The 143,546-nt window shown below is 45.2% G+C and overlaps 3 protein-coding genes across 9 annotated transcripts; 2 read left to right on the top strand and 1 right to left on the bottom strand.

Annotated features, from left to right (window-relative positions):
* Positions 1 to 78,357: 78,357 nt before the first annotated feature.
* AP3M2 (adaptor related protein complex 3 subunit mu 2) lies at positions 78,358 to 97,108 on the top strand. 6 transcript variants are annotated; one of them, XM_030937880.1, is made up of 10 exons: positions 78,358 to 78,526; positions 79,927 to 79,985; positions 80,065 to 80,409; positions 83,368 to 83,539; positions 87,805 to 87,942; positions 90,990 to 91,075; positions 91,342 to 91,475; positions 93,082 to 93,289; positions 93,589 to 93,733; positions 94,875 to 97,108. In XM_030937880.1, exons 3-10 carry the CDS (start codon positions 80,137 to 80,139, stop codon positions 94,973 to 94,975), a joined length of 1,257 nt encoding a protein of 418 aa, XP_030793740.1. In that variant the 5' UTR covers positions 78,358 to 78,526; positions 79,927 to 79,985; positions 80,065 to 80,136; the 3' UTR covers positions 94,976 to 97,108. The 6 variants fall into 6 exon arrangements, with proteins under 6 accessions (XP_030793740.1, XP_010369249.1, XP_030793743.1 ...); XM_010370947.2 differs by lacking the exon at positions 79,927 to 79,985 and having other exon boundaries at positions 78,429 to 78,526; XM_030937881.1 differs by lacking the exons at positions 78,358 to 78,526; positions 79,927 to 79,985 and adding an exon at positions 78,606 to 78,669.
* LOC115899665 (cytochrome c oxidase subunit 7C, mitochondrial-like) lies at positions 88,878 to 89,308 on the top strand. The gene has a single exon (XM_030937885.1). The coding sequence runs from the start codon at positions 88,982 to 88,984 to the stop codon at positions 89,171 to 89,173; it is 192 nt and encodes a 63-aa protein (XP_030793745.1). The 5' UTR covers positions 88,878 to 88,981; the 3' UTR covers positions 89,174 to 89,308.
* Positions 97,109 to 100,534: 3,426 nt separating the features above from the next.
* Positions 100,535 to 132,921, bottom strand: PLAT (plasminogen activator, tissue type). Of its 2 annotated transcripts, none has more exons than XM_010370946.2 (14): positions 132,707 to 132,921; positions 118,118 to 118,215; positions 116,387 to 116,429; positions 113,984 to 114,121; positions 112,945 to 113,055; positions 112,438 to 112,612; positions 110,444 to 110,535; positions 108,065 to 108,236; positions 107,283 to 107,368; positions 105,832 to 106,027; positions 105,584 to 105,720; positions 105,243 to 105,383; positions 104,215 to 104,381; positions 100,535 to 101,452 (listed from the first exon to the last, which is right to left on the bottom strand). In XM_010370946.2, the coding sequence occupies exons 2-14, from the start codon at positions 118,187 to 118,189 to the stop codon at positions 101,294 to 101,296; spliced, it is 1,689 nt and encodes a 562-aa protein (XP_010369248.1). In that variant the 5' UTR covers positions 118,190 to 118,215; positions 132,707 to 132,921; the 3' UTR covers positions 100,535 to 101,293. The 2 variants fall into 2 exon arrangements, with proteins under 2 accessions (XP_010369248.1, XP_030793555.1); XM_030937695.1 differs by lacking the exon at positions 132,707 to 132,921 and adding an exon at positions 118,609 to 118,627.
* Between the last annotated feature and the right edge of the window lie 10,625 nt (positions 132,922 to 143,546).

Here is a 143,546-nt window from a genome sequence, read left to right as displayed (position 1 = left end):
TTTTGAGGCCTTCCCCTGTCACTTAGGTTGGACTGCAGTGGTGTCATCATAGCTAACTGCAGCTCACCGCTGGGCTCAAGGGATCCTCCTGCCTCAGCCTCTGGAGTAGCTGGAACCAGAGGTGTACACCACCATACCTAGCTAATTTTTAAAGTTTTTGTTTGTTTGTTTTTTGTTTTTTATTGAGACAGCGTCTCGCTCTGTCGCCCAGGTTGGAGTGCAATGGTGCGATCTCAGCACACCACAACTCCGCCTCCTGGTTTCAGGTGATTCTCCTGCCTCAGCCTCCCAAGTAGCTGTGATTACAGACGCCCACCACCAGACTTGGCTAATTTTTGTATTTTTAGTAGAGATGGGGGTTTCACCATGTTGGCCAGGCTGGTCGCAAACTCCTGACCTCGTGATCCCCCCAACCCTGCACTTCGACCTCCCAAAGTGCTGGGATTACAGGCGTGAGCCACCGTGCCAGGCCAATTTTTAAAGTTTTACAGAGACAGGGTCTTGCTATGTTTCCCAGACAGACTGGTCTCAAACTCCTGGGCTCAAGCAATCCTCCCCCTCAGCCTCCCTAAATGCTGGGAATACAGATGTGACCCTCCACACCTGGCCCCCATAGACTTATATTATAAATCCTTTTTATTTTGTAATGACTTCAAACATGCGGGAAAGTTACAAGAATAATTTAGAGAAATTTTTGTGTATCTTTTATCCAAAGATTTTTTTAAAGTTTATCTATTTGTCATAATTCTCTCTGTGTATACATGTATGTGTGTGTGTATGTATATTATATTTGGTTACATGTTTTTATATTGTTTTATGTACATATATACACATAAGTTTTGTGTGTATATAGTAATATATAATAATTTGATGTAAACATGTATATATTCCTTTTGTGTTGATTTTTACTCTCTCCATGGTAGAGTAGATTGCAGACATCATGCCTCTGACTTTAGGGTTTCTTCTTTATGACAAAGATATTGGCCAGGTGCAGTGGCTCACTCCTATAATCCCAACGTTTTGGGAGCTGAGGCAGGAGGATCCCTTGAGGCTTGGAGTTCAAGACAGCCTGGGCAACAGAGGAGACCCCAGCTCTACAAAAACTAAAAATTATCCAGTTGTGGTGCACACCTGTCATCCTAGCTATTTGGGAGACTGATATGGGAGGATCACTTGTGCCCAGGAGCTCACGTTATCTCCAGTGAGCAGTGAGCCAAGATTGAGCCACTGAACTCCAGCCTGGGTAACAGAGTGAGACCCCTGTCTCAAAAAAGAAAAGAAAAAACAAAGATATTTTCTTACCTAACCATAGTACAGTTATGAAGTTCAGAAAATTTAACATTTACACAATACTTTAATCTCATCTATAATCTACATTCTAATTTTGTTAATTGTCCCAAATATATCCTTTAAGATATTTTTCTCTCCAGGATCCAGTCCAGGATCACATGTGGCGTGTCCCTAATCTGGCAAATTTCCCCAATCATTGTTTGTCCTTCATGATACTGGCATTTTTGAAGGATACAGACCATTTATGTCACAGAAAAGTTTGCAATTTCTTTTCTGTTTCCTCTGGAGGTATGTGACTTCTACTTGCCCCTCATTGATGAAGTTATTTTTTTAAAAAACAACTTTCTGAGTTATAAGTCATATACCATAAAATTGACTCATTTAAAACCTACAGCTCAATGCTTTTTACTAAGTTCACAGGGTTGTGCAGCTATCACCTCAATATAACTTTAGAATATTTTCATTCTCCCTAAAAAAAAACCATGCCCATCAACTATTACTCCCTATCTCCCTTTTACCCCTCCAACCCACACACCCGGCTCTTAACAAGCATTCATCTAACTTTACCTCTCTAGATTTGCCTATTCTGGACATTTCACATAAATTACATCATACATCATACAATGTGTGTTTTTTGTGACTCAATTCTTTCACTTAGCATAATGGTTTCAAAGTTCATTTGTATTGTAGCATGTAGCAGGTATCAGTACTTTATTTCTTCTTTTTCCCTTTCTTTCTTTCTTTTGGAGACGGGATCTCACTCTGTTGCCCAGGCTGGAGTACAGTGGTGCAATCACAGCTCACTGCAGCCTCGACTTCCTGGGCTTATATAATCCTCCCACTTCAGCCTTCCAAGTAGCTGTACCACCACACTTGGCTAATTTTTTAATTTTTTGAAAAGATTGGGCCTCACCATGTTGCCCAGGCTGGACTTGAACTCCTGGGCTCAAGTGATCCTCCCACCCCGGCCTCCTAAAGTCCTGGGATTACTGGCATGAGCTACTGGACCCAGCCAGTATTTTGTTTGTTTTTGCAGCTGAATAATATTCCACTGTATGGTTAGACCACATTTTATTTAGCCATCAACACATGTTGATGGACATTTATGTTGTTTCCAGTTTGGGGCAATCATGAATAATGCTGTATACAGACATTCATCTGTATACAAGTTTATATGTGGATGTATGTTTTCATTTCTCTTGGGTATATACCTAGGAGTGAAATTGTTGGGTTATGTGTAACTCTATGTTTAAATTTTTAAGGAATTACCAAATTATTTTTCAAAGAGTCTACGCTATTTTACACTCCCAGCAACAAGCTCTGAGGATTGCTATTTCTCCACATCCTTAAAACGTGTTCATCTTTTTGATTATAGCCATCCTAGTGGGTGTAAAGCAGACTCTTGTTGTAGTGTTGATTTCACTAATGATTAGTGAGGCTGAGCATCTTTTCATGTGCTCATTTACCATTAGGTATCTTCTTTTTTTTTTTTTTTTGTTTTGTTTTGTTTTGAGACAGAGTCTGGCTCTGCCGCCCAGGCTGGAGTGCAGTGGCCGGATCTCAGCTCACTGCAAGCTCCGCCTCCTGGGTTTACGCCATTCTCCTGGCTCAGCCTCCCGAGTAGCTGGGACTACAGGCGCCCGCCACCTCGCCCGGCTAGTTTTTTGTATTTATTTTAGTAGAGACGGGGTTTCACCGTGTTCGCCAGGATGGTCTCGATCTCCTGACCTCGTGATCCGCCCGTCTCGGCCTCCCAAAGTGCTGGGATTACAGGCTTGAGCCACCGCGCCCAGCCGGTATCTTCTTTAGAGAAAAGTCTAGTCAAATCATTTGCCCATTTTAAATTGGGTTGTCTTTTTATTGCTGAGGTTTTTTTTTTCTTCTTCTTCTTTTTTTGAGACAAAGTCTTGCTCTGTCACCCAGGCTGTACGATCTCAGCTCACTGCAACCTCTGCCTCCCGGGTTCAAGCAATTCTCCCGCCTCAACCTCCCGAGTAGCTGGGATTACAGGCACCCACCACCACGCCCAGCTAATTTTTGTATTTTTAGTAGAGACGGGGTTTCACCATGTTGACCAGGCTGGTCTCAAACTGCTGACCTCGTGATCTGCCCGCCCCAGCCTCCCAAAGTTCTGGGATTACATGTGTAAGCCACCACGCCTGGCATCTTTTTACTTTCTTGATGGAATCATTTGCAACACAAGTTTTTAATTCTCATGAAGTCTAAATTATTTTTTTCTTGTATTGCTTGTGTTTTTGAAGTCATAGGTAAGAAACCATTGCCCAACTGAAGGTCATGACGATTTATTCCTATATTTTCTTATAACAGTGTTTGTTTGTTTGTTTGTTTGTTTGTTTTTTGAGACAGAGTCTTGCTCTGTCGCTCAGGCTGGAGTGCAGTGGCGTGATCTCAACTCACTGCAACCTCCTTCTCCTAGGTTCAAGTGATTCTCCTGCCTCAGCCCCCTGAGTAGCTGGGACTACAGGTGCACGCCACCACACCTAGCTAAATTTTTTGTAATTTTAGTAGAGACGGGGTTTCAACATATTGTTCAGGCTGGTCTCAAAGTTTTGACTTCAGGTGATCCACCAGCCTCCGCCTCCCAAAGTGCTGAGATTACAGGCATGAGCCACTATACCCAGCCTCTTATAACAGTTTTATAGTAAGCTCTCATTTAGGTCTTTGATCCATTTTGAGTTATGTCTTGTGTACAGTGTGAAATAGAGATCCAGCTCCATTCTTTTGCATGAGGATACCTAGTTTTTCTAGTACAATTTGTTGAACACACTATTATTTCCCTGTTAAATAGTTTTGAGACCCTTTTCCAAAATCAATTTACCATAAATGTAAAGGTTTATTTCTGTTTCATAGATCTACATGCCTGCCTGTGTGCCAATACCTCACCATCTTGATTATTGAAGCCTTATAATACATGTTGAATTTGTAAATTGTGTCTTATTTTTCTTTCTTTCTCTTTCTTTCTCTCTTTTTTCCTCTCTCCTTCCTTCCTTCTTCCCTCCACCTCCCTCCCTCCCTCCCTCGCTCCTTCCCTCCCTCCCTCCCTCCCTCCCTCCCTCCCTCCCTTCCTTCCTTCCTTCCTTCCTTCCTTCCTTCCTTCCTTCCTTCCTTCCTTTCTTCCTTCCTTCTTTTGTAAAGACAGAGCTGGCCTCAAACTCCTAGTCTCAAGCAGTCCCCCAGCCTCAGCCTCCCAAATAGCTGAGACTGTAGATGTGAACTGCGCCTGGCTTCTTTGTTCTTTTTACAAATGGTCTTGGCTCTTCTGGGTCCCTTGAATTCCATGAGAATTTTAGGGTCAGTTGGTACATTTCTGCAAAAAAGCCAGCTGGAATTTTTCGACGTAGAGATTGCACTGAATCTGTAGACCAGTTTGGAGAGTATTGCCATCTTAACAATATTAAATTTTCCCATCCATGAACATGTGAGGTCTTCTCATTTATTGTGATCTTTTCTTTCTTTCTTTTTTTTTTTTCGAGACAGTCTCACTCTGTCACCCAGGCTGGAGTGCAGTGGCGTAATCTCAGCTCACTGCAACCTCTCTCTCCCAGGTTCCAGTGATTCTCCTGCCTCAGCCTCCCAAGTAGCTGGGATTACAGGTGCCCGCCACCACACCAGGCTAATTTTTTTGTACTTTTAGTAGAGATGGGGTTTCACCATGTTGGCCAGGCTGGTCTCAATCTCCTGACCTCAAGTGATCCGCCCACCTTGGCCTCCTGAAATGCTGGGATTACAGACACAAGCCACACTATTGAGATCTTATTAAATTTCTTTCAACATTTTATAGTTCTGCATGTACAAGTCTTACACCTCTGTTGTTAAATTTATACCTAAGGATTTTATTCTTTTTGATGCCATTATAAATGGAATTGACTTCTTTTTTTTTTTTTTGACGGAGTCTTGCTCTGTCACTAGGCCAGAGTGCAGTGGCCGATCTTGGCTCACTGCAACCTCCGCCCCCTGGGTTCAAGCAATTCTCCTGCCTCAGCCTCCCAAATAGCTGGGATTACAGGCACATGCCACCATGCCCGGCTAATTTTTGTATTTTTAGTAGAGATGGGGTTTTACCATGTTGGCCAGGATGGTGTTGATCTCTTGACCTCATGATCCACCCGCCTCGGCTTCCCAAAGTGCTGGGATTACAGGCATGAACCACCAAGCCCAGCCGGAACTGACTTCTTAATTTCATATTTAGAATGTTAATTGCTAGTGTATAAAAATAGTTGATTTTTGTTATTGATCTTGTATGCTGCAAACTTGCTGAACTCGGTTATTAGGGCTAATGATTTTTGTGGACTCCTTAGAATTTTCTCTCTACGAGACCATGTCATCTGTAAATAGAAATAGCTTTACTATTCCAACTTAGATGCATTTTATTTCCTTGTCTTGCCTAATTTGCATGGCTAGAACCTCCAGTACAATGTTAAAGAGAAGTGGCTAGAGCGGACATCCTTGTCTTCTTGCCAGTCTTAGGGGAAAACATTTGGTCTTTTACCACTGGGGTTTTTTGTTGTTGTTGTTGTTGTTTGTTTTTGTTTTTTTTGAGACGAAGACTTGCTCTTGTCTCCCAGGCTAGAGTGCAATGGTGCAATCTTGGCTCACTGCAACCTCCGCCTCCCAGGCTCAAGCGATTCTCCTGCCTCAGCCTCCCGAGTAGCTGGAATTACAGGCGCCTGCCACCACGCCTGGCTAATTTTTGCATTTTTAGTAGAGATGTAGTTTCACCATGTTGGCCAGGTTGATCTCAAATTCCTGACCTGTGATCTGCCTGCCTTGGCCTCCCAAAGTCCTGGGATTACAGGCGTGAGCCACTGCACCTGGCTGTTTTTGTTTTCTGAGACTCAGTCTCACTCTATCACCCAGGCTGGAGTGCAGTGGTGCAATCTCGGCTCACTGCAACCTCCACCTCCCCAGTTCAAGCAATTCTCTTACTTCAGCCTCCCGAGTAGCAGTAGCTGGGATTACAGGCACATGCCACCATGCCTGGCTAATTTTTGTATTTTTAACAGAGACAGGGTTTCACCAGGTTGGCCAGGCTGGTCTCAAACTCCTGACCTCAGGTAATCCACCCGCCTTGGCCTCCCAATGTGCTGAGATTACAGGCATGAGCCACTGCGCCCGGCCACCATTGGGTTTTTATAGCTTCCTTCTATCCATTATCAGGTTGAGGAAGACTTTTCTATCTTGTTTTTGTTGAGCATTTTTATCATGAAAAGGTGTCAGATTTTGTCACTTGCTTTGTCTGCATTTATTGAAATGATCAAGTGGTTTTTGCCCTTGATTCTATGAATTTGTAATATACCAGTAATTGACTGTCAGATCTTAACCTAGCATTCCCAGGATAGTTCCCATGTGGTCATGATGTATAATCCTTTTTATATGTTTCTGCGTTTAGCTTGCTAGTGTTTTGTTGAGGATTTTTACATCTATATTCATAACCACTATTGGTCTGTAGGGTTTTTTTCCTTGTATATCTTCATCTGGTTTTGGAATCAGAGTAGTACTGTTCTCATTGAATGAACTGGGAAGCTACTTCCTCTTATGCTTTTTGGAATTGTTTATAAATAATTGGTATGATTCTTATTTAAGTGTTTGGTAGAATTCACCAGTGTGGTCACCCGTGCCTGAGTTTTTCTTTGTGGGAAGTTTTAAAGTTACTAATTCAATTTTTTAACTTGTTAAAGGCCTATTCAGATCTTCTGGTTTTTCTTGATTCAGTTTTTGTACTTTGTGTCTTTCTGGAAATGTGTCCATTTCATCCAAATTGTCTAATTTGTTGACATACAGTTGTATTCCCTTTTAATCCTTTGTTTCTCCTGTCAGTTGGAATGATGTCCCCTTTTTCAGTTCTAATTTTAGTAGTTTGAGGCTGGGCACAGTGAGTCACACCTGTAATCCCAGCACTTTGGGAAGCCGATGCAGGCAGATCACCTGAGGTCAGGAGTTCGATACCAGCCTGGCCGACATGGTGAAATCCCATGTCTACTGAAAATACAAAAATTAGCCGGTAATTTAGCCAACTGTGTCTGTAATCCCAGCTAATCGGAAGGCTGAGGCAGGAGAATGGCTTGAACCTGGGAGGTGGAGGTTGCAGTGAGCCAAGATCGTGCCATTGCACTCCAGCCCGGGCAACAAGAGTAAAACTCCATCTCAAAAAAGATAAAAAATAAAAATAAATTTAAAATTTTTTTAAAAAATTAGGAGTTTAAGTTTTCTGTCTCTTTTTAATTCCTTGGTCTAGCTGAAGGCTTATCAATTTTGCTGATCTTTTGAAGAGAAACAACTTTTGGTTTCGTTTATTTTTTGTTTTTCTTTCTTTTCTCCTTCCTTCTTTCCTTCCTTCCTTCTTTCTTTTTTTTTTTTTTGTTTTGTTTTGTTTTGTTTGAGATGGAGTTTCGCTTTTGTTGCCCAAGCTGTTAGAGTGCAGTGGCGTGATCTCGGCTCACTGCAAGCTCCACCTCCTGAGTTCAAGCGATTCTGCTGCCTCAGCCCCCCGAGTAGCTAGGATTACAGGCGCGCACCACCATACCCAGCTAATTTTTTGTATTTTTAGTAGAAATGAGGTTTCACTATGTTAGCCAGGCTGGTCTCGAACTCCTGACCTCAGGTGATCCCACCTGCCTCAGCCTCCTGAAGGGCTGGGATTACAGGCGTGAGCCACCTTGCCCGGCCTCTTTCTTTTTTGTTTTAAGACAGTGTCTCACTTTGTCACCCAGGCCGAACTGCAGAGGTGCAGTCTCCACTCACTGCAGGCTCTACCTCCTGGGTTCAAGCGATCCTCCCGCCCCAGCCTCCCAAGTAGCTGGAACTACAGGTATGTGCCACAAGCCCAGCTAATTTTTTTAGAAATTGGATGGTACCACGTTACCCAGGCTGTATTTTCTGTATTTTTCTATCCTCTATTTCATTTATTCCCACTCTAGCCTTCATTTTTTCCTTCTTTCTGCTTGCTTTGGGTTTAGTTTGTTCTTTTTCCCCCCTAGTTTATTAAGCTGGAAAGTGATGTTATTGATTTAAGATCATTCTTTTTCTTTTCTTTTTCTTTTTCTTTTCAAAAAATTAAAATTAAAAATAAATAAATACATAAATACAAGTTGCCATTTGCTTTTACATCTAGTGCTGGAGATCATAAGGCACATCATCTTGGGAGTAAATTTTTTTTCTGTTCTGAGACAATCATTTGAGTGGTTTTTTTTTTTTTTTTTTTTTGATTGTCTTGCTCTGTTACCCAGGCTGGAGTGCAGTGGTATGATCTCAGCTCACTGCAACCTCTGCCTCCTGGGTTCAAGTGATTCTTGTGGCTTAGCCTCCCAAGTAGCTGAGATTACTGGTGTGAGCCACCACACCTGGCTAATTTTTTTGTTGTTATTTTTGGTAGACACAGGGTCTCAAACTCCTGACCTCAAGTGATCCACCCGCCCTGGCCACCCAAAGTGCTGGGATTACAGGTGTGAGCTACCCGCTCAGGGCCTCGAGTGGTGCTTCTTAATTAACCCCTTATTACCCTGGAATAAGGATGTAGCGTGACCATTTTTAAATGATTGGATAAAGGCTGCCATTCCCAATACTCCTTGCTATGCTGTGAAGTGAAAAGGAAATTTTGCAGATGGTCCCAATTTCTCCAGGGCATTACAGGATTGAGACTCTCATGCACACATTCCTCCTGTCTTGAGGTACAATGTTATTAGATTATTCCAGGCCTGCCTGGGGGTCTTCTATCAGGAAAAGATCTCAAGTGTCTGCAGGTAGTTGCTTGTTATGAGGGAATGGGAATCTGAACCAAAACCCAGACTGGATGATGAGGGTAGCAGAGTAAACAGGAGCGTTGTCATGCCACGCCTCCTGATGCAGGCATCCAGGCCATGCGGGAGAGTGTGACTAGCAGAGGCAGGGTGCCTGGAGAAGAAATAAAGAGCCTGTACCTGAGGAACCCCAGGGTAGGGAGTGGGCTCTGCAGCAATGGAAATGGGGATCACTAGTGGACTGATCAGGGTCTCCAGTTCTCTCTCCGGTAAGGTAGATTACTTTGAATACTACAAGGATGTGACTTTGTGTGTGTGACTGAACTGGTGAAGCTGGTCATTCCAGTTGCACTGTCTTGGTTGGTTTTTTGTTTCTTTTTAATGTGGCTACTTTAATTGATTTACTTTTCTACCATGTGGCACACCCAGAAAAAAGATTAGCTTCTCAAGGTAAGATAGAATTGTGAAAGGAATTCTGCTTATTTTTTCTTACAGATGTTAGCAATCAGATAGGGTCTGCCTGGATAGATCTCCATATTTAACAACTCCAGAAACAACTCTTTATAAAATCAAAAGACCATTTGATGAATAAAGAACACAGGTTGCCAGCAATAAGGCTAACCAGAGGGTCTACAAAAGATCTAAAAATGCCACCAAAATCTTAAAATTGCTCATTTAAATAAATGGATGCATCTGAAGAATGCAGGTGGAATTTCTTTGATGCCAGGAGCAAAGCAGCACAGAAGTCCATGGAGGGCAGGGAGTAACACTGAAGTTGCTCTGTAGCGACCCACAGCCTCTTCCCTGTGGCAGCAGTACCAGCAGACCTCAGAGATACTGTGGGTTCAGTTCCAAATTACCTCAAACCAAATTATCACAATACAACAAGTCACAAAAAATTATTTTGGTTTCCCAGTCCATATAAATGCTATGTTTGCACTATACTGTAGTCTATTGAGTGTGCAATAGCATTATGTCTAAAAAAATACATAGTTTATTTATTTTATTTATTTATTTATTTTAAGACAAAGTCTCACTCTGTCGCCCAGGCTGGAGTGCAGTGGCACAATCTCGGCTCACTGCAACCTCTGCCTCACAGGTACAAACGATTCTCCTGCCTCAGCATCTTGAGTAGCTGGGATTACAGGCACCCACCACCAGTCCTGGCTAATTTTTGTATTTTTAGTAGAGATGGGGTTTCACTGTGTTGGCCAGGCTGGTCTCAAACTCCTGACCTCAGGTGATCTGCCCACCTCAGCATCCCAAAGTGCTGGGAATACAAGTGTGAGCCACTGCACCCGGCCCATACTTTAATTTAAAAACACTTTATTGCTTAAAAATGTGACAATCATCTGAGCTTTCAGTGGGTTGTAATGATTTTGCTGGTGGAGGGTCTGGCCTCCGTGGTGATGGGTACTTAAGGTTGAGGGGGCTGTGGCAATTTCTTAGAATAAGACAACAGTGGAGTTTGCCACATAGATTGACTCCTCTTGAGCTAAAGATTTCTCTGTAGCCTGTGACTCTGTCTGATAGCATTTTACCCACAGGAGAACTTTCGAAATTAGAGCTGATCCTCTCAAAGCCTGCTGCTGCTTTAATTATCAATTTATGTAATATACTAAATCCTTTGTTGTCATTTCAACAATGTTCACAGCATCTTCACCAGGAGTAGATTCTATCTCCAGAAACCACTTTCTTTGCTCATCCATAAGAAGCAACTCTTCATCTGTTTCAAGTTTGATCACACGGTTGCAGCAATTCAGTCACATCTGTAGACTCCACTTCTAATTCTACTTCTCTTGCTATTTCCACCACATCCACAGTTACTTCCTCTGTTGAAGTCATGAATCCCTCAAAGTCATCCATGAGGGTTGACTTCTTCCAAACTCCTGTTAATGCTGATATTTTGATCTCTTCTCATGAATCACAAATGTTCTTAATGGCATTTAGAATGGTGAATTCTTTCCAGAAGGTCTTCAATTTGCTTTGCCCGTATCCATCTGAGGAATCACTATCTATGGAAGCTATAGCCTAATGAAGTGTATTCTTAAATGATAAAATTTGAAAGCCAGAATTAGTCCTCAGGCCAGGTGTGTGGCTCACACCTATAATCCCAGCACTTTGGGAGGCCGAGGCGGGTGGATCACTTGAGGTCAGGAGTTCAAGACCAGCCTAGCCAACATGGTGAAACCCCGTCTCTACTAAAAATACAAAAATTACCTGGGTGTGATGGTGCATGTCTGTAGTCCCAGCTACTCGGGAGGCTGAGACATAAGAATCACTTGAACCCAGGAGGCAGAGGTTGCAGTGAGCTGAGATCACGCCACTGTACTCCAACCTGAGTGACAGAGCGAGACTCTGTCTCAAAAAAAAAAAAAAAAAAAAAAGAATGAGAGGTCAGGTGCTGTGGCTCACGCCTGTAATCCCAACACTTTGTGAGGCCAAGGCAAGGTGGGCAGATCGCTTGAGCTGAAGAGTTTGAGACCAGCCTGGGTAACATGGTAAAACCCGTCTCTACTAAAAATACAAAAATTAACTGGCTGTGATGGCATGTGCCCATAGTCCTAGCTACTCTGGGAGCTGAGGTGGGAGGATCACTGGAGCCCAAGAGGTTGAGGCTATAGTGAGCCATGATCGCACCACTGCACTCTAGACTGGGCAACAGAGTGAGACTCTGTCTTGAAAAAAATAAAAAGAAGTGGACCAGATCTGCAATGCCCCAAACACCTGGAAGAAGCAGATGCAGCTCCATGGAGGAATGTACCCTCTATCTCGGCATGAAAGAAGTGTGAAAGAGAAATTTTGAAAAAGATGAGCTAGCAACCTCCAAATCACAAAATACACAAGGAAACAGGTTTTCGTGAGTAAGATTCAGCAATACAAACCTATCAGCCCTATAGAGTCTTCAGATATGGAGTTAACAGATAATATCCAAATAAAATATTGGTTCCCAGCTAACTTTGAATTTCAGATAAGCAATGAATAAATGTTTAGCCTAAGTATGTCCCACACAATATTTTGGACAAACTTATACTAAAACATTATTTGTTAATTACCTGAAATTCAAATTTAATTTGGTATTCTGTATTTGTGTTTTTATTATTATTTTTTTAAATTATGTATTTTTTGAGACAAGAGCTTACTCTGTTGCCCAGGCTGGAGTGCAGTGGTGGGACCATGGCTCACTGGAAACTTGACCTCCGTGGCTCAAGTGATCCTCCCACCCCAGCCTCTGAAAGCACTGGGATTACAGCCCTGTGCCACCACACATGGCCTATATTCTGTTTTTTTTATTTTTTTAATTTTTATTTGTTTATTTTTTTTTGAGACAGGATCTCGCTCTGTTGCCCAGGCTGGAGTGCAGTGACCCAGTCTTGGCTCACTGCAGTCTCTACCTCCCCAGTTCAAGCGATTCTTATGCCTTAGCCTCTTGAGTAGGGATTACAGGCATGCACCACCATACTTGGCTAAGGTTTGTATTCTTAGTAGAGATGATGTTTTACTATGTTGGCCAGGCTGGTCTCAAACTCCTGACCTCAAGCAATCCACCTGCCTCGGCCTCCCAAAGTGCTGGGAATATAGGCATGAGCCACCATGCCTGGCCCATTCTGTATTTTTAATTGCTAAATCTGAGAACTTTAGATATAGACTATAAAGTAAATATCTCTAAAATGTTTAAGAAATGAAAGGAATTGGAAAGAGAAGTGATGATCAAGAGACCATCAGAAATGACTGAATATATGTGAAAGAGGAGTAAATGGACCTTTTAGAAATGGAAATTATGTAAATCTAAAATGAAAACTAAATGGGAGATTCAGGAGTAAATACACTGATGCTGCAACTTACTTTGGTGTGTACAATGTAGAGATTATGCATAGAGGGGCCAACAGTGGAAAGATATGTGATAAAACAAGGATAGTAAAATATTAGTTGTAAAATATAGATGGTGGGTATATGAGAGTTTAATGTAATAGTTTTTCAATTTATCCTTATTTTGAAAATTATCATAGTAGAATGTTGGGAAAAAAACCAGAAAAGTTAAACAGCATACTGGAAAAGTTTAAATACTGAACTAGAGGGTAAATTTGTAGGGATTTCAAAGACTGTAGGTCAGAAACAAGAAACAGAGACTGTGAGAGACTGCTCGCTATGGTCTGCATGGTCATGTTCCCCAGAAATTCGTATGTCGAAATCTCAATCCTCAAGGTGATGGTATTAGGAGGTAGAGCCTTTGGGGGGTGATTAAGTCTTAAGGACACACGATGAGAGTAGTGCCTTTTAAAAAGAGGCCCTAGAGAGAGCCCATCCCACTTCTTCCCTGAGAAACAGCAAGAATACAGCTATCTGTGAACCAAGAAAGGGGCCCTCACCAGAACCTGACCATGCTGGCACCTTGATCTTGGACTTCCCAGCCTCCAGACCTGTGAGAAATACATTTCTGCTGTTGATAAGCCACCCACTCGATGCTGTTTTTGTTATAGCAGCCTTAACACACCTAGCCACTCATTAAGGTAAGTGCTTGTAGGCCAGTGTGGTGTCTCACGCCTGTAATCCCAGCATTTTGGGTGGCCAAGACGGTGGATCACTTGAGGATCACTTGAGGTCAGGAGCTCGAGACCAGTCTAGCCAACATGGTGAAACCCCATCTCTACTAAAAATACAAAAATTAGCCAGGTGTGGTGTTGGGCACCTGTAATTGCAGTTGCTTGGGAAGCTGAGGCAGGAGAATCACTTGAACCTGGGAGGTGGAGTTTGCAGTGAGCCAAGATTGCGCCACTGAACTCTAGCCTGGGTGACAGAGCGAGACTCCATATAAAAAAAAAAAGATATATGCCTGTAAAGTGAGAAGTTGCCGTACATGTCCTACAAGTTCTTGGAGAAGGTAACAGAATGAGGGAGAGGCAACATTAAAGTAATAGTTGCTGAGAATTTTTCATAACTGATGAAAGACAGTAATTCACAGATTCAGAAATTCTTATAAATGCCAAGAAGGATAAATAAAAAGCAATTTGCTTTCTACTAGGAATTTACAAAGGATATATTTCACAAGGAAAGAAAATATTCCTGGAAAAAAGACCTGAAATGTGGGTCATTCTAAGCAAACACTGGTGGTTAGAAAGCAATAATAATGTCTAATTTGTGGGCTAAAAAGAACAGCAACAGCACCTTTTATAGCTGAACAGAAAAACCGTGTCACATACAAACAATGGAATCTTGTTCAGCAGTCAAAATAAACGAGCGATCATGTCATGAAAAGACATGAAGATTAAATGCAGATTGCTAAGTGAAATAAACCAATCTGAAAAGTCTACATATTGCATTATTCCAACCATACAACATCCTGGAAGAGGCAAAAGTATGGTGACAATAAAAAGATCAGTGGCTGTCAGGGGTTAGCAGAGAGGTAAGGATGATTACGTGGAACACAAAAGATTTCTAGGGCAGTGAAAAATACCCTGTATGATACTACAATGGTGGACACATGTCATTATACATTTATCCAAACCCATAGGATATACAATACCAAGAGTAAACCGTAATGCAAACTATGGGCTTTGGGTGAAAATGATGTGTCAATGTAGGTTCATGGGTTATAGCAGGGGTATTGCTCTGGTGGGGGATGTTTGTAATGGGGGAGGCTATACACACTGTAGGGGCAGGGAGTGTATGGAGAACCTCTGTATTTTCCTCTTTTTTTTTTTCTTTTTCTTTTTCGAGACATGGTCTCACTCTGTCGCCCAGGCAAGAGTGTAGTGGTGTGATGTTGGCTCACTGCAACCTCCGCCTCCTGGGTTCAAGTGATTCTCCTGCCTCAGCCTCCTGAGTAGCTGGGACTACAGGCGCCCGGCACCACGCCTGGCTAATTTTTATATTTTTAGTAGAGACGGGGTTTCACCATATTGGCCAGGCTGGTCTCGAACTCCTGACCTCAAGTGATCCGCCCTTCTCGGCCTCCGAAAGTGCTGGGACTAGAGGCGTGAGCCACCACACCTGGTCTACACTTTCATCTTGATTTTGCTGTGAACCTAAAACTGCTCTAAAAAAAAAATAAAGTCTTTAAAATTAAAAAGAAAAGGAAATGCCTGGTTAGACCCAATGGCAATGCAACCCTAGAAGGGGGTGGCTGGAATTAAAGGATTATGTGGTGTAAAGCTAAAGACATGAATTATCATTAGGTTTTATTAAGGTAGGTGGTGTAAATTCCAAGGGTAACTACTAAAAGAAAAAAATTTTAGTGCGTATCTTTAAAACTAGTAAAGGGCAAAATATGGAATGGTTTTATGTTTAAAAACTAAATTTATGTTCTTTTTGCAGATAAATAAATTCCATCATATCAGTAATAATAAATGTAAAAAGAGTGAAAAATACAGTTAGTAATAATAGATTTTCACACTGGATGTATCTTCCCAATTCCTTATCTGCAACTGACCATTTAGATAAGCTACTCCCACTCCCAGAGAAGAAAGGTAGAGTCGGGTAGAGGAAAAGGGGGATTTCTGCGCTACCAGAAGCCCATCTACAATGGAAACCAGAAGCTACAGAAACCTAATACTTTTCCTGCTCTTAGGTTCTAGATATAGTTCTTTCTGTCTTTAGATTCTTTCACAAAATTCAGTAAAAGGTGAATCCAAAAATATTTAAAAACCTCTAAAGGATGTAAGAATTAACCACACACCTTAAAATTTTTCTTTGAAAAGTATCAATATTCCCATGTAGGGAAAAATGAAACTCTTGCTAATTACAACAGTAAGGCTGTGAATTTATTTAGCTTTACTATCTTTTTCCATTTCTCTCCATTTTCTCATTTGTATTTGAAAATTCCATTTTTACCGTTTTTAAGATACTCCCATCCATGAGCAATAAATAATATTTTCAACCATTTGTCAAGAACATTAGGCTGGGCGAGGTGGCTCAAGCCTGTAATCCCAGCACTTTGGGAGGCTGAAGCGGGCAGATCACCTGGAGTCAGGAGTTCGAGACCAGCCCGGCCAACATGGTGAAACCCCATCTCTAGTAAAAATACAAAAAGTAGCCAGGCGTGGTGGCATGCACCCGTAATCCCAGCTACCAGGGAGGCAGGGGTAGGAGTATCACTGGAACCCAGGAGGTGGAGGTTGCAGTGAGCTGAGATCACATGCACTCCAGCCTGGGCAACAGAGCCAGACTTATCTTAAAAACAAGACAAACAAACAAAAAAAACTACCAAACAAAGAAATCAAGAACATTGTCGTACATTATATTTCATGACGAGAACACAGGAATACGAAAATGTCTTCTACTATGTTTAGGGGGCGGAAAATGCTATAGATAACATTGTCCTTCACCTCTCTCTAGCAGCAATATGGTTGGGGAAACTGAAATGACCTAAAGCAGGGTGGCCCTATTAGTCTACAGGTGTTCTTATCTTTTGTACCATACCTTGTTTAAGAAGGGGCATCCTATTAGCTGAGCATGGTGCCTGAGGTCCCAGCTACTCAGGAGGCTGAAACAGGAGGATCATTTGAGTCAAGGAGTTCAAGGTTGCAGTGAGCTGTGATTGCAATGTTGCACTTCAGCCTTGGCGACTGAGTGAGACCCTGTCTCTAAGTAAAATAACATTTAACCTAATTTAAAAATAAGGGGCATTTTAGCTCAAGTAACTGATGAAAAGTTGCACCGAAGGTTGCTGAGAAGTTTCTTCCTTGCACTTAAGGGAGATCACTGGAAAAACAGACTTATTCTTTTTCTGTGGATGTGGCGAAGAAACATGTGGCCTCGACTTTTTTTTTGAAACGGAGTCTGCCTCTGTCACCCAGGCTGGAGTGCAATGACATGATCTCGGCTCATTGCAACCTCCACCTCCTGGGTTCAAACGATTCTCTTGCCTCAGCCTCCTGAGTAGCTGGGATTTTACAGGCATGTGCCACCATGCCCGGCTAATTTTTGTATTTTTAGTAGAGATGGGGTTTCACCATGTTGGCCAGGCTGGTCTCAAACTCCTCACCTCAAGTGATTCACCCACCTCAGCCTCCCAAAGTGCTGGGATTACAGGCATGAGCCACCGTGCCTGGCCTAGCCTCAACTTTTATCAGGAGTCATTCTGCCCAAAATACCTCCAAGGCCCACTAGGCTTCACCAGCTAGCCTAATCAAGGTTTAAGCCAGTTTGTTTTAAGGTTAAGTCAATTTGTGTTCGATCCTCTCTCACTAGGTGCTAGAATGTCTCTAATTTATGTAATAATTACACCTTCACATTAAGACATTATTGAAGCATTCTAGTATGAATCTACTACTGAGAAAGCATGCCTGCTTCTATTTATTTAGAGACGGAGTTTCACTCTTGTTGCCCACGCTAGAATACAATGGCGCAATCTCGCTCACCACAATCTCCGCCTCCCAGGTTCAAGCGATTCTCCTGTCTCAGCCTCCCGAGTAGCTGGTATTACAAGCATGTGCCACCACACCCGGCTAATTTTGTACTTTTAATAGAGACAGGGTTTCTCCATGTTGTTCAGGCTGGTCTCGAACTCCCGACTTCAGGTGATCTGCCCGCCTTGGCCTCCCAAAGTGCTGGGATTAGAGGTGTGAGCCACCGTGCCCAGCCAAGCACACCTGCTTCTTAGTGGGTCTGGAAAGTTTAGCAAGAACTAGTTGGCTTGCATATTAATGAAATGAGAATTAGCAGATTTCCCCCTATGGTTTCAAGTGTATATGAGACTCATTGTATGGCAAACAATGCTAGTTGCCACCCAATATCTGCTTTCTCCTTCTTCCTTACTAACAAAACTCAATTATGTTATGGATAGCAAAATGTGCCCTTAAAATGACATACTCCTGTTTCTCCTGTATCTATGGAGAAGATCTTACATCAGTGAGATGTACGCAGAAGTAATTGGGTAGGACTTGCAGGCAAGTTCTTCGAAAGGAGGGCAGACCCTGATAGGCCCTCTTTCGCTTCTTTTACCTTCTTGCTTTCTGGAATGTGGATGTAAGGTTTGGAACTCCAAGAGCCATTTGGGAAATGAAGCAACCTTGCCAATGAAAGTCACATGTTAAAGATGTGGACCAGAAAGATAGAAAAGGCCTGGGAATCTGATGATTGTGGAGCTGCCACCCCAGTCGTGAGCTCCCTGCCTCTGAGTTTCCATTACATGAAAAAAGAATAAACCTGGCCGGGTGCAGTGGCTCATGCCTGTAATCCCAGCCCTTTGGAAGGCCGAAGCAGATGGATCACCTGAGGTCAGGAGTTCAAGACCAGCCTGGCCAACATGGTGAAACCCTGTCTCTACTAAAAATACAAAAATTAGCCGGGCGTCTATAGTCCCAGCTACTCGGGAGGTTGAGGCAGGAGAGTCACTTAAACCCAGGAGACGGAGGTTACAATGAGGCGAAATCACACCACTGCACTCCAGCCTGGGCAACAGAGTAAGATTCAGTCTCAAAAAAAAAAAAAAAAAAAGAAAGAAAAGAAAGAAAAGAAAAAGAATAAACCTGTATCTTCTCTGATCCACATTTTTATTTTCCATTATGTGTGCCACCAAAATCTAATCCCAATTAATGTGTGGCGTGCCACAGTTAAGAACAAAAACTCTGGAGTCAGATCTGAAATAGAGATCCTTCTGTGCAGCTACTTAGCTGTGTAACGTTGGGCAAATTAATGAACTCTAAGCCTCAGCTCATCATCTATAACAGGGATCATGGATGGTACCCACCATGTAGGTACCATTAAGTAAGATAACATGTGAAAAATGCTTAGTGCAGTGCCTGGCACAGACATTCAGCACATATCAGTGGTGTATCTGTTGTTTCCAAACAAATATAGAGGCTAGCTAAAGGCGGCACAGATACTATAGAGAGAAGCAAAGAAGAAATTGGTGGCCTCTAATCTAAACTAAGCCCTTGGCACCCTTGTTACCCTATCTGTGTATCTTTTGTCATCCAACTCTCTCATTCCTCACACTCCCAACACTTTCTCTCCAGACCTGTGCCTACACTCAAGATTCCTACCCCTCTTGGTATATGACACTGCCTCCCACTTCACAGAAAAAAAAATGTAATTATCAGGAGTGAAACCCCTGAATGTCCTGCCCTCACACCATCTAACTTCCCAAGACATTTCTTCTGCCCAAAGCTTATCCTTCCATCTGTTCTTTCGTGGCATTTCCTCCTGTCAACTCAGAGATACGGGCTCATCGTACCCTACCTTGCCCACGTGTCCCAGCTTACAGACGTACTAACATCTCTGCTATCTTACAAAAATCAAGACAAGAAAAAATACTGTCCCTCTTTGAGCTGTAGTACTGTAAGGATTGATCCTACTTTCTCCTGCCCCTCCTGGCCAACCTCTTTATTGAGAGAAAGTCTGTATCCACTCTATCCACTGTTGGTAGCACTGGCCGCTATTTACTAAATATTTACTCTGTGCCAGATTATATATATACTCCAATCTTCAAATCAATAACACAAAGCAAGACTATCACTCTTTTGTGTGTGAATGAGGTACCTGAAGCTCAGAGATTGAAGTGTCTCATTCTGGTTCAAACAGCTAAAATGTGACAATCAAGTCTCTCTGAATGCAGTTCATGTTATTTGCATTCTCTCAGTAGTTCCCAAAACTGCCAGGGCATCAAAATCATCTAGAGCTTGGAAAAGGAAAAATACAACAACAACAGATTCTTGGGTCTCATCCCAGAGCTACCAAATCATAGTCCCTTCACGAAGAGCCCAGGAATCTCAACCTTTACAGCTTGTGGGTGGATCTGATACAGCCCCATTGACATAGGGCTTCCCCATGCTGCTTCTTACCCTTACACTCCTCACTTCATCCCAGTTTGGCTTCTAGTTTCATTCTTCAAACCAGATTACCTTCCCAAGACCTCCTCGTGGCCAGATCCACCAGGCATTCTCCAATCTTCGTCTTGCTTGACTTGCTAACAGTGTTTAACAAGCTGACTAATGTCTACCTTTCTTTGGTTTCCAGAATACCATGCTGTACTCTTGGATTTCCTCCTTTCTTTTTGATCTTTCCTACTCTTTGTCTTTCAGCCACCTCCTAAATGTTGGCACCCCCACTTTGGTTTCTAACTTCACTCTCTTCTCACTTCAAACACCATGCTTGGGTGATCTCATCCACTCCCATGGATCTAATTACTATTTGTATATTAATGGCTCCCAAACTGGTATTTCTAGCTTCCCTCATGGCCACCGGATCTATTATTTTGTATACGAGGAATTGCCAGTTGAATGTCACTTAGATCCCCTAACTTAACAGGTTCATAATGGAATTCATGATCTTCCTGCTCCCAGGTCTGGCTCCACAGGTGCATTAGATGGCTCAGGCTGCCAGAACAAAATGCCATAGACTGAGTGACTTAAACAACGGAAATTTATGTTCTCACAATTCTGGAGCCTGGAAGTCTGAGATCAGGGCGTCTGCATGTTCTGATGAAGGCTCTCTTTCTGGCTTGCAGATGGCTGCCTTCTCGTGTGTGCTCACATGGCTTTTCCTCGATGCATGCTCATTGAGAAAGTGTAGTTTACTGTCTCTCCCTCTTTTCATTTTCTGTCATCCAAGCTGGAGTGCAGTGGTGCGACCTCGGCTCACTGAAATCTCTACCTCCTGTATTCAAGCAATTCTCTCCTGCCTCAGCCTCCTGAGTAGCTGGGATTATAAGCGTGCGCCACCATGCCTGGCTAATTTTTGTATTTTTAGTAGAGACAGGGTTTCACCATGTTGGCCAGGCTGGTCTCGAACTCCTGACTTCAAGTGATCCACCTGCCTCAGCCTCCCAAAGTGCTGAGATTACAGGTGTGAGCCACTGAGCCTGGCCTCTCTCTTATTGGATTAGGATCTACTCTTATAACCTCATTTCACCTTAATTACCTCCTAAAAGCCCTATCTCCAAACACAGTCACACGGAGAATTAGGGTTTCAACATATGAATTCTAGGGGAACACAAGTATTCAGAACATAGCAATAGCTGTGCAACAGTGTAGCCACACTGCACAGTTGTTGAGTCACACCCTGTGCTCAGAAAGTCCCCATGCCTGACGTTTAATGCGTTTGATAGCTGTTTTGAAATGCTGAATAATGTTATCTGTGAATGTGTGTTTTGTCAGCGAAGTCCTATGGGACAATGGAGAGTGTGCTGCACGCTTGCAGCTTCAGTTCACATACCATCCCTGTACGTCTGGGACAGGCTCTCAGCCCACCGCTCCTGCCCTCTGGCACCACAGGTCTCCCCTCCCCATCCTCTGTGACTCCTGCCATCTTCTGCACCACCTGGGCTGGAGTCCTGGGCATGGGTTGGGCACACGTACACTGTGGTATCTCAGGGCAAGGCATAGCAGTAACTATCCAGTCCCAGACTGGAGGTGCCATGGTACATTCAGGGGGCAGTTAAGCAAGGGAAAGCCTGTTGCCCACCACTATCCAGGCACCTCACATTGGCCTGGCACAGAAGTAGCAATACTCTTGACAGCCACCCATCTTCTGTGGGTTGGGACTACAGGCACCTGGGAAGGAGAGATGCCTGGCTCGACTTATAGGAACATTGGTACCTGGCTGGTAGAAGCTGGGAACCTGCTAGCACTGTGCCCAATCATGAGGTATGGGCCCCAGGAGTCTGTGAGGGTCAGACTCACCTTATGAATATCTGAGTCCAAGGGAGGACAACCTTAAATAGGAAGTGAAGACCACCATGACAAGCCGAAAGAGAGTGGTCATGGAAGAAATGGAAAAGAGTTTTTCCTGCATTTTCAGCAAGGGATCTTTTACAGAAAAAAATTAAAAAAAAATTTTTTTTTTTAACAGACACAAGGTCTCACTATGTTGCCCAGCCTGGTCTTGAACTCATGGGCTCAAGTGTTCTTCCTACCTTGGCCTCCCAAAGTGCTGGGATTACAGGCATAAGCCACCATGCCTGGCCTCAACAAGATCTTGCATTTTTATTTTGCATTGGACCATGTAAAGTTACGGTGATGGCCCTGATCCTCCTCTTCTTTTTTCCTTCTCAGTGATGCTACCCATCCAATCACTAACACCAAATCCACCAGAATGATCCTCGACATTCTCCTCTCTCCTATCCTCTCCCTGCACACAGAACTCTATAGTCTATTTTCTAGATATTTCTAACATCTTCATTTCCAAATGCCATGGGCTTAGTTCAGATAACAAAAATAAATTTGGAATTATCCTGTTTTTGATTAAACCACCCAAAAGACCCCCCCCCCCAACATCATATAGAAAAGAAAGAAAGAAACAACCATTCATGCTTAGTTTGTCATTTGGGGTGACTGGTTGTGGGAATGACCTGAGATGGATGACTGTGGAAGATATTGTCTAAGAAGACTGAATTCATAAGACCAGGGAGCCCTTAGGACCCGTAAAGATCTGGTTCAGACATTTAAAATATATCAGCCAAGGTACACCAATAATTTTTTAACTAAAATAGAATTTTATAGAATAACTATGGTATTTTTAAGACCACCATTTATTAAAATTAATTACTCACTAAATCCCAAACTTTCCTTCTGCTGCTTGGGTCCCACTGAAGCTGTCTTGAGCAAGACAGCAGGTTTAAAGTGGAGAAAGGTTACATGGCTGCCATGAACATTTGTGGGTGTAAAAGCGTCCTTTTATGGGCCAACTGGCAACTGGCTTGTGGGTGTGTCTGGTTGGCATGAAGGTGTGGGATTACACCCAAAAAGTCCCCTCAGGCACTCTTCCTAAAACATCACTGTCTCCACATCCCTTGCCTGCTGAACACCCTTCAGTAGCATCTCAATTTTATTTATTTATTTTTTGAGACGGAGTCTCACTCTGTTGCCCAGGCTGGAGTGCAGTGGCAAGATCTTGATTCACTGCAACCTCCACCTACCCAGTTCAAGCAATTCTTGTGCCTCAGCCTCCCAAGTAGCTGAGATTACAGGCATGCACCACGCCTGGCTGATTTTTTGTATTTTTAGTAGAGATGGCATTTTGCCATGTTGGTCAGGCTGGTCTCAAACTCCTGACCTCAGGTGATCCGCCTGCCTTGGTCTTCCAAAGCGCTGAGATTACAGGCATGAGCCACAGTGCCCAGCTGCATCTCAATTTTTTGCAGGTTACAGCCCAGCCTATTTAGGAAGCTGTTCAAGACCCTCCACCCTTACCCTTCCCTTACTCTGCCGATATTTGCTGTCACCATCTCTTGATACCAGCGTGCACAGAACTGGAGCCAGTTTCCTTCCTGCGTTCCAGCCTTGCTATTCTTTTACCTACCTCGAAAATTTCTTCACTCATTTGATAATGCGCATTCTATCCAACTGAAGTTCTACCCCCATTTTTATTTGATTTAATATAACTTTTAAAAGCATTACTGCTGGATGCAGTGGCTCACACCTGTAATCCCAGCACTTCAGGAGGCCAAGGTGGGAGGATCACTTGAGGTAAGGAGTTCGAGACCAGCTTGGCCAACATGGTGAAACCCCGTCTCTACTAAAAATACAAAAATTAGCTGGGCATGGTGGTGCACGCCTGTAATCCTAGCTACTCAGGAGGCTGAGACAGGAGAATTGCTTGAACCGGAAAGCAGAGGTTGCAGTGAACAGAGATCACACCACTACATTCGAGCCTGCACAATAGAGCGAGACACTGTCTCAAACAAAACAAAACAAAACAAAACAAAAAAATGAAAATTAGCTGGGCATGGTGTCACATGCCTGTGGTCTCCTTTACTCAGGAGGCAGAGGTGGGAGAATCACCTGAGCCCAGGAAGTCGAGGCTGTGGTGAGTCGTGATTGCATCACTGCATTCTAGCCTGGGTGACAGTGAAAACCCTGTCTAAAAAAAAATGAAAATAGGAAAGTATTATTATGCATCAAGCGGCAATTGCATGCTTTACATATATGGATTATTTGTCCCTATGACATAGAGACTATTATCAATTACCAACTTATAGACGAAGTTAATCAACTTCCCCAAGACACAGAGCCAGGGTTCGAACCCAAACAGCTGCTCTTGACCAGTGTCCTTGCTCTCCCCCCGGCCCAGTGCTGCCTCCAGCAAGCCTTCATGCCCACTCCAGGCCTTCGTGCATTCTTGTTTGTCTGTTTGTTTATGTTTGAAAATGTCAGGAATGTCTTTCCTGACACATCGTTAAAGCTCCCTTTCATCTTCTTCTTGCTTTCTGGGTATCTTTGCTTTGTAGTATCTTAAAAACCTTGGAGCAAGCGTATTAGACATGATTCTATATACAGATTGACAGATGCCTCCATGAGTAAAAGGAGGCAGAAAAAAAAATACACAAGAGCTTAACACTTCTCATGGTTCGTTAGCATAAAATCACATTTTGTGCGTTTTTTCAATGGCGAGATCATAGGGGATCAGTTCCTGCAGTGGCATGTGTGTCAGGTTTCAATCGCAAATTAGAAACTGCTCTGGGTATCTTAAACAGAAAAGCAATTTAATCCAAGGAATTAGACGCTTACAGAAATGTTTGTGAGTTGGAAAAGCAGGCTTTAGGCTGGACCTCTAGGAATGAGTCTCAGAACGACAGGGCCCAAGTGACCCTCTGCTTTTCCCGTAAGTGGCCTAAGTTAATCTCTAAAAATGGTGCATTACTCACTTGACCCAGAAAACCGCTCAAGATTGCACAAATCACAAAGTTCAAATCTTTATGTTCACTTCAAGAATACCCGTGAAACTGCCCAGGCCATCAAGGCTTTGCCTATACCAAAAGCCACCCAGTATCTGAAAGACGCCACAACACAGAAGCAACGTGTGCCATGCTGCCTTACCATGGTGGAGTTGACAGCAGTGCCCAGGCCAGACAGTGGGGGTAATGCAGGGTCAGTGGCCCAAAAAGAGTGCTGAATTATTGCTGCCCCAAAATGCAGAGAGTAATGCTGACCTTAAGAATTTGGAGGTAGATTGTCTAGTCATTGAGCACATGAAGGCGAACAAAGCCCCCAAGATGGCCTATTGAACTGAGAGAGCTCACGGTCAGATGAGCACATGCATGCACGCCTGTTGACACTCTGAGATGACCCTTCCTGAAAAAGAACAAATTGTTCCTAAATTGGAAGAGGAAGTTTCACAGAAGAAAAAGATATGCCAAAAGAAACCAAAGAAACAAAATGTTATGGCTCAGGAATAAATCCAGTAACATAAATGCAAATAATCATAAATGCAAATAAAAGTAAACCGCCTGGCTGGGTGCGGTGGTTTATGCCTGTAATCCCAGCACTTTGGGAGTCCAAGGTGAGAGGATTACCTGAGGTCAGGAGTTCGAGACCAGCCTGACCAGCATGGTGAAACCCCCCCCATCTCTACTAAAAATACAAAAATTAACTGGGCGTGGTGGCACATGCCTGTAATCCCAGCTACCCGGGAGGCTGAGGCAGGAGAATTGCTTGAACCCGGGAGGCAGGGGTTGCAGTGAGCTGAGATCGTGCCATTGCACTCCAGCCTGGGCAATAAGAGTGAAACTCTGTCTCAAAAAAAAAAAAAAAAAAAAAAAAAAAAAAAAAAAAAAGCAAACCACCTGAGGAAATGGCTACTTCATCATTACTGGAAGCTTTTGGAATCAGGACACCACCATACAAAACGCAGGCTCTAGGACAGACACAGTTGACATTTGGGACAAGATAATTCCTTGTGGAGGGGGCTGTCCTGTGCATTGCAGGATGTCTCACAACATCACTGGCATAGCACACTAGATACAGATAGCATACCCTCAGTCACAACAATAAGAAATGTCTCCAGGCTAGGCACTGCAGCTCATGCCTGTAATCGCAGCAATTTGGGAGGCTGAAGCCAGAGGATCACTTGAGCCCAGGAATTCAAAACCAGCCTAGGCAACATAGGGAGACTCCATCTCTACAAAAAAAGTTTTAAAAATTACCCAGACATAGTGGCACGCACTTGTAGTCCTAGCTATCAGGAGGCTAAGACGGGGAGGATTGCTTGAGCCTGGGAGTTTGAGGCTGCAGTGAGCTATGATTGCACCACTGCACTCCAGCCTGGATGACAGAGGAAGACCCTATCTCAAAAAAAGAAAGAAATGTGTCTAGACTTTGCTAAATGCCCCCACTGGGAGCAAAATAGCCACTGGTGGAGGACGTCTTGTCTAGAGCATCATAAGCTTAGCCTGTCGGGAGTCCAGGGGGCTGCTACCTTATTGCTTTCACAGATTCTGAAGATCAGGAACACGCTGCCTTGGCTGTGTCCAGTGGATCAGCAACACCACTGCAACAGTCAACTCCAAAGCCGTGCTGCACCTGCTGCAATTCATACCTGCAAAACCAGTGCCTGCTGCCTTTCTTCCCACTTGATTCAGTTGCATACCCACTTCTGAAAAAAGAGGCATCTGATTGGTGGAAACTGGATCCCATCCAGACCCCCAGCTGCAAGGGAGTCTGGGAAGAATCATTTTTCAGGTTTCCTGTTTTTGCCGTGCAAGAAGGTACCTTAGAAGAGAAGTTGAAATAAGTATTGAGAGAACAAATCTACCGTAACTGCTATAGCATGTCAACTTTTTGTTCTTGTCAAATGAAGCGGGTAACGTGGGAATGTTAATCTATTTGAATGGAAGTGTTTTGAAAAGAAAGGTGGGTGGGGTAGAACACCCGACCAGTGTCTATTATCAGGAACAAGATGCTTTCTAGCATATCGTATTTTATACTCACTGTCTTAATCAGTCGTCTAAACATTAGCAGTTCTACCTTGTGATTTCATTTTACATGTGTAAATGTCTGTCTCCCTGAAAATTTGCGAGTTCTTTAAGGGTAGGACTGTTCCCTTAATTCTTTATTATTCTTACTATTATTTTAAGATTGAGTCTCACTCTGTTGCCCAGGCTGGAGTGCGGTGTGCAATATTGGCTCACTGCAACCTCCGCCTCCCTGATTCAAGCGATTCTCCTGCCTTAGCCTCCCAAGTAGCTGGGATTACAGGCACCTGCCACCAGGTATGGCTAATTTTTTGTATTTTTTTAGTAAAGACAGGGTTTCACCATGTTGGCCAGGCTAGTCTCCAACTCCTGACCTCAAGCAATCCACCTGCCTCGGCCCCCCAAAGTGCTGGGATTACAGGCGTGAGCCACTGGGCCTGGCACTCCCTTAATTCTTGAGCATAGTTATAGGCATATTGCCGATATTCTGTAAGAATTATTAAACATTCTTTAAAAGTAAGTTGCACTAACCATCAGAAACAGAGACAGGAATACTTCTAGCCACCACTCTTTAACCAGGATTTCAGAGGTCCTTTCCTGTCTGTTAGGATCATTTTTAACTCTCATAACTTAGAAACTTCATGGGATCTTCAAAATACCAGTTGTCGCAGAATCTGAATTGAGAAATATATTGGGGGTTAAGAGTTTAAGAATTTTTAAAAACACATTTATCTTAAATATGTATTGCTATTTCTCCATTTCCAGTAACCATGGAGCAACCAGGGCCGCATTTACCCTTCTACCTGAAACAACAGCAACCACAAAAAATAGACAAAATATATGAAACATCAGTTTTCAAGATGCTGGACATCAGGCAGTGAAGGACAGTGAGTCCCATGAGATAGGAAGGAAATGAGCTGACCCTACAATTGCCTCAGCCTGTGAGGGTTCCCAGGCCAGGGCACAGGCAGGAGAGACTGAGGCAGAGCTCAGGGGATTCCCTGGGTGAGGGAGATGGAGCTGAGAATGGAGAAAGGCCACTGGGACTAAAGTTCTTGGGGCAAAGTCCCAGAGAGAGCTGTGTGGAGAGAGGGAGAGAGCTCAGAGATCTGCAGAGGATCTTCCTGAGCCTTCACTGAGTGCTGAGCAGTGCAGATGTGCCGGGGAACAATCAGACTCTAGGGACAGAACCACCCAACAGATTTCAAGAGTGCTCAGCCCTCACACGGAACCAGGACCAGGGTCTGTTTCCACCAGCCAGAGCAGAAGCCTGAAGAGTCCCAGACACTAGGGAGGCTTCCCGGAAGAAATTAGCCTCAGCAGTGAGGAATAATTAGTCTAGACTGAGCACAGCGCCAGACCCCTCCCACCAAATCATGAAAGTGACCCAAAGGGATTGAACTGTTTCCAACAAACTTAACTGCATCGCAGAACAAAGCACACAATTATTTATAGGAACACAAACATATCCAGCACCCAGTGAAGTAAAATTCATGGTGTCTGACATCCAATAAAAAATAACCAGTCATGCAAAGAAGGAAAATATGACCCATAGTAAGGAGATAAATACATCAATCAAAACTGACATAGAACTGACACAGAAGCCAGGATTAGCAGACAAGGACATTAAAGCAGTTATTATAATCGCGTTCCATATGTTCAAAAAGTCAAGAAGAGACATATTTGCCTTTTTGCTTTTTCTGTCTGCTGAATAATTCAGTTCAAAAACTAAGATCACGGACACTCAAGTCGATCTGCCTGGCTCAAGTCCCAGCTCTGGGATTTACAGGCTCTCATACATTGTAGCTGGGGCTGGGACTGGATGCAGTGTCTGAGCTCTGGCAGGGTGAGGAGGTGCAGGTGTTAGGAGACAGAGCACATACCCAAGCAGGGTGCTGGTTCAAAAGTAAATATGCATATTCATGGATGGGTGCAGTGGCTCATGGCTGTAATCCCAGCACTTTGGGAGGCCGAGGCAGGTGGATCACTTGAGGTCAGGAGTTCTAGACCAGCCTGACCAACATAGCAAAACTCCATCTCTATGGGGTTTATAAAAATACAAAATTTAGCCAGGCGTGGTAGCACATGCCTGTAATCCCAGCTACTTGGGAAGCTGAGGCAGGAGAATCGCTTGAACATGGGAGGCAGAGGTTGCAGTGAGCCAAGGTCGCACCACTGCACTCCAGCCTGATCAGTAAGAGCAAAAATCCTTCTCAAAAAAATAAAAGTAAATATACATATTCAGAAAAATGGGAGCAGCTTTCTAGGGATCAGAAAAGGGAGACACAAAATGAGAAGGGAGAAATTAGACTGAATTCGAGATACTGGGCTACGCATGGTAGCTCACCCTTATAATCCCGGTGCTTTGGGATGCTGAAGTGGGAGAATTCCTTGAGCCTAGGAGTTTGAGACCAGCCTGGGTAACATAGTGAGACCCCACGTCTACAAAAAATATAAAAAATTGGCTGGGTATGGTGACGTGTGCCTGTAGTCCTGGCTACTTGGGAGGCTGAGGGGGGAGGCTCATTTGAGCCCAGGAGGTTGAGGCTGCAGTGAGCTGAGCTCATACTACTGCACTCCAGCCTGGGCATCAGAGTGAGACCCTGTCTCAAAAAAAAATTAGAGGTATTGGTGTGAGCTCATGGTTTTTAGTATATACAGATGGATAATAAAATAAATATAGATGTCGATGTGTGCACACACACACAGACACACACACACAGAGACACACAAACATTCTCCAGCTCTGTCCACCAAGCAGATCTAGGGGCAGCCTCACCCTCACCCTGACATGGAGACACTTCTGATTAGAGGTCAAAGAAGAGATGTATCCAAAGAGGAGAAACCTCAGATCCAGTTATAACTTGGTAATTTCGGGCAACTTTTCTTCAAAGAATGTTTTTAATCTTTGTAAGTCATAAAAACAAATCAAATCTGTCAATAAACACTACATTTCTATATTTAAAAAATTATTTTCATATACAGTAACTTATTTATTGCATAGAAAAATTATAGAAAAGTAATTATAGGTTTTGAGTTAGTCTTGGGATCCTATTTCAGCTCTAACATTCACTCACTTTGTAACTCTTGGGAACCACGTGATCTCTCTGAGCCTCAGTTTCCTCAAATACAAAACAAATATATTTACCTTCATAAGGTTTTATATTTTTAATTAGATTGTACAGATCCCCACCATACATGGTATAAACTAAATGCTCAGCAAATGATAGTTATCAGCACATTTGCACACAGTGTAAATTGGGCAGTTGTTGTTGTTGTTGTTGTTGTTGTTGCTTTTTTCTTTTTTTTGAGATGGAGTCTGGCTCTGTCATCCAGGCTGGAGTGCAGTGGCACAATCTTGGCTCACTGCAACCTCCACCTCCCAGGTTCAAGCAATTCTCCTGCCTCAGCCCCCTGAGTAACTGGGATTACAGGCACCATGGCCGGCTTTTTTTTTGTATTTTTAGTAGAGACGGGGTTTTACCATGTTGGCTAGGCTGGTCTCTAACTCCTGACCTCAAGTGGTCCACCCGCCTCGGCCTCTGAAGTGCTGGGAATATAGGCATGAGCCACCGCACCTGGCCAAATTGAGCAGTTTTTTCTGATTTCAGTTTAACAGGAGAAAAAAGACAAAGGGTGGCAAAGACGTCAGAGCAGAACATATGAATTAATTCAGGTAACTATTTATTTATTTATTTATATTGAGATGAAGTCTCACTCTGTCACCCAGGCTGGAGTGCAGCGGCATGATCTCAGCTCACCGCAACCTCCACTTCCTGGGTTCAAGCCATGCTCCTGCCTCAGCCTCCTGAGTAGCTGGGAATATGGGCACCCACCACCATCCTCCCAAAGTGCTGGGATTATAGGTGTTAGCCACCATGCCCAGCCACAAATTATTTGTAAATAGATATATGCATGGAGGGAGGAAGACCTTCCAGAGGCAGGGAGAACAGGAGCAAATCCCCGGTGTGGGCAGTAGCAGGAGATGTACAGGTTATACTGGCTGGGGCTGGTGGGGGCAGAGGTGCAAGGAAGCGTGAGGGAAGTGAGGATCCAGAGGATCTGTGCCAGGTTATGTGGGCTAAACTAATACAGGTTGAACTAAGCCAAAGAACTTTGGCCCGGCCAGGCACGATGGCTCATACCTGTAATCCCAGCACTTTGGGAGGCTGAGTCAGATGGATTGCTTGAGTCCAGGAGTTTGAGACCAGCCTGGAAAACATGGCAAAACCCTGTCTCTATGAAATTTAAAAAAAAAAAAAAAAAAAAAAAGCCATGCACCTGTAGTCCTAGCTACTCAGAAGGCTGAGGCAGGAGGATCACTTGAGTCCTGGAGGTCAAGACTGCAGTGAGCCAAGATCACATCACTGTACTCCAGCCTGGGCAACAGAGTGAAGCCTTGTCTCAAAAAAACAAAACAAAACAAAATTTTAGCCATTATTATGTTGCATGGACTCTCGTATTCATGATTTATAGTGAACTAGACCACACTTGGTCTAGATATTTCTTCATAGAAAGCAGCCTCTGATTTAGGGCAGTTACTCATTAGATTGTGTTGTGTCCAAGTCAGGAGCCCCCAGCTGCCCTTGGTTTCACGAGTGAACACGACTTTTTGTTGTTGCTTGATGAGGCATATTTAAGAGTGAGGAGCTGGCCGGGCGCGGTGGCTCAAGCCTGTAATCCCAGCACTTTGGGAGGCCGAGACGGGCGGATCACGAGGTCAGGAGATCGAGACCATCCTGGCGAACACGGTGAAACCCCGTCTCTACTAAAAATACAAAAAAAAAAAAAAAAAAAAAAAAACTAGCCGGGCGAGGTGGCGGGCGCCTGTAGTCCCAGCTACTCGGGAGGCTGAGGCAGGAGAATGGCGTGAACCCGGGAGGCGGAGCTTGCAGTGAGCTGAGATCCGGCCACTGCACTCCAGTCCGGGGACAGAGCGAGACTCCGCCTCAAAAAAAAAAAAAAAAAAAGAATGAGGAGCTAACATGAGTGAAAGTTCTGTATGTGTAAACTCCCTGGGGAGTTTCCCCAAGATTCACTGGCTGGGAAGATCCTGATGGGCAGCCTCTCCACAGGGCTACACAAGCGTTCAAAAGGAATTCAGGCTCAGAGGAAGCAACACGTGTCAGGAAAAGTGTATAGTTCCAAAAAGGCTAAAGGAACTGGAAGTATTTATTTATTTATTTATTTTTTGAGATGGGGTCTCGCTGTGTTGCCCAGGCTGGAGTGCAGTCACCTGATCTCAGCTCACCGCAAGCTTCACCTTCTGGGTTCAAGCAATTCTCCTGCCTCAGCCTCCCAAGTAGCTGGGATTACAGGCATGCACCACCATGCCTGGCTAATTTTTGTATTTTTAGTAGAAACAGGGTTTCACTATGTTGGCCAGGCTGGTCTCGAACTCCTGACCTCATGATCTGCCTGCCTCGGCTTCCCAAAGTGCTGGGATTACAGGTATGAGCCACCACGCCCGGCTGAGGGAAATATTTAAAGATGGAATGATTTAAGGCAATAAACTCCCTCCCACTCAAACAAGTAAGCAAGTAAAGGAGTATTGTAAAGAGGGTACTTGCACACCTCTTGCCCAAAATCTCAGAGATTCAAGATTTTGACATTTCTACCTTTTTTTTTTTTTTTTTTTTTTTTTTTTTTGAGACAGTCTCACTCTGTTGCCCAGGCTGGAGTGCAGCGGCACAATCTTGGCTCACTTCAGCCTCTGTCTCCCAGGTTAAAGTGATCCTCCCGCTTCAGCCTCCCAAGTAGCTGGGACTACAGGCACATTCCACCACACCCAGCTAATTTTAGTATTTTTAGTAGAGATGGGGTTTCGTCATGTTGGCCAGGCTGGTCTCAAACTCCTGGCCTCAAGTGATTCACCTGCCTCGGCCTCCCAAAGTGCTGGGATTGCAGGGGTAGGCCACTGCATCCTGACATTTCCTCTTTGACTCTAATCAGAAGTGTTTCCATGATGGCACGTGTGCAGTAAGACTTAAAAGGCACTGCAGCTCCAGAGACTCCACCCTCGAGTCAATGAAGACTTAGAATTAGCTTTACTGGTTGTCATAAAGGGTGGAACTTGGTCCTCCTTCCAGATGGAGGGGTGGAGCTGGGCACTGTTTCTCCATCAATGTGTCTTGGCACTTGGGATATTTAGAGATATTTATAATGTATTATGATTTTGGGTCTGTATACTCCACTTTGAAAAATTCTGCACAGGGGGAGGAAGTACAGTTAGGGGTAACTATTGTGGAGAGGAAAAAGAGGATACATAGATCTAACAAGGAAGAAAGGCCTAAGGAGAAGGTGTTAGAGACTGGAATCAATGAAAGAAAGGCATGAGAAATCATTGAGAAATGAATAAGTATTGACACGGTGGTTCACACCTGTAATCTCAACATTTTGAGAGGCCGAAGAGGGCGGATTACTTGAGGTCAGGAGTTCAAGACAAGCCTGGCCAACATGGCAAAACCCTATCTTTACTAAAAGTACAAAAATTAGCCAGGCGTAGTAGTGGGTGCCTGTAACCCCGGCTACTCAGGAGACTGAGGCCAGAGAATGACTTGAGCCCAAGAGGCAGAGGTTGCAGTGAGCTGAGATCACACCACTGCATTCCAACCTGAGCAACAAAAAAAAAAAAAAAAGAAAGAAAAAGAAAAACACAATAAATACTCATTTTTAAAAATTGATGAGTTTTTACATCCATAAGGCTGTGCCTGAAAAAAGTAATAATTAAAACAATTGATGAGTTTCTTAACATGAGTTACTCAGTGTTCTGGGAGGCACAAGGGATACAGTAAATGACATGAAGCTGCCCTTGAGGAGCTCACAGTTCCATGGGAAGTCAGACATCCATGCCATGAACTCTAATGCCATGAGCGGTCTTCCAGCACAGCTTTACGGGAATGTGGGTGGGGAGGAAGAAGCATCCACCTGCTTAGTGAAGACAGGGAAGGCCTGAGAGCACCAAACACCTGGACTGAGGCCAAGATGGGCCCAATGAGCTGGGTACGCCTGTCAATACAGAGTGCGGGTCCAGCTGTCAATACAGAGGGCAGGTCCAGCTGTCAATATGAAGGGTGGATCCAGCTGTCAATATGGAGGCCGGGTCCAGCTGTCAATACAGATGGTTGGTCCAGCTGTCAATACAGAGTGAGGGTCCAGCTATCAATACATAGGGCGGGTCCAGCTGTCAATACAGAGGGTAGATCCACATGTGAATACAGAGGGCAGGTCCAGTGGTCAATACAGAGAATGCGTCCACCTGTCAATGCAGAGGGTGGCTCCACCTGTCAATACAGAGGGTGGGTCCAACTGTCAATATAGAGGGCGGGTCCACCTGTCAATACAGAGGACGGGTTCACCTGTCAATATGAAGGGCGGACCCACCTGTCAATACAGAGGGTGGGTCCAACTGTCAATAGAGAGAGAAGATCCACCTGTCAATACGAAGGGAAAATCCACCTGTCAATACAGAAGGCGGGTCCTCCTGTCAATACAGAGGCCAGGTCCAGCTGTCAATATGAAGGGGGGGTCCGGCTGTCAATACGGAGGGCGGGTCCAGCTGTCAATACAGATGGTTGGTCCAGCTGTCAATACAGAGTGAGAGTCCAGCTATCAATACATAGGGTGGGTCCAGCTGTCAATACAGAGGGTAGATCCACGTGTGAATACAGAGGGCAGGTCCAGCGGTCAATACAGAGAATGGATCCACCTGTCAATGCAGAGGGTGGGTCTACCTGTCAATACAGAGGGCGGGTCCAGCTGTCAATACCGACCAAGGATCCACCTGTGAATACAGAGGGAGGAACTACCTGTGAATACAGAAAGAGGATTCACCTGTCAATACAGAGGGCCGGTCCAGCTGTCAGTATAGAGGGTGGATCCACCTGTTAGTACAGAGGAAGGATCTACTTGTCAATACAGAGGGCCGGTCCAGCTGTCAGTACAGAGGGAGGATCCACCTGTCAGTATAGAGAAAGGATCAACTTGTCAATACAGAGGGCAGACCCACCTGTCAATACAGAGGGCAGGTCCAACTGTCAATACAGAGGGCGGGTCCACCTGTCAATACAGAGGGCGGGTCCACCTGTCAATATAGAGGGCAGGTTCATCTGTCAATACAGAGGGCAGGTGTATTAGCTCATTTTCACACTGCTGATAAAAGACATAGCTGAGACTGGGTAATTTATAAACAAAAAAGAGGTTTAATAGACTCACAGTTCCACGTGGCTGAGGAGGCCTCACAATCATGGTGGAAGGCAAAAGGCACGTCTTACATGAGGGCAAACGAGAGAACGAAAGCCAAGCCAAAGGGGTTTCCCCTAATAAAAACATCAGCTCACATGAAACTTATTCACTACCAAGAGAACAGTATGGGGGAAACTGTCCCCATAATTCAAGTATGTCCCACAGCACCAGGGAATTATGGGAGCTACAACTCAAGATGAGATTCGGGTGGGGACACAGCCAAACCATATCAGTGGGTCCAGCTGTCAATACAGAGGGTGGGTCCGCCTGTCAATACAGAGGGCGTGTCCATCTGTCAATACAGAAGGCAGGTCCAGGTGTCAGTACAGAGAACGGGTTCACCTGTCAATAGAGACGGCAAATTCACCTGTCAATACCGAGGGCCTTGCCTCAAAAAAAAAGTTTTTTTAGTGAAGAGCAAAAGTTTGGATTTTATTGTACTGTAGATACCCAATGGAGTTTCTGTTGGGGGGGCGGTGGTTTGAGACAAAGTCTCACTCTGTTGTCCAGGCTGGAGTGCAGTGGTGCGATCATAGCTCACTACAGCCTCAGACTCCTAGGCTCAAGTGATCCTCCAGTCTCAGCCTGGTGAGTAACTGGGACTACAGGCATGCACCACCACACCCAGCTAATTTTTTAATTTTTTGTAGAGACAAGGTCTGACCATGTTGCCCAGGCTGGACTTGAATTCCTGGCCTCAATTGATACTCCCACCTCAACCTCCCACAGTGCTGGAATTACCAACATGGGCTACCACCCAGCCCCAGTGGGGTTTTATTGAAGGATTTCCAGTAATGGAGTGAATCAGTCAATGCTGAGGGGAGTGTGAAGGATTAACTCAAGTCAGGCAGGAATGCAGGCAGAGAGATCAGTTGAGGTGATGTTTGCAATAGAGCAGAAGAGAAATGACTAAAGCTTTGGTGATGGGAATGGAAAGAAAAGAGCAGATAAAAGAAACATATAGGAGTTAGTTAGCCTGCCTGGGACACATGATGTGGGATAGGAGGCCAGGGAAAAGGCAGGAATGACTCCTGCAGAACATTCTCTTTGGCCTCATGGGGGCCCTCTGTGGCCACTCCCCTGCTGCTTTCTGGAGAGTGGATACACTTGATTTTCACTGATAGGGCTCTGAATTTCATTGTTTGGCACCAGATGCAACTTTGATCTACAAACTGCACTCATTTTTTGAGCAAGATTACAGATGAGTTTGTAGCAACTGTCTCCACTGTACTGGCTGATAATTAATTCCTCCATATGGTCAGAAAATTAAGCCATGTAAGAACCTTTCAAATGGTCTCCCTGTCTTCATCATGTCTCTACACTGCCTTCTTGATTTTCCATTGTAATGGTTGAGGATCCCATGAAATTTAGGTTTTCTCAGAGAAGCAATAATCTTCATGAAGGATGAATTCCCTCAAATGCAATTCAAGTTATGTTCCTTAGCAACTGAGTGTAGCACAGGAAGACGGGTGGGTCTGCATGTATGTGCAAGGCCAAATACTCTGTTGGCATAGTATAAGAAGTTTCTAAGTGAACCACAGCAAGCTCCAGGGGACTCCACAAAACCAACTTAACCTGTGAGACCAGGTTGGAAGAGGTGTGGTTTCTTCTTATCCTGAGAAAACCAGCATTCCAGATGTGAATGTATTTGCAGCTCCATGGAGTGGTGCATGGTGACTGCAGCCGATTGGACCTCCCTGGTTTGCCTTCAGCCTTGTTGGATACCCCCTAAAAGTCCCTTTGGAAGACCCTGAACTTCTCCCCCAAGTGAATTTATTGCAGCAGTTACATAGCACCTTGATCCATGCCATCTTTCATAAAATCCCACATGTAATTAGTTTCACAGATGATAGGACCAAGTGGCCACAAATAGTTTTAATTCATGGAAAGTATTTTATGAACACATATACTTCATGTTAAGTGGCTAGACTTGGACATAGACAACCTCCGTTTGAAAAAAAAACCTCATTGATTCTATTTCTTTGCCTAGATGGGTATATGAAATATTAAGTGGCTCTCAATTCCATGTTCCAACATTCAGACAATACCAGGATTTCATTCTATGCATTAACTTCCGGAAGCTTCTGGGAATTCTCTTAATTCCACCTGGTCAAAAGTCCTCTCTTCTCCCACAGGTTTTTGTTCAGATGAATTTGGCAGAGTTCTTCAGTTCCTATCTTCGGGGAGTCCAGCTGGGCCATAGGCAATTTCTGGCCTCCTCTGTACCAGAAGCCCCAAGGTCATAGGAGGGGAGATTTGCTGGAATTCCTCTCACTCACTCAGTTGCATTTCTTTTCCTGGTCAAAGGGTTTCTTCCCATGGCTTCCCTGGAGACCTGTTGCCCTGGTCTTCCACCCCACTTCTTCAGTGCGGGCTCCATTTACAGTTGGGTTTCAAATATCTATTGTGTCAAGATGGTGTCAGTACCTCTTCAAAACAGCTTTAATTTGCTCATTCTGAGTCCTGTGATCTCCCTAATTCCTGGAGCACAGATCTCTTCTCCTTTTTAGATCCAAGTTCACAAATCTTACAAGTACTTTTTGAATAAATCTCTACAGTATGGCTTGGTCTGCTTATTCACCTCACCTGCCAGGGCTACCATCTAACGAATGTCCTAGAACTCTGTTTATGTCATCATAGAGCTCAGTAGGGGCTTGCCCCTGATACTAGTGCTCCCTGACCTCCTAGACCTGCTCTAGGTACCTGGGCTGCTACAAAGGCTGGCTGGCAAACTCCTTCAGTCTGATAAGGCTCTATGAAGTGATGAGTGGGATCCTGGTATCTTAATCCATTCCTGCTGCTATAAGAAAATGCCACAGACTGGGTAATTTATAAATAATAGAAATTTATTTCTCACAGTTCTGGAGGCTGAGAAGTCCAAGATCAAGACACTGATAGATTCCGTGTCTGGTGAGGGCTGCTCTCTGCTTCCAAGATGGCACCTTTTTATTGTGTTCTCTCATGGAGGAAGGGATGGAAGAGTCAAACACACTCCCTCAAGCGCTCCCACGAGGGCACTGATCCCATGCATGAGGGTAGAGTCCTCATGGCCTAATCACCTCCTAAAGACCCCAGCACTATTGCACTGGGAATTCTGTTTCAACATGAATATTGGAGGGGACACAAGCATTCAGACCACAGGAGCTGGGTTCCAGGTCCACATTTAGGGAACAACATCCAAATCCATGTCTACAACCCATCTGTTCAGATGACTCTAGAGCAACTGAGTCAGCCTCAGCTTTACCTGCAAAGTTTGAAATATATGTGTTTCACCACCCCAGCCTCTGCCCTGGGATACATGTTGATCAGGCATGAAATTCAGTGGGAATCAAGGACAGCTTGTGCTTCCCAGAGCTCACCAGATGTTAGAGGATTATGCATGCATCTTTCAGTTGCTCCACTCTAAGAGCCTCTTCCAGGAACCTGCTTTTCCTTCTCTTTTACTCATAGGGCTAAGATTCTGTCTTCTATTCCCTTCCTCAGCAGCTGCCACCTCCACTCTGGGTCAGGGATGTTTTTTCCACCTTCTCTCTCCCCTAAAGCCTGCCAACCACTGGACCACAGTGTTCCTTACTCTCACTTGTAGAGCTGACCCCAACAAATGAGCACATAGGAGTTTGGGGCTTAATTTTTATTTGTTGCAGAGGAAACATGGAGAAGTTACAGCTGGAAGTTTGTCCATCAGGGGCTCCTGATCTAATGTACCTGAGAAGCTTTGGGGATGGTGAGGCTTCACCTCAGCACTTTTATTTCCAGGGATGGGACTCGCTATCCACCACCCTCCTCCATCTGACTAGTCCCTATAGGAGTGCCTCTTGGAAACCCCTTCCCCAACCCCAAATTGCAAACTGAACAATACATATTGCCTTGCCTCACACAGGAAATGTGCATCTCTGGAATTATCTTCTGGGTGTTTTCTTAAACTAAATATTATCAGCACTTTGTGGAGCCCCCTCCCTTACTAAAGGCCTCCTTCAGACTCTTGGAAGAGAAGCCATTCCTATCATTCTCGCTATTCCCACTTGTGACTGGTAGAATAATCGTCCCCCACAATGTCCACATCTGTAATCCCAGGAGCTCAAGCCCTGATGTGTATGAGGTCCAAAACAAAAAGGATATGAAGTCTGTGGTTTAAACTGCAGTAGCTTTCACCCTCAAAATCACAGGTCATTAATTTATTCATTTATAAAAGACATATTAAATGCCTATGATGACCCAGGGCTGAAATGAGGCCCTGGGTAGTATCTCCAATTGAGAACCATCTAGGATAAGGGTGTCCAATCTTTTGCTTCCCTGAGCCACATTGGAAGAAGCAAAATTGCCTTGGGCCACACATAAAATACACTAACAATCGCTGATGAGCTAAAAAAAAAAAATGCAAAAAACCTCATAGTGTTCTAAGAAAGTTTCCAAATTTGTGTTGGGCCACATTCAAAGCCATCCTGGGCCGAATGTGGCTGGTGGGCTGTAGGTTGGACAAGCTTGATCTAAGATGATGCAGGAATCAACTAGAATTTGGAGGAGAAGAGTGTCTGGTCTTGAGGACTAGAGACTGGCAGGATCAGTCAGCTGGGCTGAGGTTCGAGTCCGGGCTCCAACCTCAAAAGGCTACTTGGACCTTTTTCAAGGTGGATTGAAGATGAGGCTGCCTACAGAAAGGTTAAGAAAGGTTCAGAGAAGCGTGCAATCCTCCCCTTGTCCATCCGTTGCCCCCCATCCACTGTACCTGCAGGCATAGAAGCCCAGCCCTCATCCACAAATGGGAAGAACACTCTCAATAGACTTGCTTTTGAAGGCTTGGGACTTATTCTAAAATCTACTGCTGCATAATAAACCACCCCAGATCCATGGTGTAAAATAGCAGCCATTTGATCACAACACTTAGATTGTGTGCATCAGGAATTCGGCCAAGGCACGAGACGGACAGTGCTCCACCTGATCCTGTACCTTGGCGGGATTCAAATGGCTGAGGGCTGGAATTGTTCAGTGACTCTTTCCTTTACATGTCTGGTGACTGGACTGGGCTAACCAAAGGCTGGGCTCAGCTGCGACCGTCAACTAAAGCATCTACCTATGGCCTCTCCATGTCATGTGGGCTTATCACAGCATGGGGGCTGGGATTCAAAAGTGAAAATCCTGAGAAAGTAACTTTGGAGAGTGGGGTTTCTGAGGAGCGGGAAGCTGCTGGCCCTTACTGAGCTGGTGAGGTGAGTGAGCAGGTCTGTGAGCCATGGACGGTTCGTGGAAGGACAGAGAACATACAACCCCGTCCTCCAAAATATGGCCTTTGGGGTCACTCCAGAGTGTCCCTAGGTGACCATAGCTGGATTAGGAGAGGTTCATAGCTATGGCCACCAAACTGAATGCCCACTAGAGAACGCCATCTCAGAGGAGGACTAGAAACGGCGCTAGTCTTGGCCGCAGCAGGGGTTCTTGTGTCAGGTCTCAATCATCCGTGTGCTCAGCTCCATTTACCACCTCCTATTCCTCTACTCCTTATTCCCCATGCCCTGCCCGCCTTTAAGTTAAGTCCTGCAGACTTCACCTGTTTACCTCCGTGCAGGGCTCTATGTCCCGCAAGCCCTGTTTGAGGCTTAGTTCTCTCCCTGGAGGAGCCCCATGTATTTCTGTAGTCTGGGTATCCGGCCGAAGCCTGCAGCTCTAACACCCTGCACCTGGCCCTGGGGCATCCTCAGGCAGGAACCATGCTGAGGCGAGGTCCAGGCATCTATGCAAACTTATCCTGGGCCAGGGTCTTCTCCAAGGAACGATACATTCTGCCACTATGATCATCAGTTCCACCTCTTCATACTCTTGGCTTCCTGTCTGCTTCCAGGACACTTTTGACTTTGGGACCTCACCTTAACCAATTCTCTGGAGTACAACTCTACTTGTTACCTGCCTGCCCTCTCCCCAAACTGCCTCCTGACTGCTTGTTGACTCTTTTTCTGAGAAAAGCAGGCAGACTCTGCACCTCTGACCCAGTTGGATTTTGCAATTTGGCCTCCAGGGCAATTAATATGGCCTAGGAGTTTCTAGCTTAAACTAGCCAGCTGGGATCCTCCCTTTAGGTGCCTGCAGGCAAGCCCATGTCCACTGAAGTCTGCCCCTTTCAGACTGACTTGCTACTGGATGAGGATATGACAGCTAAATGTAAAAGGACTTTGCTTTGCTAGAAGCCTGGTGTCTGGAGTATTTATAACTCCGCCCATCCCTAGTTCATGTCTGCACTTCATTACATCTTTTCTTCTCTGTGATTGACCCCAGCTTTGCCCATTCATTTCTGGATATCTTCTGGCTCAGCAGGTCTGACTGACAAGCAAGATGACCTTCCATGTGGCCAGGGCCATTTTCCTGCCGACAGTCCCCATAGCCAGACTGAGTGAGCCCCATGTCCTGTCGTTTCCTGGCTTCTGGACTCTTCTCTGGCTCCTGGAGGGTTGGAGGCCCATTAACTCCTGGCTCACAGCCCCCAACACACCTTCACTCCATAGCTACCTTGTGAGGGAAAATTGAGAATTTGATGGAGCAAATGGAAGACAGAACAGGAGACACATACTCTTCACAGCTCTGCAAAAATGTAGATTTAGCAGGGCAATTGGCAGAATGAACTATCTTAGAAGCATGGGAAGTCCTTTCCATAAGGTGGCTATAGTTGCCCGAAATTTTGGTCCTGCCCCAGTAGAACCAGCCACGAACTGGACATCCCACTCCCCACAGTGAGACCATTAGCACTAGCATGGTGGGGGTGAGGAAGGCTGAACTTAGGGTTTGTTTTTGTTTTTTGGGGTTTTTTTTTTTAAGAGGCAGGGTCTTGTCCAGGCTGCTGGAGTGTAGTGGCACAATCATAGCTCACTGCAGTTTCAATCTCCTAGGCTCAAGTGATCCTCCTCCCTCAGCCCCCCAAGCAACTGAGACTACAGGTGCATGCCACCATGCCTGGCTAATTTTAAAAATTTGTTTTGAGACAGGGTCTCCCTATGTTGCCCAGGCTGATCTGGAACTCCTAGCCTTAAGGGATCCTCCTGCTTGGGTCTCCCAAAGTGCTGGAATTAAGGACATGAGTCACCGCATAAGGTTCTCTTGACCAGGTAGAGTTTCTTACATGAACTGGTACAGCAAAAATAAAATCAGTGCGGTGGGTCCAAGAGAATTCCTTGAAGGAGAGCGAAACTCAAAGTGCAGGGTTCCAATGAGGCTTCATGGCACTGCCTCATGATGTAACTGTGTAGGCTCCAGGGAGGGCAGCCAGGTGGAAGCTCGTAGGGGCTGAGCCCCAACATATCTGCATCTGCCTGCTGGGCCCTACAGTTCTTGGACTGGGGCTCTTCTTGCTGGGTTGAGGGTGCATTCAATTGAGTCTCCCTTGCTGTGGCTCTCAGAGCCTCACACTGTTGATAGCATTGCTTGTGAGATATCTAAACAGACTTGGAGGCCCAAAGTCAATTCTCATTTTAGGGGATAGTGTCAAACTTCAAAGCAATTCACAATCCCCTAGAACCTACCTGTCCCAATTTGACCATCTGTCAGGCCGACCACCAAGTGTGGAAACAGGGCCATGTTGTTCTATCACCTACCTCCAGGGGAAAGGAGTATAGCAGTTCGCAGAATTCCCAAAAGCCGCTACTGATACCTCCACCCTGAAGTCACTTACACTCAACTGTGAGAGCTTTCACTTCTGCTGTCCTAGATCATTTTTCTACCCCACTGCCGGTGATAGAGCTCTTCTTCCTTACAGAGAATTCACACTATGTGTTGCAAGCGAGGTTGGCCGTCCACCACCTCCCACCACAGAGCTGGGCAGATGAACCAAGTCTGGACAATTCTGTGACACCATGCCCTGGTCATCATGATTGGTTCAGAATGAGCGTGTGACCCAAATCAAGCCAATCAGTGAAAGACTCAGGACTTCTGCTGGTGCTGCCAGGAAAGAGATTCTTCCTTTCTATGGGATCAGTGCTAAAGCCTTTAGTCATCTTTGGCTGAAGCCTTTAGTCAGCGTGTTGCCTTTAGCCATCTTTGCCTCCTCAAAACCAGAGCTTGCCTATGAATAAAACAAACACTTTGAGCAAAAGCAGCAGTTGAAACAAGAGACAGGGCCTTGAAGAAGTATTTCCATCCTTAGATCAGTTGTATCTGCAGAAAGATGGCCTATGTGCTCTTGAGTTACATAAGCCTATGGTTTCTGTTTCCCACAGTCTCCTGGGTTTTGACCATGGCACCTGCAAGGGTCCTCACTGATACCTACTCTCCTCTGACTACAGTTTCTGTGCCCAGTTCTTTTTGTCCTCCACTCCCAGCTGCTCTGGCAGCAGATCAAGACTTAGAAGGCAGGGACAAGAAATGTAATATTTGAGAAGGGTTTATTTGCAAAGGGACGAATTCCCAAAATATGGGTAGGGTAAAAGCAAACTATGCAAAGACTAGACAGGACTCTGTAGAATGGAGTCTGAGAGAATAGGGGGGAAAGCATGCCTGTAGCCTGAAGGAGAGTCATGTGGATTAAGCTGCTTTGAGAGAACCAATGACTTACTGTCCAAGGGCACAGCTAGCCTAGGGTGGCATCACAGGAGAGTCAGAGGAACAAATACTCTGGCCTCACTCTCCTCCTTGCTTCCCATTTCCTGATGGTACTCCCTATTGACTGAACCCAACCCAAAGAGGGAGGTAACTGACTAACTTGTACAGGTCAGCCTCCCAGAGCAAAGGTCAGGGCAGGGAAGAGATGGGGGTGGGTCCAGAGGGCCAAAGAGAAGATGCACAGACCAAGGAAAGATTTCCCACGTCACAGGGCCTGGGGATGACCTAATGAGCAGTTCATGGCTATGGACAGTAAGCCACATTTGCCCCAAGAGAGGTCATTTCAGTGGAGAGCTGAGAGTGACCTAGTCTTGATTCATGAGGCTGTTCTTGGGATTTGGATTGGTTCATCTAATTTGGTCCATCTTCCATTTCTTTTTTTTTTTTTGAAATGGAGTCTCGCTCTGTTGCCCAGTCTGGAGTGCAGTGGCACAATCTTGATTCACTGCAACCTCTGCCTCCTGGGCTCAAGCGATTCTCCTGCCCCAGCCTCCTGAATAGCTGGGATTACAAGCACCCACCACCACACTTGGCTAATTTTTCTATTTTTAGTAGATACAGGTTGCTCGAACTCTTGACCTCAGGTGATCTACCCGCCTCAGCCTCCCAAAGTGCTGGGATTATAGGTGTGTGCCACCATGCCCAGCCCATTCATTTTCATGATCTTTCTCTTGCTCTTTCCACGTGCAGCCTGCTAGACACCCTCCCTGCACACCATGCATCCCTCTTCCTGTCCCAAATGTCCCTCTTCCTGGATCAGAGATATTGAACCAATGTACATGGCAGCAGATCCAATGATGAGTGGCCCTGGACACACAGCTCTCTGAGGCAGCTACAAGACCTAGTGGACCGGAAGAGGCACAGTCCTCAGGATACCCCAGGGGTGCACAGCTGGCATCGAGCATGGCCACACCTGTACAACAGCCTCTTACTGGGAGAACCCAAAGAATCCCAGCATATTTAGGCTGCAGAATGGGCCAGGGAAGTTGGCTGCAGAGGACAGCCCACAGAAGGACAACCCTGGTAGGCAATGCAACCTCCAGAGTGCCCCACTGGGCCGGTCAAGCTGTATTGGGCCCACCTCTCAGTTTGCCTTCTTCCTCTGCCTACTCTTGCTTTCTGTTCACAGGTGTTGATCTCTGATAAACATCTCTGTCTCAGTGTCTACTTCTAGATCATCCAAACTGTGACAACAGTAATTAGAGCAGAGTTTCTGTAGGCACCTGGCACTGCGCCCACACAGCCCTCTCTGCCGTGTACTGTGTCTTGTCTCCTGCACTGTGGGTGAACTGTGTCTTGCTGTCACTGGGGCTGGCACGGTGCATGGGACCCTGTCCCAGCTCCCCTCTCACTCACCCTGCTTGCCCTGATCCAGGTCCCTCTTCTGTGTAAATGTTTCCCTTCCTCCTGGGTCATTTCTGTCTGCATATGAACCTTCTGCTCATTCTGCCTTTCAGAAAACAGACCGATGCCCTCCTCCAGCCATTGTCGTAGTTCTCTTCTTCTCTTTATAGTAAAACTGCTGCATGAGTTGCTTTAATCTCTCACCTCCCATTCTTTCTTGTGCTTCATCACTCCATTTAACCTTCTTTCATCTTAATATCCTAGAACCTCCACATTGTTAAATGGAATGAAAAATCCCCAGTCTCCCCTTGACTTAGCCTATCAGCAGCATCGGACACAGTTTATCTTTTCCAGGGACAATGGTTGTCTGGTTTTCCCTTCTGGCTGCTCTTTTCCAGTCTCCTTTGCTGCTTCCTCCTCATCTTCCTTGCTTTATTTTTTTAATTTTAAAAAATTTTTATTGAAGGCCGGGTGCGGTGGCTCACGCCTGTAATCCCAGCACTTTGGGAGGCTGAGACGGGCAGATCACGAGGTCAGGAGATCGAGAACATCCTGGCTAACACAGTGAAACCCTGTCTCTACTAAAAATACAAAAAATTAGCCAGGCGCGGTGGCAGACTCCTGTAGTCCCAGCTGCTTGGGAGGCTGAGGCAGGAGAATGGCGTGAACCCGGGAGGCAGAGCTTGTAGTGAGCCGAGATCGCGCCACTGCACTCCAGCCTGGGCGACAGAGCGAGACTCTATTTCAAAAAAAAAAAAAAAAAATTTTTTTTTTTATTGAGAGAGGGTCTTGTGCTGTCACCCAGGCTGATTATAGTAGCACAATCATAACTAACTGCAACCTTGGACTCCTGGGCTCAAGTGATCCTCCTGCCTCAGCCTCCTGAGTAGCCGGAACTCCAGGCATGCATCACACAATGCCCAGCTAAGTTGTAAAATTGTTGGTAGAGACAGGATCTTGCTGTGTTGCCCAGGTTGGTCTCAAACTCCTCCCAGCTTGCCTCCCAAAGCATTGGGATTATAGGTGTGAGCCACCACACCTGGCCTTTTCTCATTTCTGAATGTTGGCATGGCCTCAGATATCTCTTTTCTGTCTATACTCACTCCTTAGGAAGCTTCGTAGTACAGTGCATCGTAGTACAGTAATACATCGTAGTACATCATAGTACATCGAAGTACAGTGGTACAATCTTGGCTCACTGTAACCTCCACCTCCTGGGTTCCAGCAATTCTCCTGCCTCAGCCTCCTGAGTAGCTGGGATTACAGGCACCCGCCACCGCACCTGGCTAATTTTTTTCTTTCTTTCTTTCTTTCTTTTTTTTTTTTTTTTGTATTTTTAGTAGAGACAGGGTTTCACCATGTTGGCCAGGCTGGTTTCAAACTCCTGACCTCAAGTGATCCACCTGCTTCAACCTCCCTAAGTGCTGGGATTACAGGTGTGAACCACTGCACCTGGCCCAACTCACCCATTTTAACATGTATAATTCAGTGCTTTTAGTATATTCGTGGTTGTGTGAACATCACCACAATTACTTTTTAGAACATTTTCATCACCACCAAAAGAAACCTCACACCTCCAGTCTCTCTATCTCTCCCAGTCCTGGGAAACCACTAATCTACTTTCTTTCTCTGTGGGTTTCCCTATTCTGGACACTTTATATAAATGGAATCATACAATATATGATCCTTTGTGGTTGACTTCTTTCATTATGACTTAATATAATGTCATAGGTTTTTACATTTTTTAAATGGCTGGAAAAAAAGAACATTTTATGACACATGAAAACCCTATGAAATTCACATTTCAGGGTCTAAAAATAAAGTTGTATTGGAACACACACACACACACCACACACACACACACACACACACACGAAAGCTTCATCCAGTCTTGGGCCTTCAAACAGCCTTCATGTGCTCATAGCTCACAACACTTTCTCTCTAGCCTTGACTAAATGCCACTTTCTCTCTAGCCTGAGCTAAATGCCAGCCAACCCCTCATCCCATCTCCATCCACCTGCTCCTGCAACAACTAGGCACATTGCAATACCATTCAATCACAAATTAAAGGGACAGCAGCCACAGTGGGGTCCCCATGTTACAGGAAAGCAGTCCCGATCCAGACCCCAAGAGAGGGTTCTTAGATCTCATGCCAAAAATGATTCAGGGCAAGTCCACAGAGTAAAATGAAAGCAAGTTTATTAGGAAAGTAAATGAGTAAAAGAATGGCTACTCTATAGACAGAGCAGCACCGAATGCTGCTGGTTGCCCATTTTTATGGTTATTTTTTAATGATATGCTAAACGAGGGGTGGATTATTCATACCTCCCTTTTTTAGACCATATAGGGTAACTTCCTGACGTTGCCATGGCATTTGTAAACTGTCATGGCTCTGGTGGGAGTGTAGCAGTGAGGACGACCAGAAGTCACTCTTGTTGCCGTCTTGGTTTTGGTGGGTTAGAGCCGGCTCCTTTACCGCAAGCTGTTTTATCAGCAAGGTCTTTATGACCTGTATCTTGTACCGACCTTCTATCTCATCCTGTGACTTAGAATGCCTTAACTGTCCGGGAATGCAGCCCAGTAGGTCCCAGCCTCATTTTACCCAGCTCCTATTCAAGATAGAGTTGCTCTGGTTCACACACCTCTGACACCCAGGCCACCTGCTATAAATTCAGGGATACTTGTTATAGCAGGACAAGCTGCAGACAAAACCCCTCAGACACAGAGTTAAAGAAGGAAGGGCTTTATTCAGCCAAGAACTTTGGCAAGACTCATGTCTCCAGCAACCGAGCTCCCCGAGTGAGCAATTCCTGTCCCTTTTAAGAGCTCACAACTCTAAGGGGGTCTGCATGAGAGGGTCATGATCGATTGAGCAAGCAGGGGGTACATGACTGGGGGCTGCATGCACCAGTAATTAGAATGGAACAGAACAGGACAGCGATTTTCACAGTGCTTTTCTATACAATGTCTGTAATCTACAGATAACATAACCGATTAGGTCAGGGTCGATCTTTAACTACCAGGCCCAGAGTGTGGCGCCAGGCTGTCTGCCTGTGGATTTCATTTCTGCCTTTTAGTTTTTACTTCTTCTTTCTTTGGAGGCATAAGAAATTGGGCATAAGACAATATGAAGGGTGGTATCCTCCCTTACTGTGACGCCCTCAGGTTCAGCAATTCCCTAACATGATGGACAGAGCTGACTGAAGGTGCTATACTTCCTATAAAGGATGCACACAGGGTGAGGTCTGGGAGGGAGTGCAGAGCTTCTGTGCCCTCTCCTGTCATGTGACTGATCATCAACCAGGAAGTGCATCCCAACCTTGGTGTCCAGGGTTTTCATTGATTTTTGTCCCCAGGCTATGGGATTGAACTCCATCTCCAGCCACCCTCCCCTCCCAGGGATGAGGCTGACCCAAAGTTGCAACCCTCTATTCACAAGGCAGTTCTTTCTGGTGACCAGCCCCCATCCTGAAGCCATCTAAGGCCTCGAGTCACCTCATTAGCATAACAAGCGCATTCCTGTCGCTGTCACTCAGGAAATTCCAAGAGTTTTTTGAAGCTGTGTGCCAGAGACCCAGAACAAAGATATATTCTTTATTACACCACACTCCTCAACTGCTCCACTTGGAAGCATCTCAAATTTAACCCGTCCCAAGCCAACCTTCTAATATTTCACCTGTCCCTGCTCCTCTGGTCCTGTTCATCTTGGTAGAGAGTAGCAGTCTCATTCTTGCCAGGTGCTGAGGCCAACAACTTCAAAGTCGTTCTTGGCTCTCCTTTCTCCCATACCTCCCAACCAATGTGTCAGCAAATCCTCTCAGCCCCACCTTTAATTATATAGCGAATCCAACCACTTCTGGGTATTTCACATAAATGCAATCATACAATACGTTGTCTTTGGTACCTGGCTTCTTTCACTTAGCATAATGCTTTCAAGGTGTATCCTGCTGTAGCATGTATCTGAATGCATTCTTTTTTATGCCTGAATTACAGTCCATTGTATGAATACACAACCTTCTGTTCATACATTCATTTGTTAATGGATATTTGATTATTTCTACTTTTTTAGCCATTTTTAATAATGCTGCTATGTACAGGTTTTTGTGTGGACATGTTTTGAATTCTCTGGGGTATATAGCTATGAGTTAAACTGGATCATTTGATAACTCTTATGTTTAGCGTATTGAGGCATGACCAAACCATTTTCCAAAGCGCAGCTGCACCATTTTTCATTTTCACCATGGTATACAGGAGATAACTGTTCTTACAGCCACACCCCCACCCCAGGCCGGCCGCCAAAAAAAAGCAGAGAAAGGTCCAACTGGGAAAATATATATATATAATGCAAGGAAAAGAAAAAAATGTCTTTGGCTGGGTGCGGTGGCTCAAATCTGTAATTCCAGCATTTTGGGAGGCTGAGGCAGGTGGATCATTTGAGGTCAGGAGTTAAAGGGCAGCCTGGACAACATAGGGAATCCCCATCTCTACCGAAAACACAAAAATTCACTGGGCACAGTGGCATACACCTATAATCCCAGCTACTTAGGAGACCGAGGCAGGAGAATCACTTGAGCCCAGGAGGCGGAGGCTGTAGTAAGCCAAGTTCGTGCCTCTGCACTCCAGTCTGGTCAACAGAGTGAGACCCCATCGCAAAAAAAAAAAAAAAAGAAAAAGAATATGAACACAATAAAACAAGCTCAAAGATGACACAGAGAGGGGGAATTCAGAACTAGGAAGTAACCGAGGTCCAAGTCAACATTATTATAGAATAAATTAATTAGAGGCCTGGCACAGTGACTAATGCCTGTAATCCTAGCACCTCGGGAAGCCGAGGCAGATGGATTGTTTAAGCCCAGGATTTTGAGACCAGCCTGGGCAACATGGCGAAACGCTGTCTCTACAAAAAATACAAAAATTAGCCAGGTGTGGTGGTACACAACTGTATTCCCAGCTGCTCAGGAGGCTGAGGTGGGAGGATCACCTGAGCCTGGGAGGTTGAGGCTGCAATGAGCCGTGATTGTGCCACTGCACAATCACGATTGAGAATGACAGATTGAGACCCTGTCTCAGATAAATAAATAAATAAATTAGAAAGAACAACAATCAGAATAAACAGCATTAATAAAGAAATGAATGACAAAGGGGAAAGGCTGGAAATAATCATAGCAAATGTAGATGAATAAGACAAAGACAGTAAAATAACTGGCGAATCTAAAACATGGAAGACAGATAAAGATAATCCAACATATGTACAAAGAACCCAAGAAGTAGAAAGTAGTTATGTTAAACTATGTCACATAAGATGACACAACTAAAACTGAAGAAAAAACTAAATCTGCAGAGTATACAAAATACAGCATAATACAACGTACCAGAGAACTTGATAAACTCTCCTCTCCAAGATATCGCCTGTGAATTTAAAGGATAAGGAAAGAAGTCTCTAGGGATTTAGACATAAAATGAAATTACCCAAAAGAGGGACACAACAGTGCTTAAAACCCCAGGTCAAAGGAGTTGTAGTTAGAAAATTCTAATCAAAAAACAAAACCTATGACCCAAGAATTAATAGCCAGGCAAGATGTTTCCATGAGCAAAGTCAATAGGAAGACATTCACAGGCATGAAAAATCTCAGGAAATACAAAACCATGAGTTCTTCTTAGGAAAAAAACAAACTGCTTAACAATGAAATTCAGATGATTTCAAGATGAATCACCACAAACAATCCAGAAATGCAGAAGCCACCGTTAAAAAACAAACAAACCAAAACTGGCTGTGAGCACAAACTCCGTAAAATCCAGCTCAAGAATGACCACCTACTGGATTATTATTACATCGGAGCATGTGACTGATACAAACCTGGACAATAATATGAGAATAGCAATATAATTAATGATACCACAGAGGGCATAAAACATGGGGGCTGGACTGGGCACGGTGGCTCACTCCTGTAATCCCAGGATTAGCTGAGGTCAGGAGTTCGAGACCAGCCTTGCCAACGTGGTGAAACCCCATCTCTACTAAAAATACAAAAATTAGCCAGCCATGGTCTACTCGGGAGGCTGAGGCAGGAGAATCGCTTGAACCTGGGAGGTAGAGGTTGCAGTGAGCCGAGACTGTGCCATTGGACTTCAGCCTGGGAGACAAGAAGGAAACTCCACATCAATAAACAAACAAACAAACCCGGGGGCTGGGAGAGAGTAAAAGCTATGCCCTCATCTTCCAAAGCAGAACACTGGCTGCTACCTGAAATGGAACCATAGAGTTTTTAAAAATAGACACTAGCTTTATTTTTCATAATCTCTAGTGTTTTTTGCCTCTCCTTTCTCTCTCCCTCCTTCTCTGTCTCCAACTCTTTAAACCTAGAAGATTTTTAACAACATATTTTATTGTGCAGAAGCATTTACTTGAAAATTCAACAGTTCCTCTAGATGTATTTCACTTTCTTTTTACTCTATCAAATGCGAATACAATTAAATCATATACTTTAAAATAACATCTTATACTTAATCCTATTCTAATAAAACCTTTCTCTTCTTTTAGGGGTGTGTGTGTGTGTGTGCGTGTGTGTCAGCAGGTGTGTGCTATATCTAGAACTAACATTTCCCTAATGGTAATAATTGATGAGATTTGGAGTGATTTTTTTCATCTTCAAACTTCTTTATATAAACTACATTATTTAAATTATGAAGACTTATTGTTTGTACACATATAAATAATTTATAGAAGTAAATATGCTTAACAGGGTTAATACTAGATAATGGTATAATGAATGATTATTTTATTTGGGATTTTTTTGGTAATTTTAAATCCATCCCCATAATATTTTTTTCATTTTAAAAAATCAAACAAATTATATGACATAAAATTCACCCATTTTGAAGTATACACTTTAGTGGTTTTAGTTATAGTGAACATGTTGTGCAACCATCACCACCACTATCAACTCTAGAACATTTTCATCACCCGAAAAGAAACCCTGTACCTATAAGTAATTAGTGGCAATTTTCTCCCCTCCCTATTCCCTAGCAACCACAAATCTACTTTCTATTCAATGGACTTTCCCATTCTGTACCTTTCACATAAATAGAATCATATAATACATGGTCTTTGGTGTCTGTCTCCATTCACTTAGTGTAACTTGTTTGTTTGTTTGTTTTTTAAGACAGAGTCTCACTCTGTCACCCAGGCTGGAGTGCAGCGGCACAATGTCCACTCACTGCAACTTCTGCCTCCTGGATTCAAGCGATTCTCCTGCCTCAGCCTCCCGAGTAGCTGGGATTATAGGAGCCCACCACCATGCCCGGCTAATTTCTATATTTTTAGTAGAGATGGGGTTTCACCATGGTGGCCAGGCTGGTCTTGAACTCCCGACCTCAGGTGATCTGACCTTCTCCGCATCCCAAAGTGCTGGGATTACAGGCATGAGCCACCACACCCAGTCAACTTAGCATCATGTTTTCAAAGTTTGTCCTGATGTAGCCTGGAGCAGCATTTCATTCCTTTTTATGACTGAATAGTAGCCCACTGCATGAATATATCACATTTTGTGTCTCCATTCATTGGTTGATGGACATTTGGGTTATCTCCAGTTTTGTGCTGTTGCGAATAACGCTGTTGTAAACATTTGTGCACAAGTTTTTGTGTGAACATATGTTTTCAATTCTCTTGGGCCTGTACCTAAGAGTGGAACTGCTGGTTTACACAGTAATTCTTTCTTTCTTTTTCTTTTCAGTGCTCAGCCCTCTGTTGGAGATTCTGCCTCCCCTGGGTCGGATGTCCCTCCCTCTGTGTCCTTGTGAGTACACTCCCACTGTGGGTAGTGTGCTGTGTGTGGGTGTGCTCTGGTGCCAGACAGAGTGCAGGGGAGGGATCTGGCATCCTGTCCTTTGAGAGGGGACCTTGGTGAGCTTGTGTTTATGTGAGAATGCATGTGAAGTGGGTCATATCCCACAACTCAAGGCCCCTTCCTCCTAGAGGGCAGCCCAGGAATGGGCAGGCCTCGGCCAAGGCCTGGGCTCTCTTGAGGAGCCTTCCCTTGGTGCCTCCAGTTCCTGTCTTTGGGCCATCTCCCCAGAAGTTGGTCTTTCCTTGGAGGGGACCGAGACTCCCTCCCCCGGCCCTGGGGTCATTGTAGAAACACTGGCCTCAGCTCCGTAGTGTGCTCCTTGCCTGGCATTCACATTTCTTGGCCCATTTCCTCCACTGGGAGCTGGGATCCTAACCTCTTAAAGTGGGGACCCCCTGAGAGGGTCTTGCAGGGTCGTGGGCATGGAGCTGGTACAGAGTGTATGTGTGGGGAGGGTTGACTGGGAACAGGGCCTGGGTGTCAGGATGACTGGGATGGCCTAGTGATCTCTGTCCTTGGTGCGGTGTTTGAGAATGCAGGTGAACTCCACATAGTTGAAGTTGCCTTTCTTGTCAACAGGCACCTCCGGGTACAACTCGCCCATTTGCTGGTGTGTGAGGCGGTCACAGTGATAGGCTTCCTGGATAAAACCTGAAGTTGAGGCTTCCTCATTGAAGTGTTAGAGATCACATCCTCAGGGTCCATGCAGTTCAGCTGCTCCCCAAACACAGTGAGCAGCATGGAGAAGTCGGTGGGCCCTGGGGGCCTGGCTCATCTCGCCCTCTAGCTGTTCACCATGTGGTTCTTCCCCAGCGAGGCTGGGCCTTCCTTGTCAATAAGCCATCACAGCTCTGGGCAAACCCATGGAAGACCTCCTTAAACATGAAGCTGGTCAAACTTCATGAAGACATTGGATGTGGCCCACTGTGGCTTCTCGGTGGTCTGGCCGTGGCCTGCCTGCTGAACAGCTTGGCTTCCTGGTGCAGAGAAGGCGCTGGGCTGGGTATGTGGGGCGGGGCCAGCCATCAGGTGTGGGCTCTCATATGGCAATTCTATGTTTAACTTATTGAAGACCCACCAAACTGTTTTATACAGCCACTGCACCATTTTACATTCCCAAAAGCAATAGATGAAGGCTCCAATTCTTTATTTATTTTTGTAGAGATGACATCTTGCTCTGTCATGCAGTGGAGCACGATCACGGCTCATTGCAGCCTCCACTTCCTGGGCTCAGGGGATCCTCCCACCTCTGCCACCTGAGTCACTGGGACTACAGGCACATGCCACCACACACAGCTAATTTTTAATTTTTTTATTTTTTGTAGAGATGCGGGTCTCACTATGTTGCCCAGACTGGCCTGGAACTCCTGACCTCAAGTGAACCTCCTGCCTCGGGCTCCCTAAAGTGCTGGGACTACAGGTGTGAGCTACGGGGTTACAATTTCTTCACATCCTCACTAACAGTTTCTGCTTTCTTTCTCTCCTTCCTTCTTTTCTCTTCTCTTCTCTTTTGATTATAACCTTCTTAACAGGTATAAATGGTTTTCATTGCCATTTCCCTGTTGACTGATAATTTGGTGCATCTTTTCCTCCACCTATTGGTCACTTGAATATTTTCTTCAGAGAAATGTCTATATAAATGCTTTGCACATTTTAAAATTGGTTATTTATCTTTTTCCTGTTGAATTATAAATGTTCTTTAAATATTCTAGATGCTAGTCCCTTACCTGACACGTGATTTGCAAATATTATCCCCCATTTTTTGGATTGTCTCTTTGCCTTCTTGATAATATCTATTTAACTTGAATAAAGTACAATATTTCTATTTTTCTTTGCTGCCCATTCTTTCGGTGTCATACCTAAGAAACTACTGCCTAATCCAAAGTCACACAGACTTGCACCTATGTTTCCTTCTAAGAGTTTTATAGTTTTAGCTTTTACATTAAGATCTTTAATCCATTTTGAGTTAATTTAAAAACATTTTAGGGCTGGGTGCTGTAGCACATGCCTGTAATCCCAGCACTTTGGAAGGCCAACGTAGAAAGATCACTTGAGCCCAAGAGTTCGAGACCAGCCTGTGCAACATAGTGAGACCCCGTCTTTACAAAAAAATAATTATCCAGGCGCAGTGGCACACACAGCTATGGGGAGGCTGAGGTGGAGGATCACTTGAGCCCAGGAGGTCAAAGGTGCAGTGAGCCATGATTACAGCCTGGGCGACAAAGTGAGACCCTGTTTCAAAAAAAAAAAAAAAAAAAAAAAAAAAAAAAAATCAATTGTGGAAAAAATATACATAGCAAAATTTGTTGTCTTAACAATTTTTGAGCACACAGTTTAGCAGCGTTAAGTGTATTCACATTGCTGTACAATCAATCTCCAGAGCTTTTCCTCTTGCAAAACTGAAATGTTATACTTATCAAGCAGCACCCTATTTTCCCCTCCTCCTAGCTCCTGGCAGTTGTCTTTCTCCTCTATTTCTATGAATTTGCCTAATCTAGACACTTTAGATAAATGTAATTATACAGTTTTGCCTTTTTGTGACTGGCTTATTTCACTTAGCATAATGTCCTTAAAGTTCATCCCAATAATAGCATTTGTCAGAATTTCCTTCTTTTTAAAGGCTCTATAATATTTTATTGCACCACATATTACCACAAAATAATACCACATTTTGTTCATCCATTTATCCTCAGTGGACACATAGGTTGCTTCTACCTTTTGGCAATTGCAAATAATGGAGCTATAGACATAAGTGTACAAATATCTCTTCGAGTTCCTGCTTTCTCTCTCTCTCTCTCTATATATATATATTCCAGTGGCTTTAGGGGTACATGTGAGTTTGGTTACATGGATGAATTGCATGGGATGAAGTCTCGGATTTTAGTGCATCCATCACCTAAGTAGTGTGCATTGTACCCAATAGGTAGTCTTACATCTCTCCCCACCTCCCAGCCTCCCCCTTTCTGATTCTCTATTGTCAATTATACCATTCTGTACGCCTTTGCATACCCATAACTTAGCTCCCACTTACCTGCTTTTAATCCCTTGAGGTATATACCAAGAAGTGGAAGTGCTGAATCACATAGTAATTCTATTTTTAATTTTTTGAGAAACTACCATGCTATTCTCCATAGTGGCTACACCATTTTACATTTCCACCAACATTGTACAAAAGTTCCAATTTCTTCACATCCTCATCAACATTTGTAATTTTCTGTCTGATTTTTTTTTAATAGTAGCCATCCTAATGGCTAGAAGATGACATCTCACTGTGGCTTTGCTTTGCATTTCCCTAATGATTAGTGATGCTGAGCACTTTTTACGTGCTTATTGGCTATTTGTTATTTTGTTTTGTTTTTATTTTTTCTCTCACCCTGATTGAGACATCATTGGCATTTGTACATCTTCTTTGGAACAATGCCTATTCAGTCCATTGCCCATTCTTATAGTCAAGCAGGTTTTCCTGTTGTTGAGTTATAGGAGTTCTGTATGTGTTCTGGATGTTAGCCCCTCATCAGACACACGGCACGTTGGTATTTCCTCCTATTCCGTGGATTGTCTTTTCACTCTGTTGATTGTGTCCTTTCATGCATGAAAGTTTTAATTTTTTTTTTTTTTTTTTTTTGAGATGGAGTCACTCTCTGCTGTCCAGGCTGGATTGCAATAGCGTGATCTCCGCTCACTGCAACCTCTGCCTCCCAAGTTCAAATGATTCTCCTGCCTCAGCCTCCCGCGTAGCTGGGATTACAGGCTTGTGTCACCATGCCTGGGGAATTTTTTGTATTTTTAGTAGAAATGGGTTTCATCATGTTGGCCAGGCTGGTCTCAAACTCCTGACTTCAGGTAATCTACCTTGGCCTTCCAAAGTGCTGGGATTATAGGTGTGAGCCACCATACCTGGCTGAAAGTTTTAATTTTGATGTCCAATTTATCTATTCTTTCTTTTGTTGCCTGTGCTCTAGGTATCATATCCAGGAAATCCTTGCTAAATCCAAAGACATGACACTTCTCCTATGTTTTCTTCTATGAGTTTCATAGTTTCTGTCTCACACTGAGGTTTTTGATCCATTTCAAGGTAATTTTTGTATATTGTATAAGGTAAGGGTCAAATTTCTTTCTTTTACATGTGATATCAAGTTTTTCCAGTAAAAGTTAGTTTTTTATTTTTAACCAAAGCAGTACAACATATTTGGCTTACAAAGTAAAACAGTACAATGGTGTCCTAAAAGGCACAGACTGCATACATATTTAAAACAAGGCTCACTGGGACATTGACAGGCAGGGAATCTTCAGTGCTCACAACTCTAATTTTCTCACCTAGAGATGTGCCTGGCACAGCCATTCTATAGCAGAAAGAGCTCTAGGAGAAGAATTCCACCCCATGCTGTTTTGCATGTTTATAGGGGAGTTGGAAAGTTGCAGGGAATGTTGAGTCAGTTAGGCAACAGTGGGGACCTCCTTGGGGAGAAGAAGTTGAGCTGAGGAGCCTCCAGAGTTGAGCTCTTATTATCAGCCAGAGGCTGCTGGTTCTTCTGTTGAGCTAATTCAGACCTGCTCAGCTAACTTCTCGATAAATTATTGGAGGGGTGCAGGGGTGGAGGAAAGGAAGCCCCAGGGCCATTTCAGTTTGTCTCTCTTTATATTACAAAGATTATAATGAAGAAAATAAGAATCTCTGCCCACCCACACCCACTAAATCCCACGCCCCAAGGCCAGACACTTGCAACTCTTAGCTATTTATTTCAGGATTATACTTCCATATTCTTTTACAATTATTTCTTGACTCACCCCATCCCTACTTTTTTGTTGTTGTTACTTTACTTACGGATTTTCTATTATACAGGAGAAAGCGTCAGCCTTTCTAAACCTTCTCCTCCCACATTCTTCTAGTCATTATATCGCCATTAATGTTATTATTCAGTACTCATTCATTAATTCACCAATTTTTTTTGAGAGCATACTATGTGTCAGGCACTACTGTAGGTGCTAGAGATTCATTAGTAATCCAAATAAAGTCCCAGTGTTGATGGAGTTTATAACGATTAAATTATGTTCACTGATGAGCCAATTAATATGCTATGACGACATTTGTTTTCTTGTGTTACTTTCTGTTTTTCCTGAAGTTAATGATTACTTTTTGTTCGTTCATTTGCTCAGGTTTCTATGTACCCAAATCATTCTTCCTTCATTCTTCAATAGAACTACGTTATATAACTTCTCTTTCCTATTCCCTACCTGGTCAAAGGCACCAGGCAACCTATCAATTCCTCCCCACCTCCTCCTTTTCTTTTTTCTCCACTTTAAAAAATTTGCATCCATGTAGGTTTTAGTTGTTTCTTTGTTTTACTGTGATTGATTTTCATTCTTTGACCTAGGCACTCATTGATTTATTTCAATTTAGATACTCAGTGATTTACTTCCCTTCAGTACTAGGAAATTTACCAGTTAAAAAAAAAAAAAAACAAAACAACTTCCTTTTCTCTACTTACAATAATATTCCTATTGATAAGGGCCAGGTGCAGTAGCTCATGCTTATAATCCCAGCACTTTGGGAAGCTGAAGCGGGCAGATCACTTGAGGGCCAGGAGTTCGTGACCAGCCTGGCCAACATGGCAAAATCATGTCTCTACCAAAAAATACAAAACATTAGCAAGGCATGGTGGTGTGCACCTGTAGTCCCAGCTACTTGGGAGGTTGAGGCAGGAGAATGTCTTGAACCCAGGAGGCAGAGGTTGCAGTGAGCGAAGATCGCTCCACTGCACTCTAGCCTGGATGATAGAGTGAGACTCTCTCTCATAAAATAAAATAAAATAAAAATTAGACTTCCTGAAATGGTCTTCTATTTCTCTTATATGTTATCTTCTGTTTTCTATACTTTTTTCTTTGTTTCTATACTTTCTGGGAGATTTCCTAGATATACTCTCCCAAATGTTTTATTGAGTTTTTTATGTAGATAGTCATATTTTAAATTTCTAAAAGTTATTTTCTATCCTCTGCTCTCTGTTGCTCCTTGTTTTGTATTATTCTGCTCTCATTCCATGGAGATCACTTTGATAACAGTTTTTATACTACCTCTTTTTTTTTTTTTGAGACAGAGTCTCACTCTCTCACCCAGGCTGGAGGGCAGTGGTGTGATCTCAGCTCACTGCAACCTCCACCTCACAGGTTCAAACAATTTTCTTGCTTCAGCCTCCCGAGTAGCTGGGATTACAGGCATGCACCACCATGCCTGGCTAATTTTTGTATTTTTAGTAGAGACAGGGTTTCACCATGTTGGCCAGGCTGGTCTCGAACTCCTGACCTCAAGTGATCTGCTCACCTCTGCTCACCGGCTGGTCTCGAACTCCTGACCTCAAGTGATCTGCTCACCTCTGCTCACCTCAGCTCACCTCAGCATTCCAAAGTGCTGGGATTACAGGTCTGAGTCACCATGCCGGACTTGTTTCCTCTTCTTCTAATGAAACATGTCTAATAACCTTTCCGATTTCTTCTATGATAATGGACCATTCAGATTTTCCATTTTCTTTTGGGTGACTTCTGGTAATTCATATGCTACCTGGAAGTTACCCATTTCCTCTAGATCATCATATTTGCTGCCACATAATTTTGTGAAGTAAACATTTATATCTTTAATCTCTCCTGTATTCATGGTTGTATCTTTCTTATTCTTTTTATTTTTACTTTACTTTCCCCCTTTTTAACTTTTTATTTTAATTTTTGTGGGTACATAGCAAGTGTATATATTTATGGAGGACATGAGATGTTTTGATGCAGGCATGCAGTGCATAATAATCAAATCATGTAAAATCTGGTATCTGGCCAGGTCTGGTGGCTCACGCCTGTAATCCCAGCACTTTGGGAGGTCGAGGCGGGCTGATCACGAGGTCAAGAGATCGAGACCATCCTGGCCAACATGGGAAAACCGCATCTCTACTAAAACTAGAAAAATTAGCTGGGCCTGGTGGTACATGCCTATAGTCTCAGCTACTCGGGAGGCTGAGGCAGGAGAATCGCTTGAACCTGGGAGGTGGAGGTTGCAGTAAGCCGAGATTGTGGCATTGTACTCCAGCCTGGGTAACAGAGCAAGACTGTCTCAAAAAAACACATAAATAAATTAATGAATGAATAAATAAATTAATTAATTAATTAATTAATGGGGTATCCATGCCCTGAAGCATTTATCCTTTATGTTACAAGCAACCCAATTATACTCTTTTAGTAATTTTTATTTTATTTATTTATTTTTCAGAGGGAGTCTTGCTCTGTCGCTCAGGCTGGAGTATGGTGGCGTGATCTCAGCTCACTGCAACTTCTGCCTCCTGGGTTCTAGCAATTCTCCTGCCTCAGCTTCCCACGTAGCTCAGATTACAGGTGCCAGCCAACATGCCTGGCTAATTTTTGTTTTTTAGTAGCGATGGGGTTTCACCATGTTGGTCAGGCTGGTCTCGAACTCCTGCCCTCAAATAAATGATCTTTCCACCTTGGCCTCTCAAGTTCTGGGATTACAGGCGTAAGCCCCTGTGCCCTGCCCCTCTTTCAGTATTTTTTAAAATGTATAATTAAATTATTATTGACCATAGTCACCCTGTTGTGCTACCAAATACTAGGTCTTATTCATTCTTTCTATTTTTTTGTACGTATTAACTCTCCCCATCTCCCTTACTTTCTCTCTTTTTTGCTTGATCAGTTTTCAATTTCACTTTTTATTGTTATTTTCATTTTCTCTTCTTCAATTTCTTTCTTTTTTCTTATTAAGCTAAATATGTAGCTCCTTATGTACTTAAGAGACTTTTTGTGGAGCGGGGGATTAGGTTTAGGGTGTAATAGTATATGAATATGAAATATCAGTATATTAATATAAAAATACCAGTAAGCTAAGAAAATTCATTAGGTCTAATTAGCCAAACATACAATGTTCAGTAGTCACTTCATATTCTTCTCTGCTTGTTTATATGTATGCAGAAAAGGCTGAGAGGTGGACTGAGTAGAAGCTCGGGGGTAGTTTGGCAGCCGTAGCAAGAGATGGCAATGGATGCTTATTAGGGAGATGAGAGAAAATGAAAGAGGGAACTTCAACATCCTCATGGGTTGACGCTTTCTGGTAACTTTCAGGAGATGAAAGTGTTCAAAGAGGTCTACTTGGGAGTTAGAAACAATTAAGTAATGGCAATTTAAGTCTGAATGGGAGGAGAACATTCCGCTTACACACACAATTAGTCTTACTATTATTCATTGATAATTTAAGAATAATCCTGGGAATTATTTTATTAGGAAATGTCCAAATGTTTTTCCCAAAGTGTTTTCAAGGCTTAGGAAAAGATCATTAACATTATCATAGCTTATGAATCTTATTTTGTATTTTTATTATTCATAGAATCCTTAACGATCTTAATTGAGGTATTTTTGGGGGAGAGGATATATATGTTTTTACCTAAGTTTTAATATTTTCTCAATCTTGTTTTGTCTTCCAGAAAACTGGAGAAAAGACAGCTTTCAGACCGGAATCTAATTTTTTCCCAGCATTTGGTTAGAAAAAACTTCAAACATATAGGAAATTTGTAAGACATTACAGTAAGTGACTGGGTGCGGTGGCTCACACCTGCAATCCCAGCACTTTGGGAGGCTGAGGTGGGAGGATCACTTAAGCCCAAGTGTTAGAGACTAGCCTGGACAACATGGTAAAACCCTGTCTCTACTAAAAATACAAAAATTAGCCAGGTGTGGTGGTGCATGCCTGTAGTCCCAGCTACTTGGGAGGCTGAGACACAAGAATCGCTTGAACCCAGGAGGTAGAGGCTGTGGTGAGTGTCACTGCACTCCAGCCTGGGTGACAGAGCAAGACTTCATCTCAAAATAAATAAATAAATAAATAAATAAATAAATAAATAAATATTAGCCGGGTGTTGTGGTGCACACCTGTAGTCCACCTACTCAGGAGGCTGAGGTGGGAGGATGGCTTGCGCAGCACAGCAGGTGGAGCCTGCAGTGAGCCACTGAACTCCAGCCTGGCCAGCAGAGAGAGACTCTATCTCCAAAAAATATAAAAAATAAAAAATAGAATAAGAAAGAGAGAAAAGAAAAAATAAATGTACAGTAAACACCCATATACCCACCACCCAGATTCTATAATCAGAACCTTATTTTTATTAGCTAGAATTAGTATTTGCCTAGACCTACAAGTGATATTGAGTAGTGATAGCTCTACCATAATTACACAGATGTACTCTGTTTCTACTGGTAAGCCCAGTGCTTCATAAGAGTTTTGTACTGTGGCCAATTTCATGAGTGTTTTAAACAAGCCAACACAGGTCAACTGTTAGCTGGGTGGAGGAGCTTCTAGAGAGTTCTTCCCAGCTTAAAGAAACAAAATTTCAAAGCCATCTGGCATGCTGCCTAAAGACACCTACAGCTTTTGGCTCTTAGAAGCAGGTGATGTCCATAAGCATAACCTTGGATTTCTGGTTGTGCAACAAGGAGCTACTGCCACCTCTCTGGCATCACATCAGTTTCACTGAAAGTTCCACCCTGCAATTGGTGGCCACAGTCCTGACAGAGAGCCCTGTCCTCTTCTACAAATTCACACAATCTTCTGTATGTTTTCTAGAGCCATTAAAACTTTTTAAAAAGGAGCACTGTTATTTGAAATCTAAGGAAAACTGGCAATCATCTCTCTAAGTCGGTTCCAAGTACGGTATATATATATCTCAAGCCATAATAATTACTTCATTTTGGCAAAACATCATCTATCCTTGGCTTATTTCTTTTCCTGGAAAGTCTTTGCTTAAGAACAGACTCAGGAGCAAAGGATGTGTGCTCATAGGTAAGCTAGCTCCTTCTCACAGAAAAACCAACCAAAAAACGAAACCAAAGAAGAACCCTATTGCTTCTCAGCCTTTTGGCTCCAATCAAGCATAAAAAAGAGGCTTTGTGGTTGAATGAAATCCATACCATATTCATCCTGTTAAAAACGGGTGTTATTTCCCCAAATGCTAAAGCTCTTTAGGTCAGCACTGAATATGCAATTTTGTTTTTGTTTTTGAGTTGGAGTCTCACTCTCTTGCCCAGGCTGGAGTACAGTGGCACGATCTCGGCTCACTGCAACTTCTGCCTCCCGGGTTTAAGCAATTCTCCGACCTCAGCCTCCCAAGTAGCTGGGATTAGAAGGCACTCACCACCATGCCTGGCTAATTTTTGTATTTTTAGTAGAGATGGGAGTCTCACCATATTGGCCAAGCTGCTCTTGAACTCCTGACCTAAAATGATCACCCACCTCGGCCTCCCAAAGTGCTGGGATTACAGGTGTGAGCCAACACCCCTGGCCTGAATACGGGATTTTGAACAGGAATGGAGTACTTGGGTAAATATGAAAATAACACATTTAGAATGGGGCTGGTATTTTTAAATTCTAAAAGTTTTGTTCTCTTTTGCCTTTCTGAGTACATGACCATCACTCTAGAACAAGGATCAGCAAGCATTTCTGTAAAGGTCCATTTAGTCAATATCTTTGGTTGTTACAAGTACTCAACTCTGCCATAGTAGCAGAGAAGCAGCCGTAGACAACACAAACAAATGAGCTTGACAGGATTCCAATCAAACTTTAGTTATGGACTGAGATGAAGACTACATCAGCTATACCTGCTATACTTTGCAACTGTTTCCTCAAAGGTAATCTAGTTCTCAACCTTTAGACACCTTTTATTCAATTCGTGAAACTACAGGATTACAGACAGTCATACTGAGCCTGAATTTTCACTATAATTTTAAAAGTAATAGGTAGGGTAGAGGTTAAAAACTTAAGTTTTAGAGTCAGTCAGATGTGAACTCAAATTCAGACTGTGGCTTTCTTGGTTGTGTGGTATCAGGTAAACTGAAGAATGTTTCTGTTTCTTAATTTGTGAAATAGGGAAATTGTTTTGAAGATTAAAATAATGCATATCAAACTCTCTTTTTTTTTTTAGACTGAGTCTCAATATATTGCCCTCTTGGCTCACTGCAGCCTCAGCCTCCCAGGTTCAAGTGATTCTCCTGCCTTAGCCTCCCAAGTAGCTGGGACTACAGGCCCATGCCACCATGGCCAGCTAATTTTGTATTTTTAGTAGAGACGGGGTTTCACCATGTTGGCCAAGCTGGTCTTCAACTCCTGACCTCAAGTGATCCACCCTCCTCGGCCTCCCAAAGTGCTGGGATTACAGGCGTGAGCCAATGCTCCCGGCTTGCATATCAAACTCTAAACCCAGTGCTCAATAAGGCACACAGTAAATGCTCAATAGATGTTAACTTACTATCATTAGTCACTGAAGTCATTGCTAAGTAATGATTATTTTTATCTGTGTAGAAATAATATCCATGGCCAGGTGCGGTGGCTCCCACCTGTAATCCCAGCACTTTGGGAGGTCGAGGCAGGTGGATCACCTGAGGTCAGGGGTTCAAGATCAGCCTGACCAACATGGTGAAACCCCATCTCTACTAAAAATACAAATAAAATAAAATAAAATAAAATAAAAAATAAAATAAAATAAAATTAGCTGGGCGTGGTGGTGGGCGCCTGTAGTCCCAGCTACTCCAGAGGCTGAGGCAGGAGAATCACCTGAACCCGGGAGGCGGAGGTTGCAGTGAGCAGAGATCGCACCATTGCACTCCAGCCTGGGTGGCAGCTTGACTCCTCTCAAAAAAAAAAAATCATCCATGACATTTGGTGTTCAGTAGTCCATTTCACTGATTATATACCATTTTGTAACTAGGAAAATTTCCCTAATGTCATGTTTGTTTAATGTGAAGGCCCTGTGATTAACGTGATATAATAATAGATGGGTTATACAGCAGGCTTCTTGAATGACAGCTGGCTCCGTCCATCTCTGCACCACAGGAAGGCAGGAAATAAGTGTATATTTTCATCTCTAACTTGCCACTGCCACTACCTTTACATATCTGTGGGCTAATGGCATTTGTGCATATATATTTTAAAAAATAATATTTATTAAAGCACTAAAAATGAGTTCAAATGCTTTATGGAAAGTGGCACATCTCATTAGACAGTGTTCAAGCAAATGCAATTTTATTTCAAAGTTCTTTTTTCTTTACAGGTAAGACATAGTATAAACGGCAAAATTCAAAAGGTGCGGAAGATTCTAGTATGGTGAAAAGCAAGTTTTCTTTCTCTCCTCCACTCCTAGTCCCAGTGACCATCCTAAGAAGCAACCACTTCCAGAGATGCAAACACACATACCACATACACACACCCCTACTCACACTCTTCTGCACTTTATTACTTAAAATACACGGGAAATTTTCCACGTCTCAGCAAATACAGCTGTCCTGTATGTACTCTTTAATGGCAGCTTAGTGTTCCCGCAGAGGGATGCGCCCCATATCATTCACCCAGCCCCCAGGGACGGACTTTTAGGTTGTTTCCAGCTGCTTGCTCTTACAAGCAACACTGCAACGCTGCCGTGTTACTTTTAATCTTCTTTATCCTGTGATTCTGTCCTGCTTTTCCTTCCAGCACGACTGCGAAGTGACTCTGCGGGGCTTTCCCGAGTGCCCTCGCCCCAGACCTCAGCGAGTTATCTGTGGAGTCACCAGGTCCTGCTCCGCATTGTTATTCGAAGTCTCCCCGGGACAGCGGGGAGCGGGCAGAGCTGCCTGTCCCGGCCTGCGCGTCTGGGCCCAGGCGGGCGCGCATCGCGCTCGGATTTCGGGTGGATAGTGCCTGGGAGGCGGCGCTGCTCTCCGTATGCAGCGCGCGTGCAGCCGCGATGGCGCTGCGATCTGCGGCCTGGGGCCCTGGTGTGAAACTCCCGCGGAGGCGCTCCCAGCCGCCGGCCGCAGCCCGCCGCTGCACGGAGGGAGGTGTCTAAAGGTGTCTCTTAGGAACAGGCACAACCCAGGCAGCCGGGCCCCAGAACAATGGGTGCTTTCAGTCGCCCCTTCAAATGCCTGGCCCGTCACCATGGCAACCACCCCATTATTGAAAGTCAGAGCCGGTCCCCGCCTTAGACGCTCTCCTCCCGGGCTCCCCTCCCCCGCCCGCCCCGCCGTGTGGTGTGTGTGTCACTGGCAGCTGTTGTCAAAAGAAGGCACCTCTTTGTCTCCAGGGGATGAAAGCCATTTGGTTTCCAGCGCCACCCTTTCTCTCCGCCCGGCAACTCTTCTCCGCGCCCCGTCCCCAAGGCGCCCCTGGATGCGCGCGCTCGGCCCCGCGCCCGCCACCAGCGCTGGGTGCTGGTATCCTCCACATCACTCAGCTCAGAGCGGTTCTGCCTCTGCCTCAAACTCTCAGAGTCCTTATAAGTCTCACTCTCAAGATTAGGGAATCCGCCTTGGAAATCACGGCTTCCTCCTTGCAAGCCGCTCGCTGAGTTCCAGCGCGAACCGGATCTCCCCTCACACCCAACAGCACCACCTTCCGAAACCAGCGGCTCATTACCATCCAGTCCCAGCGGCCGGCGCAAGAACTCCTCGCTGGGCCGCATTCCAGGCTGGGCCCGGTCCCTAGAATAAGGACCAGTTGTGTGTCTCCCTGTCCCTGGCAGCAGATCACTTTCTGGTTGAGAAAAGACAAAACGACTAGGGAAACAATAGGACCTGTATGTTTTTCACACAGTTCTCATTCGAAATGTATCATGATCATATTTTTAAAGGTCTGTGTTACCTTTCATAAATACCTAAATATGACTGACTTTTTGTTGTCTGAGGAGGAACTTGATAAACATTAAAAAGGCAAGAATATCTTTGGTGGTCATGTGTCTGGGATGTGGGGTTCACCTATCATCTGCCACGGGGATCCTAAGATGAGAACAGATGGTGTTTTCAAAACCTATCTGGAAATAAAAGAGGTTACGGTGCTGAGAGGAAGAGCAGAGTCCAAGGGGAGGGGGCTGTGAGAGGGCAACGCGGAGAGAGGATAAAGCTGGGACTTCCACCTATTCTGTAAAGACACACTTTAGATGCTGTGCGAGTAGGAAAAATAGAGGAGTCATAAAACTTCACTGATACTGAAAAGTGTAACTACTAGAGGAAGAAATTTAAGGATAATTTGTTCAGAACTCAGACTATATTTTCTAATAAAGTTTAAAAATAATTACCAAATGATAAACACATTTTTAAAACTTTGTAAACGCTAAAAGTATGACAAAGAAAAGCAGGTGACTGACGAGAGGTAAGTTGTTCTGGTCTTTGCGTCCAACTACTATCAGTTCCATTTGATAAACAGGATGCAGGCGAGTCTGACACACAGGAAACAAGTGTTTGCAAAGCTCAGGGGTGTGTTTCCCTCTGCGTACAAGTGTTATCTGAGTAACTATCTAGAAAATAGTAAGTACGTTACCCTGAAAACGTTTCCTGACAGTCCAACCTCTTTTCTTTTCCGATAAATTCTGGGGAAAATTCTGTCATTTTTCCATGAGATTTGATGAATATTTCTCCAGTCATTTCAAATGAGGGTTTATTATGCAGTGTCAAAATTGGAAACGCTAGTTATTTAATGTGATGGCTTTGGTATAAAGTGCGTAAGATTCTTATTACCAAGTAAAAGCAATTTTCCATATCTGATAGTAATCTGTCTGATTTTGAACCAATAAATGAGTCATTTTAATTTGGTGAAGTCACACATGGAACTATGTAGAAGTGAGCTCCACAAGACTCAGGGGCCACCATGGAATGAAGACGGAGGCCAAGTAGACATTGTTCCGGAATTCTATTCCTGCGTCCTCTGGAGCACCTCTGCTTGATCTTTTTTGTTTCTTGGTTGATTGGTTGGTTTTGTTTTCAAAGATAGAGTTTTGCTCTGTTGTCCGGAACAGTCATGAACTCCTGGGGTCAATCGATCCGCCCGCAGCTTCCTGAGTAGTTGAGAATACAAGTGTGTGCTGTCTCACCCAGCTCTTCATCTGTTTTCTATGAAACCTTCCATTTGTCTAAAATATTTCACTTAATTAAAATAAAAGTTGGCCAGGTGTGGTCGCTCACACCTGTAATTCCAGCACTTTGGAAGGCCGAGGCGGAAGGATCCCTTGAGCCCAGGAGTTCAGGACCAGCCTGGGCAATATGGTGAAACCCCCATCCTTTAAAATAAAAAAAAATTAGCCAGGCATGGTGGTGCACACCTGTGGTCCCAGCTACTCTGAAGGCTGAGGTTGGAGGATGACTTGAGTCAAGGAGGCATAGGTTGCAGTGACCAGAGATCATGCCACTGTACTTTAAGCCTGGTCAGCAGAGCCAGACCCTCTCTAAAAAAAAACAAACAAACAAAAACAAAAAAACCACTAGAATTTTAGAGTTGTCATTTTAAGACCCATGAGACCCAAGGACCTCCCGAGGTAACCTCCTGAGGTCACACCGCCAGTTTGTAGCGATGACCCTGTGATTGCTTGTCATCCCCATGATGTTTTCAGACATGACCCTTACCCTGGCATCACGTACTGTACCTTGTTTTCACAATGGACATGTTTCTGTCTTGTTTTCTAACAAGATTAAATAAAAGGGGGAGCACTGTGGCTTGTGCCTGTAATCCCAACTCAGGAGGCTGAGGCTGGAAGATTGCTTGAGACCAGCAGCTTAAGGCTAGTCTCGGCAGCAGAGCAAGACCCTCAAAAAAAAAAAAAAAAATTTAAGTAGAGGCTATCTTGTGGAACCTTCCTGTTTTCCAGTCCACCTTACCTAAGCCCTTCAATCCCAGACCTTAATTAAAATATTCACTCTATTCACTGATTGCAATCACACTGTTCACTCCCACTGGCTGTGGATTGCCTGTTTGTTAGTTACCTATTGGATATCCATTCTCCTGTCTTCCTTATTCACAGAATCCATTTTGGAAGTGGGAGTGGGGGCAGTAATGTGCCCAGCTAAGAACAATCCCAGGACCTCTTTTAACATAATATTATCTGAACAAGAGAGTACTAGTGGAATTCAGGAAAAGTTCCTTAAAGGGAGCCAACTCAGTTGGCTCATGCCCATTTGCTTTTTATCTTTTCTCTTTCCTGCCTGGAATATGGCTTGATGCCTGGAGCCACAGCAACAATGTTATGAGCATGAGGATGAAAGCTCCACCCCCAGGAAGGGTAGAATGATAAGCTAAGAGATGTCTGAGTCCATGATGGAAGCTGCCATTCCAGCTCTGGATTTATGAACTTCTTGACTTCTCAAGATGTGGAGAGAAAACTAAACCCCTATCTTGTTTAAGCCAGTGTTATTTGGCTCTTCTGTTATATGCAGCTAAGCATAATCCCCATGGGCTCCCATTTAGGACAAGAATAAAGGAGAATTAGGGGGCCTCGCACAGTGGCTCACACCTGCAACCCTAGCGCTTTGGGAGCCGAGGCAGGCAAATTGCTTGAGTCCAGTTCGAGACCAGCCTGGGCAATGTTGTGAAGCCCTGTCTCTCCAAAAATATAGAAAAATTAGCCAGGCATGGTGACCACACACCAGTAGTCCCAGCTGCTTGAGAGGCTGAGGTGGGAGGATCACTTAAGCCCAGGAGGTGAAGGCTGCAGCAGTGAGCCAAGATCATGCCACTGCACTCCAGCCTGGGTGAGAGTGAGACCATGTCTCAAAAAAAAGGTAGGATTAGGAATTCAGTTTTTTAGGGAAACTTATTAGTTACTCATCTAGTAGCCCGTACATACAAATCACAGGGCTATAGTATAATAATTCATTTACTTAGTCTTGTAATAAAATAATCTCTTCTCCCTACCCCCTGCCTCTGGCTACTATATGTGTATGTCTCTTGTCCAGATGCTATTATAGATCCATGTATGATAAGAACTAAACTTTCAAGTGCGACCTTGACATTCTTGAAGATCACAGGGCCCAAAGACTTGTGAATTCCCCTAATCTCACCAGACATCCCTGGCTAATTCTGTCAGCAAGACAAGCTGCACCCCATGCAGTTCTCAACCTAATGAGCTTCACCTTCCCATTAGCCTGTGAAATAATTCAAACAAACCAATCACATGCTCCAATGGGAACCAAGGGCCATCCTGCCCTCTTGTATTTACCAAGGCTGCCTCTCTGGGGGTTTGCTCTACTCCAGAATGCAGCCCCCACAGTCTGCAATCTCCTCCTCCTGCAGCTGTGAGTTTACATTGTGAATAAACTGCTGTCAACCTCATCCGTCCAGGGCCAGGTGTCATGTGTTTGGCCATCTTGTACTTTTTAGGGCAGGGATCCCCCTCCTTCACCGACAGTGGAAGGTAATCAGAACAGTCCATGTAAGCCACAAACATTTATTTATTCAAAATTTTAGATTCAGGGGTACAGGTGCAGGTTTGTTACATGAATATATTGCATGATGCTGAGGCTTTAATGATCCCGTTGGCCAAGTAGTGAGCACAGTACCCACAGGTGGTTTTTCAACCCTTGACTTCCTCCCTTTCCCCCTCTTTGGGATCCCAGTGTTTATTGTTCCCATCTTTGTGTCTGTGTATACCTAACATTTAGCTCCCACTTACAAGTGAAAACATGCACTATTTGCTTTTCTGTTTCTGCATTACTTTGCTTAGGATAATGGCCTCTAGCTGCATCCATGTTCCTGCAAATGACATTATTTCACTCTGTTTTATGGCTACATAGTATTCCACGGTGTATATGTACCACATTTTCTTTATCTAATCCACTGTTGATGGGCACCTAGGTTGATTCCATGTCTTTGCTATTGTGAATAGCACAGTGATGAACATATGGGTGCATGTGTCTTTTTGGTAGAACAATTTATTTCCTTTGGGTATATGTCCAGTAATGGGATTGCTGGATTGAATGGTAGTGCTATTTTAAGTTCTTTGCGAGATCCCCAAACTGCTTTTCACAGGGCAACAAACATTTATTGAAATCTCCTGGGTGCCAGATTTATGCTAGGCAATGACTACAAACGTGAGCAGGACAGACATAGTGCCTGCCCTCAGAGGGCATGTACTCTAGGGGGGAAGACTGACAAAGAAGAAGAGACCACAGAGAAATAAACACAGTAATTACAAGCTGTGATGGGTATTATAAAGAATAGAGACAGAATACTTAGGGTGGTAGAGGAAGAGGAAGATGGGGGGTAGATTTAGACAAGGTGCTTAATGGAAGACTTCCTGAGAAGATACCATAAAGGAAGACTTAAAGGAAGAACAGGAGCTTCCAAGCAGAGGAAAGAGCATATTCTAGGCCCAGAGCTGAGAGTGGGGGGTGAGTGGTGGAGAGGTGTGGCAAGAGATTCAGCTGGAGAGATGGAGAGGACAGATAACTGGTAAAGGTAGTCGGGTGTGGTTGCATGCCTGTAGTCCCATTTACTCTGGAGGCTGAAGCGGGAGTATTGCTTGAGTCCAGGAGTTCAAGCCTGCAATGAGCTATGATCACACCGCTGCACTCTAGCCTGGGCAACACAGTGAGACCCTGACTCTAAGGAGAAAAAAAAAAAAAAGCAGTAAAGGCATTTTTAATGCCATGGGAATGCATTGATGGGTTCCAAGCTGCACATACCTGTTTACAGTTTTAAACGTTCACTTTTGCTGCTGTATAGAAAATGAATTGGAGGGGTGAGAGTAGAAATGGGAGGCCAGTACAGCAGCGATTATCACCTTTCAGGGAAGTGGTGATGGTGGCCTGGACTAGAGTGATGATATTACATCGGAGAGAGCCTGAATTCCTGATGTACATTAAAGATAGAATCCACAGGGTGTGCTTCTGATTACATGAGGGGATGAGGGTAATGGAGGACTTGAGGATGACTCATGGGTTTGAGTAGCTGGGTGGATGGTAGTATTGTTTACTATGCTGGGGAAAACAGTTCAGGTTGGAGATACATTGAGAGCTGTCATCATTAAAACAGTAGTACACTCATGAAGCCATCCAGGGAAAGCGTAGAGAAAGAACCTCGGAGCGTCTGCTAACATGCCACAGAATAATGCCATGCCCTTGAGGCGAGAGTGTGGCCTCATGATTGGATATTCTTATGGTTAATCATCTGGGGAAGGGACCATTTGGTGCAATAATTATGTCCCTCAGGAGACTGGAACCAGGAAGCCAGCCTGAGGCCACCAGGAGAGGGAGGCTGCTGTCTCCTTGTCAGACAGGGCTTGGATTTTAGGAACTTGAGATGGCTTCCTGGGGTTCCTGGGTGAGAGGAGGTACACAGCACCCCTGTCCCCGGAAGCAGGTGTGCATCCCATAGAGACATCTAAGATGCCAGGATTGGATCACATTTGTGAGCTACATTTTTAGTTGCATGTTACTCTTTCTGCTCACTTCCTGTTATCTTCAGGTCTTTATTTGTTTTGTTTTGTTTTTTTGAGACTGAGTCTCACTCTATCACCCAGGCTGGAGTGCAGTGGCACGATCTTGGTTCACTGCAAACTCCGCCTCCCAGGTTCAAGCTATTCTCATGCCTCAGCCTCCCAAGTAGCTGGGATTACAGGTGGCCGCCACCATGCCTGGCTAATTTTTGTATTTTTAGTAGAAACGGGGTTTCATCATGTTGACCAGGCTGGTTTGGAACTCCTGACCTCAAGTGATCCACCCACCTCCGTCTCCCAAAATGTTGGGATTACAGGCATGAGCCACTGCGCCCGGTCTATCTTCAAGTCTTTAGACAAGCTTTGGATAAATGTCCATCCTAGTCTCTGCTCTGCCATAGAAAATTAAACAACAAAAAAAATAGTGTGTCTAAATGCCATTGAAGAGTTCCCAAAACCAGTATGGTGGTGGGAGCTGTAGCCAGCAGTGAGAGGTCCCTAAGGGGAAGGTGGGTCTCTTTTTCTAGAGTAGGGCATCAGGTTCAGTTTCTCCTCTCCACATGGACGGGCTCCTTTCATGGCCAGGCTTAACGGAGCTGGTTTTGATTTTCTTTTTAGACGGAGTCTCCGTCTGTGGCCCAGGCTGGAGTACAGTGGCGCGATCTTGGCTCACTGCAACCTCCGCCTCCTGGGTTCAAGCAATTCTCCTGCCTCAGCCTCCCCGAGTAGCTGGGACTATAGGCGCACACCACCACGGTTAGCTAATTTTTTTTTTTTTTTTTTAGTAGAGACAAGGTTTCCCCATGTTGGCCAGGCTGTTCTCCAACTCTTGACTTCAGGTGATCCACCCGCCTCAGCCTCCCAAAGTGCTGGGATTACAGGTGTGAGCCACGGCGCCTGGCCTGGTTTTGATAAGGGGAGCGGTCTGTTCTTTAAATCCTCCCTCCACTTGATTGTATGTTCCTTGAAGTAACATAGAGTACCGCATCTTTGTACCCACGGTGTCCAGGAGGTTGTAAGCACTCCATCACTGTTAGTTTAATAGGTGATTGTTCACTAGACATTGTGAGACACACACTATGGTTTCCCAAAGAGCTTAGAATCCAGATTTGGTCAGCAGATGCACACGCTGATGCATGGCAGAGTGTGCCCGCTCTGTAGGTTACATGAAAGAGCTGGGAAATGCTCTTTGATCACAGAGGAGGGAAACATTACTCCCAGTGTGGGGGTATGAAGCTTCAAACAGACTTTGTGGAGGAGGAAACATATGGCTGGGCCTTGCGGGCTGGAGCGAATTTCCAAAATAGGATGAGAAAAAGACAAACATGTGCCAGGTAGAGGGCTCTGTGAGAAGGGAGGCATGAGGAGAAGGCATTCCATTGCTTCAGTGCATGACCGGTAGTGAGGTGTGTTGCAAGGAGAGCATACGTGTGAACAGGGAGGAAGTGGCAAAGCCACAGAAATGACGTTGGAGCTCTGAAAAAAATGTCTTTCTGGGTGGGCAAGGCCCCTCTTGTCTGGTACCAAAAATTAAATATAAATAAATAAATAAATGGTTCTCAGTGAATCCTGATAGCTGGGATTGACTTTTTATGGTAGAAAAATTTCTCAGCTGTTAAACACCAGAATGGTTTGTCAGTGGCAGCTTTAGAAAATCTTTCCCTAGAGATTTTTATGCATAAAATAGACTGACTTATCATTTGTCAATGATTTCCTGTGGCCTCTCTTAAAGTCATGGGAAAGTATTATATGAGCTCTCAGATTCTATGTTACTTTATTCAATTCAACAAATATTTGAGTGTCAACTTGGTTCATGCCCCCAGGCATTGCTATATGACTGGATTCATACGCCCTCCCCTCAAGGGGCCTCTCTTCCAGTGATCCCCATCTCAATGCATGATGCTTCCATCCACGTTGTTGCCCGAATCAGAAACCTAATCTGCCTCACCACCAACATTCCACTAATCCCTAATCCCTATCTTCTCTGGAAGTCATCCACTTCTCTCTAATCCCTGCCTCATGGCTCCAGGCACTAGCTCTCTCCTAGGGATTGCTGCAATTGTCTAAATGACCTCCCAGCCTCCAGGCTCAGCCTGTTCCAGTCCATCCTGCACACTAGTCTTTCTGAAATGGAAATCTGAAAGGGTGCCACTCTCCTGCTTCACATTTCTTCAGTGGGTTCCTGGGCTTAGAGATAGGTGTGGAATCTGAGCCATTCTGCTCAGATCTTCCAACGTCCTTGAATCACAGTTTTGCTGTCTGACCTTAGGCAGGTTATTTAAGCAGTCTTTGCACCTTCCTCATCTACAAAAAGGGGATCACAACAGTAATTCATTTTAGAGTAGTTGGAGGGATTATATGATTCCGGATCCTCCTCTCTTATGTGAACTCTTAAATTTGGAGAGCCCCTGGAATCTGGTTCTCTTATCTCTCTAAGCTCTTTCCCTCAGTCATCGCAACAGGTCCTACTACTTTAAATATCCATATACTAAAAATACCCAAATTTATATATCAAGTTCAGCCCACTCTCCTGAACCCTGGACTCATATGTCCAGTTGCTTTCTCAACATCAATTGGATAGCTAATGGAGCTCACAGATATATTGATATAGTTTGGATGTTTGTCCCCTCCAAATCTCATGTTGGAATATGATCCCCAGTTTTGGAGGTGGGTCTAGTAGGTGTCATGGGGGTGGATCCCTTGTGAATGGCTTGGTGCCCTCCCCGTGCTAATGAGTTCTCACTCTGTTGGTTTACGAGAAAGCTGGTTGTTTAAAGGAGCCTGGCACCTCCTCTCTCTCTCTCTCGCTCGCTCGCTCGCTCGCTCCTGCTTTCACCACGCAACTGCCTGCTCCCCTTTCACCTTCTGCCATAAGTAAAAGCTTCCTGAAGCCTCACCAGAAGCCAAGCAGATGCTGGTGCCATGCTTGCATAGCCTACAGAACCATGAGCAAAATAAACTTCTTTTACATTTATTATAAATTACCGAGTCTCAGGTATTCCTTTATAGCAAGCTTGTCCAGCCCGAGGCCCATAGGCTGCATGCGGCCCAGGATAGCTCTGAATGCAGCCCAACATGAACTCATAAACTCTCTTAAAACATTATCAGATTTCTTTGTGATTGCTTTTTTTTTTTTTTTTTTTTTTTTTAAGCTCATCAGCTATTGTTAGTGTTACTGTATTTTATGTGTGGCCCAAGACAATTCTTCTTCCAAAGAGGCCCAGGGAAGCCAAAAGATTGGACCTCCCTGCTTTATAGCAAAGCAAAATGGACTAACACATACAATAAACTTAACATGTCCAAAACCAAACTCCTGAGTTTTCTCCCTTCCAACCTGCCCTACCATAGTCTTTCTTTTTTTTTTTTTTGAGATGGAGTCTTGCTTTATTGCCCAGGCTGGAGGGCAGTGGCACAATCTTGGCTCACTGCAACTTCCGCCTTCCAGGTTTAAGCAATTCTTTTGCCTCAGCCTCCTGAGTAGCTGGAATTACAGGCACCCGCCACCACACCCGGCTAATTTTTGTATTTTTAGTAGAGATAGGGTTTCATCATGTTGGCCAAGCTGATCTCGAACTCCTGACCTCAGGTGATCCACCTGCCTCAGCCTCCCAAAGTGCTGGAATTACAGGCGTGAGCCACCACACCTGGCCTACCCATAGTCTTTCTAGTCTCAGTTGATTAAACTATCCTTCTCCATGCTGAAGCTCAGTGGCCCTCGCTTCTCTCTTGTTCTCACTCCCCACATCCCATCCATCTGAAAATCCAGCTGGCTCCTCCTGGAGACTCATGCACAGTCCACCTCCTCCTCACCACCTCCATGGCCACAGCCTGGTCTGAGCTCCATCACCTCTCACCTGGGTCACTGAAGCGGCCTCCTCACTGGTCTCCTTGCACAGTCTTCTCAACCCAGATGACTGATAAATCAGATCCTATCATCCCTTAGTCCAAACCCTCCATAGGCTCTTCATAAGCTTTAAAAGAGTTTTCTAGCCCCTGTGTGATCAGGCCACCCACCCTGTAACCTTGTCTCCTCCTTTTCCCTGCGCTCATTTCACTCCAGCCACACTGTCACCCTTCCTGCTCCAGGAACTCCCCGGGAGCATTCTGGCCTTACAGGCTTTGCAATGCCTGTCCCCCTTCCTGGAATGCTTTCCCCTGAGATCTCCCTATAGTTAACTCTTCTGCCTTCTTCAAGTCTTGGCGCTAATGTCTCTTCTCAATGAGGCTTATTCTCACTACTTTCTTAAAAACTGTAATTTGCCCTCCAATCCCATAACACTCCTGATAGAGTTTTTTTTCTTTTTACTGCACATGCCATCTTATAACCTACTATATACTTTACTTATGTTTATTGATTATCTGTCTTTCCCCCACTAGAATATAAGCTTCACTAGGACAGGGAATTTTTTTTTTTTTTTTTTTTTTTTTTGAGACAGAGTCACTCTGTCGCCCAGGTTGGAGTGCAGTGATGCAATCTTGGCTCACTGCTACCTCTGCCTCCTGGGTTCAAGCGATTCTCCTGTCTCAGCCTCCTGAGTAGCTGGGACCACAGGCACGTGCCATCACGCCTGGCTAATTAATTTTAGTAGAGACAGGGTTTCATCATGTTGGCCAGGCTGGTCTTGAACTCCTGATCTCAAGTGATCCGCCCACCTCAGCCTCCCAAGGTGCTGGGATCATAGGCGTGAGCCACCCCGCCCAGCCCCAAGGGATTTTTGTCTTTCGTTTACTGGTGTTATGTATCCAAGCACTGAAATAGTGCCTGGCACATGGTAGCTCACTAAATATTTATGGAATGGTACTTACAAATTTAAAACACAGTGTATGGCACAGTGTTTTATAAATATTAGCAATTCCACGGTTCACAACCACTTGGCTCCTACTTACCTTTCCAGCCTCATCTCCCTGTACTCTTCCTACCATTCCAGCTCAGCTATACTTAACTTGCTCATCTCCAGAGCCTTCCTTATGTACTTTTTTCTCTGTCCATCTATCCCTGCATTTGAGGGATCCATTCTCATTTTCAGGTTTCAAGGTAGAGGGTCTTCCCTGACTCTAGGTCAGCCATCTCTACAGCACTCCTCCCACCCCCTATGTGTTCCTTATTCATCACACTGCCTTGCAGTCCCTCGCTTCTCATTTGTCTTTCCTGCTGGGCCCTGTAACCACAGGGACAATGCCTGTGACAGCAGTCATTGCAGCATCTCCAGCATCAAGCACAGGACGATACCTGGCGGTTTTCGGCAAATGTTAATTCAGTGAATGAATGAGATGCTCACAGCAGCGACTGCATTTCTGCACCTTAGACACACATTATCACGTGTTATTGTATCGTGTGCTGTTCCTTAGGGCATAACAATTGCTAGCATTTTCTAACTCAATCCTCACAACTCTACGAGGGAGGTACTATTCACGTCCTTATTTGAGAAGGGAGGAACTTGAAGTTTAGAGGAGTTCCTTCTCACCATCACCCAGGTTGTAAATGTTGGAGCGGGTTCAAGCCAAGTTCTGTGGCACCAGCGTCCCTAAGCCCAACCAGCGTCACACCGTTCTGCCATTTTGCTTCTGGCTTTTCTCCTTAGTTCAAAGTCAGCCAACTATCTGCCCTTAGCAAGTGTGAAGAGAAGCCCCCACCGCACCACCTCAGCAAAGGGCTTGTGTGTGGAGGAGCTGCCACCCACGCTCCATTTCACCAAAGTGAAAACTAATGCCAGGGAGGGCGAACCCCTCATCGGCGAGGTCGCCACTGTCACCAATGCCCACTGCTGGGTCCAAGGCTGGCGACGCCTCACGGCATCTGGGCCTGACTTCCTGCGACACTGGGGCGATCCCTGGTCCTGACTTCCACTCCACGCCGTCGTGGATCACGACGACTGGGACCACTCAAAAGCGTATCCAAGTCCTGAGGTCTCCAAAGCGGTGGAGAGACCCGTCTAGCCCCTCACTCCCCGTCTGGGAACTGAGATTCTGGAGGGTGGGCGCCCTGCCGCGGCCCAGTGGGGCTAGGGGCCTCCAGAGTCGGGGTTCAGGACTCGGCGTCAGAAGCTCCAACGCCAGCCGCGCCGACCTGACCCAGGGCCCAGTACAACAGAGAAGGCGGCTCTTCCCAAAGGCACCGATGGAGCGGAGGGTAGTCGCCGCCCTCAGGATTTATCACCCGCGAGGTGCTGTCAGTAACTCGTGCCCGGAAGCCACCCCGCCCCGGCACACACATACTCCAGCGCCCCCTCCAGGCGCACTCCGCAATCACGCGAGCGCGGCGGCCGCCCCAGCCCTTTGTGACTGGATGACTGGGGCCGAGCGGCCCTCACTGTCTTCGACCTCCAATCAGGGCTCCGGGCTACAGAGCTGCACCAATCGGAGATGACCGGGGCCTCAACAGGGCCAATCGGGGTACTCGAGCCCGACAACAGGGCAAGCCGCCAACAGCGATCAATCAGAAGGGAGGAGCGGTTCCCAGATGCCCAATCAGCGGCCTTCAGGCGCAGATCGTGGGCGGAGCGGCCGCAAGGCTTCCGGGTCGGCCAATCAGCGGGCGAGCGGCTGCTTCAGCGCGCGCGGTGGGCGGGGCAGGGCCTGTCCGAGCCTAGGAGCGGTGGGCTCTGTGAGCAGCTAGGCAGGGTGAGGAGTAGTGACGACCCCGGGCCTGGGGCGGGGGCGGAAGCTGGGCGCGGGACGGTCGGGGCGGGGATGCGCGGCGCGGGGGCGGGGTCTCAGGATGCCGCCGGGCGACCTCTCAGGGCTGCGGGACGCGACGGGGAGAGGTGAGGGGCCGGGTTCAGGACTCGGGGAGGGGTCCGCCCTGGCGCCGCGGCGGCGGCGGCGGCGGGGGGCGGAGGGGACACTGTTGCCATGGCAGCGCACGTGCGCTCGCTGGCGCGGCCCGGCGCCCCTGCGCTCTTCACCCGGGAACGGGCGTGCCCCTTTAGCCCGGCCCTTGCCCGCCCGCAGCCCCGCGGCCTCCGTCGCCGCCGGCTCTGGGCCAGGGCCAGCCCAGGGACCGCCCGCCTGGGCCGCCGCCTCTCCCTTGCATGCCCGGCTGTCCGGCTGTCCCTCTCTCCCGCCATCTCGTCCGGCAGCGCTGGGCACCGCAGGCCTCTGCGTTTTGACCACCTGCGCCGGTTCGCGGAATGGCCACATCGTGGGGACTGGCGCCGGAGAGATGCAACCGCCTGAGGGCCTTGGGGTGTCTGTCCCCCAGGAATTTTTTTTTTTTTGGAGGCAGGGTCTCAAACTGTTGTCCAGGCTGGTCTCGACCTCCTGAGCTCCAGCGATCTGCCCGCGGAGGCCTCCCTAAGTGCTGGGATCACAGGCGGGAGCCCCAAGGGATCTTTTTAAAGGCCCCCAATGTCTTACTGTATTAACAAGAGCCTAAGGAGTGCTCAGAGAACAGATCTGATTGGATGAATAAAGACCCCGCAGGGCAGCTTTCCATTCCTGCCACCTATTCTGGCGGGCAGAAATGGAAAGCGAACCACATATCTAATTGTACGTGTTCTGGTAACCACCTTAAAATAATAAAACAGGTTAAATTAATTTTAATATATTTGAATTAACCCAGGATATCCAAAATGTTATTGCAACATATAATCAATATTAAATTATTGGTAAGATTTGAAAATTTTTTTTTCATACAAAGCCTTCCAAATTTGTCGTGTGTCTTACACTTACAGCACATCTCAGTTCGCACCAGTTACCTTTCAGGTGCTCGCTGGTCCCACAGTGGCTATCGTATTTTTAAGCTGCACATTTCTTGTATATGCGTGAGCTGTTGCCGGAACATGACATCAAATTCAGTGTTCTTCGAAGCCCTCTTCAAAGAACTCTGATTGTGTTGCCTGGCTGCAACACAAAACATGAGGCACGGTCCTTTTCTTCAAGGAGCTTGCAGTTTGGTTGAGAAAATAGACACCCACAGATTAAGTACTATTTTAAATGGATGCAATTCGGGCGATAGTAAAGATAACTGGGAGTATATGATTGACAGTCAGATGGCTGATCATTATCCTTTCGAATTCAAGGGAGGGCTATCTTCAGGCTCATGCAGGAGGGGAAGATTGGGCCTGGTCTTGAAAGATGGGTAAGTCTTGGACTGTTGGGAAAAGATGGGGAGGACGTTTTGGTTGAATGGAACTGAATATTGCTGCTTTTATTTTTAGAGTTGAAAATTTACAGAGTCCTGAGGCTTTCAGATTGAAAAAGGCTTTCTTCTGTCACTGACAATCGCCACCATGATTCATAGTCTTTTCTTGATCAACTCCTCTGGAGACATATTCCTGGAGAAACATTGGAAAAGTGTGGTCAGCCGTTCTGTTTGTGATTACTTTTTTGAGGCGCAAGAGAGAGCTACTGAGGCAGAAAATGTGCCTCCAGTTATCCCTACCCCTCACCACTATCTCTTAAGTGTTTACCGCCACAAGATTTTTTTTGTGGCTGTGATCCAGACGGAGGTCCCCCCTCTGTTTGTCATTGAGTTTCTTCACCGAGTGGTGGACACATTTCAGGTTCGTGAATGTGGGAAAGTTCATATATGTAAACCGTGAAGTGTCTTTATAGTCCTGTTTCCATTGTATAAAGCCTCCATTAAGAAACTTAAAAAAAAAATCAAAACTCTGGTATTACTCACTTCCTTTCCCATCTGATAAGTTTCTGGTTTCTATTTATTGAATTGGCTGCATACAAAATGACAAATGGAATACTTTTGAACCTCTTGCGTGGGAAAGCCAACCTATTTGTGATGACTGTATATAGCCTTTCTAGCTCTGATTCTACTTTTTGCTCACAAATTAGAGTTTAGGTTGTTTTTGCCTGGTGGTCTTGATCCTAACTATTATCTGCGTTGCTTTGAGTTGCATGAGAAAGTGATTGCGTAAAGTTTTAGAAGAGAAAAAGTAGAACAAGCTAAGCAATGCTTAATTTAACTGTCCCAGTCGCGTAATTCATGAACCTGTACTAGTTCTCAAGTTTGGGGTGTTTCTTTTTAGCGAGAGAGTGCTACTGATGAGCTCTGCTTGCAAAGATGAGATTGGGAAATTTCATGTGCCTGTAAGAATTTAAGTGAGCCATTTTATGAGGCAGTTTTCATTTTAAGCTTTTTCTTCAGGAATAGATTTTAAGAACTTAGGGAGTGGTGTCTAAGGGAGGTCAGTGATAGCAGGACACAATGCCACTTGCAGCACAGGAGTTTAGACTGCACCGGCCCTGGATTCACACACGGGAACCTTCTCCCAACAGAACCACTCAGCTTCTAACTGTTGTGGTTATATGCATAACTCGAATGAGAAGCAAGGGCCCTTTGGTTTAACTTCTGTGTCATATGAGGTCTGGAATGAGTCATATGAACACTGGAATTGTGGCATTGGAGAAGAGAATGAGGACTTACACACTATGATAAAAGTTAAAAAGCAAGTCAGAGAGTAATTTCTCTTGTACTCACGTCTAGAACAACTTCCCTTCCCAAGAAAATTAAAATACGTTTTGTGTTTTCCCCTGCAAATACTCTGATAGTACTACTATTCTGGAATTTCAATTCTCATGCAGCATACCAGCCCCTTTGCACAGTGAAAACCTAAGTATGATAAGCCCCAGTATGTGGAAGAACTAGAAGAACCCAGGAGTTGTGATGCTAAACCACTGTAACTGGGCCTTGTTATGATTTCCGCATGTGATACTTCACCCATTCTAAGATGAACAGTTCCACTGGTGGAACTGACAGCCGCTTCATATGGTCATACTAATGTAACTTATTACAAGACAGGAAGTGAGAAAAGTTGTTTGTTTGATCTAGTTGAAACCACAGAGGAATTTGGGAAAGCAGAGTAAAGTTGCTAATTTGGAAGTCTGAGACTTCAGAGCTTGTCATTTTTGAAGCAGTTGTTAAAAGTCAGTGGACATCCTGATTATCAGGTCTTCTCCGATGTGCGTCCTCTCCGGCAACATGATTTTTCCAGGACCGGAATGTGTCAGGAGCAGCCCGGCAATAGAATTGCAGGCTCGCTGGCTGGCTGCAGCACTTGGCCGTATTGCGAGGCTCCTTTCCAGCTGCTTAGTTCACATGACACCTGGTTTATAAAACCTAGTGGTGTTTTATTTTTTAAAAATAAGTCATTCTTGGGAAGGAAATATGTGACTTTTTTTTCTTTTGAATTCTCATTCAAAATGAGAATTTTTCTCTTAAAAAGAGGAAATCTTTTTGTTTTAGGAATATATTCCTGATTCTTAGGTGACCCGGGTATTGGAATCTTGTGGATAATCGACGTTTTCTAATGTAATTTAGACTCTAGTAGAGTCTGTTCAGTTTTGGATATCAAAGAAATGGAAAGATGGTGAAACAACCTGGAAACCATACCTTATCATGAACTGCGCAAGTATCTTGGAGTTGTGGCTCTGAGAAGAAAAAAACTGAAGTGAAAACTCATAGTTTTCAAGTAATTGCAGGGCTGTTATGTACACTTGCTCTGTAAAACAGAGCTAGGAGGCAAATTTCAGTTTAGCAAAAGAAAGAACTTTGGAATGATCAGAGCTGTTCATGAATAGAATGGACTTTCTCAAAAGGGGTACATTTTCCTTCATTCTATGAGTTCAAGAGGGTTTTGTGACCCTCTCAGAGGTCCTGTAAAAGACATACTAACATTGCTAGAAGGGAACATTGAATGGCCACGAACATTTCTTGCTAAAGATCACTCATTCCATTTTGTAATGCTTTATAGTTTACAAAGTACATTCATGAGCGTTAGTGCTTAATTAGTCATGCCTAGTTCTTACAGCCCTTTGCCTCCAGTGGTGTTATCCTGATTATACCATTAAAGAATCAAGATCAAAATTAGTTAACATGACTTAATCTACAAATGACAAAATTGTAATCTAGGTTTTCTGGTTTGAAATCCAATGCTTTCCCACAATCCAGATAATTTAGCATCTAATGGTAGCCTTTTAAATAAAAGGACAAAGAGTTCTTGGAATCTTAGCATCTTAAAGATGATCCAGAGGATTTTTCAGGTATACTAGCTTGCATGAATGTTAAGAAATAGCACAACAGTAGGGGTAAAGATTTTCATGTACTATTCTTTGTCATATCAAGTATTATTTTGTGTAATTCTTTCAAATTCTTGTTCATAAGCATATATAATCAAGATTCAATTTTGTATTCTGTGTATTTTATCAAGTTGAGGAAATTAACCCAAAGATTTAAGTTCCTCTTGTTTGTAGAGGAAGCTAGTAATCACAGTAGTACCATAAGCCAATCTAGTGCTCTCTGCCAAACAGACTGCCTAAGAGAACTATGGTTATGCTGCATTCCCTCATTGTAGAAGAGTAGCACAGAAACACATGGACAGGCCAGATCCTTATTCTCTGTAGGCACGTTCTTTTTATTTATTTATTTATTTATTTGTTTGTTTGTTTATGTATTTATTTATTTTACAGTATCTGAGTGATCAATGCATATATTCTATCTCCATCAGGATTATTTTGGAGTCTGTTCAGAGCCAGTGATCAAAGACAATGTGGTTGTGGTTTATGAGGTATTGGAAGAGATGCTTGACAATGGTTTTCCATTGGCTACCGAGTCGAACATTCTTAAAGAACTCATAAAGCCTCCCACTATCCTTCGAACGGTTGTCAACACCATCACAGGTATGGCGGAGGGGGAAACCGATAGAGAGTGGCCATCCTGCAGCCTGAGTGACTTAGTCCAGTGTCACATGTTGTTTTGAGTGTTTGTCTTTGGGGATCTCAGGTGTCCCAGTGTTTTAATTTTGCTCTTTGTAGATTTTTTTTTTTTTTTTTTTTTTTTTTTGAGACAGAGTCTCCCTCTGTCACCCAGGCTGGAGTGCAGTGGCGTGATCTTGGCTCCCTGCAACCTCTGCCTCCTGGGTTGAAGTGATTCTCCTGCCTCAGCCTCCTGAGTAGCTAGGATTACAGGCATGCACCACCACACCCAGCTAATCTTTGTATTTTTAGTAGAGATGGTGTTTCACTATGTTGACCAGGCTGGTCTTAAACTCCTGACCTCAGGGGATCCACCTGCCTCGGCTTCCCAAAGTCTTGGGATTACAGACGTGAGCCACCGCGCCTGACCACTCTTGTAAACTGAGTACAACCTGAAATAATATTTTTGCTTTGTGGAAAATACCCTGATTTTGATGACAAAATGAAATGTTCTTTAAAAATATTTTTTCTGATTATAGAAGAAACACATGATTATTGTAGAAACCTCAGAAATACAGAAAAGCACAAAGAATGTAAAAATCACTCTTAATCCCACCACACTTTTAACATATGATATTTTATGAACATTATCCCATGATGATGTCTTGTACATGGTTCTTGTTCTTTTTTCTTCGTTTTCTTTTTCTTTTTTCTTTCTTTTTTTTTTTTTTTTGAGATGGCGTCTTGCTGTGTCGCCCAGGCTGGAGTGCAGTGGTGCGATCTCAACTCCCTACAACCTCTGCCTCCTGGGCTCAAGTGATTCTCCTGCCTCATCCTCCCTAGTAGCTGGGATTACAGGCACACGCCACCATGCCCAGCTAATTTTTGTATTCTTTAGTAGAGATGGGGTTTCATCATGTTGACTATGCTGGTCTCGAATGCCTGACCTCAAGTGATCCACCCACCTCTGCCTCCCAAAGTTCTGGGCTTACAGGTGGAAGCTACCACGCCTGGCCTTCATTTTTAATAACTTACAGTTTTCTTCCATGTGATGTGGACCCAAAGTTTTTCAGTTTTTACTGAATCCCTAATTATGATGTTACTGATATTTTTGTTCTTTTGAATAACAAGGATTACCATTCTTATACTTGAATCTTGGTGTGCACATCTGGATGATTTCTTTTAAGTAGTAGAGGTAGCAATGCTGTGTCAAGGGGTGTATACATTTTAAGTACCATAATGTGTAGCCCTCCAGAAAAGTTAGGCCAATTTATACTTTCAGTAACAATTTCAAAGTGCTGTAGTCAAATTGTCATTAATAATTTTTTAGAAACATTGGCAATTTGATAGTTTATTGATATCTTGTATTTACAGAGTCATTTTTTGTTATTAAGGAAACTAAAATCTTTTCAAGTGTTTATTGACTGTTTTTCCTCTATTGTGAATTACTTTTTCATGTCCTTTGTTCATTTTTTTGTTGTTGAAATGTTTTTCTTTTTTCATATGGATTTAAAATAATCTCTTTCATGGGAGATCTTTATGTCTTTTGATTACTGCATTACAGATATTTTCTTACAATCTGTCACTTGTGATTTAGCTTTGTTCTGGTGTTGTTTAGCCACATTCTAAATGTTTTGATTTGATCAAATTAATCATTCTGTTTCGTTAAGATTTTACATTTTGGGTCTTGTTTAATGCATAAATGAGCATATTCATGGGATTTTACAAACTGATTGAAAAATGCATTTTAAAAGCATAAATATTGTAAGAATAGCCAGGACAGTTTTGAAAAAGAATTACAAAGGGGTTGTTGGGAAGATTTGCCCTGTTAAATATCACTACAGGTTAAGTTTGTATAGTACACAAGACAAATATTCATACAGTAGACATCCTACAAGACCCAAGAGAGTTTTGAAAATAATAGTTTTAAAAAGAGGAAAGATAAAATGTGTCCTATAAAATGTAATGTAAGATATATTACAGGTTTAACATCCCAAATCCAAAATCCAGAATGCTCTACAATCCAAAACTTTTTGGACACTGATATGACACTCAAAGGAAATGCTCATTGGAGGATTTCAGATTTTTTGAATTTGGGATGCTCAACTGGTATAATCCAGATATTCCAACATTTAAAAAAATCCAAAATTTGAAACATTTCATTTCTGGTCCCGAACGTTTCAGATAAAGATTACTCAATCTGTATGAAGTTTGGGTAGTTTTTAAAATTTGGTATTTGTCCAGTAACAGACAGATAGATCACTGGGATAAAAGAGCCCAGAAACAGACTCTTGCTTTTATAGGAATTTGGTGTAGATAGATGTGGTCATTTATCAAATCAGTAGACCAGGGGCCAGTTGTTAACTGTATTGTGTTAGGACAGTCAGATTCAATATGGAAAAAATTAAGTCCCTCCACTTCACACTATACACAAAATAAATTCCAGCTAGGTTAAGGAACTAAACACCAACTTTATAATTATTAGACAAAACAGGAGAATGTCTTTTTAATCTCAGAGAAGGGAAGATCTTTTTCAAATGTCTATTCTAGTTAGTTTGTGATTTTATTTTTGGATTTAATTATTTAATCCATTTGAAAATTATCTTGGTGTACAATAATGTTTCTTTCTTCAAAATAGTTGTCCTAGCACCATTGTGTAATTTATCCTTTTCCCCTGTTTTAGAATGACATTTCTATCCTGTCCTGTCATTGTGGATTCTTGGTCTGCTTTTAGGCTTTCTTGCCTTTTCCCTAGACTGCTTTGATTATTATATCTTGATGATACATTTTAATACATAGTTCCTCTTTTTAAGGAAACAAAGTTGGTGGTTTCTTCAGTATTCTGAGTTCATTTTGAGCCTTGAAAGCTTTGTTAGTGCCTGAATCATTTACGAATATTATGAAGTTAGTTAAGCCTGTATCTCACTTTAGTCTAGAAAAGGGTATCTAAGAACCACTTTTGAAAAGTTGAAATGGGCCTGACACTTTGGCTCACACCTGTATCCAGTACTTTAGGAGGCCTAAGTGGGAGGATCACTCGAGTACAGGAATTTGAAACCAGCCTGGGCAAGATGGTTTTGAAACCCTGTCATTACAAAAAAATACAAAAATTAGCCAGGCATGGTGGTGCATGCCTGTGGTCCCAGCTACTCTGGAGGCTAAGGTGGGAGGATCACTTGCGCCCAGGAGGTCAAGGCTGCAGTGAGTTATGATTGTGTCTGTGAATAGCCACTGCACTCCAGCATGGGCAGCATAGGAAGACCCTATCTCTTAAAAAATTTTGTTTAGCCGGGCACGGTGGCTCACACCTGTAATCCCAGCAGTTTGGGAGGCCGAGGCGGGCGGATCACAAGGTCAGGAGTTCAAGACCAGCCTGGCCAACATAGTGAAACCCCGTCTCTACTAAAAATACAAAAATTAGCTGGGCGTGGTGGTGCACGCCTGTAGTCACAGCTACTCGGGAGGCTGAGGCAGGAGAATTGCTTGAACCCAGAAGGCATAGGTTGCAGTGAGCCAAGATTATACCACTGCACTCTAGCCTGGGCGATAGAGCAGGACTCTATCTCAAAAAAGATTTTTTTTAAGACAGAAAATAAAAGGATCCAGGTAATGGAAGAAGGAAATAGAATTTAAATTAATATATTTTATCGTGTCAGTATAAAACCTTTTGAATTAAAAAAAATTATGCCTGTAAAGGGAAAAACTAGTGAAGGAATTGATCTACAATTCTTAAAGACAGGGAGAGATCAAATTTGTATTCTTTTCCTAAGTTTCAGTGTTGGAACTTAGGAATGAGACAGATCATGTTGATATGTACATTTTAATACCTACCATAAATGTACCTAAGAACCTACCTCAGGGTCAGATACTGTTTTTACCCATGAAATTTTTATATCTATATGTAGATTACCAACTCTACTGAAAGCCAATACATTATTTAAGCTGTAAGCTATTGTGGAATCTGAGATACTAAGTTCAGGTTACTTTCAAAACCAAAATATGATATCTGTTTCTGAGGTAACTTTTTCTTAAACCTTTACTCTGTTTGAAGAGGCAGACCAGATGGCAACAAGGAGTTTTAAAAATAGACGAAGTTACCCTATATGGAAGTTTGGAAAAATCTCATCTTATGTTTGAAAAATTATTCAACTGAGTGCATGAATAGTGGGAGCATGGAAACTTCTAGGGAGGTGTTCTGTGGTTTCTAGAGTCAAAATGGTGTTAAAATACAGTAATATTAATTGTCTCAGGAAGCACCAATGTGGGTGACCAACTTCCCACTGGGCAGCTGTCAGTGGTGCCTTGGCGACGGACTGGGGTGAAATATACCAACAATGAGGCCTATTTTGATGTGATTGAAGAGATTGATGCAATTATTGATAAATCAGGTAGGTGCTTTTAATATGTTCTCAGAAATATGAAAATAGAAAGGGGCATCTTTCATATAATGCTTGTAGTTTCAGAATTAACCCTCATTCAAGGTCATGCACTTTAATTTAGTGCCTACTTTGTGCCAGGCACTGTGCTGGGTACTGGGAATGGACGTTAGTATTATGATGCAGACCAGGATTTATTTCATACTTTCACTTGCTTTATTGGTCTTCCTCTTGAATAAAAAAGAGAAGTAACAGGCCAGATGCAGTGACTCATGCCTGTAATCCCAGCACTTTGGGAAGCCGAGGCGGGAGAATTGCTTGAGTCCTGGAGTTTAAGACCAGCCTGAGCAATATAGTGAGACCCTGAGCAACATAGTGAGACCCCATCTCTATAAGAAGTGAAAAAAATTAGCTGAGTGTAGTAGTGCATGCCTGTATTCCTAGCTTCGTGAGGGGCTGAGGTGGGAGGATTGCTTGAGCCTGGGAAGTTGAGGTTGCAGTAAGGCCTGATCATGACACTGCACTGCAGCCTGGTCAACAGCAAGACCCTGTTCAAAAAAAAAAAAAAAAAAAAGTAACAAATTAACTTTCTTTTGATTAAATTTCCTTCTTGAAATTGTCTTCCGGTTTTGATGGCAGAACTAAAATTGTAATCACAAAATTCAGGGGGCCGCTTTTTCTGTGTGTTCTGAATTACGTAAATACGACTAGAAGTCCTAGAGCTTCACAGTTTGTAGAAGCAAGTCATAGTGGTAACGTGCCTGTAGTCCCAACTGTTGGGAGGCTGAGGCGAGAGGATCACTTAGTCCTGGTAGTTGGATACTGTAGTGAGCCATGATTATGCCTGTGAATAACAGCTACACTCTAACCTGGGCAACATAGTGAGACCCTGTTTTTAATGAAAAAGAAACCTCTTCACATTAGTGAACTTATTCGTTCAACAGATGTTTATTGAAAACTTACGGAGCACGGGGAACAAGGTCGTGAAAACAAGGTCTTGGTGAGGTGCCGCCATTTCATCCGTACTCGGTGCGGAGCTTCCAGCAGCGCTATGTTGGGCCACAGCATCTGGAGGTTCACAACCTCTGTGGTCCGTAGGAGCCACTATGAGGAGGGCCCTGGGAAGAATTTGCCATTTTCAGTGGAAAACAAGTGGGCGTTACTAGTTAAGATGTGTTTGTACTTTGGATCTGCATTTGCTGCACCCTTCCTTATAGTAAGACACCAACTGCTTAAATCATAAGGATGTTTCAGTTCGTCCATTTAACAGATATGAAGAGCATTTTAAGAGATACAGCCTCTGGAAATGGATCAAACTCTAACTCATGGCATACTAGATATGTTTGTCAATAAACTTATGACATGAAAAAAAAAAAAAAGAAAACTTACATCATAGCACAGTGCTAGAGAGTGGGCACTCGATGATGAATAAGGCATAGTCTGTGGCTGCAGAAAGCTTAGTTTAGTCTAGTGAGGGAAAGAGGAAGGTAAAAAGGTGGAGCATATGAGAGGTACCCGCCCCTGAGCAAAACACAACAGAGAGGTGGGGGTGTTTATGCTTCATCGGTGGAATGAAATGAAGTTATTAAGATGTGTGGATTTGGGAGCAAAGTATGCGCAAACATCACAATATTGAGCAAAAAATCAGATGCATAAGATTATAGACAGTGGGATTACATGTATATGAAGTTTGAAACAGGTGCAATTTAGTCTAAGGTAATAGAAGGCAGAATTTTGGGGATGTGGATTACCTGGGATGGGTAAGAGGGAGCTCTTGGATGCTGAAAATGTTCCGTATCTTGCTATAGTTAGTATTTGCATAAATGTATATATATTTAAAAATTCATTGAGCTGTACACTTTAAGATTTTTACATTTTACTGTTTTACCTCAACGAAAATGTAAAATATATATGGCCAGATCATGAAGAACCTTGCCTGCCAGTTTAAGGAGGGCAGATGTGAGTGATTGAAGAGTTTTAAGTTGGGGAGTGACTTGATGAGACTTATAGTTTAGAGCGATAAGTCTGGCTGCTGTGTGAAGAATGGTCTAAAGTGGGGTGGGCCTGAAGGCAGGGAGCAGCTAGGAGGCTGAAATCCAGGCCCAAAACATAGTGCAATGAGGACAGAGAGTAATGCACAGACCAGAGAGAGGTGAGTCCTCGAAAAGAGAGAAGCTGATCATTGACTGGATGTGGGGGGAGGAAGTGGACGTTGTAAGGGATGTGTCTGTGTTTCTGGCTTAGGCAACAGGATAGATGGTGCCATCACATAGGTGGGGAAATGGGAGCACCAGGTTCAGGGCGTGAGAGAATGGACTCACTTCTGACATGTGCCTCGGTGACATCCAAGTGGGAGATGTCCATTAGGCAGGATTGGGGCTGAACTTGAAAAAAGAATAGGTAATAGTAGGCCGTAAATGAACATTGAAGCCTTGGGAAGTAGGTAAAATAACCCAGAAGAGTGTGTAAAGTGAAAGAAAATAGAAGTTCAGAACTGAAAAAGCATTTAAGGGACGTGCAAAGAAAGAGAACCTGCCGAAGACACTGAGGAAGAGGAGCTGGGAAAATAGGAGGACACCAGGAGAGGTTAGGAGGAAGGGATGTTTGAGAAGGCAGAAGTGATTGACAGTGACACATGCCACAGAGAGGACCTGTAAGATAGAGACCGGGAGTGACCACTCACTGTAGCAGCAGAGCTCACTGGCGACCTTAGGGAGAACAGTTTCTGATAGGAAGTTTTCTGAACTGTTGGCTAAAATAATGATGCTCTGTTTAATTCTGATACTAGACTGAAAATCCTTTAGGCTAATAACTACCTCATTAATCTTTTTATCACCATTTCCTCATCATAGTGTCTCATACTTGATATGCAGTTGATAAGTGTTCAGAATGATGGATAGATGGATTGTATAAATGAATTGGATGGCTAGACAGAAGGAAAGAAAGGGAGAGAGAGGAAGGGGAGGGAGAGAGGAAAAGAAGGAGGGAGGAGGTAAGTTTGTTGAGAAGGACAGAGAAGGTTTCAGTAATCTGTTCTTTTTGTCTTATTCCTGTCTCAGGCTCCACAATTACTGCTGAGATCCAGGGGGTGATTGATGCCTGTGTCAAGCTGACTGGCATGCCGGATCTTACACTTTCCTTCATGGTAAAACCCTGGGCCAGAGATTGAGTTCTTGGGATGAGAGATTAAATGCTGCTGGAAAGACAGAGCAGTGGGAATGGAATAGAACAAGAAGAAATAATTAGGACAGCCACGAAGCTTGTCTCAGGCTTGAATTTTCCAGAAGTGACCATATGATTTCTGTGTGTGTGGTGTGTGGTTTAATAAAAAACAGCATTTAAATTGCTTTCCTGAAAGCACAGCGGGTGTTTAATGCCCACTTCTTGCTTCTCCTCTCCTGGTGACTGTAGAACCCTAGGTTGTTGGATGATGTCAGCTTCCATCCTTGTGTTCGTTTCAAGCGCTGGGAATCTGAGCGCATCCTCTCCTTCATCCCTCCTGATGGAAACTTCCGCCTGCTGTCTTACCATGTCAGTGCACAGAAGTAAGCAGCTCTTATAATTAAGAATGGAATCTGTGTATGTACGTGTATGTGGAAACCATATCTGTAGTGATTGAGAACTCAGGCTCTAGAGTTACCTGAGTTCACATTCCAGCTTCTGTGGTTACTAATTGGGTAATCTCAGGTGAGTTGCTTAACCTCTATGTATCTCTTTTCTCATCTGTAAATTGAAAATAGTAAAAGTTCTGAAGATTGAATAAGAATCTGAATAGTGCTTAACACAAAGAAGTGCTCATTAAGTTTGCTGTTATTTTTGTTGTTGTTGTGTGTCTAAACAAGAACATTATTTTCTCAAATCAGAATCTGGGCATACTGTGTTCAATGTCCCTGATCTAAAAGAAGCATGAAGTTATGCTATGAAAAAGCATAAAATGCAGTGATTTTTGGTCTTGAACATTCTCTTTAATTTGGAATCTAAAGGCTTTTGGAAGCAGTTTTGAATAGTATAAGGTATGCAGACAGAAGAGAGTCAGGAGGCCTCAGAGCCACCAGTCCCTTCCCGTGTGATGTGGAGTGAATCATTTGGGAAAATATCTGAGTGCTTGAGGCCACAGCCTCTGAAATCAGACTCCCTGGACTTAAACTCTATCTTCAGTACTTAGAACCTTGGACAAGTTACTTAATCTCAGTTAAGTATAAGGACATCAGTATTCATCTATAAAATCAGTACCTACTGCATAGTTACAGTAGCAATATCTATTTCATACTTATTGGGAGGATTAAACACGGTAGGGTTTAACTGGATATAAACCATTTAGCATGGTGACTGGCAAACAGGAAGTACTCAATAAATGTTAGGAGCCGTTATTACTTCAGGATTATTCCATGACTGCTCTGAGTCCTTTTCTTCTGTCAAATCATGACAGCCTACCCTACCTTGTGGGGTTTTTGTAAGGACCAGATGAGGTCAGATGAAAGCATCCTAAAAAAATTAGAGACAAGAGGATCACTTGAGCCCAAGAGTTTGAGACCAGGCATTGGCAGCATGGCCAAACCCTGTCTCTACAAAAAAAAAAACAAAAACAAAAAAAAAAGAGTAAAAATTAGCGGAGTGCGATGTGTGCCTGTGGTCCCAGCTACTCAGGAGGCAGAGGTGGAAGTATCACTTGAGCCTGGTAGGTCGAGGCTACAGTGAGCTATGATCGTGCCACTGTACTCCTACCAGGGTGACCGAGCCAGACCCTATCTCAAAAAAAAAAAAATTATAAAAGGCCCATGAGCTATGAATATTATTCTCCCTAGTGCAAATGATGATTGGTCACATGTTACAAGTTAAAAACATAGAGACATAATGATAATACACTTTTGTACATTATGCCTTTCTCATAGTAGTATACTCTTTGATTTTGTTTATATTATTCAGAGTCATTAGAAAAGTTAATTTACTTACTGGACAGTATATTAGCTTTTCAAAAAGAAAAAATTAGATTACTGGGGTTTTTTTCTGTTTATTTTTTGAGATAAAAAGTTAGGACATAGTTAAGGGAGAAGAAGCTACCCACAGGCAGAAAGAGCATCATGTGAAAGGAGAGAGAACTACCATTTTCCCAGTGCACGAATGAAATGGCTCTTTGTCTCTCATTTCCAGTCTGGTTGCAATCCCAGTGTATGTCAAACATAACATCAGTTTCCGGGACAGTAGTTCCCTTGGACGCTTTGAAATAACGGTGGGACCCAAGCAGACGATGGGGAAGACCATCGAGGGAGTGACTGTCACCAGCCAGATGCCCAGGGGCGTCCTGAACATGAGCCTTACTCCATCACAGGGGACGCACACATTCGACCCAGTCACAAAGGTAGGGATGAGCAGGACATCTTGAATTGCTGATGTTAACTTAAGCAGAAACCAGTCTGCAGGCTCTCTGCATAGACTCTAGACCTTGTTTGGAAGGTGAGATGAATCAAAGGGACCTTGTTTTCTCCTGCGAGATAACTTAACAGTAACACATAGAATTCTCAATGGAAGGATACCCGGAGGCAACTTATAATGTTGTGGACAGGTGGCGTGAGTTTAGATTTCAGCCACCTCAAATGCAGGATTCTGCTGTAACTATTTTTTGGAAAGACCGCTTCTCCATTTTTATTTTCTTTGAAGATGCTGTCTTGGGATGTAGGAAAAATAAATCCACAAAAGCCACCAAATTTGAAGGGGACCATGAGTCTTCAGGCTGGAGCTTCCAAACCAGATGAAAATCCCACAATTAACCTGCAGTTTAAGATCCAGCAGTTGGCCATTTCTGGTAAGTGAGCCAGAGCTCAAGAGGCTCCAAAGGGAACAAAAATGGCTTTCTGCCACACGGCGCAGGCACCAGGAGACTTTTCTGGGCTTCCTGTTTACAAGGTTTAGTTTCATTACCTGATATACAATCTTTAGTAACATCTTTTCTGGCACATTTCTTGGGAAAATTTACAATCCTTCCTTTGAAGTTGGCATAAGTGATCTGAATAAAAGTGCCTGAGACACACTGAGAAAGAAACAGTATTGGTAGAAGGAAGTGTTCACCAGCCATTTTTGGATCATCTTAGGGTTGTTCATTTCAGGTTCCCAAGGTTTTCAGTATGAGAATGCATGTGCATTCTCAGCTATAACTGAAGAGTAATTTCCACTCCTTTCTCCTGATTTCAGAAGACTTTCATGTTTGCTCTTATTTCTATTTTGGAACTACTAGGCCTTTGCAGGTCAGTTCACTGTAGTCTATGCTGACCTTAACACAATAGTAATCAGTTTCCACTTTGGGGGCATTTACTATGTTCCAGGCACTGTTTTAAGCTCTTTTCATGTGTTTTCTCTTTTAATCCTTAGAATAACTCTGTGATGTGGAAAGGAGATGACTTTATTTTTATATGAAGTTTCTGTTTTTCTGTACAAACGGGCCTTATACAATTTAAGTGATTGGAATTCATTTAACGTATAAGCTCTTCCATCTTAAAACGATAAACTATAAAGCTCTATACAGTATAAAATATTTTTGGCTTAGTCTAGTGAGAATACTTAGGAAGCATTCATTTATTATCACTTTCATTGTTAATTCCTTTAGTTATAATTTACTTCACTATTCATTTGTTATTCATTTATTTAGTCCAATAATTTGAGAAAAATCATGCAGTGGTCTAATTTTTTCCTTATCCTCATTTCAGTCTGCACATCACTTTGTGCCCTTTCCACTTTAGGGACGGGTCTTCTCATAGGTAGCTTGTCTGTTGGAGCCTTTTTTTGCTGTATCTGTCCTGAGACTGGAGAATCTATCTGCTCTGCATAAGTGGTTCCCTGTCACAGCGACTTCGGTCCCACTGACCTCTGTATTGAAGTGAACAGAAACAGGTGACCTGCTCCTTTTGAATAATCCTCATGTCTCTTTTCCCTCTCTTCCTACTTTCTAGGACTCAAGGTGAATCGTCTGGATATGTATGGAGAAAAGTACAAACCCTTTAAGGGCATAAAATACATGACCAAAGCTGGAAAGTTCCAAGTTCGAACCTGAAGGGAGCATTTGCAGAGGGAATAGTATTGCACACTTTTTCATTTCTTACTTGTCTAAAAGTAAAAAAAAAATCAGCGTGTGTCCTAGGTCAGTCCCCTCCTGGACCCACCCGCTCCCTTTTTTCCTTAGCCTTCAGTGCCATGGAACTCAACAAGGGAGGAAAAGGTCACCAGGGAGAACTAGATGGAACTGAAACAACAGCAACACCAGTTCTCAAGGACGAGGTGTGTGATGGGGGTAGGAAGCTTGGTGCTTATGTAACCATTTTAAACCTGGTTTCTATAGGAAAGACCAGCATTGTTTAAGTTGCTTGGCTTTAATTATCTAAAGCCAATGAAATACTTCTTTGTTGATTTTTAAGGTAGAAAGATTAGAAAGAAAGAAAGATGGGAAGAAAATGAATGTTAGTCAAGGAAAGACCAGTTAAGGATCTGATCTATGAAGGAGAAGAAAGAGGAAAAAGAAGTAAAGGAGTTAGGAGGAGACACTTAAATGAAAGATTGGCAAGAAAAGTGGTCAGACTCTACTTTAAGGAGGGCTGGGAAGGAAAGAGTTGAGTTGGTTTCTTTCTCATTCCTCTACTCATGTAGAAAACACTTGTACTTCTGGAAATGGACTGGAGGCTTTTTACATTTGAGTCCACTATTGACATGGAAACCCCGGTGGAATCAGATTTTCCCTCGAAGACCATGGTGGTATCAGACTAGTTTTCAGACACTGCCTGCCTGTTGCTGTCCATCAGCACTTGGTCTCTTGTCTTCAGTGAGAAGGTGACCCCGCCTTCTTCCCATGGTGGCTGCCTAAAATGCTTCTTTTCTAACCCAAAACAGTTCTACTCAATTCCTTTTACAGAATTCACCAGCCATTTTCCTGTTACCTGATCCTTCCACAGGATTTTTTGAAAGTAGGAGAGTTTCAGAGAAGCCAATCTCATAATCCCCTGTGCAGCCAGGGATTGTGTGTCATCGTACTGGAGTAGAGAGGGCCGACTCTTCCCATGAAGGTGGGCACGGCTGTGAGTGAGTGAGCTCATATCTCCATTTGTCAGTGCCGGACTGGTACCAGATCCTAACCTTCCTGTTGGTTGGAAACTTTTCCATCTGTTGCCCTAGGAAAAGAGAAAGCTTACCGTCGAGGGTGTGGTTGATCCTTGAAGCTGCTTGGTAAAGTTATTTCCTCACAGTCTTTTCTTTTGTACTCTTATCATGGATTCATTAATATCTACCAGTCCCTTTTCATTCTAAGACAAAACATTTCCCCTAAATCTCTGAATAAAATCAGTGCTATAGGAAGATGGACTGTGTTGATCATGGGTGTAAGCAACCCAATTTAAGAAACATGGCAACTAAAGGGATACCTCAGGCTTTCTTTCCCAGTGGCTCATTTTTGTCCTAGTTCAGTGTGTCTATTACTATTTAAATATGTATACAAAAGGTTTTTTGTTTAAGTATAGCTTAAGGAATGATACTGTGCTCTGCTTTGTGCATGGAGAAAAAGGAAGACCCATACTCTCCACATCCTAGAACTTTTCTCTAAATAATAGTGCAGAGTTTTTGCTAGTTTTATCTTCCAACTTTGGGACTAGTTTTTGCTGCAGAGTTGTGTTGCTTTGTGATTTCCCTCTGGGATAAAGTGTACTGGACACAACCGGAATGTTCCACATTCCATCACTCTGTAATTTGTCCTGGAGTGACATACACATCCACCACGGAAAGGGAATCATCTCTGCCCCACAATTCCCGAGTACTTGGAAGCACTTCTCCTGAGGGACCTACAGGATCCTAAGGTTTCCTAGGTCACGGAACAACTAATCTTGGTCCCTGAATATTTCTAGGTTTGTTAAGTGCAGCTGTTTTATTTCCTCTAGAACTCATCCTGTTTCAAGGGAAGCACCTAAGAAGATATAGAGTGTTTCTAGAGTAAAGGACCTGCAGGTGTAAGCATAGATGAAATAACTGTCCTGTCACATGTGGTGCAGACCATGGAGTGAAGCAAGCATCGCCACCACCATCCCTGCAGTGTCAGCATAAGCAGTGTAGGGTGTCTCCAACAAGCTGTTCGGTTCCATGTGTGTTTAACATGTGCAGAAGTAGCTTCTCTGTTTAAGTTTAATAAAGTTGAGTTTCACCAGTCCTCTATGTCCTAAGTGGTTTGTTACCAGAACTAACAATAATGCTGTGCCACTCACACCTCAGTAGAAGCAGTGAGGAACTCATCGACTTGGGAGGATCTTACCACTTCTGTCCTCACCAGCCAGCGGACCTAAAGCATGTGTTTCAATCAGTTCTCTGGTTGCATCTGGAAGATAGCAGATGCTGATATTAACGTCATTTTTAGGGTTGTGAGCATAAGGTCCAGATCCACCTAGTTATTTTTCACCAGGGTTTTAAAAGACGAAACCGTTGAAGCTTCAGGCATTTAGTCTAGCACTTTCCCCATTCTCTTGACCTGCTTCTCTTGTCTTGTTAATTTAGGCTTGAAACAGGGTGTCACGGTACCTGGCATCTTTATTTCAGGACAGGCTTCTTACAAGATAAGGCACTGGGAGCCGATTGTTATGCCACACCTGTAACAATTTTCTGTAAACATCTCATGGCTGTGAAAAGACCTTAAAACTTGTGTGTAGTCGCTGTGAGTGTTCAGTGCCAGCTAGTGCTCCACCCCTTCTCCCTCTCAGCCAGCGTTGACTGCCTCTTTGCCTGTGCTCCTGGTGCTCTGACACTGGTGGTGGCACAGGAAGTTGGTTGTATACATGTACTTTTCTCTGTGGCCGGTAGGTGGGGACTCCATGCCATCGATACTCATTATGTTAATAGAATTTTTTTTTTTTTTTTGAGAGGGAGTCTCGCACTGTTGCCCGGGCCGGCGTGCAGTGGAGCGATCTCGACTCAGTGCAGTCTCCACCTCCCGGGTTCAAGCTTTTCTCCTGCCTCAGACTCCTGAGTAGCTAGGATTACAGGCGCCCACCACCATGCCCAGCTAATTTTTTTTTTTTTTTTTTGTATTTTTTTAGTAGAGACAGGGTTTCACTATGTGGCCAGGCTGGTCTTGAACTCCTGAACTCTTGATCTGCCCGCCTCGGCCTCCCAAAGTGCTGAGATTACAGGCATGAGCCCCCGTGCCTGACAAACTGTTAGAATTTTTAAAAGGAAATTTGACCAGCCTGGCCAACATGACAAAACCCATCTCTACTGAAAAATACAAAAATTAGCCGGGCCTGGTGGCGGGCACCTGTAATCCCAGCTACTCGGGAGGCTGAGGCAGGAGAATCGCTTGAACCCATGAGGCAGAGGTTGCAGTGAGCCGAGGTCACGCCACTGCACTCCAGCCTGGGCAAAAAGAGTGAGACCCCATCTCAAAATAAAACAAAATAAATAAAAGGAAATTGAATTTCAAATTCAAACTTCCTCCAAGATCCTAAATACTGAGGGTTGCATGAGTCTTTGGCTTTTAAAGTTAAGGGGAACCAAAAGTTTATGCACTTTTTGATAAACAGACATGACTGGAGCTCTGGGAGGGTGCAGTGTCACCATCCGAGTTCCTCTGGGTCTTCACCCAGTAAAAAGAGTTGCACAGGTACCTGGAGATCTTGTTCTCCTGGGCTGTTACCATCTATTGTTTTATTAACTAGCTGGGAATAATGAGGAGATGATATTTAATTTCCCCTGACACCCTATTCCCGGTAATGATGTGTTGCTCTTTTGAGTGTGTTTTAGAATTTGCCTCGCTGGGCTGGGGCCCCGTCCCTCAGTCAGGGGCCTCTTCTGAGCAATTGTCTCTATCTAGTCTGTGGTTCCAAGACTGTGTGGGAGGAATGCTGGGGCCTTTTAACCTCCCTTTTCCATCCCCAGGGGCCTCATTGCCTCAGTTCATTTCATTAATCCTGAAGAAGAGCTTGTCCTGTAAAGGGGGAGGGGATGAAATCAGCTGAATTTCTGCCAGAGATTCAGTGGCTGGGGGTTCCTTTGTACTGATCCTCAGTGTTTTTCTTTTTTTTTTCTTTCTTTCTTTTTTTTTTTTTAGACAGAGTCTTGCTCTGTTGCCCAGGCCTTAGTGTAGTGACACAATTTCAGCTTACTGCAACCTCTGCCTCCCAGGCTCAAGTGATTCTCCTGCCTCAGTGTTCCAAGTAGCTGGAGCCACAGGCGTGCACCACCACACCCGGCTAACTTTTGTATTTTTAGTAGAGCTGGGGTTTCGCCACATTGGCCAGGCTGGTCTCAAACTCTTGGCCTCAAGTGATCTGCCCACCTCAACCTCCTAAAGTGCTGGGATTATAGGCATGAGCCACCATTCCTGGCCTCAGACAATGTTTTTCTGAAATGACTGAGATACACATCTGTCTAAAAATTGTAGAACATGCAAGTGAGCAGTCTGAAGTCAAGAAATAGGTGACTTAAGTCTCTGTGACTTGCATTTACTTACTGGCCTAGGGACTTCAGCACTTCAGGGATGTGCCCCACTGCCTCCCCCAACCCCAATCAAGCTCTTGGGTGTTAAAGAATCTCTTTCCTTTGTGAGTTTAAATGACTTTCCTTCCAAGAACCTCTAAATTGAGCAGTTCTGACAACTCCACTAGAGAGACCACATTTCTCCTCTCTGAGGAGCTGTGTCAGCATATCCCCAACAGCAGTATTGCAGCTTCTGATTTATTCTTGGAACTAGGATATCAGTGAGAACAAAAGCTGCCAGGCAGCAGCCAGGAATAGGGGTTGCATCTCACGAGTAGAAAGTAATCTAAGAGAAGCAGAATGCAACCTTACTTAGATAACATACTTGTGTAGACTGGTCTAGGGGTTCTTGCTAATGAGCAGAAAGTTAAGACAGGATGGGAAACAGGTGGCCCAAATACCAGCTTCTAGGCCGAACCAATGGTTGGGATGTTGCTGTGTTAGCAAGGTCATGCGAGGTTCTTCCTCCCTATCCCCACAGCATTCCTCTCCTGCTGTCTGCTCGCTCGCCAGCCACCCTCTGGTTAATTTTCCTAGGGCATGCTTAGTTCCTCACTTCCCTGAGCACAAATCTCCATGGCTGCTGGTTGCCTACAGAATTAAGTCAATTAAGTCCAAAATCAGTTTGGTGTTCAGAGCCCCCGTAATCTAAATTCCAGCCTATGTTCCTCTTCCTGAAGTTCACTTCAGACAAGCTCAACTCCTCATTTCTCCCTGTACTCCCCTCTCTTGGTCCTCTAGATACTCATATCTCCATGAAGAGTGCCTTTTCCACACCTATCCACAGTCCACATCTCACCCAGTTATTTTTTTCCTTAAGATTCCATTTTTTCCTTAAGATTCCCCAAACCCTCTTGCAACTGAGTTCCACTACAAGTCTGCCCTTTTGTGGCGGCTCCATTGTACCTTAGTACTTCTCTAAATGCCGATCATCCCATCAGACCAAGCATCCCTGTTCCTCCTTTTCCTGTTCCGGAGCACCTAGCCTTGTATGTTACAGGTGTTGTGTATATGTTGAACAAGTGAAGCAGAATTTCAAATGATTTTAAAATGTCAACATGAATAAACAGTGAGATACAGCATCTATAACAAAACCATTCCACTCTGATTTTGGAAAAACCATGAAAAATATATCTGAATTTATTAAGTATAGTATAAAACAGGGTTGTGGCAACAGAAAGTAAAAACTAACATGGATTGCTATAAATATGCTAAAACCTGTTGTTCAAATGATACAATTCTTTCATGCTACTCTAAAGTTTATAAAGAAAAAGGATTTACACTTTACACTGTACACAAAAGGAATACCTTCCGAGAGCTGGGGAGTGGGTAAAGGGGAAGGAGACTTGATGTCAAGGGTGCTTTTGAGGAACATGACGGGCCGGCCAGCCCGCCCCAACTTTGAGGCCCTGCTGGGCTCTTGTGACTATAAATACATTGTCTGTTTCTAATGCAATCTGTCTTTCCTGAAAGATATTATTATCTTTTACTATTGAGACATACTTTTATCTTTGTGGTCCTGTTTCCAAAGCTGCTCACCGTGACAGGTCAGGAGGTTGAGCTTTAGCTGAAAACAGGGTGGCATGGCCACTTTCTGCCCTGGGAGGAGGCATTCCTGGAGAGGCTAGTGTGCATTCATGTCTTCCCATCTGACAGAGCATCCTGCAATCAGACCAACTCCTGAAAACTTCCAAAATGGGAAATATCTGGGAAAATGCACTCTTAACTCTCCTATAGGGTCTCCTCCTGCTCCTGCGGTGTGGTGGGTCTGGAGATGTCTGTATAGAGAAGCACTCTGCCTTTGCAGTGTCTTCTGAAGAAGAAGAGGCAGGGTCTCATTTGCTTTTGAGGAGTCGGTTGTTCCTGGTCACAGTTGCATGTTGTCTTGAATCCAGTCTAGGTAGTTGGTGACCTTGGTGTACACACCCGGGACATCCTTCTGTCCACAGCCCAGGCCCCAGCTGATGATGCCCACCAAAGTCATGCGGCCACCATTCAGACACACCAGGGGGCCTCCCGAATCACCCTGCAAAGGAGATAGCAGGTTTGGCTTTTGCAAAAAAAGGCAGACTATCTGGAGAAAGTATGTGCAGCATAAACATTGTATTCTTCAAAATACAGCAGGCCCTTCAATAATATTCCATTCAATGTCATTTCATTATAACATTGACAAGAAAAAAAATCAATTCCTGTCTGGGGACACTGTCTGCCTGGGTTTTGTCCGGGTACCCTGGTTTCCTTCCATATCCCAAAGCTTGCACGTTAGGCCAACTGAGGATGTGTCTACATGGGCCCAGTGTGAGTGTGGGTCTGAGTGAGTGTGGGTGTCAGTGGCTCTGCAATAGGTTGGTGGCATCTGTCCAGGGCTGGTCCTGCCTGGCGCCCTGAGCTGCCAGGTGGCTCTGGCCACCCCGACCTGAGACCCTGAATTCAAATAAGCAGGTTGGAAAATGAATGAATGAAAACACAGTGTTATAAAGTAAAAATCTCTCTGGTCTATGATAAATACACGAATGAATGGTGATAAACTGTGAGGTGTGGAGGCAGTCAGGGAGCCTGCCCTATTTGTGATTGTTTTTGAACTTCATGGTAGTAAGAGGTGTTCCTTACCATTTTTGCTTTGCAAACATTTATTCCCTGAATTAACCCACCACTATTTCGACCGCCATCACTCACTTATTCTCCAAAAATTGGGTGAATAAATACCGTTTGTTTTTATTAACCTTTCTTAAATGTATTTATTTCAATATTGAATGTTAGAAGTGTTTTGGGTCTTTAGAAGTTTGTTGATATTTTTATAACTAGAAATATTGCCACAGGAACTTCACTCTATCTTTTTTTTTTTTTTTTTTTTTTTTTTTTTTTTTTTTTTTGAGATGGTGTCTCACTCTGTCACCCACCCAGGCTAGGGTTCAGTGGCGCAATCTCAGCTCATTGTGGCCTCCGCCTCCGGAGTTCAAGCAATTCTCGTGCTTATGGGCATGCGCCACCACACCTGGCTCATTTTTGGGTTTTTAGTGGAGACAGGGTTTCACCATGTTGGTCAGGCTGGTCTCGAACTCCTGACCTCAGGTGATCTGCCTGCCTCAGCCTCTCAAAGTGCTGGGATTATAGGGATGAGTCACCACACCTGACCAACTCTTGTTTATATCGATTAGCTGATGGTAAAATTGGTTTTGGAATTAGCTGATGGTAAAATTGGTTTTGTTATATGTCATTTTCACTTACAGTTGCAGTTTCTAAGAACCTGTTTTTTCCAGGCATGCTGTTAAGTGGAGACTTACTGAAGAGTGGGAAAACTGTATCTCAGTTATCTTGGTCCTCTGGACGATTAGGCTGTATCTATTCTGGTAAAGTAGAGTTAATTACTCAAACGTGTCAGGCCTCAAAAACCCTGGCTTGGCTCCACCACCTACTAACTGAGTGGCCTTAGACTAACTATGGTTTTCTTATCTGTACCATAGAGATAATATTAATACTAACCATAGGGTGGTTATGGCATTCAGTAAAAAAAATGCGTGAAAAGCAATGGAAGACATCTAGTAAAACTCTTGGTAATTGTTAGCTGTTCTTATATTGAATTAAAATAATTTGGTTTTGCTTTTAAGCATGCAGATAGATAATGGTTTCACTTTGGTACAACCTTTTTGTTTTTGGAGTGTAAGCTGGGTGGTACAGCTAAGGTTTCTGAAGTAACCATTCAAAAAGAAACTAAGTACTGTCAGGGAATCAGAGGGGAAACCGCTGATATGACTGCCTTGCAAAAACAAAGCCCACACATCCTTCAGTGCCAGAGCCTGGCCTCACTTCTCTTTGTATCTCTTCTACTCCCAGCCCCTAAAGGAGAGCTTGGCACACTGCAGACACTGAAATGTCTGAGGAAGATCAATTCCTTGGCTATGTGTAGGTCTTAATACCAGCAGGCTGGCCTGTCCTCCCGCACCCCAGTATCTGGCTAATCATGAAATATAAGTACTAATTCTGATAAGGATGCTCACACGAAGGACTCCAAATAGTGTGCTTTCCCAGGGTATTAGGGCTGAATGTGAGTTTTGAAAACTTCTTTCTCACATCATCGAGATCCTGCTTCCCAGTAAGTTGCCTTTCTACCTTCTCCTTCTACAAAGCAGACTCCAATTCTCTAGCACCAACAGAGGCAAACACTTCTTTCTTTTTTTTTTTTGAGACCGAGTTTTGCTCTTGTTGCCCAGGCTGGAGTGCAATGGCGTGATCTCGGCTCACTGCAACCTCTGCCTCCTGGAGTCAAGCGATTCTCCTGCCTCAGCCTCGAGTAGCTAGGATTACAGGCATGTGCCATCACGCCAGGCTAATTTTGTATTTTTATTAGAGATGGGGTTTCCCATGTTGGTCAGGCTGGTCTCGAACTCCTGACCTCAGGTGATCCGCCCGCCTTAGCCTCCCAAAGTGCTGGGATTACAGGCGTGAGCCACCACACCAGGCCATGGCAAACATTTCTTAATTGTGTGGCTCTCTCATCACTTCAACAGTCAATCAATTGCCTGGGCTGAAAGGAAATCCTGTACAGGTGGAGTTTCTCATGCAGATCCTGGGGGAATTTCCTGCAGTTTAAAGTTCTTAGGTTTAGGGGACTTTGATCATCCTCCAGTTGCTTTATTCTCTGAGGCCCTCATCTAGAATCCCCAGGGGTATCGCTAAGAGGAAATCACTCCACACTGGTGATAACTTTTTTCCTTGGTGAAGAACCTGTTGTCCCAGGGGTATTTTCCCCTGGGTTGTGCCCAGCATGGGCGCGCCACTCCTGTTTACCTGGCAGGCGTCGTGCAGGTTCGCCTGGGGCCCGCTGCTCCGAGTGTCTCCAGCACACAGCATGTTGTCGGTGACCGTTCTGTTAAGTAAATGTTGTGATGTGCAGCGGCTGGATGGGTACAGTCTGACATGAGCCTCCTTCAGCCGCTCTGAATAGAAAGGAGACACTGAAAGGGGAGAACCGTCATGTGGTTTTAGGGAAAGTTATTTATAAACCTTTTAGAAAGAGAAAGCCAAATTTTCCAATAATAGCTAACATTGATCTAGATTCAACATATATTAGGTCGAATCCTATGACACTGCTGGTATTGTATCGTTTTGACCCACAAAAACAGCAGGATTCCGGGACTGAACCCCCAGCCTCTCCCTAGTGGCACTGCTGATGCTTCGGACCAGGCAGGTCCCTGTTGAGGGGGACGGGGACAGTCCTGAGCCCTGCAGTGTGCAGCATCCCTGGCTGCGCTCACTGAAGGCTGGTGTTAACCCTCACCCTGAACTGTAACAACCAAAAATGTCTCCAGACCTCGCCAAACATTTCCTGGGGGATGAAATCACCCCAGCTCACAACCATTCGTTCAATAGTATCTCATTTAACCCTCCTAATCTAATTAGGGAGACAGTTCTGTCTCCACTTTACCAATGAGGAAACTGAGGCTGGGAGCAGTTCAAAATAAAAGTCCATGTCCACGGTCACATAGTTCACCAAGTGGGATTTGAAATCGGGTCTATGCAACTCCAGCTTCCCAGAACCCACACGCTTAGCAACTGTACTCCACTTCCTCCTCAGAACCTTCCCAACACCTGCAGCACTTTGAGGTCTTCATACTGTTGTGTTCTTTCCTGGCCTGCAGTGTCCCTGTGAGGCAGGGACAGCAGAGACAGACCCCCACGGCACAGGGAGACGGGACTGGCGTCAGTGCCTGACCTGGGCTGGAACCTCACTCTCCTGACCCCATTTTCCTCTGGTGGACCGCAGCCTCCCCTGCTGTCCTGCAGACAGGATGGGGCCAAGACATCCTTCCACTTACAGGCCTCATGCTTGCCGTAGCCGGAGAGCTCACACTCAGTCCAGTCTGGCAGCTGCAGGTCCGCCGGCGGGAGGCACACAGTGCGGACCATGCTGCTCTCCTGTGCACAGTGGGACAAATCTGATTTCAGCTGCAGTAGCGCTGGGAGAGAGAAAGGAGGAGTGAGCCAGCGTGAGGGCCACGTCCCTGGGAGGGGAGGAACATGCAGGAGGGACAGGGGCTGGAGGAGGAGGCCCATGCGTGTAAACACAGGTGAGTGCATGTGGGTGTGTTGTGTGATCTGAGCGTGAACTGGAGCCGGGAATGACGAGCTCTTGGAGCCGGGAATGACGAGCTCTTACCAATGTCATTGTCATAAGTGTCATCATCGAATTCCTTATGGACAATGTATTTTTCTACTTCAAACTTCTGCTCTTCTTCACCAGGGACCACCCGGTATGTTCTGCCCAAGATCACCGTCAGGTGGTGGGGCGGAAACCTGGTGGAGAAACAGCCTTAGAATGCTATTTTTGCTGTGGGATTTCCCCTAAAGGGCTTGGTTTCTAGGCCTTAGAGGGTGGGAAAACCAGCTAGGTTTCTGAGCCCCTACCTCTCCTGGAAGCAGTGGGCGGCGGAGAGAATCCAGCAGGAGCTGATGAGTATGCCCCCACACAGGAACCGCTCTCCCGGCGACCTCCTGTGCTTGGCAAAGATGGCAGCCTGCCAGGGGTGGGAGGCGATGTCGGCGAAGAGCCCTCCTTTAATGCGAAACTGAGGCTGGCTGTACTGTCTCAGGCCGCAGGTGGCTGCAGAGGAAAGGATGAGGAAGCTGTCAGACCCACAGGCCTCCTGCATGTGTGTAGGTAGAGAGAGGGGGCCATCTGCGTGGCTGTAAAACCACAACTTTCACTTGGTGGGATCAGCATGCCAAGTGTTGTCCATACATTCTCTTTAGTTCTCACAGCAATGAGTTTCAGGAGGTGGAGACTCCTTTTTTTTGCCCAAGGTTGCAGTGGCACCCGGATTAGTTCCCAAGTATGTTTGACTCCAAAACTGGGGATCTACCATCCTTCATTTCTTCTAATGTTTTCCTACAGCCATTACCTGGCCTAAGAAATAAAGGATTGCAGCTTCCTTCTGAGGAATGTCTGCTCATTTCTTTTCCATCTGCCCAACCTTACCCATGCTTCAAGGCCCATGTACAATCCTGCCTCCTCGCAAAGCTTTCCTAACATCCCCACCTGCTCAGCTCTGAGGAGCTTAGGGACACGGACCACTGAGGACTCATACTAATGCCCTTGGGTGTGAGTTAGCTGGTGGTCTGTGTCTCATCATCCCAATTAGACTTGTGTTCCTTGGGGAACATTCTGGCTGATCTGTGTGTTCACAGGAGCTGATTAATAACCTACTCTCCAGCCATTTCCAAACTAAAGTTTCATTTTTTAGCAATATGCACCAACTTGAATCTCCTATTTCTCACCCATGTCGTGAGCCAGCTCCCCTGTGTGAACTAGGTCAGCAGGAAGCGCGGGAGAGCTCACAGTGGAAGTACATGCCTTGGGGTCAGAGGGCGTGAAGGCAGGCCCTGGCTTTACCTCCCGGTGCCCAGCGAGCTTGGGCAGGCCACCTGGCGTCTGGGAGACTGCTTCCTACTCAGTAAACTGGAGGTGGGAAGACCACCTCCACCACGCTATTGGAAGAATGTGGTGAAGGCACTTGATTATCTAAGGAGCCATGCATGCGAGGCCTCCTCCTCATTCCCCATTACTCTCAGCATCACCAATAGAGGCGTCTAGAGAGAGTGGGGTAGAGCCTACTGACTTCTCAGAGAGGTTGCTGTGTTCTTTTCTTTCTTCTCGCCCCTCCCCACCACCCCCATGCATGGAACATGGACACCTGTCCACCCACCATGGCTTCAGTAATGGAAGCCCCCTCCCCACCCAGCCTGCAGATTGTAGGCACACAATCTGCACCAGACAGCCATGGAGGCCTAGAAAGTGGCGAGGAGATGGTGAAGAAGGGAGACCAGGTGCAGGGAGGTGGCCGGGGCCCAGTCCTTACAGCAGGAGGGCACATCACAGTACTCCCATGTCAGCCTGCGGTTCTTCAGCACGTGGCACCAGGGCTTGGCGTCCCCATCAGGATTCCTAAATGATAAGGGAATTTAACGTTTCCTTTTTATCTTCTTATTTTTTAATTTTTGTAGAGATGGGGTCTTGCCGTGTTGCCCAGGTTGGTCTTGAACTCATGGGCTCAAGTAATCCTCCTGCCTCAACTTCCCAAAGTGCTGGGATTACAGGCGTACACCACCAGACCAGGCCAGAAGTTTAAGGTTTTCAATCCCATTTTTCAGTCACCTCACAGGCCATGTAAGCGTAGGAGACTCAATAAACCGATGATAACCACTGAGGTGGAAGGGAAGACACTGAGTTCATCTTGACTTTGTGGCACACCCCCACCCTAGGAGAACTTCTCTTTAACTTTGTTATGCAATCAGTAATGTAGTGTTCTAATCTCATAGGGTTGTTGGGCAGAACTGTGTGAGCTGTCCTGTTATGGAACTCTTATAAATCGTTGGAATAAAGATGTCATGAGAACAACTGAGGACTAAATGGTTACAGGCCAGGACCCTTAACTTGGGATTTGGGTTGGAAAACTGGCAGACCTTCCTTTTCACAATAAGTGTTATTCTAGCAAGTGAAGAGGTTGGACTAGATAGTATCCATGGGTGTTTCCCACGCACTGGGTCTGTCATGTAACTTGAGGCATGGAATCTTCTCCCATCTCACACCCTAATCCCACGTTCTGCCAAAACCTGAACCCCCCACCCCTGTGCTACCTACCGGCAGTAATTATGTTTGCCCAGGCCCAGTGCCTGGGCATTGGGGTTCTGTGCTGTGTAAACCTTGCCTATCAGGATCATGGAATTCCACGGGAGGCAGGAGGCACCCGATGCGGTGAGGCTGTGGGTGCCACGGTAGGCTAACCCATTCCCAAAGTAGCAGTCACTGTTTCCTAGAAGAAAAGAATTCTCAAACTGAAACAAAAACAAATTCTGAAGCACGCAAGTCGGGGCTGGGGCTTGAAGAAGAGCTGCCGGCCGGGGAAGCTGGAGGCCACTAGCCCGGTACTGAGAAGAGTGTAACACCTCACACTTCCCCTTTTGTTGCCCAGGCTGGAGTGTAATGCACGATCTCGGCTCACTGCAACTGCCACCTCCTGGGTTCAAGCGATTCTCCTAACTCAGCCTCCCAAGTAGGTGGGGTTACAGGCATGCACCACCATGCTAGGCTAATTTTGTATTTTTAGTTGAGATGGGGTTTCACCGTGTTGGTCAGGCTGGTCTTGAACTCCTGACCTCAGGTGATCTGCCTGCCTCAGCCTCCCAAAAGTGCTAGGATTATAGGTGTGAGCCACCGTGCCCGGCCTGAGCCTTTTTCCCCTTCTTTGAGTCCTTTTACTTAGAGATGGCAAGGGGGTTTCATCTCCACTGGAAGTGGCTCCCTAGATTGCTGTGTTGAGAGAGAGACTGGGGGCATCTTCAGGTTCAGCAGGAAGGCTGCTGCGTTCCATGAGTGGGGACTGTTTCTGGAGCTGCTTTGAAAGCTGGTAGGGGTTTCCTGGTGTATACTTAACAGGCTGTGGTGAACCAAGGTGCTTCAGTAGGGCTGGGGTGGGGGTTATTTCTCAGACTGTGTCTGCCAGTGTCCTGAGGATCTGATGATGGGCTTGGGAAGGAGGAGGGGATGAGCCGTAGAGTGCTGCCTGTTTTCATCTATTTACCCCATTTTTCCATTTTTTTCTCCCCACCCGAAACTGACAAAGCATACTTCTATACATAAATACCATAAATGGAAGGGATTTTCAAGATTATCTAGATCTGCAAGTCCTCATTTAGACCAGATCATGGGGGATGGGGAGGATGCTTTAGAGTGACCATAAAGTCTTCAGAGTCACAGGCATCACCCATGGACCTGGGTGCTGAATGCACATAGCTGATGCGTGTTTATATATATCATGTACAAATTTAATATATGTGTATTATATATATATATATACACACACACACACACACACACATATTTATGTATTTATTTTGAGACAGGATCCCACTGTCACCCAGGCTGGAGTGCAGTGGCACAATCATTGCTAACCACGGCCTCAATCTCCCGGGCTCAAGCGATCCTCCCACCTCAGGCTCCCAAGCAGCTGGGACCACCGGCATGTGCCACTACACCTTACTAATTTTTGTATTTTTTGTAGAGATGGAGTCTCACTTTGTTGCCCAGGCTGGTCTCAAACTCCTGGGTTCAAGCAGTTCTCCCGCCTCAGCCTACCAAAGTGCTGGGATTATAGACATGAGCCACTGTGCCTGCCCTAAAAATATTTAGAACTTAAAAAAATATCTTTCATAGTGCTGTGATAAATAATGTAATGATTTGTAAAAGCACCACTGAATTCATAGTACCTTTCTGTAACTTAGGATTTTTTTCTTTCTCTTTTTTTTTTTTTTGAAACAGTTTTTTTATTCTATCGCCCCAGGTTGGAGTACAGTGACATCATCTTGGCTCACTGCAACCTCCACCTCCCAGGTTCAAGCAATTCTCCTGCCTCAGCCTCCTGAGTAGCTGAGACTACAGGTGCCTGCCACCACACCCAGCTAATTTTTGTATTTTTAGTAGGGACACAGTTTCATCATGTTGGCCAGGCTGGTCTCAAACTCCTGACCTCAGGTTATCCACCCGCCTCAGCCTTCCAAAGTGCTGGGATTACAGGCATAAGCCGCTGTGCCTGGCCTTGTAACTTAATATTTTCTTTGTTCAATTTTGGAAGTTTGGTTTTTTTGTTTGTTTTTGCATTAAAAGGTTTGAGAGGGAGCAAAAGAGAGAGAAAGGCCCATTCACCCATTAATCAAAAAAGGGAGAATCTCCATTCATTCTCAAAAGGACTGAAAACCACTGATTCAGCCCCATCCTCTCCACCATAGTGGAGGAAACTGAGGGTCAGAGTGTGAGGAGATCAACTCCAGGTCAGACAAATAGCCAGTCAGAGGCCAAGCCCGGGCACAGACCTAAGTCCTGTCTTTCTTCCCTCTGCAACCAAAATGACTCACTCCTGGCCTCCCCCTTTCTCCCCTCAGGTGCAGGAGGGCTGTCGGCCTGTCCTCCCAGACTCTCCTCCCCCAGGGACACTCAGGGAAAGGTGGGGTGGTTGCCACTTACCCTCAGAGCAGGCGGGGGTGCTGCAGAACTCCGAACTGTACTTCCCCGCCTTAAAGACATAGCACCAGGGCTTTGAGTCTCGGTCTGGGTTTCTGAAAAATCAGCCAAGGGAAGGGCCAGGGTAGGTCAAAGGTGAAGCCTCTCATCTAGGATCCAAGGTTTGGTATCCTTTTCTGGAGGAATGGGGAGTGCTTCTTTTTTTTTTTTTTGAGACAGAGTCTCGCTCTTTCTCCCAGGCTGGAGTGCAGCAGCGCATCTCCGCTCACCACAACCTCTGCTTCCTGGGTTTGGGCATTTCTCCAGCCTCAGCTTCCTGAGTACCTGGGATTACAGGCGCCTGCCACCATGCCTGGCTAATTTTTGTATTTTTAGTAGAGACGGGGTTTCACCGTGTTGGCCAGGCTGGTCTTGAACTCCTGACCTCAGGTGATCCACCTGCCTCGGCCTCCCAAAGTGCTGGGATTACAGGCATGAGCCACTGAGCCCAGCCAGGAGTGCATTTTTGGTTGTACACTGGTAGTTGTATCATGTTAGGCAGGAGTATGATTTCGTTCCTGTGTTTACTTGGCAGTGAAGTATGGTTTAAGGAGTTGCATGTAGGTGCCAAGTTGACAAGGCATGGACTGGAATAGTCTTATGTGTCAACTTGGCCAGGCTGTGGCACTCAGTCAGTTAATCAAACATTCATCTAGGAGTTGTGAAAGTGTTTTATAGATGTGGTTAATACCTACAGCCAGCTGACTTTAGAAAAGGAAATTGTCCTAGATAATGTAGTTGGGCCTCCTCCAATTACTTAAAGGCCTTAAGAGCAAATATGAGGTTTCCTGAATAAGAAATTCTGCCTTAAGACAGCAGCCTCAGCTCCTGCCTGCATTTCCAGCCTGGCTTACCTACATGTTTCAGACTTGCCAGCCCCCACGATCCTATCAGCCAGTTCCTTAACAGAAATGTCTTTCTATCTGGTGTAAAGGAAAACAAATCTGGGGAGCCCAAAGTCAGTGAGCCAAGGGAAATGTCAAGCCAGGAACTATGGCTAACCTGCCTCTCATTTTATTCCTCAATAAGGTAGTTGCAAAGGTTTTTTTTTGTTTTGTTTTGTTTTGTTTTGTTTTAATTCCCTACAAGGAATTCCTTGTGGGCCTGAAGATCTTTACCCTAAAACAGTTCTGTTGACTTTCACCTTGGCATTGTCAACGGATAGCTGATCTTCCCAGGTGCAGGACAGAAAGTCATCCCTCTGCTTACCTGAGACAAATGCATATCTGATTACTTCCTCTGCCCTATTGTTTATGTAAAAATGCAGATCAACTGAGCTAGACTCAATTGTGTGTTCAGTGAAAAACTGATCAAGGACTCAGAATACAGCCTTTTGTCTCTTATCTACCTATGGCCTGGAAGCCCTTGCTTCGAGTTATCCCACATTTCCAGACCAAACGGATGTACATCTCACACATGCTGATTGATGTCTCATGACTCCCTAAAATGTCTAAAGGCAAGCTGTGCCCTGACCACCTTGGGCACATGTCCTCAGGACCTCCTGAGGCTGTGTCACAGGGGTGTCCTTAACCTTGGCAAAATCAACTTTCTAAATTGATTGAGACCTGTCTCAGATACTTTGGGTTCACACACACTCTCTCTCTCTTTCTCTCTCTCCTATCTCTCTATCATCTGTCTGTCTATCATCTATCTATCATCTATCATCTTACATCTACTATCATGTATGTATCTGTCATCTATCTAATCTATCATCTATCAATCGTCTATTATCTATCAATGTATCACCTATCATCTGTCTATCATCTATCATCTATCCATCTATCATCTATTTATCATCTGTCCATCTGTCCATCCATCCATCCATCCATCCATCCATCCATCCATCCATCCTGTATTGGTTATGTTTCTTGGGAGAACCCTGACAGATCTGACAGAATCTTGCCCCAGCCATAGCAGCTTCTCACTGGGGGAAACCCTCCTTGGGGACATGCCCTCACCTGCAGTAGTTGTGGTTCCCCAAGCCCAGCCTGATGGCGTCAGGCCTCCGCCCGCTGTAGGGCTTCTGGGCCAGTGCGCTGCTGTTCCAGTTGGTACACTCGGCGCCGCTCTCTGCTATGCTCCACGTGCCCCTGTAGCTGATGCCCTGGTCCTCGTAGCACGTGGCCCTGGTATCTGATGGAGAGCAGGGCACGGATGCCTCACATGGGAATCCCCTTTCATTCAGCCCTCAGGAGGCTCCCCTCTCTGCCCTGTCATCCCCCAGGCCTGACACAGGCTGGTTGGGAAGCCATAGGCTGGGCGGCAAGGGTGCCAGCCTGGATCCAGGTTCACACCTGGGCTCTGCCCGCTGCCTGGCACTGTGCTTCCCGACCCATGGCAGAAGCGCCTTTGCTGTCCCTGGCCCCCACCCTTGGCCCTGCCATCTGCACCCTGCCTTTCCTTCCTGTGGGGGAGAACTGGGGTGGTGGGATTTCAGCTCCTCTCACATGCTCCCACCTACTCACCTATTTCACAGTGCTTCCCAGCAAATCCTTCAGGGCACTGGCACACGAAATCTGAGAAGTACAGGGCCTGCTGGCAGGTGCCGCCATTGAAACACCTTGGCTCGCTGCAACCTGTTGAGTATAAACAAGGAAGCCCCTAATGACAGCCTCCCTCTGTGTGCTTGCGCCATGGTTCCAGGAGGCCTGTCTACCACAATCCACACACACTCAAGTCCCGCAGTGTGGAACACACTACAAATACTGTTCCGCATCCTACAAGTACTGTTTTCATCCTGCCTTTAGTTGAAAAAAATCCATGCATAAGTGGACCCTGTGGGTCAGACAAGTGTTGTTCAAGGGTCCCCTGTACTTTCAAAGCAGCTCCAAGGATGATGTGAGTTAAAATATTAAGAATGTGCTCTACGTGCCAGGCACTGTTGTACAGTCTACAAAAATTAGCTAATTTAATCCTCACAGCAAACCATGAAGTGTGTACTGTTATTCCTGCCTCTTTACAGCTGAGGAAACTGAGGCAATTGGGCATTTGCCCAAGGTCACTTGGTCTTGCTCCCTTTTCTGCTTATACCTTCACCTTTGCCTAAGGCCGAACAGGCCTGGAGGCTCCTTTTGAAGATTTGAACTTGCTGGGGACCATGAAAGACAGGGCTCATGAGGCTGGACCCCTGAACTCGAAGCCTCAGCTTAAAGTCGATTTGTACTGGGCTTTTCTGTGTTTTTGTTTTTGTTTTTGTTTTTGTTGTGTTGTGTTATTTTGTTTTAGAGATGGGGGCTTGCCCTGTCACTGAGGCTGAAGTGCAGTGGTGCAATCATAGATTACTGCAGCCTCCAACTCCTGGGCTCAAGTGATCCTTTTACCTCAGCCTCCCAAGTAGTTGGGACTACATACCAGGTCTGGCTAATTTTATTTTTTGTAGAGAGAGGGGACTTGCTATGTTGCCCAGATTGGTCTTTAACTCCTGAGCTCCAGTGATCCTCCCACTTTGGCCTCCTAAAGTGCTGGGATCACAGGCATGCACCACCTCGCAGCCTCAGTACGTACTTTTGACAGGCACTGAGTGGCACTGTGCCCTGCCACTGTTGCACCAGCAGTATTCCACCCGGTTGCTTCTGAGCAAGGGGCGCAGCCATGACTGATGTTGCTGGTATATCATCTGCGTTTCCTCATCTCTGCAGATCACTATGAGAAAAGACAGGCCAGCCTCATTAGAGTATGACTCAAGATGAAATGACTCACCACCCTTGGACCTACTGAGAAAACTCCCTCACTTGCTTTCTATAGACTCCTTTGCATACTCCCTTATTGAAGAGACACAACTGGAAGACAACAAGATAACGAATACTGGCCGGACATGGTGGCTCACGCCTGAAATCCCAGCACTATGGGAGGCCGAGGTGGGCGGATCACTTGAGGTCAGGAGTTCGGAGACCAGCCTGGCCAACATGGTGAAACCTTGTCTCTACTAAAAATACAAAAATTAGCCAGGCATGGTGGCAGGTGCCTGTAATCCCAGCTACTCAGGAGGCTGAGGCAGGAGAATCGCTTGAACGCAGGAAGTGGAGGTTGCAGTGAGTCGAGATTGCACCACTGCACTCCAGCCTGGGCGACAAAGCAAGACTCCATCTCAAAATAAAATAAAATAAGTTTACATTTCTTTTCTGAGTGCCATTGAGTACCTTCTCATATGATGTATTTATTTATTTATTTAGAGACAAAGTCTCACTCTGTCGCCCAGGCTGCAGTGCAGTGGCACAATCTTGGCTCACTGCAACCTCCACCTCCCGGGTTCAAGTGATTCTCCTGCCTCAGCCTCCTGAGTAGCTGGGATTACAGGTGCCCACCACATGCCCGGCTAATTTTTGTATTTTTGGTAGAGATGGGGTTTCACCATATTGGTCAGGCTGGTCTTGAACTTCTGATCTCAAGTAATCTGCCTGCCTCAGCCTCCCAAAGTGCTGGGATTACAGGCGTGAGCCACCGCGCCCAGCCTAATTTTTTCTTTTCTTTTTCTTTTTTTCCTTTTTTTAGGGTCTCTGTTACCCAGGCTGGAGTGCAGCAGTGCTATCTTGGCTCACTGCAACCTCTGCCTCCCAGGCTCAAGCAATCCTCCTGCATCAACCTCCCAAGTAGCTGGGAGTACAAGTGCACACCACCAAACCCAGCTAATTTTTAAAATTTTTTGTAGAGGCGGGGTGGGGTGGGAGAGGCAGTGGGGGGAGTGTCTCACTATGTTGCCCAGGCTGGTCTTGAACTCCTGGGCTCAAGCCATCCTCCTGGATCAGCCTCCCAAAGTGCTAGAGTTACAGATGTGAGCCATTGCACCTGGACTTTTTCTCATTGTAATTAATCAACAAATATATATATGCATAACTGTCTACCAGAGTTTTTGATCCACATAAGTATTACCACACAGAAATGATGCATTTTTGGCCCCAAAGAAAATTGACATTTTAGTTTTTGCAGAAAATGTGCTACTTCTCCAAGTATTTTTGGCATACTGAAAATAGTTGAAGTACTCCCATTAATATTCTCATGCCATCTTTCTGTTTTCAAGTCAGAATGCCAACTTAAAAAACAATAACTTTACTTTCAGTTAATTAAAGAAGTAGCATGTGCCCACTCTAAGTCAGACCCTTGCTGCTTTTGAGGTCGCTGATGCCAGGATACCCTCATAGGAAGCAGGAGGCCATCCAACAGTGAAGGCATTAAGAGTCGAGGTGTGACTCACTCCCTTTTTAACACCTTTACAAAGGGTATTGCGGAGTCTTCCAGACTCAAAGGAACTGGGTCGTGAAGGAGGGAAATTGAGGGCCTAGGTTGGTAGTTTTGGACCTGAAGCTGGGCCTCGCATTCCTCGGCCTTCTAGAGTCAACTCTAGACGTGGACTTAGAGACCCCACCATGTCTGGGGGTTGCCTGGGTGGGACATTCCGGTTGGGACATCCCGGTTAGATCACCAGAGGCAAATGGATACTCAGGGATGTTGTTACCAAAGCTGCTGGCGCCCTGTGGTGGGATCACAGCCTAGAATGAGACCCAGAGCATGGGGCTGGCCTCCGCCGTGACTGCCCTCACCCTGCTGCTGGCAGCTGTGTGGCCCTGGGCAAGCCGCTTGCTCTCTCCTGAGCTCTGCCTTCTGATCTGTATAACCAGGACCTTGGGCTGGTGGCTGCCCCCTGCCCCCTACCAGATTGTGATCCCTGACAGCCTGGCTCCTCGGGGGGACACCTGTTTCTGCTCCCCTCAGAGTCAGAACCCACCCCGTGGCTGCAGCTGATGGGAGAATGGTGCCGACACAGGCATCTCTGTAGAATCATGCTGCAATGGCACTGTCACACCGTAGGCAGGTGGCAGGTGGAAGAAGGCCTCATAGGGCCTGACACACCCTGCACCCTGCCCTGCCTCCCACCCCCACGACCCCATGTACCCCTCAGCTTCACCCGACCTTGGTAAGATCTGGCTCCTCTTCTGAATCGGGCGTGGATTTCCTGCCAAGAAACCAGAGGTGGAGGAAGGATCAGCACATGCCAGGTGTACTAAGAGTAAAGGTGGCCAACCCAGAAGCCCACATGAACCTGCCGGCCAGATGCCCCTGCTCAGAGACCCCCCTCAGGTAACTGGCCCAAGTGAAAGTCCATCTCCTGCCTTCTAGTCCAATTTTTCCTCTCCTTTCTGACTGGCACTGTCCAGAAGAGCTTTCTGCATGGTGGAAATGTTTTCTGTCTGTGCTGTCCACCACAGAAGCGATACAGGGCCACCGAGTGCTTTGAATGTGGCCAGTGGGACTAAGAAACAATTTGTAACTTTAATTCTTTTAAATTTAAACCACTACACATGGTCAGTGGCCACCATATTGGGCAGTGGAGTTGCAGCTGCCTGTCTACTCCACACAGTCACCTGGGCTCTCCCCACTCTAGGGGAGAGGTGTGGCTAGTTTGGACTTCCATGAGGCCCTTTATTGCTAGGCATTTTCAGAGAGTGTGTGTAGCACTTCCGTCTCAGCTAGATAGTAGACACCATGAGGGCAGCTCGCCTCTGCTGTGGCTCATGGCACTTGCATTGCCTTTTTTTTTTTTTTTTTTTTGAGACAGGATCTCAGTTTGTCACCCAGGCTAGAGTACATTAGCGCAATCATAGCTTACCGAAATCTCAGACTCCTGGGCTTAAGCGATCCTCCTGCCTCAGCCTCTCGAGTAGCTGGGACCACAAGTGCGTACCACTACACACCTGGCTAATTTTTAAATTTTTTGTAGAGACAGGGTCTCACCATATTGCCCAGGCTGGTCTCAAACTCCTGGGCTCAAGTGATCCTCCCACCTCGGCCTCCCAAAGTGCTGGGATTACAGGTGTGAGCCACTGTGCCTTGCCCTGCATTGTCTTTTATAAATACAGTCCACCTTGTATATCTGCAGGTTCCATGTCTGTGGATTCAACCAAAACAGACGTAAAATATTTGAAAAATTAAAAATAATAATATAAGCTGGGCTTGTGGCTCACACCTGTAACCCCAGAGCTTTGGGAGGCCAAGGCTTAAGCCTAGGAGTTTGATGCTGCATGAGCTATGATTGTGCCATTGCACTCCAGCCTGGGTGACAGAGTGAGACCCTGTCTCCAAAAAATATATAAATAATGCAACAATAAAGATAACACAAATTAAAAAATACATTATAACAACTATTTACATAGCATTAACATTGTACTAGGTATTATAAGTAATTTAGAGTTGATTTAAAGTACACAGGAGGGTGTGTATAGGATATGTAAACTCTGCACCATTTTATATGAGGAACTTGTGTATCCCTGGATTTTGGTATCCTTGGGGGTCCTGGAACAAATACCCCGCAGATATGAGGGACAACTGTATTTTATGGATTAATTCAAATACATTATTTAAAAACAGCGGCAAAAAAAGGCAGTCACAGGCAGGGAGTGGAACTAACTGCTTACTCAGGTCAAAATAAGTGCCGGGGCTCTGCACTGGGTCCCCAAATACAGAGTCTGCTCTACAGAAGGGAATGTGTGCTGTGTGCTCTGCAGCGATGCAGCCCTTGGTCCCTGTGCCTCTCTGCTCCCTGACAGCATTCCCACCCCTGTGGCCTGGATGGACACAGACTCCTGGAGCCTCCGGAAGCATCGCAGCCTCGAGGGGTGGGACATAGGGATCCTGGACACCCACCTGGCTGGGCAAAGCAAAGACTGCTCCACACAGCAGCAGCACACAGCAGAGCCCTCTCTTCATTGCATTCATGATTGCTTCACAGCGTCCCTTAAATTCTGGAAGAAGAGAAAAAAAGAGCTTGATCATGTGATGCGAGAAGTCCATGATGGCAGCAGAGGAGGAGAAGTCGCAACGTTGTCCTGGCTGGCTTCCTCCAGCGCCAGCCCCGAGGGAGAAATGCCAGACATACATCTAGAAGAGGATTCTAGAAACTACGTATTTTGTATTGTTGTAAAATATACATAACACAAAATTTACCACCTTAACGATGTTAAGTGCACAGTTCAGTGGAATTAAGCATGTCACATTGTGACCACCGATCTCCAGAACTTCTCCATCACCCCTAACTGAAGCTCCATAGCCACTAAAGAGTAATTCCCGATTCCCCATTTCCCCCCAGCAGCCACCCTGCTACTTTCTGTCTGTAGGAATCTGACTGCTCTACATACATCGTAGAATTGGAATCAGACAGTGTTTCTTCTTTTGTGACTGGTTTATTTCACTTTGCAAATGTCTTCAAGATGTATCCATGCTGTAGCATGTCCTTTTTTCTTTCTTTTTTCTTTCTTTCTTTTTTTTGAGACAGGGTCTCGCTCTGTCATCCAGACTGGAGTGCAGTGGCACGAACACGGTTCACTGCAGCCTTGACCCACCAGGCTCAAGAGATCCTCCTGCCTCAGCTTTCCAAAGAGCTGGGACTTCAGGCATACGCCACCGTGCCTGGCTGAGAGAGAGAGAGACAGAGAGAGAGAGAGAGAGAGAAAGAGAGGGAGAGAGAGAGAGAGAGAGAGAGAGAGAGAGAGAGAGAGAGAGAGAGAGAGTATGTGTGTAGAGACAAGGTTTCTCAATGTTGTCCAGGCTAGTCTCGAACTCCTAGGCTCAAATGATCCTCCTTCCTCAGCCTTCCAAACTGCTGGGATCAGGCTTGAGCCACTGCGCCCAGCATTTTTCCTTCATTTTTAAGGTTGAATAATACTCTTCTGTGGGATAGAACACATTTTGTTTATCCATTCATCTGTCAATGCTGGGAGATAATTTTGCCCAGAGATTTCTGTGGGCTGAAGGGCTAGACCATTTCTGAGACTTCTTGGCAGCCCAGAGACCACAGCACTCTGGCTTGGTTTCCTGGAAGGGCATTCCTGTCCTGGGCCTGACTAGATGGAGCCGCAGTCATGTCCTCCTGGACTTCTGCAGCGGAAGCCGTTGGGATTTTATTGCCAGCACATCATACAGCCAGCCTGCCTTAGACTGCCCAGGTTTCTCCATGCGGGATGGAGCCTACTCCCCTGCCTGAGGGTCTCCCCACAAAGCAGAGGCCCCCAGCCCAACCTCCACCCCTCCCCACCACTCTGCCGAACATCTGTCTCCTTTTCCGTAGACTGCAATGATCTGGCAATGTGCATATTTGCAGGAAGGAGGGGAGGCATCTGGTGTTTGGTCGGAAGACTCAGATCTTCCTGGACCCCAGAGCCCCAGTTTCCATCTGCCTCTCCCCTGTGATCCTGCCCTCCTCGGCAGCTCAAAGTAGGTTAGTTGGTCGGGTGTTATTTTGTGGTCTGGCAGCCTGCTCCCTCCTTCATCCACAAAAATTGAAGCATGGCATTTCTTTCCCTGACTCATTTTCCTTTGGTCACAACAACTTTAGGTCCCACCCTCCCGCTTCCCCGAGCGTCCTAAGGGCATGGAGGCATGCATAGGGGCTTCCAGGCCTTGCCTCCTTGCCTGGGTCCGGCTCTGGATCTTTGATCATTATTACTTTGAAAAGAGCTCCCCCGTGGGAGGTGCTGATCACCCTCCTCGGCTCACTACATTTCGTGCCTGACGAATTCTCCCTGGGCTGCTGTGTCAGGCAGAGGGGTGTAGGGAGAGGGCGAGGGAAGCCTGCAGGAGGCTCTGGGTACAGTGATTCCAATGGGAAAACATGGCCCAGAGGGAGGCTCACGAGCCTGGCACCCTCCCAGCCTCCCTGCACCTATCCCATCACGAGGGAAGAGAAGTGCCGTCTCCAGCCTTTGCCCGCAGTGCCCGAGGTCTCCCTGCAGTGCGCTCTTTGGGGATCCCTTTCTCCCTGGGAGGAAGCAGCTGTGCTACTCCCTGGCTCCAGGCAGTTTCAGCGGAAAGGGAGTCAGGAGCCGAGGCCACCCAAAACAGGAGTGCGGGTCAGAAGCCAAGGCCACCCAAAACAGAAGTGTGGGGTGGAATCTTCTCATCACAGAGACTTACTCCAGATCTTCTGTTTCTCAGCTTTCCTCAAATGTCCTATTTCTCAGAACTTCCCAAAATTCCTCTTAAATTCCCCTTTTTAATTTTATCCCATTACTTAATCTTGTAAAAATAACTCATGTGAAACTCCCTCCCCATTTCTCCCTGATGTTCATGTATTTCTAGGTTACCCCACTCCTTACTCTTAAGTAAGACCCAAGGATGGTGACAGCTCCCACCTCACAGGAATTCTGAATGAAACAACAAATGAGTGAGTACAAGGAACTTGACCTTCTTCATTGTGCTGTCCACACCACCCAGCCCTCTTGATAGGCTCCTGCACCCCAGCCTGGGATATCAGTTTGGGTGTTTTTTTCAGATGCCCACCAAGATACTGTTTTATTTCAAGAACTCAAAGTCCTCCTAAACGGAATGCAATCCCAGATGCCGGGAAACTGCAATGTCAAGAGTGTAGTATGGACACGTTGGCATTGCCTGGGAACACCCCCCTTTCTGGATAACTAGGGGTGGGGGGACCAGATGGAGGAGGAGCATGACCTAGGGCTGGTCCACACACACCACCAGCTGCATCATATTCAACCCTTTTGCAACTGAACAATCTGAATAAGAGATAAGAGAGCAGGAACATATTTTTGTCTTTGCTCCTGAGAGAGTTGGAGACTTGTTTCTTCTCTTCCTTGGCCTCCCTGGACCTTCCTGCACCTTGAGCTGATTCAGTGCAAGTGAATCTCACCCCAGCAGGGCGATAGCTCTGTCTGCATCACGCAGAGGCGATTCGAGCAGCTGGAAAGGCCGAGTGGGGTAAGAGATGACAAAGAAATGAGTCATCCGGCCAGCAGAAAAACAGTGCAGTCTGAAAACAAGAAAGAGAGAAGAGAGGGAGGAAAAATGTGTCCTTGTTTTGCCTTCGCTGAAGAGGTGGGCGTCGAGGTCTGGGGGCAGTGTCGGGATGCAGAGCAGAGTGAAAGCCAGAACCATGGACTCAGACTCGGGACTGCAGGGTGTGGCTGGGATGGACTTTGGGCCTCACCAAAGGGAGGTCCACGAGTGCTCTGGTGAGGGCCGGGTGAGAGAAGATACTGGCGGAAGGGACGGTGGAAGCCTTCAGAGGCTGATTTTTATAAATAGAAAGACTTCTAATTTTGTTATGTGTTATCTCCCTTTTACTATATTTAGTAGCTTCTCAGGATCATCAAAGAACTGAAGAAAAACAAAGGCAAATGAGAAGAAGGCAGGAAGGGGGTAGGAAGGGACGCACAGAAAGATAGAAAAGGGGAAACAAAGAAAGGATAAAAGAAAGGAAGGCCCCAAGGTTGACTGACTTTTGCTGGGCTGGAATCCGGAATCACTATATGAGAGGAGAGGTGGAATACTGGTCCCCAAGACCCCGAGGCCTAGCCCTGTCAGGCCACCCTAGCACACAAAGTTGATTTTTTTAAATTTGCAAAGGCTCCCTCTCTGTTGGATGAAGTTCAACAGTCTCAGGGCATGGCAGGTTGACAAAGAATCTGTGCAAATTAGAAAAAACAGAGTCCATGGGTTGGCTGATAGAGTGCAGCCTGGATCTGAAGCATGTGTGTGCAGGCATCTGTGTGTAGGACACAGCCAGCGTATCTGTGCTCGGCCGGCCCTGTCTGCTTCCAATCTGCATGTGCGTCCTGCAGAGCAGCTCTGACCTTCCTGCCTGGAAGCCGTGTTTGGTCTGTTGGCTGTAGCAACCGGAGTGACTCTGTTCCCGGGCCCTGCCGAACAACCTGTGAATGATGACTGTTCCCGGGGAGAATAGGAGCAATAGTCTGGTAACCAGGAAGTGGGGTACTGTGCTGTAAGCTCCCTTTCCTGGGAGATGTACTGTTTCCCAGAGCCAAGGATGTGTGCCATTTTGGCTGAGAAATTGATGATCATGCCAACCAGAAAGGTGGTGTTCATTTCTGTGGTGGCCACATGGGGAAATGATGGTCGATGGGCACCAGTGAATAACTGATTCTGGATTGGGCACATCCCCTGGAAAGGAGGAGGCCAACTAGAGGAGGGACAGGGGAAAGTCGGTGGGGTGCTGTCTCAGCGCCTGCATATTACTTCCCCTTCTATCTGCCTCTACCAGCCCCATCTTCCCTCCATAAAAACCAGCTCCTAGGAAAGGAACTAACCAGCTTATTCACATAAGATAAAAATGACTGAAAAAAAAATTAATGTGCTGACCTTCGAAAAAGTATCTATATTTTGAGACATAAAAGCTCCTGCCAGCAATGCAAAACCAAGTGGGCTGGATGCTCCAAGGTTGCCTCCGGGGCTGACATCCTGTGGTTTCTGTTCTGTTGTGAGAACATGTGATATAGGGAGTGTCACATGTGGGATAAACTGGGAAACTCTTACAAATGGTGCTAGAGATCTATTGTTTCAATTGTATAGGAAAGTGAGGCCACATGAGGTGATTCATGCTTGTAACCCCAGCACTTCGAGAGGCCAGGGTGGGAGGACCACTTGAACCCAGGAGTTCGAGATCAGCCTGGGCAACACAGTGAGACTCTGTCTCTATTTATTTTAATATAAAAATATTTAAAAAAAATAGATTGTATGGCCAGATGCGGTGGCTCGCGCCTGTAATCCCAGCACTTTGGGAGGCCGAGGCGGGTGGATCTCTTGAGGTCAGGGGTTCAAAACAAACCTGGCCAACATGGTGAAACCCCATCTCTCCTAAAAATACAAAAAAATTAGCCGGGCATGGTGGCAGATGCCTGTAATCCCAGCCACTTGGGAGGCTGAGGCAGGAGAATCGCTTGAATCCGGGAGGCAGAGTGAGCCAAGATCATGCTACTGCACTCCAGCCTGGGCGACACAGCAGGACTTCATCTCAAAAAAGATTATATAGAAAAGTGACTTGCAATACAGGAACTGTATACATGTAGTCAATCAATCAAATTGCAAACAGTGCAGTCACTCCAGATGTTAGTGAACTGGAGAATTATAGTCTGTACTCTTGCCAGCAAGAAGAAGGCAGAAACATGAGCAAGCTAGAGGAGGAGGGAAATTGCAAGGGAAAGACAAATGTACATTGATACCATTATCAAATGTTGCACCATGTGCAGTTTGCTACACCTATCTTTGGTCAAGGAGATTCTTAGGTTATTGTTGCTTTGCAAAAGGTCTCTCTGAAAACCTGAGCAAGAGAAAGTCAGTCTCCAAGAGTACCAGTACCCTAAAATGACTCATGGGTTTAAAACAACACACTCTCCACTGCCACCCCCGCCACAACCACCATAGCCCAGATGGATGCCAATAATTAAGAAAAGAAACGACCAGGATTCCTTGGACCAGCAAAGGCACGTTTCTAGAGCAGGACGAGAGCCGAAGGTGATGCTGGGAGAGGAACTAGCCTTGGAAAGGGTGGTGTGCTCCCACAAAAGCACCCCTTTGTTCGGGACAGGAGCTTTGAGCCTGGTAGCTCTCATCCGACTTCTCCAGGCCCTGCGTATTACAGAGGCCGTGATCTCAAAATAAAAACCACTTTCAAAAACTACCATCACATAAGTAATTCTTAACTTTTCAAAAAGGTGATTTGCTATAGGCTAAATTGTTATTTTTCCTCTCTTAACAGAACATTTATATCCAGGGGAGAAGACAGGAAGAGTCCGTTTCTTATCTAATTTCGCCAATTCCAATAAGGTGAAGAGAATAGAATCATCTCAGAGCTGGGTGTGGTGGTTTGCACCTGTAATCCTAGCTACTCAGGAGGCTGAGGCAGGAGGATCACTTGAGGTGAGGAGTTCAAGACCAGCCTAGGCAACATAGCAAGACCCCGTGTCTTCAAAAGAATAGAATCTTTTCCTGGCACACCCTGTCCCCCACCCATCAGAGCAGAATTTTCTCCAAAGCATCTTCCAAATGTAGGCTTATGGCCCGTGTCTAAGCTATATGGAATTAAACTCAGAAAAACCTACAGCAGGCATGTACAGCTGTCATCTCCTCGATGCCCCACCCTCTGCCCGGTAATCCTGGTTATTTGGAGGAGTGGGGAATGTTGGTTTCCGGTCTACAAAAATAGAAGTCTATCCTGCCTCTTCCCACAATCAAAACAGAAGAAACCCTGTCCTAATAAACTTAGATCCTTCTGAAGCAAACACAAGGTCCACCTGGTGAAAACTAAGTCAGTCAGTACAATAAAATGTTAACCGCAAAGTCTGCATCTAAACAAGCCCTGAAATCTAAAGTGAATCTAAATGAGTGTCATCTTCCGTGATGGAGGTGGTTCGTTCCTTGTGTTCCTTCCACTCCCTAAAGCAACCATCACCACAAGGTAATTAAATACTCAATGATTTGACAATTCTCCAGCCCAACTCCACATTTCAACACACTTGAATTAGGAAATACTGATCAGAAACTTTCATTGTATTGTTACATGACTTTACCCACATTTTACTGGCCTTACATGAAAGTAACATTATTGTTGCCTGAGAAATGTACACGGATTAATGCTACTCACTCAACAGGTATTTGAGTAGCTTCCACCTTTCCAGGCACAGAGTTTACAAAACCCTTTCACATCCATTAAGTCATTTGAGGCAATATTATTACCTCGTTTTTACAGACGGGAGAACTGAACTTCAAAAAAGTATAAGGGGCTGAGAGCAGTGGCTCACGTCTGCAATCCCAACACTTTGGGAGGCTGAGGAGGGTGGATCATTTGTGTCCAGGAGTTTGAGACCTGCCTGGGCAACATGGCAAAACCCCATCTCAACAAAAAATACAAAAAATTAGTTGGGCATGGTGGTGCATGCCTGCAGTCCCAGCTACTTGGGAGGCTGAGGTGGGAGGATGGCCTTAGCCTGGGTGTTTGAGGGGGCAGTGAGCTGTGATCATACCACTGCACTCCAGTTTGGGTGACAGAGCGAGACCCTGTCTCAAAAAAAAAAAAAAAAAGTATAAGGGTCGTGCTGTATGGTGACACATCCTGTGAGAGCTGGCATCAGGACTCAAGCCCAAGAGACACAGTTCTCTTACCCCAAACCTAACACTCTTTCCACTATTCCTCACTGTCTATGTGACACCCAATTGTAACATTCTTTTTTTTTTTTTTTTTTTTTTTGAGATGGAGTTTCACTCTGTCGCCCAGGCTGGAGTGCAATGGAGCAATCTCAGCTCACTGCAACCTTCACCTGCTTGGTTCAAGCGATTCTCCTTCTTCAGTCTCCTGAGTAGCTTGGATTACAAGTGCATGCCACCATGCCCAGCTAATTTTTGTATTTTTAGTAGAGACAGAGTTTCGGCATGTTGGCCAGGCTGGTCTCAAACTCCCAGCCTCAGGTGATCTGCCCACCTCAGCCTCCCAAAGTGCTGGGATTACAGGCGTGAGCCACCACGCCTGGCCATAACGTTCTTAATGTGTTCCACGTGGCATACAACAGCAGAATGCCACAAAGAAGGGGCGTGGTCACTGAATTCTCAACCTGGAAATCTAACTGCTTTTACAGTACAGGTCCTGTGTGAGCAACTCTCTGAGCCTGTTTCCTGGTTTTTGTCATGGGCTAATCATTTCCGTCTTGCTGAATTGTAAGGTAATTAGAGAAGAAGCAGCAAAGTCCTTCCCCCACACCTGGGTGCACGGCAGGAACGACCTGCACCTACTGTCATGAACATCCTTCTTCAGCAAAAGCACTGAGGCTTCCAGCTTCTCCCTGGAAAAACTTGAAGCTGCTGATGCAGAAGAGATGCCACGCTCCATGGGGTCCTCAGGGATCCCTGTTAATCCTGAATCCTGCTTCCTAGATCATCTGACCACCTGTGTTAGTCTATAACCAATTCTCTGCAATTGATGTAGAATTTTGTGCCTTCATCTGTGTTCGTAGAACAGTATCAACAGGAGCCATTATTTCCTAAATACAGGGTGGTGTCTTTAATCTGGTTTTTAATCTGCTTTTTTATTTGCCTTTCCCACACCATGCATGCAGAGGCCACTGTGGACTCCCAGCAGAAGCCAGAACTAGCTGCTGAGATGAGACAGCTGGGACATCAGGCCATCTCTATAGATAAGGCCCATCTGACCAGGCCACACCATGAAAGTCAGAGACATCACATGAGAGAAATAAGTAAATTAGAGCTTCCCAGAAAAAAACCCTTCCTTTTCTCTCAGTAGCCCAGGTGGTAGACACTGGCTCTTGCTACAACAAGATAAAATACAACAAGTTTCTCTTTTCGGTGAACATGACAGAAAGAGAGTAACCAGCAGAAATCAAGTTGACCAGTAGTCTCTCTTTCTTATTTATTTATTTATTTTGAGACAGGGTCTCACCCTGTCACCCAGAGTGGAGTGCAGTGGCGTGATCACAACTCACTGCAGTCTCAACCTCCCGGACTCAAGTGATCCTCCCACCTCAGCTTCTCAAGTAACTGGGACTACAGGTGCATGCCACTATGTCCGGCTAATTTTTTTTTTCATTTTTTTGTAGAGACAGAGTCTTGCTATGTTTGAGACCCAGGTTGGTCTCGAACTCCTTGGCTCAAGAAACCTGCCCACCTTGGGCTCCCAAAGTGCTGGGATTACAGCCAGGAGCTGTGCGCCTGACCTCTGTTAGCTCATCCATACTGGGTTACCAGGTTTAGCATCCCCTACCAGTCCCCATCCCCTGCCTTCTGGAGACTCAGCTAAAATAAAACTGCCCACATCAAGAGTCCCATCTATGGGACTGGAGAAGCTACAGGGGTGTCCTCCTCCGAGAGCCTACCAGACCCCCACCTCTCCCCCGCAGGTCTCAAGCACCCACGTGAGCTGCTTCTCTGTTAAGCACTCACAGACAATGATCTACCCGTGCTATCTATTCACCATCAGCGTGTATGGGGCACCAGCTGTGCCCTGGCACAGGCTCTGGCCATGCAAAGACACAGCTCTTATCCTGAAAGAGCTCATAGTTAGGAAGGGGCCTGATGAATAACTAGACATTCAGGGTACAGCAGAGCAGTGCCATACCACGCAGCAGGCGGGGGATGGGGGTAGGCTTGGAGTGGAATGCGGGGGAGGTTGTCCATCCCAGTCTTGCTGAGGTGGGGGTGGTCAGGCAGGCTTTCTGGAATGCATAACACAGAAGCTGTTCCGGGAACACACGAAGGAGTTAGGCAAACAGCGAAGGGGTCTGCTCCCGACAGAGCACATCCCCACAGCTAAGGCCTGGGCCACAGCAAGCACAGAGCCCCCTACCCATCAGCACAGGCCCCGACAGCAGGCAAAGGTGAGAGTCGCCCACGGGCTCTCCTGCCAGGGTGTCCTAGGAGGAAGTGTGCTTCGGAATCTCTGAGTGTTCTAAGGATCTAGGGGCCTTTGGAGGAATCCAGCATGGATTCTCTAATGCCTAACTATATGTTAATGGAATATTTGTGACTACATAATAAACACAAAAGGCTCTCAATACACAGGTCTCCTGGTATCTGGGTTCAGCCTAGTCCGGAATTGATCACTTCAGAGGCTCCAGGTGGAATCAGATCTTCTGATCAATCCTCAAAAAACTTTCCCCAGCCACCGGTGCGTGTGTCAGGAGCATCGTGTGGCCACCCATGCGCATCGGCTGGGCCTGTTGGCCAAGTCGTTGCTGGGTCTTGGCCATTGGTGTGTGCAATTCACAGCGGGGCAGCTGCTGCAGACACCCAGTCATGTAACTTGTATAGGAAGAACAGCTGGCTGGCATTCCCTGGCAGTCATGATCAGCACCACAACTCAGGCAAAGTTTAGTTCAAAAATGTTTCTAAAACACTTGCTGTGTGCCCAGCACCTGTTTCAGCTTCACTCTGTCACAGGTGTTATTTTTCAGTGGATCAAGAATTGGGTTTATCTGTCCCTCTATCCCATTCTACAGAAGTTTCCCAAGTGGCATAAATAGAAAATATTTTTTGAATATATAATATGCAAAATATCACTAAGAGGGGCTGGGCACAGTGGCTCTTTTCTGCAATCCCAGCACTTTGCGAAGCCATGGCAAGAGGGTCGCTTGAGGCCAGGAGTTTGAGACCAGCCTGGGCAACAAAGCAAAACCCTGCTTCTACAAAAGAAAATTTTATAATTAGCTGGATGTGGCAGCATGTGCCTATAGTCCTAGCTACTTGGGAGGCTGAGATGGAGGGTCACTTGAGCCCAGGAGTTTGAAGGTTCAGTGACCTGTGATCACACTGCTGCACTCCAGCCTGGGTGATGGAGTCAGACCTTGTCTCTAAATATATATATATACACACACACACATATACAAACACATATTGCTAAGAGAATGTGTTGTCTTTATATGTAAGTAGAAAACAACCACTATCAGAAGACCATGTGGCTTGACTTAGGGTTGGAGCAGAGTGGATGAGCTTTAAATTTCTTTCTAGCTCTAATTTTCTTTAATCATCCTCACTCTTTTACCTGGTTTGATGTGAGACCCACCATATGGTTTTGTGAGCTGGCTGACTAGGATGAGGTTTATAGCCTGACACTATGGACAGAAATTTTCTCCCGTATATACGAAAGAAATGGCCCCAAGAAGGAATGAGCAGAATGCACTGGTCCCTCATTGTCCGTGCCAACAATCTCGTCAAAGCAGAAGCGAAAGTCACTCAGAGAAAGTAAAAAATGTATTTTGAGACTGCAGATGCGTAATGCCAAATAATCAAAGGAAAACCTGTCTGGGCATGGTGGCTCACGCCTGTAATCCCAATACTTTGGGAGGCCAAGGCAGGCAGATCACTTGGGGTCAGGTATTCAAGACCAGCCTGGCCAACATGGTGAAAACTTAGCCCGGTATGGTGGCGGGCACCTGCAATCCTAGCTATTCAGGAGGCAGAGGCGGGAGAATTGCTTGAACCCAGGAGGTGGAGGCTGTGGTGAGCCAAGATCGTGCCATTGCACCCCAGCCTGGGTGACCAAGTGAGACTCTGTCGCAAAAAAAAAAAAGAAAAGAAACATTGGCCAGGCACAGTGGCTCAGGCCTGTAATCCCAGCACTTTGGAGGAGGAGGGCATCACAGGGTCAGGGGTTCGAGACCAGCCTGATCAACATGGTGAAAACCCATCTCTACTAAAAATACAAAAATTAGCCGGGCGTGGTGGCACATGCCTGTAATCCCAGCTGCTCAGGAGGCTGAGGCAAGAGAATTGCTTGAACCATGGAGGTGGAGGTTGCAGTGAGCCGAGATCATGCCACTGCACTGCAACCTGGGCGACAGAGCAAGACTCCGTCTCAAAATACATAAATAAATAAATAAATAAGTAAAAAAGGAAAACTCGACATTTCAACTAAAAACCTAAAGTTGTCCTCACCACCATCCTCACCAGTATCTCAGAGGATACTGAGAGTTGTCCTCTCAGTATCACAGAGAAGTAGAAGGATTTTGAATTCCAAGGGGAGCTACATTCACCACCATTGTTTATCAGTCATGTTGCCCCCTCAGCCGTAGGATTGAAAATAACCTTTACATACTCTTTGGAAGTCCTGAAGCCAGCACTACTTTTTCCAAATGGAGGAACCCAGCAAAAGGCCCTCTTAGGCTGCTATAAAACCCCTTGACCAAAAAACACCTGTTGGCAGAAGAGTAATAGGACTCGCCTGAGCTACACAGTAAGTTTTCCCAAATGTGCTTTAGTCCTGGCTACTCACTTACCAAAAAGAAGAAAAAGAAAAAAAAAAAAAAAAAGAAAGAAAGAAAGAAAAAAAGAAAAGCCTTAGATGGTAATGGTGGCTTCAAGTGACACTACCAAGGTATGAAAGGAAAATAAATCTCAAGACCCCCAAATCACTAAGCCAAAGGGAAAAGCCAAGCTGGGAACTGCATGAGGCAAACCTACCTCCCATTTTATTCCTACATAAGACAGCTACAAAGATAAAAAGCTACATACCTCCCTCACAATTTACCCACAAGGAAACTCCTTGTGGACTTCAAGATCTGTACCCTAAAACAGTTCTGCTGAACTTCACCTGGGCAATGCAAATGGGTGCAGGACAAAGGACAGAACTCAAAGTCATCCCTCTGCTCACCTGAGACAAACACATATCTGATTGCTTCCTCTGCCCTATTGTTTTTGTAAAAAATGAAGATTCAGGCCAGGCATGGTGGCTCATGCCTGTAATCCCAGCACTTCAGGAGGCCGAGGTGGGTGGATAACCTGAGGTCAGGAGTTCAAGACCAGTCTGGCCAACATGGTGAAACCCTGTCTCTACTAAAAATACAAAAATTAGCCGGGTGTGGTGGCAGACGCCTGTAATCCCAGCTACTCAGGAGGCTGAGGCAGGAGAATCACTTAAATCTGGGAAGTGGAGGTTGCAGTAGCCAGGATTACGCCATTGCACTCTAACCTGGGCAACAAGAGTGAAACTCCGTCTGGGAAAAAAAAAAGTAGATTCACTGAGTCAACTAAGGCATAAGTGACTCTTCCTCTGCCCTCCTCTCACATGTAAATTGTGTATTCAGTAAAAGGCTGACAAAGACGCAGAAGAATGAAATCTTCTCTTCTCTACCTATGACCTGGAAGCCCCTACTTCCAGTTGTCCTGCCTTTCCAGACCGAACCGGTGCACACTTTACACGCATTGATTGATGTCTCATGTCTCCCTGAAATGTATGGAACCAAGCCGCACCTTGGCCACCTTGGACACTTGTCCTCAGGACCTCCGGAGGCTGCGTCACAGGTGTGTTCTTAACACTGGCAAAATAAACTTTCTAAATTGACAGACCTGTCTCAGTTACTTTTGGGTTGACAAAGGAATGCCTGGGCTGTTTGTTGAAATCCTTTGAAATCTACTGGCCACTGACTCTGCTCGACAATGTCAGGCCCTGGGGGAAATCAAAGTCTCAGTGAACTCAAAAACCAACAAAGGGGAACTGCTATTCCCAGCTACTCCCTGGCTGCCTGGACTGTCCCAGGCCTGTGATGAAGCAGGGGGAGCCACAGACACTGGGAGAATCCGATGCAAGCCATCATGAAATAAACCGAGCTGGTCTTGGGGAGTTGGGCAGAGAAGGAGCACTTTGGAGACAGGGCAGCTTTCATTTGCTCCTGAGATTTTGATCTTGGGCTTTATCATTTGATCCAGAGCTTGGAGGCTGGTGTCTTTGAGAACATTTTAGGTGGAATAAATGGGTGGGCAGGATGGAGCTATTCATATCTCAGTACTCACGGTGTCCCTGCCAATGCTGGAATCCGACTCTGCCTGCACAGGAAGCACGCATCCAACAGCTCAAGCTGACCATCGTGGATTGATTCTAGATCCCAGAATGAGTGTTCTTGCCACAGCAAGTACTGCTAGGAAGTCACCTTTGAGGGAACTCCACCTGACAATGGTATTTGCAGGACCGCTTCCTGGGATTGCAATGCACACACATACACACACACACACACACGACCTTTTTTCTGTCATCAAGCAGCTACAGGAGACCACCATATTATTCCCAACTGGCCGCCAAATGCATCCTTGTTACCACACTTCTTTGAGCTTGAGTTTGTCATTAGTTACCTGGGACCTTGGCATGTTTTCCTCTTCCCTCCCTCCCTTCCTCTCTCCCTCCCTGTGAGGTTAAGAAAATAAAGATAATAACAGTGAAAATCTAGAGAACCCCACATGCTTCCTGCAGAGTGCTTTAGGAATAAAAGACATTGATGTTAGTTTTTTCCCCTGTAATTAAAATGTCCTTTAAGGAGGACTGCACGCTTGACTGATGCACCCTGGGCAAAAAGCCAGAGGGCCAAACTGACCTGTGGAGACTTGTGGGGGTGGCACCTAGGGAGGAGATCAGAGGCATTTCTCTACCCCACGGGGTAATGTGGGGCGTGAAAGCCACCTGCTTCCCTCTCCCAGCACCTAACGAATAGTGCTCTGGAAGTAAGGCCCCCTCTGCCCCATCCACAGCCTCAGTTCCTTCCTGGGGGTTCACCGGGGGAGGGAGGAAACTGGGGGACCCCAGAGGGCCCTCCCAGCTGTCACAGCCACGTGTCCCAAGGCAGCCGATTTTCCTTTTATTGTCTGCTCGTCTTGAGGTGCTCCCATAGCCTATTTGGGGCATTTCTGCATTGTTCTTTTCACCTTCCCCCTTACTCTGCCAGCAGAGAGGCTTGCTTCTCCAATGAATGCAAACTCCCTAGTCTCCCTTCCCCTGACTCCCTCTCACCTCCAAAACTCTCCAGCCTATCCCAATCACATGCAAATGCAAACAGACATCTCCCTTCTGGAGTGGATTCTAGCGGATCCTCTAGTTGCCTGAATTACAAAGTTGGTCCGTTGGTTAAAGCATTCCTTCACCGGCTCAGCTTGCTGGAAAGACTTTTAAGAGAGAGAAGAGGAGACAGATCCCAACACAGAAACCCGACCTACCACAGCTTGCTCCTTGCCTTTCCTTGCAGAGGTTTTCTCTCCAGCCCTGGACTCCCGGATCTCAGCTCTGAGCTCCCTGAACAGCTCCGGCCTCCTTTAAGTTTCCAGGCAGGGGGTGGGGTAGGTGGCCCTGGCTGGGCGGGTTTCTGTGTGGTAGGAGGATGCTCAGTGGACAGGGCCATAAGGGAGCTGGGGTGGGCCTGTTTTTATAAAGCAGGGGGAGGAAGTTCACGGTGGAAGCAGCACAGCCCATCCTGGCTTCGGGCCAGGCTGATTATTCACAGCCCTGATGTCATCGAATCGCAGGAATTTGGAAGTGGGACGGGATCTTAAGATTCATCTTCCTTTAGAGTCCTAGTGTCCAAGACTTAAAAGGGACTTTCAGGACCCTGTGATGACAAGAAGTGTTTATAATTCTAAAGGCACCAGGCTGGGATTGGGAGTGGGGTGTCTTCTGGAATCTGTGGCTGTAGCTCTGGACATGAGAGGCTGTAGCTCTGGACATGAGAGCTCAGGACATGAGAGGTTAAAAGGACTGGAGGATGCACCAGGATTGGAACACTTTGTGTGGTGGTGGGAGCTTAGGGGGGTAGCCACTGAGAAGGCAGGACTAGCCTCTGGCTCACCTGCGGTGGGAGGTGCCCCCATGGGGATTTGCTCCAGTAGGCGTCTCAAGCCCAGCTCTGTAATTTTAGGGAGAATCTTTCTCTTCCCTGTAAAGTGCGGGGCTGCAGTAGGTGGCCTCTGGGGACTTTCTGACTCCAGCATCCCCTCGAGTGGGCCCAGGGAATGTACACAGGGCCTTGAGGCCAACATGCCTGAAATTCGATCAAAGCCATCAGCCCTTAAGCCCACAGAAGCCTTTCAGTGTTTGCTTGTAAAATGCCCCTGGAAATAGACAAGCCATTTCCCTTGCTGACACCTTTTCAGATGACTGAGAAATAAAAGCCCTGTGGTGTAGGGGAAAGTCTTAGGTTTAAATCTGGCTGTGCCAGTAACTGGGGTATGACCTCAGTCAAGGTTTTCAACTATGCTGAGCTCTGGCTTTTGCATCTGCAGGTCACGTGAGGATCAGAGAGAAGCCATGCATGTCAGGTCTCTGGCACATCATGGGACTCAGCAGGAGCATCTATCATCATTGGTTCATGTCTGGCTGAGATCAGACCTTTTAAAAATTAGAGAGAGGTGAAAGAAAGAATGCAGGGAGGGAAGAGAAGTTTGGCAGAGGAAACTGTGGGACGACCGACTATCCAGGAGAGGCCAGATTTCATACATTCTGATCCTAAATATACTCATTATGTGTCAAACCATGAGTGGTGAGTTTGAAGTTGAAAGGCACCTAACTGCTTTTCACATTGCTTTCAAACTGCTTTTCCACATTTTTATCAAGCTGCAGCCCCTGATGATGGTCATTGTAGAAAAGGGGCACTGGGGGTGGGTCGCCTGCTGAGCACGGGAGGTAGACCTCCTATGAGCGGCAGCAACTGTGGGTCTGTTAGGTGGGCATGGGGCTGCTTTGCTGCAATGTGGTCTAAGATGGTGAGGAGGGAGGCTTTTTTGGGGGGTGGGGCATTGTGGTTCAGCAGGGAGTGCTGGTCATGAGGACTCTCATTTGAACTCTTGAGAGGATGGTTTTCCACTGAATGGTTGCACTTAAATACTGGATCCCGAACCTCTATGGAAAACGACATGGAGATTTCCCAAGTAACTAAAAATAGGACATCCATTTGACCCAGCAATCCCACTACTGAGTATCTATTCAAAAAAAAAAAAAAAGAATTCATTACATCAAAAAGACACCTGCACTCATACATTTATCACACACAATTCATAACAGCATGATTCACAATAGCAAAGGCACAGAATCAACCTAAGTGTCCATCAATGGAGGACTGGATGAAGAAAATGCACATATACACCAAGGAATATGACAAAGCCATAAAAAACAACAAAGTCTGTCTTTTGGAGCAACATGGATGAAACTGGAGGCCATTATCCTAACTGAAATAACTCAGAAACAGAAAGTGAACAACCACATGCACTCACTTATAAATAGGGGCTAAACAATGGGAGACTGAGAGGAGAGGGTTTGCAGATCATTAGCCGGGGCCCTGAGCTTTGCTGAAATATACTCGAATGATTAAGACCCAGTAATACCCTGCAGCCCTAGAAACTGGGGTATCTGTGTTCCTTCTCAATTGAGCTCGGTTTCCCTTGGACAGATTCTGGGGAAGCCTGAGAATGCAGAAGTAGGAGTGGGATCACTTCGAGGAAAAAAAAAAGAATAGAAAAAAGGGAAATAAATCTTGGTGACCTTATATCCTGGGAACATTTTCTCAAAGTCCTTCGTTTTCAAAAAAGAAAAATAAATCCAGGCCTAGATAACACAGATACAAAGTGGGCACAGGGAAACTGGATGGGGAATTGCTACAGGGCTTTTCCCAGCCCGGCTGTTTCTGCGGCAGGCGCCTGCCTCCTCTGTGGAATGCATGAGTCATGGAGGTGGCAGGGGCAGAGAATAGGGGCTGCTCGGACCCTTCTCACTGGGGCAGGTGGCAGGATGGGCATTCGAACGAGAGCCATGCTGAGACTCTGTTCAGCTGGGTAAGAAATGATGTGATGTCTCTGGAAACTCAGAGAAAGGAAAAGTGGGCAAGAAACTTATGACAAGGTGGTTTTGGACCAGAAGACGGACATTTTCTGTCTAAACGAAAATTTAATTTTGGTAGTCATCTGGTTTTCCAGGGGATGGGGTAAATGTCATGATGGATCTGAAATTGGTGTTATTGTTGCATGCCTTGTCTGGGTCTCAATCGAGACCAGGAATCCCTGACCCCAGGGCCGTGGACTGGTATCTGTCCATGGCCTGTAAGGAACCAGGCTGCACAGCAGAAGCTGATGGCTGGAGAGCCAGTGAAGCTTCATCTGTGTTTACAGCCGCTCCCCCATCGCTCGCATTACTGCCTGAGCTGCGCCTCCGGTGAGATCAGCAGTGGCACTAGAGTCTCACAGGAGTGCAAACCCTACTGTGAACTGCACATGTGAGGGATCTAGGTTGTGCACTTCTTTTTTTTTTTTTTTTTTTTTTTTTTTTTTTTGAGACGGAGTCTCGCTCTGTCACCCGGGCTGGAGTGCAGTGGCCGGATCTCAGCTCACTGCAAGCTCCGCCTACCGGGTTTACGCCATTCTCCTGCCTCAGCCTCCCGAGTAGCTGGGGCTACAGGCGCCCGCCACCTCGCCCAGCTAGTTTTTTGTATTTTTTAGTAGAGACGGGGTTTCACCATGTTAGCCAGGATGGTCTCGATCTCCTGACCTCGTGATCCGCTCGTCTGGGCCTCCCAAAGTGCTGGGATTACAGGCTTGAGCCACCACGCCCAGCGGTTGTGCACTTCTTATAAGAATCTAATGCCTGATGATCTGTCACTGTCTTCCATCACCCCCAGATGGGACCATCTAGTTGTAAGAAAACAAGCTCAGGGCTCCCACTAATTCTACATGATGCTGAGTCATACCATTATTTCCTTAAATTTTACAATGTAATAATAATAGAAATAAAGTGCACAATAAATGTCATCCTCTTGAATCATCCCGAAACTATCTCCCCTCCCCCGTCCGTGGAAAAACTATCTTCTACAAAACTGGTCCCTGGTGCAAAAAAGGCTGAAAACCACTGATCTAGACTAGACTCCCATGGTGGTAACAGCACCAGTTGTGTGAATTCCACACAAACAATGAGAAACATAAAACAGGACAAGCTGAAGGCATGGGAAGAACTCTTACGAATCTTATTCTTGTTAAGAGCTGCTCACCAAGCTGTAGGAGGAGGCATTTACTCTTGCAACGCTGTGGTAAGTTCGAGATTGTTTCAAAATATTAAGTTAAAAATTGGATTATTCTCTTGGAGCAGTGATTTTTTGAAAAATTACTGCGGATATGCATTTTTAAATCCCCATACAAGACAATGACAGGTATTCAACCTTGTTTTGACTATCTAAAAACTGAAAATAACTTAGATGTCAAAAAATAGGGGCCTAGTAGACTAGGACATGTTAGAATAGTGCAATATTGTGTAACCATTGGGATGACTGGTAACATAATTATACCGACATATCAAAATCAATCATAAAATTGCCTTGCCCAAAAGAAGAAGAAAATAAATTTGTACATGAGCTGTGATATAAATAATGTAGGTCAGGCATTGTGTGTCACGCCCGTAATCCCAGCCCTTTGGGAGGCTGAGGCAGGGAGATCGCTTGAGGTCAGGAGTTCGAGACAAGCCTGGCCAACGTGGTGAAACCCCATTTCTACTAAAAATACAAAAATTAGCCAGTCGTGGTGGCGGGCACCTGTAATCCCAGCTACTCGGGAAGCTGAGGCAAGAGAATCACTTGAACCTGGGAGGTGGAGGCTGCAGTGAGCCAAGATTGTGCGGCAAAAGTGAGACTCCATCTCAAAAAATAATAATAATGTAAACACTACATAGATGTATGGATAGAGATTAGAAGAGAAAATTAGGTGTTGGAGTACTGTCATTATTGGTGAATTGTTTTTCAGTTCCTTTAGTGATGCTTCTAAATGGCTTTCATAAAAGTAGACGTACTGGCTCCACACTGGGTGACCAGCCCAACCCTCTCTCTCTGGCACTGGAAGGGCCTGGTTGTTCATGGAAGCATGTCAGAAGAATAGGAATTTTCCTTATTCCTTATGATGGAGTATCCATGAGTTTATTCAAATTATTTTTGAACACATCTCATTTTCAATCAATTCTTTTGTGGAGTGAGTTGAGTTTCTTAGGTTGGTTTGCTGATTCTCCAACACAGAACTTCTTTCTCTGCTCCTAAATCTACCTCTTTTGAGCCTCCTAACACATCCCACATCCCCAGCTATCAATCTTCAAATAAACAACACCCCCCCTCCCCAACCCTGCCCCAAGCTGGTGAATGTGCAGGCTACTGCAATGAGCCTGCAGCTGGAAGTCAGAAAGTTTCCTTTCTCTCCTTTGAGGTCAGTTGCACGACTCTGGGCAAGTCCATTTGCCTTTGCTAAGCTATAGGTTCCTTGCATTTCAGATAAGAGAAGTAAACTCACAGGATTATTATTTGACTCAAATAGGATACCATGGGAAGGAAAACGCTTTGGGACATGCTATTGGTGACTTAGTAAACTGTCTTATAAACATTTTTTGTAGCTTTGTTCTTTAGCTATATCCATCCTCAGAAGGAAAGAACTTTGCAAGGGAAAGCCTCATACTCTTTTCTCAAAGATGAAGAAAGGAACTTTAAAGAGCTCCTGACTCAAATTTTCTCCAACTGTCTCCTGAGCAACATAGGTCACACACGCGAAAAAGAACCAAGGCTACAAAGTTAAGAATTGGAGAATTCTCTCAGCGCAGTAATTTTTTTGACTATTTAGCTGATATGGTTTGACTCTGTGTCCCCACCCAAATCTCACCTTTAACTGTAATCCCCATAATCCCTATGTGTCAAGGGCAGAACCAGGTGGAGGTAATTGGATCATGGGGGCGGTTTTTCCCAAGCTGTTCTGGTGATAATGAGTGAGTCTCATGAGTTCTAGTGGTTTTATTATCGTCTGGCATTTCCCCTGCTTGTGCTCTTTCTCTCTTCTGCCGCCCTGTGAAGAGGTGCCTTCCTCCATGACTGTAAGTTTCCTGAGGGTCTGCCAGCCATGGGGAACTGAGTGCATTAAACCTCTTTTCTTTATAAATCACCCTGTCTTGGGTATTTCTTTACAGCAGCATGAGAATGGACTAATACATTAGCCCAGTAAAATACATTTTTAAAATTCCCATACAAGATAATGATAGGTCTACAACTTTGTTTTGACTGTCTAAAAACTGAAAAACAATAGTAGTTTAAACAAAAAACAGTATCACTGCACTAAGTACAAGATAATAACAGGGGAAACTGCGGAGGGAAGAGAAGGGATAGTAATATGGAAACTCTGTGCTTCCTGTTCAATTTTTCTGTAAACCTGAAACTGCTCTAAGGAATGTCTATTAATTTAAAAAATATTGACAATATGCAGTGGTTAACATCTATAATCCAAGCACTTTGGGAGGCCAAGACAGGAGGATTCGCTTGAGTCTAGAAGTTTGAGACCAGTCTGGGCAACAGAGCAAGACCCTGACTCTGAGGAAATATTTTTTAAAAGTCATTCAGGGCTTGAATCTGGGAGGTGGAGGTTACTGTGAGCTGAGATAGTGCCATTGCACTCCAGCATGGGCAACAAGCGCGAAACTCCGTCTCAAAAAAAAAAAAATAAGCCATTCAGGAGGCTGAGGCAGGCAGACCACTTCAGCCCAGGATCCCAGGGCTGCAGTGAGCTATGATCATGCCACTGCAGTACAGCCTGGGCAACAGAGCAAGACCCCAAACTCTAAAAATAAAAAAAAGAAAGTACTTACAAATGAAAAATATTATCATTTCTGATATTATAAAATCATATCTATATTTATGTATGCATATTGTACAAAAGAATTTAATTTTATTTGCAGAAATATTTGGTCTGTGAGAACATTCACTGCCATCCGCTTATTTACATATCCAAGCGTATCATAGCTAATGAATATAGGAATTTTATCACAGTCTTATAATTTTAAGGGTGTCTGTGGTCAATCTGTTTGGTAAAATTGAGCTACTCTTTATTTAGCTTAATTAATTTTTTTGAGACAGGGTCTCACTCTGTTGTCCAGGCTGAAGTGCAGTGGCATGATCTTGGCTCACTGCAACCTCCACCTCCCCGGTTCAAGTGATTCTCTCACCTCAGCCTCCTGAGTAGCTGGGACTACAGGCACTACTTAGTCACGCCTGGCTAATTTTTTTTTTTTTTTTTTTTTTTTTTTTTTGATAGAGACAGGGTTTCACCATGTCAGCCAGGCTGGTCTCGAACTCCTGAACTCAAGTTATCTGCCTGCCTCAGCCTCCTAAAGTGCTGAGATTACAGGCATAAGCAACTGTGCCCAGCCTACTCCCTATTTTTAAATGTGCAAACTCTGCAAAGTGGCTGTGCTGAGGCACTTCCAAACACCACCTGGTTGGTGCTGGAGTTCTGGTTTCTGCTTTATGGGTCCTTCTTCTTCTGGACCTGGTGCCACCAACCCTTGCAGCCTCCTATGGAGGATGGTGCTTGTTTCCTTTCAACCTTCCTGGTCATTTCTTTTCTTGTTTTAAAATAACAACACCAGGTCAGGTGAGGTGGCTCACTCCTGTAATCCCAGCACTTTGGGAGGCCAAGGTGGGAGGATTCCTTGAGCCTAGAAGTTTGAGACCAGCCTGGGCAACATGGCGAGACCCCATCTCTACAAATAATTCAAAAATTAGGTGTGGTAGCACATGCCTGTAGTCCCAGCTACTCAGGAGGCTGAGGTGGAAGGATCCCTTGAGCCTGAAAAGTTGAGGTTGCAGTGAGCTGTGATCGCATCACTGCACTCCAGCCTGGGAGACACAGTGAAAGCCTATCTCTAAAACTAAAAAATAAGTAAATAAACAAATAAATAACACTGAAAATAACCAAAACCAAGTGAATACAGATAACTCAATTCCTTCTGACCCCAGGGTGACTCCAGAGTCCCAGGCCATGGCTGCGTCTGGGGTGGGCTCCTTTGGGAGAGGGGCCAAAGCCCTACTCACCTCAGTAATGAGATCACTCACACCTGGGGGCAGCCGCGTTCCAGGAGAGCATGGTGACTTCCGCAGCAGAGGCTCTTGCATCAGTTCTGGTCACCCACGGGAGACTGCATGTGCTCAGGGTGACAGGAACACCACTGTTTACATGGGACCCACCTCCGCCATGGCATCCCAGGACTCACCGCCCCGGCCTCCTTCCTGAGTCAAGCATTTTTGTCCAGTGAATACAGCTTTGGTGCAGCTTTCCGTAGCTCCTCTCTCCTCCTCGCCAGGGGAAGTGATGCATATTTTATAGAGCTGTTCTTTTGCTTCATTCTAACTGTCCATTTTTTCCTCTGTGAGGAGTTTGCGCCAATCGAAATGAACTTGAGATCATTTTCCCCCCAGCCTGTCTTTATCTAAGGGGCACAGGGCTTCCTGTCTGATTTTAGTCACCGATTGGATTGATGGGCTTAATCACATTCCAAATGTCCATTGTCCTATCTCCCTGTGTGTGTAGGACTGGCTCAGTCTGCAGCTTTTATTAGAAATCAACGGAAGCCACCAGAACACAGAGCCCTGAATGAGCACTATGGACCCGAATCATCCGACCTGAACTCCAATGTAGAAGAAAGCCCCTCTGTACGCACCTGCTGACCTGCCTGTCACCACTCTCACAGCTGTGCCGGGACAATGGCACAGACCCACCCATTCTAAAGTTACCATCTGATATGTGTGGGCTCATACAGAAAGTACGCTATAATGTGAAGACATAAATCAGATGGAAAAACACATTGATGCCAACCTTTTTTTTTTTTTTTTTTTTTGAGACAGAGTCTTGCTCTGTCACCCTGGCTGGAGTGCAATGATGTGATCTCGGCTCACTGCAACCTCTGCCTCCCGAGTTCAAACGATTCTCCTGCCTCACCCTCCTGAGTAGCTGGGATTACAGGTGCCCACTACCATGCCCAGCTAATTTTTGTGTTTTTAGTAGAGATGGGGTTTCACCATATTGGCCAGGCTGGTCTTGAACTCCTGATATTAGGTGATCCACCCGCCTTGACCTCCCAAAGTGCTGGGGTACAGGCTTGAGCCACTGTGCCCAATGCCAACTTTTTAAAAATGCACACTCCCTCAAAGGGTTAACAGCACAGGAGAGCTTGTTGCTGAAGGTTTGCAAGAGCAATTGCTCTGAAATCATATTAGAAACCAAAGCAGTAGGTGTGCTTCCCCAGTAAAGAGTGTTGACAGGGACTTGGGTTTAGAATAAGAAGGGAAGAGTTTCCAGCATGTCAATGGGCACGGTGGTAATGGTTCACGATGGGTCATTGAGTCTAGGCTGACAGAGGGCAAAGGGCTGAAAGATAGGGAGGAGTGGCGCTGAGGAGCTGTGGAGACTCCAGGAGCAGGAGGCAGGGAGCTGGGAGGGCCATCACACACAGCTGTCCCCCTTAACCACAAGGATGTGTTCCAAGATCCCAATGGATGCCTGAATCCATGAGTAGTACCAAGCACTATATATACAATGCTCTTCCCTATACATCCATACTTATGATCAAGGTTAATGTGGCCGGGCACGGTGGCTCATGCCTGTAATCCCGGCACTTTGGGAGGCCGAGGCAGGTGGATCACTTGAGGTCAGGAGTTTGAGATCAGCCTGGGCAACATGGTGAAACCCTGTCTCTACTAAAAACAAAAAACTTAGCTGGGTGTGGTGGCGTGTGCCTGTAGTCCCAGCTACTCGGAAGACTGAGGCATGAGAATAACTTGAATCCAAGAGGCGAAGACTGAAATGAGCCGAGATGGTGCCATTGCACTCCAGCCTGGGCGACAGAGGGAGACCGTGTCTCAAAAAAAAACAAAAAAAACACACACAAAAAAAACATGGTTAATGTATAAATTAGGCACGGCAACAGACTAACAACAACAACCAATAGTAAAATAGAACAATCATATCAAGGTACTATAATAAAAGTTATGTGACTGTGGTCTCTATATATATACATACCTCTTTCTCAACTTATTATAGTTCTGAGCTGGGCACGGTATGGCTCACATCTGTAATCCCAGCACTTTGGGAGGTCAAGGTGAGGGATTGCTTGAAGCCAGGAGTTCAAGATCAGCCTGGGCAACATAGTGAGACCGACCTCATCTTTACAAAAAAATACAGAAAATTAGCCAGGCATGATGGTTTGTGCCTGTGGTCCAGCTACTTGGGAGGCTGAGGTAAGACGATCTCTGCAGCCCAGGAGGTCAAGGCTGCAGTGAGTGCTATACCACAGGTAGTTACCCTGTGGAAAGTGAAACCACAGATAAGCCAGGGGGGGCCACTCTAACATGGAGCAGAGAAGGAAGCAGCAGTGAGGAAATGAAAGTATTCTGAGTCATCAAGGAAGGTGACAGTGATTCCTGATTCTGCATGGCGTGGCCCTCCAAGTCATCATACCACCACCACGATACCTCAAGGATGGTAAGGATTTGGAGAGAAGAGGGAGAGAGGAAGGAGAATCGAACAAGGAGAAGCAAGAGAATTCCCCAAGAGCCTGCCTTGCCGACCCCAGGTGAGCCTAAGGACCAACTTTGTAAGTACATCACGTTTCACAAAACTCCTTCATGCACACCACCACATCTGCTCTTCACAAGTGTCATATCCTGAGAAACAGATAGAGATGGTGTCATACCCAATGCACAGAACAGGAAACCAAGGCCCAGAGAGGTCAGGTGACTTGCCTATGGCCACAGGTTTGCTCATCGGTACATAAGGGAAACCAACAAGGCCAACGACAGTGGAATCTGGGTTCCAGGCAGGGCGCCATGCACAGAGACACTCCATGCCTTTGGGCCACCTGTCAGCCTCCTAGAAGGCAGCTCAAGTGAGGACGGAGTTTGTTGATGTTTTGTCTGCTGCGCTGCACGCAGAGCCCACACCAGAGGAGAAACACCGACGGCAGCGTGCTGGCCAGGAGGGATTGCGGTGGCAGTTGCATGTCCTGTGGCTTCCTGGAGCTCAGGCCGCCCCTGCAGATGCTGCGGCTGGTCCCCAAGGCAAAGGGGGCAAGTGGGGCTCCTGTCTCCGCAGAACATTCTTGAGACTTTGCATGATATTTCCTCCTGCTTGCTCACTCATAATGGGAACAGAGACCGCTTTCTGAGTCCCACAACTGCCCCTTGTCTCCTCTGGGGCCTTCTGTGCCCATGTCCCAGTCAGGAGCCCC

This window comes from Rhinopithecus roxellana, chromosome 9 (assembly GCF_007565055.1).
Source record: "Rhinopithecus roxellana isolate Shanxi Qingling chromosome 9, ASM756505v1, whole genome shotgun sequence".
Lineage (NCBI taxonomy): Eukaryota > Metazoa > Chordata > Mammalia > Primates > Cercopithecidae > Rhinopithecus > Rhinopithecus roxellana.
The sequence above is the reverse complement of the archived record's forward strand: the minus strand, read 5'-3'. Positions and strand labels throughout refer to the sequence as shown.

Coding starts and splice junctions, on each gene's coding strand:
- AP3M2 (XM_030937880.1), top strand. CDS start 80,137: ATGATTCATAGTCTTTTCTTGATCAACTCCTCTGGAGACATATTCCTG. Junction 87,943..90,989: donor TGCAATTATTGATAAATCAG/GTAGGTGCTTTT, acceptor TTCCTGTCTCAG/GCTCCACAATTACTGCTGAG. Junction 91,076..91,341: donor ATCTTACACTTTCCTTCATG/GTAAAACCCTGG, acceptor TGGTGACTGTAG/AACCCTAGGTTGTTGGATGA.
- PLAT (XM_010370946.2), bottom strand. CDS start 118,189: ATGAATGCAATGAAGAGAGGGCTCTGCTGTGTGCTGCTGCTGTGTGGA. Junction 110,536..112,437: donor GGGAACCACAACTACTGCAG/GTGAGGGCATGT, acceptor CTGATTTTTCAG/AAACCCAGACCGAGACTCAA. Junction 108,237..110,443: donor CACCCCCGCCTGCTCTGAGG/GTAAGTGGCAAC, acceptor CTTTTCTTCTAG/GAAACAGTGACTGCTACTTT.
- LOC115899665 (XM_030937885.1), top strand. CDS start 88,982: ATGTTGGGCCACAGCATCTGGAGGTTCACAACCTCTGTGGTCCGTAGG.